The following is a 144,179-nucleotide window of genomic DNA, read 5'->3' on the forward strand; positions in this document are numbered from 1 at the left end:
AAATGTCCCTGATTCTCGATTTTGGTAGTCATGTATCGAGTTCCATTCTTGCTCTGGAGTCAGTATGGCAAGAGGAGGACGGACTGTGGAAGAGAGTTTCTACCTCTGATTAACAGACAAGTCACTCAGCCTCCACAGAATCCCCAACAGACAATTTCAACCTTCTAATACTGTTCTAAGATAACCAAGAAAAAGGCTGTGTTTACATACAGGGAAAAGCAGTTTGAGAAAATACACTCAAATCAGTGCTACAAAAAGTTATAAAACAGTGAAAAGAACTGGCACTCCAAGTGTATGTGTTGTTTACTAGCAGCAGCAAAAGTCTTACTCCTAAATTGAACAGACTGTGCAGTGATGGAGGCCTCGGGTAACCAGGCCCCTCAAAATTACCATTTTCATTATGAACTCTTTCCAGTAAAAGTAATCTACTATGGCAACTCTCTTCCATTATAGACTTCCCCACAGTTTGCTCTGGAGTCTTCATTTGTAAGTATACTCAGTCAGGGAACAGCCTTTCAGCTTTTCCACATACAGTCAGTACCCCACCCATTCACAGAAGTAACAGAATCAACCTTTAGTCTTTCCTGCAGCAGCTGCCTTGAGATGCTTCCAGCTGTCTCCTCACCAGATGTGCACTGTAATTGTTCCACCAGGGACAGTATTTGTCCTTAAACGTCAACATCTGGCAGATCTATTGTAGGGATTTAAAAGATAAAAGCAAGTCAACATATCCTCATAGAGGACAGAGCAGCTTAAAAAAAGTTAGATGGTGACTGATGGTGACTGAATTATTTCACCTGTGCTGGTGTTCTCTGACTCTACTGTCATAATGCACAACAGACACCTTGGGTGCTGTGATTGATTGGTGAACAGCTACACAAGGATTTTTGTTCCTGCCCACCTTTAGATTTTCACTTGGATGACAAACTTACTTGGAAGATACAGAAGTAGAACCAAAGTAGTTAACTCAGGTAAATACCAAAGCTGCCTGTATTTTACGTTCCTGTTTGCTTTGTTAAAATCTAGATCTCTACATACATGTTTAGTCTAATGTGTAACAAATAGATCATATGGCTGTTTAATCTGTTTCCAGTTTACTGCTCAGGGGTCTCGTGCCCCTCACTCAAGGCATGTGGTGGCTTTACCAGGGCACGCAGAGACTATTCTCCTCACTGCTGCATCAGCTAAAGTCTTGTAGAGAAAGAGAAGGGAGGTCAGGTATTCTTCTGCAGCAGCTGGCAGAAGAACTAGAGCACATGATGGAGCAGCAAGGGTCTGAAAAAAGGCAACTGCAACAGCAGAATATATAGAAGACTCCTGAAATTAGAAACAAAGCCAATCAGCCAAGTGTCAATCATTCACATAATCCCCCCCACCCTTCTCTAGGCCTAACAACTACAGAGTTTGTTACTGCAGGATGTCCAAGAGCAACACCACACCAAAATAAAGTCCAAAATGTCCTTCCAGGCTAAAGTTTGGAAAGGTAAGGATTTTGGATGAAGATCTGGATGCCAGTCTCAAGCAGCACACACATTTTCTTCATTTAATAAAGATCTTGTTTAGAGTTTCAGTTCTGACAGAACTTTAGCTGTAAAGCACTTCTGGCATGTTCTCCTCAAGGAGAAAGTGCAGGAGAAGCTACTTCAAATCTCTGAACATCTAATGGATTGTTTACTACACAGCATGATGAACTCCACATTCAGCCCTGGTTTGACAGATGACAGAATTTATGCCAGGGGACGTTTCACTACTCAAAAGAGCACACTCATATTTCATCTAGACAAAAGTAATTTACCACACATTGGTTTATAAAACAGTCACAGGATTTATTGAGATAAATACAAACAGAAAGTTACATAGATTCTCTATTCCAACAAATGAACAACACTTCCAGAGTGTCTTCCCTTAACTGGGCTCTAAACAACACTGTGTACAGACACAACTGCCACTGGGGCAGTCATCCTGACTGATGCCAAGTGCATATCATGCACAAGATACCAGTGAGGCTGAGTTCTAAGCAACATAACTAACATGCTTTGGATTACAAGTGCTTGATAATTTCCTATAGCATCCAAGCAATATTGCACCTACCAGCATTTTCATGTTCCTTAGCTAGAAATGTTTAAAACGGAGATTCTAACAGCTGATATGAAAGTGGTTCAACTACCTAACTTTGCTCCATCTGGCTTTTAAAATACTTATATTTGCATAATTTAAGCAACCCAGAGAACTGTATGCAAACACACCGCTTTATTCATCATTGCGTCCACAGGTCTAGTACAAGATGTAAAGTGCAGCCCTTAGACATGCTGAATCGTTTGGTTCAGTTCTAAACCAGAAAAGAGACAAACCTTGTAGAGGGTAAACCTGTTTAATAGGCCTGCATATTGTATACCAAAAACCCCTCACCCCCAAACTACAATGACCCCATTAGAACATGCAACTGTAGAGTTTTAACAGAGTTTTTAAATGCTCTACTGAAATCATATCATTTAAGCCAGACATGATTTCTGGAGCCAGAGAGGTACCAAAATACTGTTAAAACCAAAGAACTTTGTTTAGTCTTTTAGTGAACTCCTATAGCTGGTGGCTTACTGTTTACACATACTCTAATTAAAAACTCTTAGTGAACACTAACCAAACATGCTAAAACAGATGGAAGCTTGTGTTTTCCAGTGGATTACTGCAAGAAAAAGGTAACTATTTAAGAATATCTGACAAACAGAAATCTGGGTTGGGTTAATGTTCAAAGGATTTAAATTTATATACAGTGCATTTCAAACATACTTACATATACACACACTTAAAAAAACTGGTTCAGTGCTGAGAAATGTAATGAACTTATAATAAAAACCAGAAGTAAAACCTTGTCAGAAAGGCCTTAGAAAAGTTGAACTGTTAGAAAATACCAGTATAATGCCAGCATTAGAAAAAAGATATTAGAACTAGGAAAAAAAAATTTAACTCGAGGTCTTTTTGTTAAGAAATTGCAATCATAAAAAGTCTGCACTGAAGAAGCATTTGCTTTAAATTATAAAAAAAACCTGTAAAAAATAAAATGTAGAATCTTGCAGAGTTTACACTGTTGCTATACCAGCAGTGATAACTTCTGCCTGCCACTTCCAAAAAGCATTTTGTGGTCTCACAAGAAAACAATTTGTTACAAATACTGTACATATTATAATACAAGACTAGTTAAACCTATACAAAACTGAGCCCTCCAAAAACACAGAACCCAGCTGAGGAACCTGTTTGCTGTAACTGCAGGCAAGCCAGATTTAAATCAGAACAAAAAAAAACCAGTAATTTCTGTAAAAACCTTCACCTGTGTGAACTACTTACTAGTATAAGGAGTATATTTACTACTCATACTAAAAGGGAAATATTTACACAGGTATGTCTATAATAAAGTATCATGTTCAGAGAAAGTAACTTATTACATGAAACCATTCTTTAGTATTTAACCATTTCTGAACAGGACAAAACTCCAATCTAAGAAAATAAGACTTATTTTTTTTCAGGCCCTACATTATCTGCAAATCTGGAACACAACAGAAATCAGGATCCACCAAAAGTATCAGTTTATAATTTTCCAACTGGCAGAAGCTATTCAATTTCAGTAACAGAACTTGGTTCTACCTGTATATTCTTTCTTCTGAAACACCTATTTAAATACACTGGAAAAGTCCTACTTAAGATTACGTATCTCCAAAACCTTCATTTATCATTTGCCCCAAACCTTGCCATACAATCAACAAGTCATAGAACCAACTGCGTTACCACCTTTCCCCTGAACATTCGTTAGCTGGGGTTTTTCACAATTTAGAGTTCCTTCTTTTTCTTAGGAATACAGTAGTGACCAGTTTGGCATTTGAACACTGGATCAGTTAAAAGGTGGGTTTTGTTTTTGTTTTTTTTCAAAGGAGGTGTATGTAAAACAAACAACAAAATCCTGTAAGATTCTGTCATACCCTTCTACAGATACAGCACATGCACTGAACCCCTTAGATGAGCTGGACTTTGCCAGGGCAGAATGAGTGACTTTCAGTTTGGCAAATGTACAGTCTACCTACCACTAGGAGAGCCAGCAGTGAGGAAAACAGACATGTTAACACCTGTAAGGGTACAGCTCAGAAATCACAAATTAATAGAAATGAATAGAAAAGTCACAATATACAAAGAATCTTGATCTCTGTGCTTTGAAAAATATCACATTAAGTAAAAATGAACCATGCCTTAATTCTAGCAGAAAAAAGTGAAATTACTTTGGAGCTCTTCATTGCTTTTTGATAAAATTCAAAACTATTCACATATATACACTTTTTTCAGTTAAAATGCAATACTTGAAACAATACAAAAACTACAATGAAAGTGAGGAGAGTATCTTCACATAGGTTTGCTATAAAACAGGTTTGAAGGTTTAGAAACCATTCTGATCTTATAGTAGACTTCTCTACTACTGTAAATGTTTTGTTAAAAAGGAAATACAAATTTCAATTACACCGAAACACTGAATATGGTGTAGGACTTACATGAAATACTTAACTGCAGGCGAGATCAGTTATCACCCACATTTACAAAGAAACAAAAGACCAAAGGAAGTATTCATGCATATGAGACAAAAACACAGCCTTAAATGAAACACAGGCATGAAATGAAGACCCTAACAGTTTTAATACAACCTTTCCAGGTCAAGTAGGTAACAACTTTCTTACTCGTACACATTATTCATACCAACTGTGAACATAAGGTGAATAACCATTGTGCTGTTCAGTGTTTACTGCAGAACACCACATTAGTTTTGTTTGTCAATGGTAGTATTGTCCATGTTACCCTGTTTTAGTTTTATGGTGGCAAAGAAGGACACATCTTGATCTCTGTCAGACTGCAGGGCTAAAATGGTCTCTTCTGCAGCTTCTAGATGAGGATTACCAACGCTTTTAAAATAAGCTAGAAGGAGAGAAGAAAGAATTTTAATCAAAGCCAGAAGAATAAACTCTAGAGCATAAGAAATACAGAGGATGCCAAAAACATCTGGGGTAGCTCATCCAATATATAGGCTCTTTAGAAAAACTACAGGAAGCTAAGGAAGGCAACAGAGAAATATGCTGCTTCTTACCTTATTAGGTACTTAAGCATTTCTAGGAGAAATTATTTTTGCTAAGCCCTAAATCAAAAATGTATCAACAAGCTCAGGAAGCTGCTGCTGTACAATGGGCTACAAAACACTCCCCATACTTTATTCTGAAAGAAAGATAGGAGGAGATCTCTGTGCATGTTCCTTTGAATAATCTGAGATCAAATGATTTTGTCATTGTTGTTTTTAAAGAACTGTAGTACAGAAAACTGTAGCAGCAAATGATTACATTATTTCCTGGCTTAAGACAAAAATGACAAAGCAAACTATTTCAAAAAAAGGTGTAACAATTCACCTGAAGGACCCCAAATGCAACTATTGCATTGACATAAAGGTTTGAAATACATCAAAATAACCTAATGTTATGTTTAAGAAAAAGTATTTGCCAAACACATGCCAAGCCAAACCCAACCCTCAGCAGTAACTGCAGCACTTTTGGCTCTAAACAAGGCCGTAACTGCCCTCTAGAGGATGAAAACCCAGTTCTTAGATTATCAATGGCAATTTCTGGCCCTTTAAGGATGATAAATATTCTAACACAGAAACACCACAGTCCGCATTCCTAAAACTAAGTTTCAATGCAGTATCCCAGCTTACAATGTGTAATTCCATTTTCAGTAATAACCGAACCAAACAGCCTTTTAAACCAATTGATAACAAACTGCAGTGGCAGAAAAGCCAGCACTTGTTAGATGTTAGCTCTTTGAAAGGACATTGATGACCACACCTTTCTCCAGTAAGGTCTGCCTTAGAGCCTTGGCCAGCAGAACCCTTACATTTGGCACAGGATCTGAAGCAAGACTTAACAGACTGGGGAGTAAGTGTTCAACAAACTGGTCGACAGGCATACATTCTTCTTCTACTACGGCCTACAGGATAAACACAGAACAGAAGCAAGCAAGATTTATGTTAATAATACACAATTTGCCATTCCTTCCTATGCTATCCTTAATTTGGTCTGGCTATTAAACAAATACACTCTATGCTGGTGAAGCAAGTACAACCTTAGAAATACTGTTATGAAAATATGTCTTATTGTTCTGAAGTTCATCTGAAGATGACCCAACAAGAGCAGCTTTTTTTCTCTGAACTATATTTTAGGAAATACAGTTCTCTTGCCTGTATCACCCTTTCGCCTTTCAACACTCAATCCTTCCTCCTCATTGCTCCCAAAGTAAGCATTTTTGGTTTGAAGGCGGGTGAGTAAGTGGCAATAAGGAGGGAAATAGTTCTGGCACCCAGCACTCACAGGTAGTTTGAAGAGCACTTGTAAACCTTTATCCCAGCATATCAAATTATTACAAAATGCATCTTTGTTTAGGACTTTATTCTTGGACTTTGCCACTGGGATACCAGAAAATAGAAAGATCAGCTATTTCAGCTGGAGGCACAAACCAAAGCAAGGACCACAGCTTCCAACTGGACAGCCACATGCTAGTACTGAGACCAGACCAACTCTGCCACCATTTTCTGTGAACTCAGTCACAGAACCCAAAAGAATGACAGAAAAACTTGCAAGTCCAAATTTCAGTTTTGTCCACATTGCTGAAAAACCCTAAACTGGCTCCAAATTAGATACATACATAGAAACACAGAGAGAACATTCCAACCTGACAAATGAAGGCAAAAGCTTGTCTTCCAACCCACTTGGAGCAGTGGCGAAACCGCACCACGAGTTCATTAATGAAATTTAATCCCAGTGCATTTGCATTGTTTGCATAGAACTTCTGTAGTATTGCCACAACCTGGGAAGCGGGGGGATTAAAACAGAGATGAGACTTTACTTGTAGCCCTTAAAAGGTTAACAAAAAACCCCATTATTTCATCCTACAGAGGGATACCAAAACCTATAGTCAGTACAATCAGCTGCACCTGCAGGACTTTATGAATACTGTGCTTATTCTGGAGAAAACAAAGTACAAGCTATAAAAAAAAAGCTGTTTGTTCAAGTGAAACAAAAAAAAACACTAAAAAGAACTTAAAACCAACCATTAAAATAATGCCCCTTTCCATGGCACCATGAAGAAAGTAAGACTGAAGGAATCTTTCTCCTCATTCAGGATATCTATGGGATGATAGCATTATTATGAAGTTCATAACAAATTAAATTAACTTTGAGGGAAGATCAGCAATTTTTTTTTCCTCCAGAACTGGGGCAGAAATCTCCCAAATGTTCTATATCCTGGTTTTCATCCAGTTGCTAAAATCATTTGTAATTCAAATGCAACAAACAAAGATTTCAATATCTCTGCAAGTCTGACAATTCAAAATACTTTAGAAATTTTTCACTTTTTCCCATACTGTTTACCTTGTTTATTAAAACATCTCTGTATGCCCTAACTTGTCTAAAAGAAAATAGTGATCTCAAGTATCCCTCTCAAATATCCTCATCTCCTGTCAGGAAGTGAATTAAGTCCCTACCAGTCTGAAAGAGATCCACCGGACTTCTGAAACTTTATCGGAGCAGAGAGTTAGTGCAATATGTCTTAAGTAGTCATAGACATCATTGGGATTATAGAGCTCCAGTATCAGGATTAGCTGCCTGGAACACAAAGAAAGTGGTTAACTCTAGTAAGTGCAACACTAACATGCTTTCATTTACACCAACTACTAAACACAGGGAAGGATCATTTGCAGCCTTAAAAATGCCACAGTTACTACAAAGCACCTGAACAGTTTGTTCTTCTCTTTACTTCCTAAAAGGTGCACATACCTATTGAAGAGTTATGAATACAAGAGATACTTTTATCCAAAGTAACTGCACCAGTTAATCAAAATTATCCCAAATACTAACAAAAGCTACAAACAGAATACAATGCAACTTCAGACCACTATTCTTGCAAAGCAAAAATGAAAGGTCTACTTTGGTGTAGAAATCTACAGTTCAGGAAATAGTTTGTCTTTGAACTGCACAGAACTCACTCTAGCCACACCACTGTCATGTTACCAGCAGCCTGCACAAACCAACTACAAAGCAACAGCTCTCCACTAGATGTCAGGGAACTGCTGTACAACACTCCTGCAGCACCAGAGCGAGATTTTGTTGAGCCAAACTACAAAGTGACAGCAAAACCTCAACAGCCCAAACAAAGAAATGAGATAAACATGAAGGTCAGATTTTGCCTACAAGTTATGCCTACAAACATTCTTTGAGTGCTTCAGATATCAACAGGGCTCGTAGACAAGGAACTGTAGGATGTTACTTTATCTCCATTATACACAGTCATGTGAAAACACCAAATTAATAAACTATTTTTAAGAGCTTTCTTTCATACATGAAAGAAAGACTTTTTACATAACATTCCACTTACTGTTAGAAGGCAGTCTAAAACTAAATAAGATCTGAAACCTCACTGAAGAGTACCTATCAGATTGTTGTATTTCATGAGCTGCAAGTGAACCAGCTCTCCATTTTAGTATAATTGCAGACATTTAAGTCTGTCACACTTGATCGCCACATAACTTGCCAAAAAAAACCCCACCCCCAAACAGCAACAAAAAACCCCCAGATTAAATAGCTGTAAACCTTTAAACCTTAATTAGGATGCATTAGCATATGTATGTAATTACCTATTTCCAGATTAGTAATATAGATTAAAAATCAGAAGTTAACCAAATTACATACTCTGCCAGCTCGTAACGAAACCTCCAGTTCCTGCTGTTATCAGTCACCACAAATTCCTGAAGTTGATAAAGATACTCTCGCCTTTTGTCTGCATGAAGTAACTAAAAGAAAAACATTACTAGTATAAAACTGGTAAAATTTTCTATCTGCAGTTCTCTGCTGTATTACACCATTCATAACTGTGTGCATTTTCCTACTTGAAAGCAAGCAATTACTGACAAGATGCTTACTGAAAACCACGCACAATCAGCTGAGAGCCTGGACACACAGAACTACCATCCAAGAGTCCTGACTTCTGCAAGGATAGCAAGTACCATCTCTGGGCATAAAACCAAGGAACCAAGCTCTAAGGATTTGTGTGTATTATGCAGCAACTCCCAGCCCCAAACGCAAATTATTAACAATCCAACTTTCCAGCTCAGCTGCACAAAATACTAATTCCTTCACAGGAATTAGTAACAGCTAATCGTATTAGTAAACAGGAGCATTTACAAGCACATTTACAATGTCATTCCAATCTTCATATTTTGTTGGGATGAGACAGAAGAGACATGAGAAACCTTAAAAAAGCCACAGACACACACATACACACACAAAACAGCAGTAGCGTACAAAACTAAACTAGATATTGGTTCATAGAATCATAGGATAGTTAGGGTTGGAAAGGACCTTAAGATCATCTAGTTCCAGCCCCCCTGCCATGGGCAGGGACACCTTACGCTAAATATCACCCAAGGCCTCATCCAACCTGGCCTTGAACACTGCCAGGGATGGAGCATTCACAACCTCCCTGGGCAACCCCTTCCAGTGCCTCACCACCCTAACAGGAAAAAATTTCCTCCTTAGATCCAATCTAAACTTCCCCTGTTTAAGTTTCAACCCATTGCCCCTTGTCCTATCACTACAGTCCCTAACGAAGAGTCCCTCCACAGCATCCCTATAGTCCCCCTTCAGATACTGGAAGGCTGCTATGAGGTCTCCACTCAGCCTTCTCTTCTCCAGCCTGGACAGCCCCAACTTTCTCACCCTGTCTTCATACAGGAGGTGCTCCAGCCCCTGATCATCCTCATAGCCTCCTCTGGACTTGTTTCAACAGTTCCATGTCCTTTTTATGTTGAGGACACCAGAACTGCACACAATACTCCAGGTGAGGTCTCACAAGAGCAGAGCAGAGGGGCAGGATCACCTCCTTGGACCTGCTGGTCACACTCCTTTTGATGCAGCCCAGGATATGGTTGCTTTCTGGGCTGTGAGTGCACACTGCCTGCCCATGTTCATTTTCTCATCAACCAACACCCCCAAGTCCTTCCCCGCAGGGCTGCTCTGAATCTCTTCTCTGCCCAACCTGTAGCTGTGCCTGGGATTGCTCCGACCCAGGTGTAGGACCTTGCACTTGGCATGGTTAAACTTCATGAGGTTGGCATCAGCCCACCTCACAAGCGTGTCAAGGTCCCTCTGGATGGCATTCCTTCCCTCCAGGGTATCAACCGAGCCACACAGCTTGGTGTCATCGGCAAACTTGCTGAGGGCGCACTCAATCCCACTGTCCATGTCAGCGATGAAGATGTTAAACAAGACCAGTCCCAACACCGATCCCTGAGGGACACCACTCGTTACTGGTCTCCAGCCGGACACTGAGCCATTGACCACAACTCTTTGTGTGCGGCCATCCAGCCAGTTCTTTATCCACCGAGTGGTCCATCCACCAAATTGATGTCTCTCCAATTTAGAGACAAGGATGTCATGTGGGACAGTGTCAAACGCTCTACACAAGTCCAGGTAGATGACATCAACTGCTCTACCCCTGTCCATCAGTTCTGTAGCCCCATCATAGAAGGCCACCAAGTTGGTCAGGCAGGATTTCCCCTTAGTGAAGCCCTGCTGGCTGTCACCAAGCACCTTGTTGTTTTTCATGTGCCTTAGCATGCCTTCCAGAGAATCTGCTCCAAGATTTTGCCAGGCACAGAGGTGAGACTGACTGGTCTGTAATTCTCCCGGTCACCCATTTTCCCCTTCTTGAAAATGGGGGTTATATTTCCCCTTTTCCAGTCATCGGGAACTTCATCTGACTGCCATGATTTCTCAAATATGATGGCCAGCGGCTTCACAACTTCATTCGCCAGCTCCTTCAGGACCCACGGATGGATCTCATCAGGACCCACGGACTTGTGCACATTCAGATTTTTAAGATGGTCTCGAACCAGTTCCTCTCCTACGGTAGGCGCAAGGTCTTCATTCTCACAGTCCCTGCATCTGCCTTCCAAGACTTGGGTGGTGTGGTCAGAGCCTTTGCCAGTGAAGACCGAGGCAAAGAAGTCATTCAGAACCTCAGCCTTCTCCAAATCCTGTGTAGCCAGTTCTCCTGAGAGCTTCCTGAGGGGGCCTACATTCTCCCTAGTCTGTTTTTTATTTGCTACGTACTTGTAGAATCCCTTCCTGTTTAACACCTCTAGCTAAGTTTAATTCTAACTGGGCCTTAGCTTTCCTAACCTGGTCCCTAGCTTCCCAGACAACATCCCTGTACTCTTCCCATGCCACCTGTCCTTGCTTCCACTTATTGTGAGCCTCTTTTTTCATTTGAATTTTCCTCAGCAGCTCCTTATCCATCCAAGGAGGTCTCCTGGCCCTCCTGTTGCACTTCCTTCTGGTTGGGATGCAACACTCCTGAGCTTGTAGCAGGTGATCCTTGAACATCAACCAACAGTCTTGGGCCCCTCTGCCCTCTACGGCTGTATCCCATGAAACGTTACTAAGCAGGTTCCTGAAGAGGCCAAAGTCTGCTCTTCTGAAGTCCAGAGCAGTGAGCTTGCTGCACGCTCTTCTCACTGTCCTGAGGATCTCAAATTCAAGCATCTCATGATCGCTGCATTCAAGGCTGCCCTGGAGAGTCACATTTCCAACGAGCCCTTCACTGCTGGTGAGCACGAGGTCAAGCATGGCACCTCTCCTTGTCAGCTCCTCTATTACTTGCAGAAGGAAGTTGTCTTCTACACAATCGAGGAACCTCCTGGATTACTTGTGCCGGGCCGTACCGTCCTTCCAACAGATGTCAGGGTGGTTGATGTCACCCATGAGAACAAGGGCCTGCAAGCGTGAGGCTTTTCCTATCTGTCTATGGAGTGCTTCATCCGCAGGTTCTCCTTGATCAGGTGGTCTGTAACAGACCCCCACAGTAATGTCTCCCATAGCTATATTCCCTTTAACCCTGACCCACAAACTCTGTGGACTGCTCACCTGTCCCCAGACAGGGTTCCATACTCTCCAGCCTATCCCTAACATAAAGGGCAACTCCCCCTCCCCGCCTGCCAGGCCTGTCTTTTCTAAAGAGCCTGTAACCTTCCATTCCAACACTCCAGTCATAGGAGCTATCCCACTATGTTACTGTGATGCCTATTATATCATACCCCTGTAGACATGCACACATCTCTAATTCCTCTTGTTTGTTCCCCATGCTACGGGCATTTGTATAGAGGTTCCTGCAAATCTCATTAAAAACACTCTCAATATAACAGGAAAAAAAAAATTTGAGAAATTAAATTACACTTTCCTACCTTCAGGAAGTCATATAGATGTTTAAGGACACCAATACGCACTTCATCCAGATCTTTCAAGAATCCATTGAAAATTGGCACCAGGTCAGCAGCTGTTAGCTGATCCCCCAGGATAACTGCTAGTTCATGTATGGAGAAAGCTAGTGTCCGACGTACCTTCCACTGCAAACAGCATAAGAAGTGAAATAGATTAGGCACCAAAACTAAAGTAAACAAGCTTTTGAACTACACCTGTGTGAACACAGACAGCAGAAGGAACAGGACTAGTTACACAGCAGTAGAAAATCATGAAGTCTGACTTAAATCTTGAATGTCACATTTTTAATGCATATTTAAACCCTCAACTATACAACTAACTGAACAAACAAGATACAAAGGGTTCTGATTTATCATTATTTTTTACCTGTACATCTGAAGCCAGCGTCTCATATGTATCTTTCAGGCAGTGCCAGTTCTGCCTGCCCAGTGTCAAGGCCACTCCAGGAAGACTATACGCACAGTGTTTGGCTATTTCAGTATCAACAGTCTGGGCTCGAGCTGGGTCAGTCATTGACAAGTATTGGTCTAATAAAGGCTGAGGTATGATATCCTATAGAGAAAGACAAACACATTTTAAGAACAGAAAGAAAATACACTTGTTGCTACAGTATTCTCTTGCTACCAACCAGCTGGCAGCAAAACACAGTGTGGCAAGACCCACACTTTTTTGGGCCAGCTTTACAAAGTGACTCCTCATGATCCTCTCACTAGGATATAGCGGTCAACAGTGAACAGTAATTATTACTTTATTAACATGTTGCATCAAACCAAACAGAAAATATCCTTTTTGCAGAAAGCAGTAAGTCCAGTGACAAAATAGTACAGTTACTGCCCACCTTGGCTGCACAGATTGCATCTGTGCACCAAAAAGGCAACAGAATTTTTCTTGCTTTCCAATTTAAAACAGGATTTTGCTCAAGTGCCCAGAGCATTCCTTCATGTTCTGCAACTGATTAATTGCAAAAAGATATCACTGTATTAAGCATTAAATGAACTGTACCCAGTACTCCAACAAAGCAGTTTCTATTTTAACCACCTGTAATTTTGACTTGTCATCATCCAGTGGCAAATTACTTTCTTGCTCTTTCTTTAAAAATACACTGGTTCCTCTATGTTGTTCCTCCGAGTTCTGTAAAAAGACACACTAGCTAGTGAAATTACAATTACTGCTGGTTAGGATATTTCAAAGCATCACACTACAGAACAATGCAATTCAGATACAGAACAGCCTTTTATAGACAAAGCCTTATTCAGTGTGCTTATACAAGTGCAGAAAGAGTTGTACACTAAGGAAAACACTACTAAGACCATAGCAGCAGCAAGGGGAACAGTAGTCAGATTTACTTTAAAAAAAAAAAAAAACCCATCTAATTCAATACAATAAACCCAACAGTCAGATTTAGGTTACTCTCACTATACTCTTAACTATATTTTATTCTTGGCATGCATTTAAGTTATATTAAGACATTTTAGCAGTTGCTCCAAGTCAATCTTTCTTCAGTAAAGAAACTTTACTTGGTTTTGATACTTCTGGAAACCCCCAAGCGTATGAAGCTAAGAAGCATATACCTCTCTCCAAATATTAACATGCAACTTCAAAGTAATTAAAGGTTTAAAGCTTCTAAAACATACAAAAGTTCTAAAAGTTCACACACCATTTTACATTTTTGTTTCTAAACAAGAAGAGCTTTTCCTTATTTTTCATTATTAGCTCCAGCAACATTATATACTGTGCAAACAATTCTTTTGACTCCTATCTCTACGTTATAATCAAGAAGTAGCAATTAGGAACTGTGTATGTGTCACCACCTGATTCAGCCTCCTGTCTGGTGATAAAAGACTAATTTTAGATTCATTACAGGAAGAGGTGAGACTATTTACTACATTTGATCAAAAAAAAAACCAACAAAAAAAACAAAACCACCTACAAAACTACTGTAAAACTTTCACTCTTAAGTAATGTGTGTGCAAACAGAAATAACCCTCAATAGCTTTTCCTTCTCTTTTTTAATTAAGGTAGCATATGATACTTCTGGACTAATAATACTCAAAGGCTTTAGATCAGAAGCAGATCAATTATGCCAGGGACTACATGAATACACACATTACTAAAGCAGGTAAGAATTAATTTCAGACATGGAACACAACGCATACTTACTGTGCTTTTCAGTACACAGGTGATAGACTGGTCACTGATGTTATCCTGGGAGGCACGGGATGAAAGAGTGTCCTCCTCCACCTGGCTACAGGTAGCATCTGAAACAGTTGTTTCATCTGAAACTGTTTTTTTCTGGAATTTGCCACTGCTTTCCTTCATGTTTTTGGTCTCATAGTCACCAACAGAATCAAACTCAGCAGCTCTGAGAGCAGCAGACAGCACTTGGACCTGAACTGCATAAAGCAAAAGAAGCCTCTATACTCTCTTCTGCACTTAAAAGCATTCAACTTGTAGTTAGTTAATCTAGAAACGATATATTAGCAACTGCTCTTAGAAAGAAGAGGCCCGTTATTCTTCCACAAAACCAGCACAAATAAAGAGCAATGATTTGGAGGCATTAACAATTTCAGTAGAACTATTCTACCAGTTTCTACTGCTGAAAGGTATGTCCAGTAATCCCCTGTAATGAGGCATCACAGCATACCGGCTCTCCTCCCATTCTTCATACTGTCAAACTTTAATACAAGTTCTTCTGTTCTACTCTTTAACTGATTCAACTGCTTGGAAAAGGCATCAATATGCATTTAAACATTTACGAGAAAAACTTTATGCAGAGGAGGGAATTAGTGAAACCATCTCCGAATCATTTATTTTGCAGAAGTAGATATAAAACAAAAGGTTAGGTTTACCACTATCACCAATATTAGGACAAACTGTATTTGCACATAGCTGCACAAGCCTATGACAAGTACAGTTTTAAGAGGAAACACCAGAGCATGCTTTAAAGATGAAGAGTACCAGATGAATTCAGCTGATAACAGGCAGCTCTGTCCCTAAAACCACAGTACTTGGTTACAGTACTTAAAGATGGTTTCAACAAATTTCAACAAGCTCTTTTCCCTTTTGCAGTTAGATCGAATTTATTTCTCATATGAACAGGAGATAGGAACACTTCCCCACCTGTTCTAAAAAGAACTCAGGTCTTGTGAAAGAAGGCTGATGCTTAACTTTCTACTGTAATTACTGCCAATTAAAATGCAGTCTAAGGGTTTGTAAAGGGTAGGAGAAAACATGCTCAGAGGAAATAGATTTTGCTGTTAAAGAGTCTCACCTTGAACATCTGGATCATCTATATGCTCTTGTAAGCTTTCTAGAACTTTTTTTATTTCAGTACTAGCAACACAGTTATTACATGGCACTGAACAACTATCTTTATGCGTTTCAGTCTTGAACTGAAGCAACTCCAGATCCTGACTTATATCAGGCAGAGGAGGGCGCCAATATAGAAAAGTATTAAATATGTCCTCAGCAGACTGTAGCCTTGAGTTCATTCCAGGAAAACTGCTGTCCTTAGTGACTTCTATGACACCAGCAGCAACTCTGTCACCCTCAGACAATCGAGACACATCTTCTCCAGGATTGGTACAACAATATGAACTTTCCTCCTGTGTGTCTTTATTTAGGTTCTCAACAGAGAGCTTTGTATGAACTTCAGCTGAAGTCTCTTCAGTCGATGATTCCAGTTTGATTTCCATTGGTTGTTCTGAACTGATAACAGACACAAATAAATACCCAAATAAAACTGAAAATTCTCTGATGAGTTTTCAGTGAAATACTTCATAAAACCCAGCATAACTACCTAAGTTTATTTTCCCTGCAAAAAGACAAAATTGGTTACAGCTGTGCTTTCTTTCACCAGTTTTCCCTTTACCCTCCTGTGAAGCCAAAGTGAGTATTTCAGTAAAACAGCTACACTCCAATAGACACGTGTCCTCACCCTTCATACCTTTTCTAGAACTATACTCTCGAGATTTTTTTAGCCATGAAATGCAACAAAAATAATTATCTTTTTCTCTTCCACTACACCACACCATCTTTCCTTCCCATGATTTTACCTGGACAGTGTAGCATTTGTACTGGAGGACATTAAAGTTTTATTGTTGCTTGGCTGACACAAATTGGAATTCACATCTTGCGTTGACTGTTGGATACTTAGTGTCCCATCTTCTTGAATGTAAAGACCAGCACTCGAAGGGTTTGCAAAGGTAGAAATAAATGGGCCAAGAGACTGAAAAGCAGCCTGACGAACCTGTGATAGTATAAAGACAACAGTCAGGATTCATGCAATTCCCACAGACTTACTGATGGAAAATAAAAATTTGGTTCCATTTTTTTACTAAGAACCAATTGGTTCATACTAAATAAAATAACCAGTTACCAAGTAAGTGACACCTAAGCAAAGAGTGTTAGAATACTAAGCATTATCTACAGTCACAGAAACATTTTAGGGGTTAATAAATTTGACGGACATCTCCATCTACTTCAAGGCATTTAACACACGCAACGTTCTCAGAAAAGTGCTTACACTTACAGAAAAAACTGTTGATAGAAATTTTATGCAGTCAGAGGAAAAATAAGATACTGTCTTAGAGAAGAGATTACATTTCAGTAGATTAGACTCTAATCTCAGCAAATTTAAAGAACTTTTACAGTACACTCCTGACTTGCCCATTAATGGGCAAGATCTATCTAGGAAGACACATTAGCTATAGAGCAAGCGACTTACCCATCTGCAAGTGTCACTAATAAGACTGATAAACAGTGGGGATAGTTTGCTTCTGCGAACTTCTGGGGATGTGGTATAAGACACTGCCATAAAGCATTCAGCACAAGCTTTTCTCATTCCCCAAACACTATCAGAACAGAGCTCAAAGAATTTGGGAATCTGTCAAAAAATAAGCAAAACCAATAATTAAAAGCTAAACAGACTGCAGCAACTTACTCTCAAGTCATTTTTTGGAAACTCTAGAGAATGACAACTCAAGGGAAAACAAAGTAAGTGAAAGAAGAAATAAGGACACGTTAAAAGCATAGATTAACTAAGAAAACAGAAAAACTATCTGTCTCCCATTTACTTCATCAGGATTTTAGGTATAACTATATGCACTAGGAAAGAAGAGAAAGAATTATTAATGGCCTATTTTTCCTGGAACTAGAACTTGACTGATAATCTAGTTCAGGGGAAAAAAAAAAGGGTAATTCTAAAGTGTGTGTGTATATATGCTGTTAATTACATTTTAAAAAATACTTTTCAAAACAAGAACTTTGCATATGTAGCCATTCCCAGTTTTGCCACACTTGCAACCAAAGCTTTCGATAAATTAATTAAAAAAATGCAGGTACACTGATTAATTTACAGAGAAAATAATACAAGAACTCATCACCAAACCTTTTGAACTGAGAAATTGAAGTCTTGTCAATTGATTTTGATTTTTACGTACCAGCAATCTTTCTGTGGCTTCTTGCCCAACTGCATTACAAATGTCACCAAAATTAGCTGCACAAATCTAAGAAATTAAAAAAGTCATTAATAACATTCTGGCTCTTTCAAGTGCATTAGTTTTATTATCAGCTTCACCATGCATTATTTATCCCATGTGACAACTGTATACATTTGACTATTCAAATTTCAGCCATGTAACTACATCCTGTAATATTAACTCATCCTGAACAAAGACTCATTAGAGCAGGCTTCCATAAGCCACATGCCTTTGAAATCAATAGGAATAAAGGTTTCTGCATGAAGAATATCACCTAATTCAGTAATCACTAAAAGGGACAATAAGCCTACTGGAAAGTTTAAATTACTTTGAATAGCAGCTGTCAAAACCAAAGCAGGCTGAACATGATACGAAGGTCAGGACTTACATGTACTGACAGAAATATCTTTGCTATAGCTGCGATTGGCTTAAGTACTTTGCTGAAGCAAAGTTTAATCAAGGTCTCAAGTTAGTGCCATTTACAGTACATTACAAGTGATATAATTAAGGGAAAATGGACATCCCCTCATTCTGGAAAAATATGCTTCCAAAATCTGAAATCAATTAAGATAGGGCTGTGTTAACATAGGATTTATTCTTTCTTTTTTAGAAAACCATAATGCAGCTCAAATTCCAGCAAGCACAGCTTGTTAAGGACCAAGCTGCAGCTCTGCATGACCCTTAAGTCTACTAAATACTTTAAGACCCTTTATGCTACAAATTTCCTTTTGTACTTGCCCATGAATTAAAGTAAACCTTACACCTCGGGGATTTATCCTTTCAATAATACCCGATTATTTATTTATTTTAAGGAAGGATGTCTCAAATATCTATTACTTCTGAACTTCTGGTTTTGCAATAAGAAGGTGGAAATCAAGTAATTTGTTTCCATCCCATAAACAAGCATGGTGGCTTAAAAAAAAAAATAAAAGAAGTTATGCAAAACTATTAAATGTACAAGATCAGTTTAACTGCTACACCAAAGCTATTCACCAAGGACTGTTACCTACTGTTACCTGTTTCTTTACTAAAAGAGAACAACTGTAACCATGTCAATAAAACTGCTCTTCCAGACGCTGTCAAAGTTCATCAGCTGAAGTTATGACTAAATTATTCAGGAAGCTATCTGAACAGCAACATACAAATTCATTTTTAAGTGGTTTAGGGTTGAAAACACACCAACCTTTCGGACTTGAAACAATTTCCCATCACTGCACAGTTCACAGAAACGAGGAAGCAGCAGGTGCTCAACTGTTGTTCTGCTCAACATAGAAGCCATTTTACAGATTATCTAGAAATCAAGAGGGGGATATGTGTAAGGAAAAGTATAAAGCTTGTAAGCACAGCCAAATATCTCTCCTAAAAATTACCTCCAAGACAGCAACTACCATCAAATACGTTTAACTGCTACTCATTATTCATACTGTTATACACCTGTTTGATGTGAAGCACAACTATAGCTTTAATTTAAAATTATTCTGTGCCTGATGAGCGTAACATTTCTGCATGTAATTCATTGTCCTTTTTATTCAGTTAAATACGTTCATTAAAAACAGTTTCAAGGTGTTTTACGACGTAGCAGACACTGGTATTTTGTACAGAGAAGACAAAAGTTCCATTGCACTAGCCAGTACACAAAATCATAATCTTTAAGCATATTAGAAATATCTCAAGCTTAAGCATGCAAATAAGCTCCTTGGCTTTATCAGGACCACTCAGATACTTAAAAAAAGAGCACAGCCCCAGCTCTTTATATGCTTGTACAACACAATAAAATACAAGTTTGCCAAGCAACACGAGAGAAAGTGGAGTGTACGACAAATCAGTTATATATGGGAGCTAATGGACTCCTTACAGGAATGATCCTCAGAAATTTTAGGAGTTCCCATCACAGCAGAACTAAAGTTAGTAACATGCCCATTAATTTAGCTTCCTTCTCTGAGGAACTGTCAATTTCAACTCCCATTACAAACCTTGTTTCTGCTGTGAAAATCAGCTGCTTTGGATTGCATGTTCCCTTTCAGCTCCAACTTTCAGGGATAACTTGCTGCAATTCTTATACTTGCAAAAGTAAAAAGGAAGGAGCTCCTATGCTCCTTTCTACTCAACTGCTCTGCCTGTAGCACGAGGAATTTAACACTTACAGAAGTGTTGTCAGATTAGCAGTACTCATATTTAGTCTTTCTACCCTCACAAAACCAAGCTTTATTCCTAGAAACGTTTGCCTTTGAAATAGAATGCCAAAGAAGAACTAAGGAAGACACCATTTAAGGACTTTCCAACAAATCTTCAAGCTCTTAAAATGCATCTGGTGCTCAGATGTCAGCCTGGAAAATTGCCTAAGCAATACCCAACTCCCAAATAAGGAAGGGGAAAATGTAGCTGGTATAACTGATTTACAGGTCAAGTGTCAGATACCCATGATGAAATGTAATTACACACCAGCACTTTTCTGTGGAGTCAAGTGATTTCTTGAAAGTGAAAAGGGCTTGTTTTTTATAAATGCCTATGAATTAAGATCAGGCCATCACTTCAACTTTTGCTCTATCAAGTTTCACAGTAATGTTTTAAACGTAAAGAAACTGTTTGAGAACATAATCTTAAGAAGTTTAACAAGGCTGCCAAGAACCAACTGCATTTTAAAGATATCTGGTGTTCAACACTACAAATGACTAAGAAACCTACATATCCAAGGCTTAGCAGCTTAGTGTACCTCAGGTTAAACTGTATCACAACAGCAGGCTCTCAATTCCCAACACAACAACTAACAAACAGGGAAAGCACAAAACAAACAAAAATAGGAATAGTATAAAAAGTTTAAGCTCAGTGATTCAAGTAAAGCTCTCAGGACACTAAGACTGCAAGTACAATTTTTGTTTTCTGGGATTTATGCTCTTGAGTATCTCACACAGTTGTTATATTCTAGGAGTTTTATAACAGCATTGCTAAAAGCCAGAACAAATGTCACCAAAAAAGAAGGCACAGCTACAGGTTGGGCAGAGAAGAGATTCAGAGCAGCCCTGCAGAGAAGGACTTAGGGGTGTTGGTAGATGAGAAAATGAACATAAACCAGCAGTGCGCACTCGCAGCCCAGGAAGCCAACTGTATCCTGGGATGCATCAAAAGGAGCATGACCAGCAGGTCAAAGGAGGTGATCCTGCTCCTCTGCTCTGCTCTCATCAGACCTCACTTGGAGTATTGCGTGCAGTTCTGGTGTCCTCAACATAGAAAGGACATGGAACTGTTGGAACAAGTCCAGAGGAGGCCACGAGGATGATCAGGGGACTGGAGCACCTCCCATATGAAGACAGGTTGAGAAAGTTGGGGCTGTTCAGCCTGGAGAAGAGAAGGCTGCGTGGAGACCTCATAGCAGCCTTCCAGTATCTGAAGGGGGACTATAAGGATGCTGCGGTGGGACCCTTCATTAGGGACTGTAGTGACAGGACAAGGGGTGATGGGTTCAACCTCAAACAGGGGAAGCTTAGACTGGATATAAGGAGGAAGTTCTTTAAGGGTGGTGAGGCACTGGAATGGGTTGCCCAGGGAAGCTGTGAATGCTCCATCCCTGGCAGTGTTCAAGGCCAGGCTGGACAGAGCCCTAGGTGAGATGGTTTAGTGTGAGGTGTCCTTGCCCATGGCAGGGGGGGCTGGAACTAGATGACCTTAAGGTCCTTTCCAACCCTAACTATTCTATGATTCTATGAGACCAAAGAAAGAAAAAAAAAGTAAAAGATGTAAGATTTCTTCCAAATTTACTTACATTCACAGCTTCCACCTTGTATTCATCATCACTGTCAGGAGCAGAGAGGTCCAACAGAATTGGACACACCTTATTTTCAATGTCACTCTGAGCAACAAGATCTTGTTCTAGCAGTATAAGCAGTGCTTCCTGACCTGCCTTTCTAACCTATTAACATGAGCAAACAAACATGTATCACTATGAATACATTGATGCAAACCACAAAAAGCATATTTTCAATGAACACGCAGATACAAGTTAAAAGAAATAAACCACAAACAGAAAAAGCTCTGTTTTTACTTCATAAGGAATTAGTAATAAATGCTACAGTTTAATATAATCATTAGGTGACATTTCATCAAATTCTGAGGAGAATCCAAAAAGACAAAGACAGGACTTTAAGTCATGCCTCCTGTAACAGGCTGCATCAATACGCTGCTAGGCAAATCCTGTAAGTTTTCCCATTATCTGCTATAGAACAACCCCTCAGACCTCCCCAGCAGAGTGTGCTGAAACCAAAACACAAAGCTTTACATAAAAGCTGGTCATCGATCAACATGGAATTTCCTATTATCTCTTCCTCATGCTTTAAAATCACTGAACCGCACAGATTTTTTCCAACAATTGAACTCATGCGGTCTGGTTTTCCTACCTGATTGTTAACATCTGTGAGGTATCTCACTACTATGGGCATAAGGTATTCAAAAAACGCTGTTGGGAATTTTGGTCGATTTTCTTGCAGAAAAATGGCAATAGGAGGTATTTGTTCCATCAGCTCTGTACGTACAGTCGGCTCTAGTAATAAAAAGTCCAAACAACATCCATAAGTGTGAAATTAAGATCAAGTATCTTAAGAAAAAAATGTAGCCTTTTTCTGTCTAATGCTTTCACAGCAGAGGAAAATTAAAATATTAAAAGAAATATCACCGAGATTGCCTCTTATTAAAGGAAGACTGAGTAAAATAGAACAGGCTTACATACATTGCAGTCCAGAGACTTGGGATCCCAAATAAATCAAAAAAATTGAGAGCACTAGCTAGAAAACCCAACCACCATGAATGTATGCACATGAAGTATCAAAACACACAACTGTACTGGACTACATACACCACACATTCAGGTGTAATTAATTCCTTGAAAAATATTACTTTGGGCCCTATACTAAGTAAGAGCCTTCATTTACACAGCCACCATGCAGAATGCTTCAAAACAGAAGAAAAAAATTAATTATGAACAGATATTGCTGTGAGATGATTTAGTTTCTTCTTTCAAAAGATTTATTGCCATCTGTATTTCAGCTAATGTAAAATAAGATGATGATAAAAATAACAGCTTTCAAACCTGCATCTTCAGAGAGCCTGACCACTATTTCCATTACAGTCAGGAAGTCTTCTTCATTACTACTGAAATCTCGAAAGACATCCAAAAGACCTCTGGCAATAATCTGCCTATGAAGGTAACAACATATTAATTGTTTTAATATCCTGCCAATGACACATAGATGTGATGTGAGGGGAACTTATGAAATGCAAATGGGCACCATAAAGACAACCAGGCTTTTCTCTGAGCTTTCAGACATACCAATTATAAAGTTCCCCCATGTCCCAACATAAAGATAGAATTGAGAGATCTTATTCAGATAATCAAGAATGAAAACCTCTTTTTATGGAAATGCTACATAAAAGTTACTGAAACAAATATTAGGCTTGTGCTTAGGATAACAGCAGAAGTAGTGACACTACCATCCATGATACTATCAGTCAGTTATCAAGTTTACCTGTTAAATATGTTATCGCTGAAGGCATATTTTTCTAGACGAGCCAGTGGAGTTAAGTTGTCCTGGCCAGGAATATCCAAGAATGCAGTTATTCTCATGCTGTCACAGTCTGGTCCATAATCTTCGAACCCAACTTGAAAGACAAGAAGAGTAACCAAAATACAATAGAAATAAATCCAAGAGTCATCAAGAGATGTAAAATACATTACACTGATAATTATTTCTTTTTAGAACTATTCTTCAAAGGCAAAGTATCTGCACAGCACTGGAAACAGCCTACAAAATATATAATCTTAGGTGACTGTACTTAACCAAGTCAAGAACAACACTTCCACATAGACCTGTAAGTTCAAGCTTTGAAATTTAGTTCATTTCAACTGTCAAAATCTTTAGCTTTTAACACTTTACTTCATAATCTGAATGGACTAACCACATGCACTGAGTTAATAAGGCTCAGCTGACAAAACCACATGCCACAAACTGACCAACACATTCAAAAGGAAAGTCCTATTAAAAGAAACTGAAATGTTAAACAATGACAAAAAAAACCCAAAGTGTATTGCTTTAAAATAGCAAATCCTTGGGCCTGTTTCAAAGTTCCTGGGATACATTTTTCTCACTGTAGTTACTGGGTCCCATGTATCTAAATTAGATTGGTTGCTTTGGGAAAAACATCAGCTTTGCCTTACTTGTGAATATTCTGGGAGCTGTCTACTGCAGACCTACCAACTACAAACTTACCATGTAAGCCTACTCTGTAGGAAGAGGGAAAAAAAAATATCTTCTTTATATTTGCAGCTTCAGATCCGAGAATGAACTTTGGCTTTAAACTACATTACTATTCATTGTAAAACACTTTTTATATAAAAAGACATCTCTATTGCTGAGAGGTACCTGGCCTCAGCTTTTTCCTACAGAAGAATTTCCTATTTCACATATAAAACTCTGCTTTCCAATTACTTAGCATGAGCCAAAATAGTCTCGGAAACACAGCTTATTTAAAGAAGAAATCACCTGAACACATTTACAGCAAAATGTTATACCTGGATAAAGCAGACTGGTTTAAGCAAGCACAGTCTCCAAGGACTAGAAGATTGAATTAAAAGACTATAACAATTCTCAATTCTGCTGTTCTTGCAGACATGCTCTGAACAACAAGTTCAAAAGAATGCAAACAGAAGAACTGTGGGATTAGAATAAACATTCACATTTCAATTTTTCCACATAGATGCTACAAGTGAACCCACAGCTACAGGATCAGAAACATGCCAATTATTCATGGCTTTTTATAATTGCTACACATTGTACTGCCCCCCTTATTTACATTCAAATGGTCATTATTATTTCTAGTGACTACTCTTTAGATAGTTTTAAGTTTTGTCAAGTTCAAAACATTTATCTCCACAAGCGTATATAATTTTATCACACAGATCTGTCTGGAACTGATTTGTCCACATGCTCTAGGGCAAGCGTTCCCATCAAGCACAATATCTAAAGATACATCCAGCATTTGCTGCTTCAAAGAAAGCCTAATATATCACTGAAAGCAGTTATACAGTGTACACAGGAGTGTGAATTTCCTCTAAGGTTGCCACAAACTCTCCATCACAGTATCACAGTATCACAGTATGTTAGAGATTGGAAGGGACCTCGAAAGATCATCTAGTCCAATCCCCCTGCCGGAGCAGGAACACCTAGATAATGTTACACAGGAATGCGTCCAGGCGGCTTTTGAATGTCTCCAGGGAAGGAGACTCCACAACCTCCCTGGGCAGCCTGTTCCAGTGTTCCGTCACCCTCACTGAGAAGAAGTTTCTTCTCAAGTTTAAGTGGAACCTCTTGTGTTCCAGTTTGTACCCATTACCCCTTGTCCTATCATTGTTTGCCACTGAGTAGAGCCTGGCTCCGTCCTCGTGACACTCCCCCTTTATATATTTATAGACACTGATAAGGTCACCCCTCAGTCTCCTCTTCTCCAAACTATAGAGACCCAGCTCCCTCAGTCTTTCCTCATAAGGGAGATGCTCCACTCCCTTAATCATCTTAGTTGCCCTGCGCTGGACTCTCTCCAGCAGCTCCCTGTCCTTCTTGAACTGAGGGGCCCAGAACTGGACACAATACTCCAGATGCGGTCTCACCAGGGCAGAGTAGAGGGGAAGGAGGACCTCTCTCGACCTACTAACCACCGCCCTTCTAATACACCCCAGGATGCCATTGGCCTTCTTAGCCACAAGGGCACAGTGTTGGCTCATGGTCATCCTGTCGTCCACTAGGACCCCCAGGTCCCTCTCCCCTACACTGCTCTCTAACAGGTCATTCCCCAACCTATACTGGAACCTGGGGTTGTTCCTGCCCAGATGCAGGACTCTACACTTTCCCTTGTTATATTTCATCAAGTTACTCCCTGCCCAACTCTCCAGCCTATCCAGGTCTCGCTGGATGGCAGCACAGCCTTCTGGCGTATCAGCCACTCCTCCCAGCTTAGTGTCATCAGCAAACTTGCTGATAGTACACTCAATTCCCTCATCTAAATCATTGATGAATATATTAAATAATACCGGTCCCAGTACTGACCCTTGAGGCACTCCACTAGTTACAGGCCTCCAACTAGACTCAGCCCCATAGACTACAACTCTCTGGCTTCTCTCCTTCAGCCAGTTCGCAGTCCACCTCACTACCTGATCATCCAGTCCACACTTCCTCATTTTAGCCGTGAGGATGCTGTGGGAGACCGTGTCAAATGCTTTGCTGAAGTCAAGGTAGACCACATCCACCGCTCTGCCATCATCCATCCACCGTGTTATTTCCTCATAAAAGGCTAAGAGATTGGTCAAACATGATTTCCCCCTGGTGAAGCCATGTTGACTGCCCCTCATAACCTTCTTATCCTTGATATGCCTTAAGATGGTACCAAGGATAAGGTGTTCCATCACTTTCCCAGGGATGGAGGTGAGGCTGACCGGTCTGTAGTTACCCGGGTCCTCCTTCTTGCCCTTTTTGAAGACTGGAGTGACATTTGCTTTCCTCCAGTCCTCAGGCACCTCTCCCGTTTCCCAAGACTTGGTAAAGATGATGGAGAGTGGTCTAGCAATGACTTCCGCCAGTTCCCTCAGCACCCGCGGGTGCATCCCATCTGGACCCATGGATTTATGGATGTCCAGATTGCTCAACTGGTCTCTAACCCATTCCTCATCGACTAAGGCAAACCGCTCCGTCGACCTGACTTCATCTAAGGTCTCAGGGGTACAGGGCTCTTCAGGACTGCCCGCAGCAGAGTAGACAGAGACAAAGAAGGCATTCAGTAACTCTGCCATCTCTTTATCTTCTGTCACCAGGGCACCCATCCCGTTCATCAGTGGGCCTACATTGCCTCTGGTGTTAGCTTTGTCTGCCATGTATTTAAAAAAGCTCTTTTTGCTGTCCTTGACCCTTCTTGCCAGGTTTAATTCTAAGGATGCCTTAGTCCTCCTAGCTGCCTTCCTACATCCTCTAGCAGCAGCCTTATATTCCTCCCAAGTGGCCAGCCCCTCCTTCCATGACCTGTAAACTCTCCTCTTCCACTTGAGCATACCCAGCAATTCCCTATTTAGCCACGCAGGTCTCTTGGCCCTCTTCCTTGACTTCCTACGTGTCGGGATGCTCCGATCTTGAGCACGGAAAAAGCAGTCCTTGAATGTCAACCAACTATCTTGGGCCCCTTTACCTTCAAGCAGCCCTGCCCATGGGATATCCAAACCTAACTCTGACCATCCTTCTATCTATGCAACTGTAACATGTATATGTATTTTTGAAAATGCACACAAGTTGGACACACTTTCAGTAGCTGATTTTTGATGCCAGCCATGTGTTATACACAACCATTTATTAGGGTTAATAAAAATAAATATACTTGCCATTAACTTTCTTTAGTGCCCACCTGTTCTTGAATTAAGAAGCAGGTTTAAAACTGCAGACTCTTACAAGTCCACTTCAAATATTTCAGACTTCCTACCAATTCAAACAACAGTGAAGTAAATTCTCACTACAATACTACACCTGGGACTAATTTCATAAACACAATGAACATGCTTTCATTTACTGGAGTGGCTCTATTACTCATTTAAATTAGCTGAGCACACACCAGTGCTTCTTGGACCAGAGGGAAAACAGAACAACTATTTATGCTCAGAATCAGGAGGGTTAAATACCTGACTTTTTTTTTCCACATACTCTCAGTACATATAAGTAACAGTCATGGCAGAATCCATTTTGTACTCTCTCAAGAATTTTAATTTTATCTTTCCATGCACAAAATAAGCAGCCATAGGTACTTACAAATGGCAGAAAGTAAATTACATAAATAATGAACCAGTATTTCTTATCTAACATTCTTTCACAGGTAAATCAAACATCCAGTATCTTTGCTTCTAACATCAAATGACTAAGCTTGAAACCTGTTCACCTATAAATGAGAATAAAAGTGACAGTATTCACAGCTGAGCTGGAGTTCACCTTGCTTTAGTTTGACCTACACTCAAAAGCTGCTTAAATCTTGTGACCATGTAGGTGTTTCTTACAGGCTCTAACCATGCAATTCAACACCATTAGCTACTATCACTATCCACTTTTCACTATACAAAACAGTAAATACAAGTGCAGAGTGCAATGAATGATTTTATGAACTCAAGGAGGCTATTTTCTCTCTCATTGTTTCTAGAAGGAACAGCAATTTTTAAAAAAAATTTCTTTCTTGTACAGAGGGTGTAGTAACCCAATGTCTCACCTTACAAAAGGTGAGTTTCAAACTGTATTCAATTCATTTAGGCAGATTTTACTATTGCTTGTGCCTAGATTCAGATGAATCTACCAGACTCTCCATTTGTTCCAATGGAATTGATTTTCAATGTGCATTACACTATTTCACCAGTTTAGATAAGAACGTAAAAATCCAGTTCCGGTGATTTATTTCACTGAGACTTTCCTAAAAGGCATCATGAACTCTTTACTTAACTGGTCACCAGATCAGCACAACAGTATCCCAGCCTAGATGGGACATCCAAGTTTGCTGTAACTCAGTAGAAGACAGCTTTCAATACTGTAACTCTTAACTACATTGTCAAAATAATGACCTTAATCAAAGAATATCTTTAAGTCATAAAATAAGATTTCAATAGTGTTCTAAAATGTACATTTAGAGTGCTAATCCTAAAAATGGTAGTTTCTTTTACACAAACTTTAAGTGACCCATGTAAAAAGTTTATTAATTACTGCTTATGGCAAAGTGTTCTTCATCTGAATGTTATTAGCTTAATGACTTGAACTAGTTTTGCCTACTAGCACTAAATTTCTCAATCAACTTACCACACAAATGATTACTAATACAGAACACTTAAATCAGGATGATGGTCACCCCTAGTTCAAGGCCAACACATAACAGAACACTACAGGAAGGTTGCATTTATTTCCACTGCTTGCACTTTACTCACTCAGCAAACAGAACTGAAGTGACACACTGGTTGTAGCTGGGGATTCTTACTACAGAGAGAGGAAAATTGGAGGTCACTTGGAGCCATATAGAAAGACTCAATCAATTAAAATTGCTGATCATTAGCGCTATCAAGAGCTTTGCTTGGGATGTTTTGCATTTGTTTTTGTGGGTTTGGTTTTTTTTTGTTTTGGGGTTTTGTGGTTTTTTTTTTACTTAGGGCAGAAGGGAAGATAGTTTCAACTCTTAAGGGACTACAGCAACAACAGTTGCAGCTCTACTACTAGAGAACTAGAGAAAATAGGATTTAAATCAGGATAAGCACATTGAAATGTGTAAGTTATTGACCTCACTTCAATTCTGTTCAACACACATTTTTTGTCATCTAAGGTGATGACTTCTTACAAACTGCTTACTGCAGTAAGCAAATATAAGAAATAACCTATAGCACCTCTTCTTAAGCTTTTTTTTTAGTGTTAAATCCCTGTGTGTCAAATTAGTGTACTTCAACTACTACTGTACACTCAGTTTTTAATTTCTAGCTTTTCAAACATATAACTGCATTAAAGGAGGATGCATTTTACATAGTTTTAAATTCATTAAGACCCACACAGTTTATCTGTATAAAGAAAATGCTTACTGTATTTTCAAATACACAAAAAAACAAAGTGAATCAAGAACTCTTATGTACACAATCTCGTCATTTATACAGCACTTACATCCCAAAAGATCCCAAACTTCTCTTTCTGAAACTTAATCAGAATACAAACACTTTTTTCCTGCTACCAACTAATGAAATGCAGAAACCTTAAAGATTGAAAGCAACAACACATAAGAGCAGCAACTAACAAAATCCTACAGAACAACCTGGCTGCCAAGCCAATGTCCCTATGCATCCTTCCAGTGGAATACTCTGGATCTCACTTGTATTTTAACACTTCCCCTGATGTTCTTGAATACCCCCGCTTTTCCTAAAACAGCCTATTCATGCTACATTGGGGCAATCCATCTGTTGCACGTTTTCAAGTACAATTAAACAATAATTGTCTTGCGGTAAACAGTCTCCCACAAGAAACAAATTCGAGTATCAGCTTAAATTTTATTTAATAGAAGAGCCAATCCAGCATCCACAGCACCAACGAAACAACCCCAGCCAGCCAGCTGCTTCCTGAAGCAGTTCAGATCCACAGAATTATTAAAGATTCGTTTCCTTAAATCACAGCTCTTGCCAAGCTGTCTGACAGGTGGTCAGCTCTACTCCCGTAACACAACTCTGAGCCACAGCGGCTTAATGTAGTATCTACGACTTTAACTAAAGCCAGCGACGTGTTAGCCAACCGAGTACACACAAGGGAAGGTTTTCTTTTATTCCCGCTTCCGAGGTGCGCGCGGAGCCCCCCAACAGGGTCCTGACGAGCGCCTGTGCCGCGAAGATGCGGGAACTGCAAAACTCACGGCGTCCTCAGCAGCCTCTACAGCACTTAGAAGTCTCACCCGTTCGAGCCACCACAGCTCAGAAAGCCCTCGACTGCTCTAGGCTCATTTCCACCGACAACAACGGCCAGCCGGAGCGTTTTCCTTCCCCTTTCCTTCCTCTGCACCGAATCCAGCACTTCAGCAGCCATGTGAGGCAAAGAGACTGGTCTCTTGGAAGGCCGCAGGACCACAACTGCCCCCCAAAACCCCGCTTCAAGAGGCCGCCCACACATCCTCCAGCGCTCGAAGCGCCAGCCAGCGCCTGGGGGCTCGTGAAACGCGCCAGGTGGGGCGAGAGCCTACAGCCGAGGGAAGGAGCGAGCCCGCTTCTCCTGCCAAGCCGCGCTGCTACGGGCACACTCACACACTCCGAACTCTTAAACCTGAGCACCCTGCAAACCCTCACCAGCATAAACAGCCTCAAAATTCCTCCCCTCACCTTAACCTGAATAAAAACGCGGACAGGGGAAGAGAGCGACGGAAGGACCCCGGGATGGGAGAGAGGCAGAGGGCCTAAAGAGCAGAAAAATAAAAAACAGTTACTCACAATCATCTAAGTCATCCTGCAAATCCACAAAATACAAAGGGACCCCTACAAACAAAAACAGAAGAGAGATACCGGGGTGTTGATTTCAGAGGACTGCGGCGAGGACGGCGGCAGCCTGGGGCGAAGCGCCTCAGCACCCCCCGCCGGCCAGCCCCACTTACCAGCCATCTTGGTATGGACATGGGCGAGGAAGAGGAGGGGAGCGGGAGGGCAAAGGGAGGAGCCGTCGGTACTTCCTGTCTCCGGGTCAGCCCCCGCGCAGCCGGAACGCGACCGCTTTAACCCACAGCCCCAGCGAGGGAGCGAATCACCCCTCAGCACCCGGCCTCGCCTCCTCACCGCGAGGGAAAGCGCGGCGGCGACGGGCGGGGGCGCGGTCAGGTGACGCCGGCGGGCCATCCAAGATGGCGTCGCGTTCGCGCAGCTCTGCGGAGGAAGGTTGGCTGGTAATCACGGTGTGAGGGAGGCGGGGGGCTGCCCCCGCGGGCCTCGGCGGAACGCGCGCCCCGGCAAGGGCTATGGTCGCTCTGGGCTGTGTCTTCGGCGCTTGTTAAAGGCACGGTTTGCGCGGCCATGGCTCTGAGGGAGCTGAAAGTTTGCCTTCTGGGGGTAAGTGCTGCGCGGCCGGCTCCGGGGGTGGTGGCAGGGAGCGGGTCTGTGGAGGGGCTGGCTTGGAAAGCTTTCTGCAGTGGTGGAAAGCCTCTGCGTAAGGCTGGAGAGGCTCTGAGAGGGAGTTCCTTCCCTGGGTGAAGGGTGGGCCTCGCTCCCGCTGCGGCTGCCGGCGCGCCCCGGCTGTGGGGCCGCGTCCCGCTGAGGAGAGCGGGCGGCCGGAAGGGCCTTCCCCGTGCACAGGGTAGGCGTTCTCCGGGGGTAAATATCGCTCCTTTTTTTCGATCTTTTGCTGTATAAAAGAGGAGAGAGGGAGCAGGGGCACCCAGTGTGTGCTTCCCTCTTCCCTGTAAGCTGTTTCAGGCTTGGAATTTACTAAATAAATAAATAAAGGTACCTGAAATCACACTCGAGGGGGAGGGGCCTGAACTTTTTTTTCTTAAACAGCATATGTAGGCTTTAAAAGTGTCTGAAGCGTTGCAGGTGGTTGGAGAAGGAGACATTAAACAAACTGAGGTAGATGTTTGGAAGAAGTTAAGGTTATAAAGCTGTGTTGTTGGTTTGGTTGGGTCTGAGGGCTTCACTGGAGAGCCTCACGTTGAATAGGTGGAGTTGCCCCCATCTGTATCTAAATCTTGAATTGTACATGCCAGCAGACTCGTTTTCTTCCTCTAAATGGCCACACTGCTCTTCAGGGGAAAAAAATGAGTGTTTCTGTACTCCTTTTGTTATGAAGGCATTTGAGGTAAGGACCAGCCACTGTTTGCATTCACCTGACCTGAGAAACCTTTCCTCATGTAAGAAGAGGAGAATAAGCACCCCGGAAAACTGGTCATTGAACTCCTGTAGTCAGGAACTGCGTCAGTGTTCTGAGATTATAAGCTTTTCTGTGAGAGGAAAGTAGCTTGAAAAAATACGCACAGCCATGCATACTGTACCTAAATTTACTACAGCATTCAGAAGATTCAAGAAAATGCATGAATAATGTAAAATTTTATTTTCAATTAAGCAGGTTCTCAGAGTTTTTTCTCTTTAAATTTTAATGACTCATGAAATGTAAAGCAAAATGTTTGTCTTCACTTGTCTTAATTAAATGACCTTTTAAAATATCCAGCTTCTATTGAGAACAGTCTTGCTGCTAGTAGTTGAGTTCTTTTACTCCTAAAGGTGACTTTCAACCATGAAGTCAGTGGTGCAAATACATACATGACCCAGAATTTTCTTGTTGCGTTTCCTCTTTGGCCATTTATAGCTCTGTGGAATTCCATTAGATACATGTTTCAGGTGTGTCACAGAAGAAATTTCAAGTCTTTCATTAAGCAGGGTGGGACAGCATTAGTCAGGGGTTGAAATGTGTGTGTCACTCTTGTATAACTTAATGTGCTCCATTGGCTTGAAAAAATAAAATGCCATACTCAGTTGCTGTCTATTTTACTAAAAAAGTCATAGATGGTCTTTCCCTGTTTCTTGTTCAAATGCAATCTATGCATAGCTTTGGAAAAAACAGAAGTTTGAATAAATGATAATAAGCATGAATGCAGATTTTACAGTCCTTCATAAAAATATCTTAATTGTTTAGAAAGCTAACTTATCAGAGACCTGTCATTTCTACTAAATTATTGTATCTGAAGTATATTCAGAATATAACTTCTTGGAAATTCTCTGCAGGAACATATGATTCATGTACAGTGTACTGCAAGATCTGAGGACAAAAAGAAACATCTGGCTATAGTAACTAATGTCTCTTTCAACTGTTTCTGTCCTTTTTTTAGGATACTGGTGTGGGCAAGTCAAGTATTGTGTGGAGATTTGTAGAAGATAGCTTTGATCCCAACATCAACCCAACAATAGGGTAAGAAACTAAGTAAAAGAAATTTATTTAAGACTAAAACCAAATTGTATAAATATATGTCTGTACCTCCTGAATAGATCACTTGATTCTCCACTGTGGCAGCTAAATGTGGTAATAAGCATGACTGCAGCCTTCATTAGCTCATGAACTGCCTTAGGAAACGTAGAAGTGTATGCAGCACTCCTATAACTCCATTTTCATGTGTGAGATCTGGACCCATTTTGTATTCTTAAACTAAGGTAGCAAAATTGTGCTAGAGATCCTGGGTTCTGAATAAATGATGCTTCTGTTAAAGGAATAATGTGCTTTTTCTCATTTACTACTCTTTAAGTTGTGAAGGCTATTATGTGACTGCATGATTTTATTTTTTAAGTTTTTTTTTATTATATTAAAGGGCAAGTCTGTTTTGAAGGTAGTTAGCATACTAATTCTGGCTGTAGTTCTCTTAATGAATTAGTTGTAATTTTACATATCTATATGCAATACACAAGTGTAAGTAACTGATGAAATTGTTCATGTAATTGGTCTCACAGGTAAGGATGTTTAAAAGTTGAGCCTCAGAATAGCAACATTACTGAGCTCAAATCTTCAAATGCATAGAAGGAGGGCCAAACACCAGGAGTTCTTGGAGTGGTTGGATGTTTTTATTTCCTTTGCTGTCTCTTTTGCTTTGAAAGTGTCTTATGAGCTGCTTTTCTTGGTAGCAGTTCCTTACTTTACAGGAGGACATGACTTCACTTGATGTCGAGAAGTGCGGGGGGGGGGGGATGTCAGTGCAACTTCCCGTCTCAGGTGATGCACAGGCTGTACTACTTCTTTGACCAAGAAAGATGCTGCTGATAAAAGTCAGCTGTATCTCATCCTGTCCTTCTGGAAAAAAAAAAACAAAAACAACCCAAATAGGGTTCTGCTGGTCTTCCTCCCTCTCTCCCTCCCCATTTCCCCTTGTGCTCCCAACCTTCTTTTTTTTTTTTTAATTCTTTTGCATATAAATACTGGTAGTGAACTGCAAGGTACTCTGTAGGAAGTATGCTTTTTAAAATAAATTTCTCTGTTAACAAAGGTAGCTTTGGAATGAATTTCATCAAATCTTGCTGTCTACCCTCCAAAGTTGCTTTCTTTCAATCTGGTAGTTTTCTGGCTGTGTGGTGTGTTGGTTGATTTCCTTTTCTTTTTTTTTTTTTTTTCCCTCCTCCCTCCAGTGTAGCACCTATCTGGAGGCAGGAAAAAAAGGGATCACAGGCACATGTCTTCCCAAAGGGCATGTCTGTAACAGATTCTATGTAGTAACTTAAGGTGCTGGTAGAAGATGCTGGCTATTGTGCTAATGAGGCTAATGCGCAGAAGAGAATTTGTCTTCATGGATTTAATGATAGCACTGGGATTAGTATACTTTCTTGAAGTGACAGACTTAAAATATATCTTTTAGCCATCTTAACACAATCATTCGTTGGCCTGAGGATTTGATATCTTGGTAGTTTGCTGTAGTAGTATAAATGAACCAAAACTTGTCTAAATGGCAGGGATGCAGTCCCAGAATTTTAAGCAAATTAATTTTGAAACTTTCTAGACCTTGTTTTAGGAGGTGGGAAGAACAAACTAAGGATTAGAGGAGTTTTGATCATTCTAAAACTAAAGCTGAGGATGTTTAAGTTTACTCCTGTGGTTTTGAGTTCATGAGATACAATCTTGTTTCCTGTCCCTTTTTCATTCCTCTTAGCGTTATCACTTCATTGTGAATGTTCATCATTCAGGTTCAAATACAGGCATCTGTAGAAATCCTGTCAGAATTCTGCAACTTTTGTCTTCTCAGGATGCTGAGAACATATTCTGCTTTGCCTGACCAGCATGTATCTGATATATGCCTGATCAGCATATATCAGGCACTGCAGAATATCTAGTCTTTCATTATAGCATCAAAAGGAATTATGAATGAGTATAAAACTACTTCAGGTGGATCTTGTTCAAGTAGTTATAGTGCTTACTTAAGTGGTAGAAGCAGCTGGGAAACTTAGTGGGGATAATGCCCATTTTCTTACTAGAAGCGGTTGAGTATAGCTATAATTTGGAGGGTTTTGTTGACCCAAAAGCGGTTTGTCTTTAAACTGGTTTTCTTGGTTTTTTTTTTGCTGTTGTTGTTTTGTGCTTTGTTCTTTTTTTTGACATCTGTCACAATGGAAGCTTCCATTTGTCAAAGAATTTCAAGAAGCGTTCAACCTCTGTTGTCGGCTACCATTTGGGATGTTTAGTTGTGATGTGAATTAGAGCAACACAGCTGTTCAGTTCAGATTGACTGTATAGGAATGTTTTGGTTTATAGAACCAAGTAAGGTAATTTCAGAGAGAATCTATGATTTAGGGAGTTGTTTCCATGTTGACTAGAGAATTCAGAATTGATGCTTAATTTGTAGCAGTCTTAAGGAAGTGGAAGTCTTTTTGTGGTTTGCAACAGATACTCCTATCACTTTATTTCTTGTTACTCTCTGTTAAAATACATAATCTAATTAACTGTATTAACACTGAAATGTATTGCAGTTAGACTCTTCTTGGTGATGCTGCAACCTTTTATTTGGCCTCTTAAAAGAATAATAAGCTTTGGAGATTGAGATGCTATTTGGCAAACTATCTGAGCTTGGGGAATGGAGAGGAGGTTACCTCTTAGTAGCTGAAAGCATTGTGTAATTGCTCCCTTTGCTTTTTAAAAATGTAGATAGCTGTTCTGTCCTCCTGCAGCACAGAAACGTATCCAAAGACTCCAGTTATAGTAACTACAGAAGTGTCACAAACATCATTAAAATCTGTGCCCTGGTGGTACTTAAGATCCAAGAATGAAGTTCAGAGTCAGGTATTTCGTGTTGTTGATCATGCTGAGAGACTCCTGCTCTCTGAATCTACAGCAAGCTTGGTGTACTGTAGGAAGCTCCAGCACGGGCAACCACCTGCATTCTGTCCAGAATTGACAGTAGAACAAGTTTGGGAACCTTCAGTATTGTCAAGTGACAGGAATTAAGCATGCAAATGGTATTGAGGTTCATAATGTAGGATCTCGCATGCTTAAAATTATCATGGCATCTATAGTTCTTATTCAACAAGGATTTGAATTCAGTGTGTGGCTTCTGTAATAAAAAATGTGCCTACAGGTAACAGAGCAAAGAACTCCCCCTTGTAAAAGATTAGGTCTTAGAATTCCTGTTCATGTGGAAAACACAGTGATTCATGTAAAGCAGATCAAGTAAAACACAAGTACTCTGCAATGTTTTTCAATATGTTACTGTAAAACAGCTGGAAGTTGGGTGGGGGCAGCTGGAGCATAGGAATAAGTGAGTGTGGGGGATTGTCTTCTGAAGTGCATAAGCCTCTGCAGACAGAAGCGTATAAGAACAGGTTTTGGGAGCTGTTCAGAGTGCAGAAAACAAGCAACTTGCTCATTATTGACTTTTCTCTCCTTAACACCTACCTGTAGTGATATGAACCTTCTTTATCTTATTCTCAAGTATGGACTTGCCAACATTTATCTGAATGTTAGGACAGAGATAGAAAAAGCTGATACAAAGGGGAAGGATTGATCTCTTTCCCTCTGGAAGTTTCTGGTACATGCTTAAGTGATTTGCTGTGGCGATTCCTCCATTTAGGAAGAGTGCTGTTAAAAAGGCTGACCTTCCTGATTTTTTTTTTTTTGGCTGTACATCCTTCAATTTTATCAAAAGCTTATGAACAATAAAAGCTTAAAATTTGCATTTGTGTTACTTCTGTTTTGTTAGTTGAATTTCATCCTATGAGGCCCTTTGCCTCATTAATTTCAGCCTTTATGTATGAAAATTTGTATTGGTTTTGTGTGCATGTGTGCGAGGAGTGCTACTATTGGAATGCAGACCTTTTTGAAAGTTCATGGTGGTGATGTTCTAAGAACGTGATTATATTCCGAAAAGCATAAGCTGTAATTTTTTTTCCAGAGCCTCATTTATGACCAAGACTGTACAGTATCAAAATGAGCTGCATAAATTCCTAATTTGGGATACAGCTGGACAGGAGCGGGTAAGTAGAATCAATATCTGTGCTGATAGTTCTGGCTAGAGATTGGGTCACTTTTCAGCCCTGCCCTTGAAAGTCACAATGTGATCTGGTTTTATGAGCATGTCCTAGACTGGTTGTTTTTAGGCAGGTCTCTGCCTGTAAATATGGTTTTATTTTTCATTTTTGGTATGGTTAAAGGACAGTGGTAAGGGTGATTACCTAAAAGGAGCATATAAAAACAAAAGATTGGATTTAGATTCACTAAGAGTGCCATTTCAAAAGAAAACAGAGTGGAGAGGGAGCCAGCAGCTGTCTCTAGCACCTTTTCTAGTTGATTTTTAAACATTCAGCTGGAGTTACTTTGCAGCCAGTGCATCTGGCAGCATGAGAATCAAAGTGAAACGAATAATTGTGTTTCATAGTATGAGTAGGCCCCACTTCTGGGAAAATCTACAACTGCTAACACATTGTTAGCTTCAGTGTTTGGGTTCTTAATGTGAGTAAGGTACGGGCTTAGGCTTTAAAAAGCAACGTTTCAAGCAGTGTTATAGGTAATAACTGATCTTCTATTATAAAGTTTTCTCTCAAATCTGATAAGTTAGAAGCTATGTCAAGAAATCTATTTTGATGTTTTGATCTCTGCAGCATGTATAGTTCTGAGGGGAGGCAACCAGAGCTTTCAAGAAAATGACTACTCAAATCAATTCACTAGTTTGCGTGATTTTCACTTAGAATTTCAAAGGAAGACTTTGCTAGTGAACTTGCTTGTTTATGGATTCCTAGTAACAGTGGTAGAAATCATAGTAGCTGTATTAAGAATGCTGTCTTGCAGATTCTTGACTGGTAACTATTGGCAATTATCAGTCACTTATTTAGGATGAGAATGAATTGTAATAAAGATAGATACCAGAGCTGTCTCCCATACGCGCCAGTTTGATCAGGTTGGGTTATTATTTCAGGATAATAGCTGGAAAATGCAGTTGTACTATTTTTCAGGATTGGTTCTAGAAAGTAACTGAAGTATATTTGTATTGCATTTCAGTGTCTTGGATTTTGAATGACAGTTTATTTCCATCCAGCAGCACTATATAAAGCAAATTTATGCTGCCAGGGATGTGTCCCAGGGATATGTCCAATAGTATCCATGTTACTAGAAATACCCAAGTCCTTCCATTACCAGCACTCACTCAGCATTTCTGTGAATAGTTTGTCTTAAGTGAACATCTTAGCCCATTTGGAAATGTTAATGCTGGCATGTGAGTCTACTGAGAGGTAGAATATGACTTCTGAGAGGCTGGTACTCTTAAATTGAAAGCTTTATGAACATGCCTGCCACAACTTGGCAAGAAACTTCCAATGCATATTAGCATTCCATCCTGTTCACTTTAGCTGTGTTTGCAAGCCATGGGAGAACACTGGATTCAGCGTACTATAATCAGAGTAAGCATCTCTGCACGTGACCATCATGTTCCTTGTATTTGTTTTTAGACTTTGAATGATACCTCTTTAATTTCTTTCCATACAAGTTGTGTGGTATCTTTCTTGAAATAAAACCGGGAAAGGTCTCTGACCTGTGAGCTGTGATATCTGTGAAGCTTATGTTCCACACCTGAGAAAAGTCACTTGTGAGGCCACAATATAGCCAAGGAAACCAGTGAAATGGGAGCAAGAATACTTACTTAGAAATTATGTCAGTATCTTCATAAATGTTTCTTTCTTCAAAACAGAGCAGCACTGTCACATGCCGGTAGTCATAAATGGTCTGTATACATGCCTTTCCCTGAAATCCATAGCAGAGTTACATCTGACAATGAATTATGGAAGGGATTTCCTCCATGATATCTGGAATGCCGTAAATGTCCACACCATTCTTGGAACTAAAATGTCTCTGCTGAGCTATGATACTTAATGCACAGAATTTGTAGTCCTGGCTTCTTGAGGAGCATTTGCTGTTTTCCACTTCAAAAGCCCAGGAGTGAATAGTTCCATGCTGCACTGGGCAATCCCATGTTCTAAATGACTTCAGGGAGTGGTGGGCCTGCTTCACTCCAGAGGTGGAAATGTGCACTAACTCACTTCACACAGCTCACTGCGCAGCCTTATTTCTTCTCTCATTTCTTCTACACAGTGTATAGTTGATAGGTGATGACATGTAGCAGATCACTTACAGCAGTCAGGTTTTTTGCCTTCTTACCTTACAATTTTGAGTTTCTCTGGATAATTATGTCTTAATAATTCTGTCAAAACACAAATTGGAGGCTGGAGGGTAAGCTGAAGTATCTGGAAAAATAGCAAAAGGAAAATTCAGTGTTTCTGGTGACATCTGTTTTGTTAATGTGTTTTATCTGCCTGTTGCCCTTAGGTGGAAAAAAGTATCTAAGTGTTAGCAGTCAGGAAATGAGAGTAATGCAAAATCAGCAAGTGCAAGTTGGTTTATTCCCAATGTAAATAGTCAAATAATCAAAAAGCCAGGCTGCAACTAGTCCAAGAGGTGGTTTACCAAATATGTTTCCCTTTACATTTTAGTACTCGGGAGGAAGAGAGGGATTATGTCCCAACATGATCTGAATCCCTGCCCGTGTCTCCCTTTCCCACTATTAAATATTTTTATATTCTGAACTTTGTGTTCAAAATCCTGTTTTCAAAACAGAATTTGAGAGCCAAATGTAAATGCTCTGGAATTCTGCTTTATAGCAAAATTTTTATGATTTATAGTAGTGCTCTCAGTTGAACTGTACTAAGCAAAAGGAAATTGGTATTTTATTAGAACTGAATAAGCTTTTATGAAAAACTGTATTCTAGTCATGATTCTTACCCTGAGTAATAAGATGCACAAAAGCACTAAATTACATACGCTTACACAAAAGGGGTACGTGCAATTTACTCTGTGCTTTAACTGAGAGTTTTGTTTGCTAGATTAGTTGTCTGTCCCTTTTTAAATTGCAGAATATCACACTGTTTTTAAGAATGCTTGAGTTTTGATGCAATTTAATTGTATGCTTTATCACTTTTTTCAGTCCTGGATTCATAGTGCTGCCCATGCAAAGGCACAGGCTTGGTTTATATTCTGCAAATGTACTACCAGCCAAATATACCTGCCCTAGATCTAATTTTGGATATTACAATAGAAATTAGATTGGATATTAGGAGGAAATTCTTTCCTATTAGGGTGGTGAGACGCTGGAATAGGTTGCCCAGGGACGTTGTGAATGCTCTATCCCTGGCAGTGTTCAAGACCAGATTGGACGAGGCCTTGGGTGAGATGGTTTAGTGTGAGGTGTCCCTGCCCATGGCAGGGGGGTTGGAACTGGATGATCTTAAGGTCCTTTCCAACCCAAACTATTCTATGATTCTATGAATTACAGTAGCCTTTTGCTATCTAGCATGTTCCTTAAAGCTCTGTTTGCAACAGGTCACATGGCTGTTGGCTTTTGCAGTTTTCTGTTTTAAACATGCTTCTAACTTGGGGGGGGGGAGCCCTGAGGCTGTAAATTAAATTACAAAGAAGGAAACCAACATTTCTAGCGTTGAAGTGTGCCATGACTGATCCATGGGGCTAGAGGTTGACACCAACTTCTGAACATTTCAGAACAGCAGTAATACATGCTAGATTTCTTGAAATTACTTCTTGTCCAAAAGCTTGAATGTCTTGGAGGAAGAAGCTGGTTCAATTTTGACTGTTTTCACCTTGTCTGGTGTTTAAAGTTGAGCATATATCCTGTCTGTGCATATAATCTACAATCTTTTAAATGAGAGATTCTAATCTAGTCAAAGTAAGGTCAAGTTTGGCTTCCTGCTTTTTCTCAGTAAGTGTGCTGCTGATCCCTAAGCCATCTATTGGTTGGCCTTTGTAAAACAGTACTTGAATGGAAATTATGTATATTGTTGCACAGCATCTCTGTAATTGTAAAGAAAAGTTTTCCACTAATGTGGACTTTAAAGCTAGTTTTCACTTCTTTATAATATAATAATGATGAGATCATGGAGGTCAGTAGAAGATCAGATTCATAATGTCTGGTGTCTTTCTTCCAGTTTCGTGCTTTAGCCCCAATGTATTACAGAGGGTCAGCAGCAGCCATTATAGTGTATGACATCACAAAGGAGGTAAGAAATGTGATATTTTCCCAGCATTACTACTTTGTGTGGGGTATGAGGGTGTCATGGGCCAGTTCTGACTCTTTAATTTCTTCTTTTTCTTTATTTTCTTCTTTTTTTTTTTCAACACATCAGGAAACTTTCTCAACATTAAAGAACTGGGTTAAAGAGCTTCGACAACATGGACCTCCGAACATTGTTGTAGCTATTGCTGGAAATAAGTGTGATCTTAATGATGTAAGGTAAATAACTTGGTAACTTGGAGATTTTCACTTAAGCTCGTAGGACTAAATATTTTAACATTTCAGATCAGGTGAAAGGTATAGAGCAATCCAGGCTGTTTCGTACTAGCATTGTAGTTTCGCAAGTGGTCTGAGCTGTTTCTGCTGTCAGAAGACTTGGTTAGTCTGGCCTTGCACAGTCTTGCCCACTTCCTCCCAGTGTTGGTGTGAGTATGTGTGTGATGGTGTAGTAAATCAGGCTATAAAATAGATCCAGATTAAAACTAACAGTTTTAAAAAAGGAAAACTCATCCAAGTATATTTATGTTTCTCACACCATGAACACTTGCTGGCATAACAGAGGTGGGATAGCAGGGTTAGGAATGAGCAGTTTACAGTGAGACAGGATTACCTTTTCTAGAGGCAGTGCCAAGTTACACAAGTCTAAACTCCCTGTGAAACTACAGTGTAATACAAGCTGTTTATCTCACTTTATAAGAAGTACCCCGTCAGTCTGTAGCACCTCATTTTGTTAGGAAAACATCAAGCCTGTTGGAAAGCATTGTGTAGGCTTTTCTAACTTGCTTGTTCAGGTGCCTTCCTTCCCTGCTTAAATACTGGGGTGGAATTGGCTCACAGCTGAAATAGTTGCAGGGAGTGGGAAAAGTTCTTGAGAAACTTTATGAACAGCCAGAGTTTCAAGAAGGCATGTACTAAAAACAAAAGAAGCCCTTTTTTATTGATGTCCAGGTTGAATAAGCCAAAATTCAGAAAGAAGGTGTGTACAGACTTTCTGGGTTTAGATTTTATTGGAAAAGGTACCACAGCTCTTGCCTCAAAGGAGACAGATGGTTATGTGTTTAAAGAATCACTGCAAAGTTAGTTTTTAGTATAATTTTACAAATTGTTAATATATAGGAGTTATCTAGGGAGCTCTAATAACTTTTGTTAGAAGTAGCATGTCTCTTGAAAAAACTGATGACATAAAATTAATTAGAAGGCAGATATAAAGCATGTAGGTAGTATTTGTCCCAAATGTTTATTTCTTGGTGCTTAGTTGACATAAATTATGCTAATGTTGTTATTCAAGCTGATTGAGCAAGATTCCTTGTACTTCAGTCAGAGGCAGTATTTGAGTCAATGATCTAAAGTCTGTGCTTTTGATACCCTGTAGTCCCTTATTACTGAAAGCAGCCTGTGTTTTCTAGAAATTGTATGTAAGGTGATACAACATATAGTCCAATCTTCTCTCTACATATCGAGCTTTGTTTTTCATGTTATTAAGGGAACATTACCAGCTTGCCTACCTTAAGGTTGTAGAGTAACTTTTTCACTTCTTGACTCTTTGCTCAGTCTAAATATGTTTCTGGTTATAGTTACATTTTCATACTACATGTAAAGTAAATGCTATATGAATGATCTGTTCAGTGTTGCAAGATACTTATTTTTGTAAACAGCTGTAGGAAATCCACTGGGTTAGTGGAATTAATGCTTTAGTATCTTTTCAGTACATCTCAAACTGTGTGTGTCAAGATTAAAACACCCTGTAATGACTGATTGCAGACCTACACTTAAAGCACTCAAGAAACAAACTCCACTGTAATGCTGTCAGATTAATTGTTTAGTTTATGATTGTTTAGTTTATGATTGTGCTTCAGTGATGCTCATACCTCAAGGCAGGGAGACAGCATAAAGGATGAGCATTAACTTCAGGATGAAGGAGGGCTGTGATGCCAAACAGGTAAAATGCAAAATACTCATTAGTGAGACAGTTGAAAGCTTAATCTGTCCCTAAAGATTTTTGACTAATGGTGGGTTTTTGCATTCATAGTTTTTTCTTTGCTTTGTTTTTGCAGAGAAGTCATGGAAAAAGATGCTAAAGACTATGCAGATTCCATTCATGCAATATTTGTAGAGACAAGTGCGAAAAATGCAATTAACATTAATGAACTCTTTATAGAAATTAGTAAGTATTGAAACAGTTAATATGCTTTCTTCTGAAAGAAGTTCAAGTAGAAATTTGATTACTTCTTGTGGTATTCAGGTGAGAGTATACTGGATTGAATTTGTGACAGTTGGGCCTGAATGTGAACTGCAAAATGAGCTGTATCAATTTTTGGCCGTCTAATGACCTCTGAATAGTCCTTTTAGAGCTTTTAAGCTTACTGTGATGTTGCTGGATAAATAGCAGGGCACTCATGTCAAGTCAATGTCATCTTATTATATCTGTTATTGAATGCTTCAATTAGTGCTTCCAAGGTTATGGAAGAGAAAGGAATAGTGTGGAGATGATCCAGACTTTATACAGCTGAGAAAAGGAATGAAGTTCTCACTCTTAGTGTTTGTACTTAGTGCATTTGAAAAATAGAAGAATTCATGAAGGCTAGATTACTGCATGGGAAATAGCAACTAATGTGTGTAGATTTTCCACGTGTGTTTCTGTGTTACCTGAAGGTTTTTAAACTTAAATTGCAAACCTTTTCTGATTCCTTCATGGAGTGAATGACAGTAAGTTTTCTTGTGTGAATACAAAGCAGGCAATATTCCAAACTGAATTCTGTTCAAGATTATTTGCAGAATGTTTCAGGCAGTAGCATGAATGTATAAAAATAGTTCTTATAAGCAGTTGAGTATATTGAAGCTGATGTAAAAAGTACGTGCTGTAGAGTAGCTTTCTGATTTACTGACTTAATAGCTGCTCTCTAAAATTGATCTTGAATAAATTATGGAAAAAGTATCATAAATCCTCCTCAGAAAAGAATACTTAACCAGGAATAGTCGATTTTAATGACTGATTAGATGACTAAAGCAGCTGCCTTTACAAGCACTTCTGTGCTAAACCCAATGCAGGTGATGTGCTGTGGAAATACAGGTCAAGATGGTAGCTCTTAATGAAGATATTCCAGATGGTATTGCATCCTGCAGAGTATATTCTCTGAGTAGTTTTACAGCTTAGCTCTCAAAGGCTGGCTTATACTGAAGTGTAAACACTGTAAAATTAGCTTAAAACTGCCTTTGCTCTTCTGTGGGACCATACCTCTTGCAGACATAGTATAGACTATTAACGGCCATCCTCCTTTTATGCAGGAATGTTGTCACTAATGATGTATGACTAATCCAAAACATACACTGAATGCTTAGAATTAGTTTCAAGTGTAATGTTTGCTGTAATTTTTTTTTTTTCTGACTCCTTGTAGGTCGCAGAATTCCATCAACTGACACCAACCCCCCGTCTAGTGGTAAGGGCTTCAAACTTAGAAGACAGCCATCGGTGACAAAGCGCAGCTGCTGTTGACAGATCCCTTAGAAAATCAAACTTGTCTATACAGTAGGTGGTCTTGGAAGTTAATAGTTCACGTTGGGTTTATATTATCAGTCTTAGATCTTTATCTGCTGGTGTTAATACACACAAGGTCCCACAAAAATGGACCAGCTCATCTGACATCTGTACACTCGCAGAAGAGACTGCAATCGTAATGTCAGCCTGTTTACTTACGAAAAGTGTAGTATCTCTTGCATTCAAAGGGAATCCATCATCACTTTTTTGGCCTTGCTTGACGGGAAGGTGACTATATGGATGGTAGTACTGAAATGTTTAATAGTTTTGTAACAAACATTTTAGGGTGGTTTTGTGTTTTCGTAAAAAGGGAAATGAGCACTTTTGTGGGACTTAAGGGTGGGAAGAGTCTGGAAGAGGTAAATTGTAGCTAATCCAAAGTATGGTGGGACAGTTGATGAGAGGTGGCTACAGAATAAGCAACTGAAGACAAACAATAGGCAAATCAGTCCATCCAGTCCCCAAATCCCATTTGCACTTTTTATTTAAAGATGATATGTGTCAAGGGTGGGGACGCAAGCAACAGCTCTTAAACCACAGACAATCTTTCTTTTATGCTAACTTTAATCACTGTAAGGCAAACTGATGTATTTGTAGGCTTCTTTTTGTTCCTACAAGTTTTTTAATAGTAAGATGGTGGTTGAAGAAAACCTAGTTGTAGTTCTGACTAAATTAAGTGGTTACTAACTAAAGCCAGGTGCTGTAAACAGATGCTGTCAGTGGTTCAGGTAAGACCTAAAAGTTCTTGGGGAAAGCTTTTAATTGCTTGGCATGTGTAAAGTGTTCATATTATATTTATGAGACCAGTGTCTAAAGTATTATAAATTATGTAAGAAAACAAAAAAGAGGAAAAAAAATGCAATCTTATACACTCCTTCCATTCCATACCAATGGATAAACTCCCAGGGTATCTCCATCAGGTGGTTTTTCCTGCATTCTATGTATTGCCACTGTGACTTCATCTAGAGGCAGACTGAAATTCTTTCTCTTTCAATTGGATTTGAAAGGGCCAATAGGGAATGTTGTTGGTGTAGCATGAGGACTGTCTGTTGAAGAAGTTTTCATCTGCAGTGCACCCAGTCTTTCTTGTTTTGGGCACAAAAATACAAATAGGAAGTAACCTTAAGACCATGTGGTAATGTAGATCATTACCTCTTGGTTCCTGGGCTTTTTCATCTGTGAGAGTTTTTAGCAGATCAGTGTTTAGTTTATTCTCTATTGGTTTTAGTATTGGTGTTAGTTTCAGTTAAACTGTAGGTTTGCCATACCCCTTTGTACTATTTTATTTATTTTTACTTTTTGTTTCCTACCAGAACTAGTGAGAAACTTTATATTCTTGAAGAAAAAGAGCTTAATAGACTTGAGTATATACTAAAATACACTGTTTAGCTTTAGTATCAAAATAAGGTCATGTTGATGATGCTTATTCTTTGTTTGTAATCTGGTATTCTATCTCAAGTATTTTCTCTGAAGGAAATACAGAAAAGTTGGTAAAAAATGAAAGGACTTGTACTTCAGATTAGTTTGTATTAGTGAGAATTACTGTTTTGCTCTGGAATAGATCTACAGGTGAACTATTACAGTGAGATTTTGAATGGGTCAGTATGTTTTAATGAAACTTGGTGACTACATTTTATCATGCCTTCTACCTACATGGCGATGTCATTGTGCCTTCTTTGCCACAGTTGTACAGGCTATGTGCTTACAGAGAGCCCAAGAAGTAGATCTTCATCAAATGAAGGCTGTTTGAATCTTCTTTTAAACATTGGTCCTTAACAAAGCATCTCATAGTAGAGATAGGTTTGTATTTGGTGTTTAGCCTGATGTATATTTTTATTCTGTCACTCAAAGCAAGTAAATTATTAACAGAAAATTCAATACTCCTACAAAATGCTTGATGGAAATAAAGAACAGAATAGACTTGCTTCGGGGCATATTTTTAATTATAAAAAGGCAGGTTAGTAATTCAGTGTAGCATTTTCACAGTGGCAGTCACAGAAATCCCTGATTTCTTTGCAGCGTCTAAATTCTTAGTCAAAGATTAAATCTTGGTAAATTTCTTAAAAATAAATTGTGTGGTTATCTAATTCAGCAAGGTTTTAAAAACATTTTATGTTCACGGTGCTTCAGAAGTCTATTTTATATGAAGATACCAGGTGCTTCAGTATCTTAACTGCAATACAGAAATTTCTGCTTTTATTCAAGTTGGTTTGTAATCTTGAAATTCTTGACGTATGCTAGCAGTAGAAGCAAAGTCTCAGTTATTGGGAATATCTTTCTTGTAGATTGGTAGAAAAATGAATTTCGGATTTTATAATTTATTATTGCCTGTTACCATGTAGTAGAAATGGATTTTAATCTGTTTTTCAGTGAGATAACGAAAACGACGACTTAACAGTATCCATCCAAGATATATTAACTTGAAAGCAAAATATTGGACACTAGGCAAGACTGAGAGCTAGGCTAGTACTGAGGTTATTGTAGTTCTTCAGTCAAAGGAGAGATCCATAGATCTTAGCAAATCCTTATCAACTGCTTTCTGATCTATACTATTTGCTATACACCAAAATTAGACTTTAAAAACAAAGAAATCAAAAACCTCAAAACAACAATCTGTCTCTTCTCAAAAGTAGCTAAGTCTTACTGCCTCCCTACTTTTGTTACCAGTCTGAGTGGAATGCCAGCGTATTTCATACGCTTTTTTGCAGTTCTGATCTTGAATTACTGCAGTTAATGAAAACGCAGAAATAGCCAGTGTTTCAGATTGTCCAAACTACAAACACAGAAGTGAGGCTGCTTTTTAATGCATGCCTATTTCAAATGACAGACTGTTGATGTAAGTTCTCTTGAGCCAAGATAACTGTTTATTGATCAGTTGGCCCTAGCTGAAAGCTGGAATGCAATCTTCCCTGGATGAGATGCATGTGTTCATTGTTTCATTTCTGTTGGAGCAAAATGGTTACTTCTGTATTAATAATTTGTTAGGCCATCTGCTTTCATCTGGCACTAGGCATGCTGAAATTGACGGTATTTTGTCCTAACATAACTTCTCTATTTGGAGATACATTAGCCTTTGAGTGTTTGGAGTGCTGATCATTAACCATTCCAGCTAAATTTTTAATAACTTCTTTTTTTTCTGTTAAGAAGTTATTGAAAAAGCTCAGGACTGATGTTTTCTTCCATGTTTGCCTTTCTGTTTAATGAATGGAGCTTATCATAAAGACTAGACTTCCAGATACTCTTAAAGGGAATTAATTGCTGCAAAACAAGTTTGGAAGGGTTGAGGTATCAAGAATGTAAAAATGTAGTGCAGTGCATGTCGTGTCATTGATACAGAGCATTTTTTTAACTGACAAGGTATGACTGTTTCCGCTTCTAAACACACAAATTCCTTCCCATGAAAGTTACAGATTTGTACAAAAATACCATTTGATAAATATTTAGTTCTTAAGCTTTGGAACAACTTAAATATGCTCCCCAAGTTTTGGAGGGTGTCTTCATCCAGTCCTCTAAATTGCAAGTGTCTGAGCTGACTTGCCAGGCTCCTAATCTGTGCTGTTGGTAGTTTTGTAGTGTATTTTATATACATGCTGAAAACTGGTATTATAAAAAGCTTAAGTAGCTGAAATCTGGAAGCTTATGTTTAATAACAGAAGCATCTAGTGCTCAAACTACTGAAAATTGTTATAGGTGCTTTGAGGAATTCTAAAACAATTCTAACTTTAGCTGTTGCCCAGAAGGTAGAGACTTTGTTACTAGATCCATGTTGAAACAAAACAAATCATTGCACTTCAAATCCCTTACTGACATCAGTGAGGCCTTTCCTTTAAGTCCTACAGGATCAGACAGCTAATAGTTTAGAGGGATGTTTTATGCAGACCTGGGTCTTTGATATGTTTGTGTGCGTAGTACCAGTTTAATGCTACCAGTTTGCTCAAGAAAGGTTATGTACATACTTGAGAATAAAAGGAGAGGAGGTAATGCCTACTTGCTGATTTGAAAGTCATATCCTCTAACCTGATTGAGAGGTGTCTATATTTGTGGTTAAAGCATCATTTTAATTATCAAAAAATAATTCAGGCTGAATATCTTGAATGGTTGAAAAGTTGGTTGGCCTCAGTAAGATTTTTCTTACAATGTTAATCCTAAATTATTCATTAACATTAGTGTTAAGTTCCACCATGATATATTGAGTGTTGGAAAAGGAAGCCTTAGCAGTGATGTCTGAATGACTTGTGAAACAGTCTTTAGTGTTTATTGAGGATGATGTAGTTATGGTATGCCATGTCAGCAATCTGCAAAGACTGTCTTGGGAATTGGTGCATTACAGGACAGAAGCTGTCTGACCTGTGTAGCTATTCACCCTGTAGTTCACTTATAAGCAGCAATAGCTACCTAGAAGTAGAAAAAAAATCATCTTGACTATGAGGAGAACCTGAATAATTCACTGACTTAAACTTCTACACTGCCTATTCATTTTCTAAAAAGCTTCATGTATCTCTAACACTTTAAACCTCTAAAAAAGAGGCTCTTCATGTTTGAGAGAAGGACAAACTTTCTTCACGTTTTTAGCAGGAAGTCATTTTAAAGCAACATGAGACTTTGTTGCCACAAGTCAGTTACTTGAAGCCGGCGAATTGTGTGCTTGGAATTAAGCATTTTAAAAATCCTCACAAAATTCTCTAAAGAAAACTAGTGCCAAAACACATTTCCCTAAAATTACTAGGCCTTCTGACAACAATGTTTCTAAAAAAATCCCTTCTGTTATTTTGGGGGTGTCAGAAGCCTGAATGCAAACCCTTTCCTGGTCAGCTAGAATCCAGAATGCATGACTTGAAAAAATCAAGCAAGCATTACCAAACTTTATCCATGAAGTGTCACAGATAACAAATCTGTCAAGGGATATAAGACTAATCTGAAATGCAAGAGTACTGATGGCTTAGTCTCTGTCATGCCAAAATGATCCTAGGGTCAGCTTTTTCCTCCTTCCCATTTCCTCCCCATCCTTCTCAAGTCTGGATTTTGAACATGGTGTTGTCAGAGTGTACATGCTACAAACAGCTACTTACAAATACTTAGAGAAGTTCTAGTGGCTTAGAGTTATTTGGTGCTTCCTATTTTATGTGGAAAAATCAAGGCTGTAGGATGATTTGTTCCCCCAGAAACTGGGACAGTGTTTGCTGAAACTGTCCTCATTCTAGAATTAAGATTTCTTAGAAGAAAAAATCTGCTGTTCCCATTACCTCCTCCTGCAAGTTGGGGTTCTGCAATTTTTACTGAAACACTAACAGTGAGTTTTATTCAAGGAGCTAGTTACCTTTGTAAAGGTATTCTTCCTTTAAGAAGGTTGGGTTTTTCTTTGCTTAATTTCTTTTAATGTTTTCACATATGTGTTATTGAACAAACCAACTGCTACTTCTTTTTCAAATGTTGAAGGTTACAGACCATTTTCTGTCATGCTCTTCATCTGTGCGAGTGTGATACGCCATCCAGTTGTTGCACTTGGATATGCTGTAACTCTGACACCTAGATGGATTTCACTGCTACTATCTTGCCTCACTTTTACTCATGTTACAGTATGTATTGCCTATTAAATCCATTATGTTTTCTTGACAGTTTGTTCTTTGTTTCCTTATGGGATTTAGCCAAGAATACGTGGAGAATGACCTTTTCCCCTCAAAGGTTCTAGAAGTATCTGTCACAGTGGCACATGTTTGTGAACAAAATGGTAATTCATTAGTACAGCCTTATGAAACTGTTATGAAGACATAACAGCTGAGACATGTACCATACTGTATTATACCACATAACAAAGGCTTTAAAAGCACATTCACTTGGGGGAGCAAGTTATTATAAGGCTCTAGTGGCAAGACAAACTCTTCTGTATTTTAACTTCCTTTTTTATATACTTTCTATTTCTGAATATTGTACATCCAACATTGAAATTGTGACAGTGAATTGATTTAAGACACAAATGTATCGCGTTTTTTGCAGCAGAAGTTGGAACTGGATGATCTTAAGGTCCTTTCCAACCCTAACCATTATACGATTCTGTGATTTTTGGCAGTCTTTCCCCTTGTGCTCCCCATACCCAGTACAATGAAGAAATAAAGAAGTTCTGTAGGTTTCTTCTAAATGAGAAACTTTTGCATTTGCATTTGTGCATTCAGGGCACAAAAATAACCTGGTGTGCGTATAGCTTTTGCTGTGTAGTAAATGTTTGCCTGTAAAATTAAGCTTGAAGGTTAACCTTTAGTATCAGCAATTCTTGTCCCTCATAAGAATGTTCTGCCTTTTCATTAAAGGATTGGCTTAACCTGTTACAAAGGTTGAAAGGTCTGTGCCTTCTTATTATAGTATCTCTCGTAAAACAAACTTAAGCCGCTCGAAGTTACAGAGCATTTGCAGCACTGTAAACTGCACAAATTTACAACCATCGCTTCACTGCATGAAATGTAGTCAGATTACTAGTGATGAAATATTGTAGTGATGAATTCCCAAGCTTATGAATGTTTTGAGACATTTTTTTAGTCTTCTCTTGGGCTGGTCCTGAGAGTGTGTACAGGTTTGTCTGTATTGTTGGTTTGTAGATGCTAATGAGGAAAACCAGGCTTTTGTTTTCTCCTTTTTGTTTTGAATTGTTACATTCCCACGTAGTGGATAGAATGCAAATAAGGAGGTGTTGATTTGGCATAATGTAAACAGCCTTTTCAGCCTAAGCCTTCGTAATAAACTTTTATAGTGTAATAACATGCTCAGTCACTACCAGTCTGATGTATTGTGCAAAAAAAAAGGTGTAAACATTTTATTAATAAAAGGCTTTGTTTATAAATATGCTGGCTTTGCTTATAAATGCTTTCAAAATCCTCAACATCTCAATAGCAATAGAACTATGGAGAGGAATGTAAGCAATACTATAGCAGAAGTGAATTTAAGTAACAGTTTGAATAGTTTTTTTTCCAAAAGTGGTGACGTGACTGCTGGTCATTCAGAAACTGAGGCTTTTCCCTGCTTTATGTATACACAGACAAAGGCAGAAGACAAACTTGTACAAAGAAGGGATGGGGGAAAACAGCAGAGAGAATGCAGCTTTTGTGTAATGCTTCCTTTCTTTGCAGTGTGATGTCTGAGAAACTGCAGGCCACACACCAGAGCAAGGTCTGACAAATTCTGCCAGGGTCAAGTTATTAAATATGTTGTTTTTACCTTAGACTGCATGAAACATAAAATTTGTGACTGCTTAGGCCAGGTTTCTGTCAATCAAAACTGCAGAGTGCTTTTAATATCTGCATAGTGGTTTTGGAGCCTGTCATGCTGGGAAGGGAGCCTTTATTTGGTAATACAGCCAGCTGGTTGGTAATTTGCTTTTTGTTTTTTTTAAAGCACTGCTTTGGTGGTTATGTAGGGCACAAAACTATGGAGCTGGGTGCAGTTATCTCACTTGTCTTCTGTGAGGCTGAAAAGATGTAGTTTTCTTGTTTTGGGGTGTGATGCAAGTTTAACATGTTCAGTTAATAGCAGCCTTCAAAAGCATAAATAAAGTCCTGTTTCTGGTACTGCTGTTTCCCCTGAAAACATTGGCTACAAGTGTCTGCTGAGCCACTGGCTGGAGCTCATATGCAGGAAACATCCTGTCATTCTTTTAAGAGACCTGGAATAACTTAAAATTATTGCTCAGTACCTGCTGTTTTTAAGTTATCCTAAATGTGTGTAAATGGCTTTTGAAGAGTATTAATTTGTATAAGGGGGTAAGAATATTAATCAGAGTATAAGAAAGGTAAATACAAGGAATGTGCTAGAATAGAGAGATAAACATTTATGTGTGTTTGCATAGGGAATCTAGATAACCAAATGTAAACCACCTAATTTGCACACAAACAATGAGAATGTTTTCTTTGGATAAAGTCTTTCATAGCTTTTCAGGTAAAAGTTATGCAACAGATTAAACTCTTCTTAATACTGGAACAATTTTAAAGCTTTCAGGTGTTCTTTGTAGTTGCCCCGTAGTGTTCATCTCTCTTTTCTTCTGTTAAACAAACCCTGACCTGGGCAACAAGTTGTCCTCTGGTCTTGTTCATAAGGTGAGGATGGGTTTTTGTATGTAATGAGAATGTAGTATTGCAGGTGGCCTTCATGCTTGCCTGTTTCAGTGAATCTGATCTGCACAATGTTAAATGTACACGCATTATTTACATATAACAAACCTGACAACCTGCATTCATTGCTTCATAAATTTCCAACTTAAACAATGCTGTGCTTTATAAAAACTTCAGTCTGGATCAAAGCATGGGCAAGTCCTTCGCATACAAGCAGGTAGGTTCAGAGCTGCCAGCTGTGGTAAGATGATACAACTTGGCAAAGCCTTTAAGATGTGGATCATCAAACGCTTTGTACTTTCAGAAGTAGAACCTGGAAGGGTCTGAATAGCACACTGAGCAGTTGTTTACTTCAGGGTTTTTTATTATGTATGACTGTATGTTGTCTAAAGTTTCCTCTGCTGTATTCCTCACCGTTAGTTTCCAATTAACTTGCAGATTCATATAACACTTGTCTTTTCTACTAATTGCTGGACTGAGAATGCATAGCTCAGTAAGAGAATCTGTTTAGAAAATAACCCAAAGAAATTAGGTGAAAGAAGATAACCTTTCCAGAGTATCAGCCACAGACAGCTCTACTCCAGAGTGAAATTAGTTCTCTTCTGATTCTGAGATCTACTAAAATGTCACATCATCTGTGGCTTACGCTATAATTTAAACTCCCAAAAGTAGCAAAAATCAGAAACCAAGGACTTCTGAGTAACTAGAAAAGTAGACTAGGAGAGACCTGAAAAAGAAAATGCTCTCTTTCACAACCTTGTGTGACCATCTTTTCTTGAGCAGAGAAGGAATTTGAGGAAGAACAACACAGTATTTGCGAGTGTTGCCAAACATTGCTGAGGCTTCTAAATATTAGTCCTAATGTCTCATCTAGGAGTTGGCAGGTTTCATTTGCGTTGTGCAAAACCAAGAGCTATACTAAATGTGTATGGGTGTTTGTTTTGGTTTGGCATTGAATGAAAGAACAAAACCAAAAGATGAAATGGGGTTGGAGGTGGTTAAGCAGAAGAGCTGGAAAATGGGGGATATCATGGACAAGAGCAGCTGAAATGTTGAGATGTGGTGTGAACAATGGAGATGGGCTTGGAACACTGAATGTCTTCATCCACTTTAGTGCTGTTTTAACATCTACATCAGCCATTTGCTGTTGGTTTTATCACCAGTAACCCTCTTTTTAAGAATTCAGATCTTTTTAGCTACCTTGTACTTTTTTTTTTTTTTTTTTGCAATTCTGAAGTAAAACAACATGATACAAAAAACCTCACATGAGGGTGAGGCACACTGCACCACGCTGGTTGTATTGGTGTGTTGAATGAGTTTTCCCAATGTTCTACCATATTTCTATTCACCTCGCCTGTTTGCTAATCAGCCTTGATTAGGACTTGCTCGACCTAAACTGTGTGCTTTGGGTTCCTATGCTTTGAAAGCCAACTGATGTTGATACACTTGCTTTTTATCTCTGCAATTCTTCTATGTCTGAAGTTGCCTAACACATACTTTTTGGTGTATATCAGTTACCAGTTTTTAAGACTGGTGTGTCTCTGCTGATAAGGGCATCCCATACTCCTGTTCCATTGTTACTCCCTGCTGACTTTGACTGTTACAGCAATACTTTATACATTCTGAGGAACTTCTAGAATGTTTAAACAACTGAAGTGATAGAGGAAGGAAGTGTACTGCTACTGGAGTATTGTGTGCAGTTCTGGTGTCCTCAACATAAAAAGGACATGGAACTGTTGGAACAAATCCAGAGGAGAGGGCCATGAGGATGATCAGGGGCTGGAGCACCTCCTGTATGAAGACAGGCTGAGAAAGTTGGGGCTGTTCAGCCTGGAGAAGAGAAGGCTGCGTGGAGACCTCTCATAGCAGCCTTCCAGTATCTGAAGGGGGCCTATAGGGATGCTGGAGAGAGACTTGACTAGTCATTAGGGACTGTAGTGATAGGAGAAGGGGTAATGGGTTTAAACTTAAACAAGGGAAGTTTAGATTGGATATAAGGAGGAAGTTCTTTACTGTGAGAGTGGTGAGGCAGTGGAATGGGTGGCCCAGGAAGCTGTGAATGCTCCATCCCTGGTGGTGTTCTGTGATTCTATTGTAACTACACTGGCCTAAGGCTATCACTAAAGCAGTGCTTCATGTTAGATCAACCTGTATATTTAAAAAATAGTTAGAGTAAAATAAAGAAAACCAAAACCCCCAAAAAGCACACTCCCAAACCTTTGGTTACAGTTTACTTAAGGGGCGCGGTGTCTTAAAATCCCTTAGGTGACCTCACATTGCTTTTATTTAATATAATCTTCCGTGAGCCTTGACGGCGGTTACCGAGATTTCCGCGTGCCTGTAGTGCCCCGTTCTCCACCCGGGCAGCCGCGCCGCGGTGGCCGCAGTATGCCATTCCCCGGGAGCTCCCTGCGCTGGCTGCGTGTCCCCCTAGTCCCCTCCACAGGGACGCGGCTCCGCGGTGAACCACGAGGCGAAACAGTCCTCGGTGTAGGGACTGGAGGCCTGACATAACGGGCTGCTACTGGGCAATACGGCGTTCGTTACCGGTCGTGATTTTCAGCGTTAATATGAATTAGACCGGTTTCAGGTAGCTGGAGCCTGACGACCAGCCCGAAGCCACCTCCGCCGCCCGCTCGGCCCCGTGCTGCCGGCAGCAGGGCGGGCGGAGGCGCGGCGGGGGGCGGGCGGGCGCAGACGTCAGCCGCAGCCTCTCTCTGGGTCCCTCCGTGCTGCATCATCCCGCCTCCCGCCCTCTGCCTGCGTCCGCGCCGGCAGCCGCCGCCCGCCTTCCCTGGCCTGTCCGCGCGCCGCCGCCCGCAGCACCTCTGCTTTCGCCGCTCCCGGGGCGCTCGGCGGGGCTGAATAAACCAGCCGGGCGCGGCCCCCCCCCCCCCTCCCGCCTGCTTTCCCTCCTCTTCTCCCTCCCCCTTTCCTTCCCCTCCCTCCCCGTCCCTTCCTCTCTCCGCCTGGTGCCGCCACCGCCGAGGAGGAGGAACATGGCGAAAGCGGAGCAGGTCCTCAGCCTCGAACCACAGCACGAGCTCAAATTCAAAGGTACGAGGTGGCTACAGCCGCCATCGCCCTCTGCCTCCCCTCGCCGGGCCGGCGGTGCGGCCGCTCTGAGGCCCCGCTCCAGCGGCAGCCATTTTCCGGGGGCCGGGGCTAGGTACCAGCCGCTAAAATGTCCTTCAGTGCCGTGGCCGCCGCGCCCCCCCCACCCTACCCGGGCCTCTCCCTCCTGCCGTGGGGCGGGGAGATGCCCCCCAGCCCGGTGGGGCTGCAGCGGGAGCGCCGGGCCTTTCTCCGGGCCTGGCCCCGCAGCGGCTGCGCCGCCCGCCCCCACCCGTGCTGCAGGGCCGAGGCGGCCTGAGGGAGCGCGGGGGGGTGGGGCGGCTGCTCCGGCCGGCAGCGAGCCCCTGAAGAGCCCGTTTCTTACCCGGGCTGGCTTCACCGCACCGCGGCGGAGGCTTTGCTGTGCCCGGCAGGCGTGGGCCAGGGGCTGCGGTGGGCAGCGCCCGAGCCCCGCGGGGCCGCCCGGGTGCGGGGAATGTCCGAGGTGGCGGGAGCAGCCCCCGGGCTCCGCAGAGCTGCGGTGGCAGGGGAAGGGGTTGATGCCTCAGCTGGTGCCAAGGCAGCGCTCGGCGGCTCCGAGACACCCACCCCCCCGCCCCGGCCCTGGAGCTGTCAGGCAGCCGGGGCGTGGGGCACCCGAGCGGTGTGTGCGGCTCCGCGGGCTTTGCAGAAAATACGGGGCCGCTGGGCATCCTTTCGTGGCTGTTTCACGTTATTACTGATAGAATTCGAGAAGCCAGTTAGATAATTTAATCGTAGATACTCATGCAAAAATCCATCCTTTTTTTAAATAAAAATCTTGAATGGGTTTGGATTTTTGCTCGCATTGAAATTCCTGCCTTGTAGCCTGATGGCACTACTGTAATACAATATTCTTGGATTACAAATAAGCATTCAGCAGGTTTATTTATGCTACAAGAGTCAGAGGTGACTTACAGCTTCATTTGACTATCTGGCAAATAGGTTTAAAAAAAGAAGTGATTTATTTACTAGCTTCTTTTAAAAATACTCCTTTAAACAGCTTTCATGTGCGTTTTCAAATGTAGGGGAAGTTTTTATCTGTTTTTATTAGTAAATATATTGCAGGTAATATAAGGTGGGCTTATCAAGAAGCGCGGTAATAAACACTGGGTGGAATGAATGTATCCTTGCTGTAAGCTGAAGTATTTGCATGTTGTTATGACAGCATCATCAAACATACTTAAGAAGGAAACTATGGCTGTTTTAAAATTCTTTTATGTTAAGTATGATTAGGTGAAAATCGGCTCTTCTTCTGAATAATATTGTGGTCAACAAGCAAGTGAATCCACACGCAGGTGGGCAAAAGGTGGGGACTTAATAGCACTGGCTTGCTAAGGAGATACAGTTGTGAATCAGGGTTTGGTTGGTGGGTTTCACTTCATCACAAGCAGATATAAACCAAGCTAAAGTTTGGTAGACTGGTAGCCTTCCAATTGAGGTTCTGGGCTGAATAATCAGTAGCTATTTAAGTTAAATCAGCCAACCGTATAGATTTTGGTTACCAAATATTTAGCCAGTAACATATATTCTGTATAATATAAAATGTTACTTGACTAGCTGCAGCTATTAAATGCTTTGATTTAAAAGTATGCTTAAATATTAATGTTCAAACAGACAATGCTACAGGTAGCGTTCATGTGCCTTGGCAATATGTTCTAACAGTCCTTTCTAACAAGTAGTGCTGACCACTCTCCTTCATTCAGGAAAGGCCAATTTGAAATATTCATGAAGTAAATTTTGCTCGAAGTATTTCTTGTCCTGCTGGTTTTTGGTAGTGTGGCAGTAATGATTTTCTCACCTTTGTAAATAGTAGCATTTTTTTCAAAGCGTTGCTTTGCGCAGTACAAGTAGATACAAACTGGCAGAGGTCAGTAGTGCTGCTCACTGGTAGGCCTGTGCTTTCTCATTGGTGTGTCCTGGAAGATCTGATGCTTAGCATAGGGCAGTGATGTCAGTTAGTAGGACTGTAAACCAGCTCTCACAAACACTGGAAATGAATAAAGGTCATAGTCAAAATGCAGGTAGAAAAAGCAGAAAACTATTCCGATGCTGTTAAAATGCTCTGTATAGCTCTTAAGTATAAAATCTAGTGGGAGGTTATGATATTTGCAAAATGACAAGAGGAAATAAGATACCCCAGTGAGGATTCATTCTGTCCTAGTCACTATGCACTTGCAACCATCTCTCTCTTAGCCAGCACTTTTCACTTGTAAAGGATGAAGTTCAGAAAGGTCAAATGCAAAGTCTTGCACCGGGGTCTTGGCAATCCCAAGCACAAATCCAGGCTGAGCGGAGAGTGGATTGAAAGCAGCCCTGGGGAGAAGGAGTTGGGGTGTTGGATAGGAAGCCCAGTATGACCTGTCAGTGTGCGCTTGAGCCCAGAACGCCCTGTCTGCTGGGCTGCATCCCCAGAGCATGAGCAGCCGGTCATGGAGGGGATTCTCCCTGTCTTCTGTGCTCTGGGGAGACCCCCCCCCCCCTCTACAGTTCTGATCCATCTCTGGGGCAACAGCACAAGAGGGATGTGGAGCTGTTGGAGCGAGGCCAGAGGAGGCCACGGAGATGCTGCGAGGGCTGGAACAGCTCTGCTCTGGAGCCAGGCTGAGAGAGCTGGGCTGGTTCAGCCTGGAGAAGTGAAGGCTCCTTAAGGGGAGACCTTAGAGCAGTTCCAGTGCCTAAAGGGGCTACAGGAAACCTGGAGAGGGGCTTTGGACAAGGGCCTGTAGGGACAGGACAAGGGAGAATGGCTTTAAACTGACAGAGGGGAGACTTAGATTAGACATAAGGAAGAAATTCTTCCTTGTGAAGGTGCTGAGGCGCTGGCAAAGGGTGTCCAGAGAAACTGTTGCTGCCCCATCCCTGGCAGTGTTAAAGGCCAGGTTGGATGGGGCTTGGAACAACCCGCTCTAGGGGAAGGTGCCCCTGCCCGTGCAGGGGGTTAGAACTTCATAAGCTTTAGTCCCTTCCAAGCCAAATTGTTCTATGATTAAAGACCTTTTTTTAAGAAGCATTTGCAGTGAATTTTCTAAATTCCTTTGCCACTCTGCTTTAAAATACTGTGTGTGTGATTTGTTTGTCAAAATATCAAAGGAGTTTTTCATGCTAGAATTTTTTTTCATGGCATGTGAACATGAGCAGGGGCTGTCTTTCCTCCCCACCTCGCAGCTCCTACACCGTAACGCACATGATCCAAAATAGCATCAGCATGTGCTGTACTGAGATGCAGCTGTGAATAGTGGGAGGAAGGACACCATGATGTGGCCGGAGGTGCCTATTTCCTTGCTCTTGTCTTTGATGCCATAAGAAATAGGAGCTTTGCTTTCTTGCCAGTGATTTTCTCCTCTTTGTGGTTGTTGTAGACTTGCAGCCTAGGTGAGAAAGCGTCACACTAAAGGTTTGCTGCTTGCTGATAATGAATAGTGAAAAAAAAAAAATTGTTACACATGACATTTCCGTTTGTTTTCTTTAAAAAAAAAAATAATCTAGGAAATAACATGCCAAAATCTGCCAAGAATTAATTAGATTATACTATTTGAAGCTGTGACTTTATGAATTGCTAGCTTTAAACTTAGACAAGGATGTAATTCTGTTCCCTTTTGCCAGTTGCTTTTTGACATAGCTGGTAATTACAGTGCCACACTTCTGCTTTTGGGTGCTACCTCAAGTATCTCACAGGGTGGCTTCACAGTGAGGCCTGTCTGGAATAGATACTGTTTGTTTCGTGTCAGCAAGCCAAAATTTGTTAGAATGTAACTTATTTTAGGTGTTTGAAATGCTGCTGCATTCTTTGCAGATGCAAAGTGTCAGGGGAATTGTGTTTAGATGGCGACACACGCAAAAACTGAGGTAGCACCCTTTTTAGACGTTTGCTACAGGTCAGGATGGACTTATGACTCAGCACTCTGTTGCAGTGCTCCCCAAGTGGCAAAGAGCAGTACTGTCAAACGCGGGATGAATTCCTCGCAAAACTCTGTGAGCTGCTGCCAGTTGGAAATGTTATTTCCTGTTCCCAGTATGAGATTTTGCGCCTGCACGTATGCAACGTGTCACTGTGTAACTCTGCCTTATCCAAAGGGCACAATAATAAGTCAGAACAACCAACGCTCTCCAGTCCTTATAGTACTGATTCAGACCTGGCCTGAGGCCTAGTGGTGGTGTTTCCAAGCCATCACCTGTCACTGGCTCAAGTGAATCCCCTGGGTACATCAGAGGTGCCGTCGACACCTATAGGTGTGCTCAGTCTACGACTGTATCTGCAGTGCTGTGAGGGAAGTATTTAGTGTTTAGCCACAGCCCTGTGCAGCTTGTGTAACCTGCATCACTGTGGTGAGGTGGCTGCCGCTCCCTAATAAGATTGTTTGTGCTCCTTCAGGGAAGTCTGTGTAGACTACAGAGATCTGTTGCTGCAGTGTAGGTGTGCAAAACCCACTCTATCTGACATGAATGGCCAGTGCTTACCAGGTACCAGGCTAAGGCTCTTCAATGCAGAAGTTTGGTAATGTTTGGGATGCAAGATTAGTCTTTACTGTGCCTGCAGCTGTCAGGTCTCAGAAGAGAGGTTAAGGACTTAACTGGACATTGTGACTATGTAGTTACACCTCTGTGTCTGTCATCATCTGTCTCTAATGAGCAAAGCACTCCTGCAGTGAAGGTATTTGGAGGGATTTCACTCTGTGCTCATGCTGTCCTGATCAATAAGGTTTTCTAGTCACTGACACTGGAAGAGGCTGTGTTTAAGAATGTAAAATGCTGATGGTGTTGTGAGAAGTTGCCTGTTTAGTATAATTTATATGTATCTTTTAAGCTGAACATTTACATGCCATTTTCTTTAAACTATCTGCAGCATAATGGCAGTTAGTGCTAGGATTTCTTTACTTTTTGAAGGCTGCTGTGTCAATAGCTATCTACTTTTCTGCTGGAAAATGTACCAGTGCATGCTTCCCTTTGACTAGCCTGATTACTAGTATAATCATTGTTACTGCATTAAATATGAATAAACCTTCACGTGTCTCTACATATTTGAATTTGTTTATTAAATTATACCCTCAAAAAGAGGACATAGGATTTAAATAATAGGCAGGCTTCTTAAATCTAAACAAATCTGAAGTATGTAGCCCAGCTCTCAACCAAAATTAGTCATTTTCTGGTTACACTTAAATATTTGCAGTTTATGTTGTGCTTACTATTCCTGCAGTTTAGCTAAATCAATAGCTTACCTAATTTGCTGCATCTCACTGAATTACTCTTATCTCATGTGCACCATTAGTTTTATAATTCTGTCATTACTTTGCATAGACTTTAAACTTCAGTTTAAAAGAGCAGTGTTCAGAGGAAAAGACATGGAGATAAATGGCATATCTCATCTTTTAAAAGGTGGAATAAATTGAAGGTGGTGCTTCTGTTGAGCTTCTGTAACCTGCTGGTGTCCTGTACACTAGACATGTGACACCACCAGCCCCACCAGGAAGGGGGGGAATTGTATGTGTGGGGCTAATGGAAATTTGAGATTTTGAGCAGGCTGGTTAGAGAGCCAAATAACCATTATTTGAGCAGCAGTCAAGGAGGTTTAGCTGCATTTTCTGTTAAATTAATGTATTTAGGTCTCCCAGGACTATTTCAAAACAATCTCCCAATTTGCTTGAAGGCTTTGGCCGATTTGATTTATGGGTTAAGGGCTTTTGAACAATTTTGTACTGCATAGACTTCAAGAATTGCAGTTAGAAGTAACAAGCATTAATATGATCAAAGTATTACTATTTCAAGGAAAGTCCCAATGCAGTGATAAAATCAGCATGGCCAACTGTTATTTAGTAGTTACTTCTTAGTTTTGTTGGGTTCTGGTTTTAATATGATTAACTGTATGCCTTTATTGTAAAGGATGGGACACATACATGTTTAACTCCCCATTCCTTAGGAATCTCAGATTTGTGCACCAATTTTCAGCTTACTTTGAGTTGTGGAACCACCCATGGGTACATGAAGAGGTTTGTCAAGTTGGTTATTTAAAGCCCATCAGGGTGGTGGATTGCCAGTCCGGTTTGGTTGGTGGGATGTGTCTGCTATTCATTGCTTCAGAAAATATATCAGAATGGGATTGAAACAAATGATATTGAAAATACATGTGTAAGCATAAGGTAATGGGTGGCTGCCTTAACTCCTAGGAGCATGGCTATCATGTCAAAGACATGGGTAATGTATCAGAGTGGGTGCAGGTTCACATGGATGCTTAGCAGTAAATTGTATTTACCAGCTGCTCCCCTGCATGCCATGTACAATGTCTTATGACTTGTGAAAGAGGAATATGGAACAGAAATTTGCATAGGAGTTTTCTGATTGTTTCTTTTCACTGGAAATGAAATTGCCTTTTTTCCTGTCACTTCACAGGTCTTCTAAATTGAAAATTTATCAGTAGTCATGCAGTGCTTTGTTTCTCTTAAAATAGGTTAGCTACCTTTGAATACAAGGCTGAATTTTGCTTAATTGCACTCTAATTCAGAATTACGATTGTAAAAATGGGAGTACAGTCCTTTAAATAGATTGTCAGATCTGTTTTGAAACTCAACTGGAAAAAAGGCATCATCACCATAGTGAGTGATCCAACTTTATGAGCTCAGGTCAGCTTACATCTATGAACAAATACCCAGTTTTAAAAGAAGTTTAATTTCTTGTGTGTACCCAGCTCTGGAAGCTATTGATTGCATCAAATTAATTTTGAATGCAGAGAGCATCTACATACATTACAGTGCAATTTTTGTAGACAACTTGGTGACTGAGGGTTTGTCTTATTTCTTGCTTTAGAATGCCTCTAACCAGTTTTCTACCGACCCAGAGACAATGCAGGAATCAAATGACCCTTACTAATTCTGCCTGCATCTTGCAGTGACACTGATTTGCTATTATCTTGTTACCATATTGGTCTTATATTTGTTCCCTGCTGGGAACAGCTAATAACTACTGAATGCAAATGCATTTCATAGTTGGTACAATAACAGCCTTTTTACTTTTTCTGTCAGTGTAGTTGGTTGGCTTAGAAAGCTTTATTGATGGTGTTTGCAACAGTTTTGTTTGTGGTAACAGCTGTTATTTCAGACTTAAATTTCATCATTTCATCTTTGTAGAGAATGTGATCTTCAACATTACCATCCTGCTGCTGCAAGCTGGTTTGTTCTTTTTTTTTACTCCCAAGTAAATCCTCACTGATTTAAGTGAGAATCTGGTCCTCTCTGAGTAAGGGACTTGACAGTTCCTACCACAAGTAACACTGAAGCCTTCTTCAATTGTCTTCCTATGTGATGACCAGAGGCAGAAAGGAGTAACGTTGTTTTACGTAGATATATTTAAATACCATTTTATCTAAACTAGGAGACAGACTTATGCCAAGTCTCTTCCTTTGTCATTTGACCCAATATTTATTCAATATATAAATCATTTCATACCTGCTTTGTAGACTGAGATGTCCTTATGGGCATATAGGATATGTTCTGAGATGTCTGGGATGTTGTTGAATTTAAAACTTGGCCTGCTAGGCAACCTTTCATAAAAAGGGATTTGTGCCATCAGTATGGAACAGCTGTCACAATCTTGCTGTCATTGAATATGTATGCAAAGTGAATCACCCTTTCCATGTTTAATTCAGTGCAGGATTAAAATGCACACGGATTGAAGTGATTGAGTGTTTACACTCACTAGCAAGACAATCCAAACTGAGAGTTGACCAAGTCTGTCCTTTCTGTCTTATAGCTGTTCTGGAAATTGCTTACTTCAACTGTAATTCTTCTGGCCTCAAGAACATTAGAACAAATTGGGCACTGCTGCTGTCTGCAGTACTCTATCCCACATTGTTATAAATACTATATGAAAATGATCTCTAAACTACTTCAGTGTTTAGTTCTCTAAGCTGTCAGCAAAGTCCCTCATACCATGGTGCTATGGATTAAAGATTTCATGGTTCTAAATTTAATCCTGTTTTCTTGGTTGCTTTCCATGAGGGGTGGAAAAAATAAAGAAGGGGGAGGTGTGCCTGGTGATCCATTTACTTATGTGCAAATTATGAAGTTGCGTAGGTGTGGGGTTCACTGTGGAGCCAAACTTGTGTTTTTGCAAACAATTTTCAAGATGTAATTGAAGTTAGCTGTGCTTGTAGAAGGCATGACAAATGACTGTGTAATTCTTTACATTTAAATCAATTGCACTGTTTTTCTTGTGACTGTTCCTTTTCATCTGACCAGTTGCTTCATCCTTAATGGTGCTTCTAATGTTTCTCACAAGCAGGAGCTGAGCTTCCTGTGTGCAGTTTCATGTTTGGACTGCCACTGTTGCCTGTTTATATTTGCAACTGCTGCTTCTTGTGATATGTGAATTAACAATATATTTTTGCATCTTCTCCAGATATTTGCATGCATAATTTCCTCCGCTTTGCAATGTCTCCTCTTCTGGCCTTCCTACATTTTTACCAGACTAGGAGCAAAGGTGTAATTGCAGTAAGGTTTTATTTGGGTTTATTTTGTGTAGTTGTTTTTACAGTGTGCTGATTGGTGTCAGATAGTAGTGCAGATAATGCTTATGGAAGTTTGTTTGGAAGAATGCAACTTCACATATTTCTGATTTGGTTTTGGTTTGGTGATTTTGTTTTTTAACTTTGATCCTGAAAGCACAGTTAATAGACTAAGTTTTAAGTGGCTCCCTAAAAATGTATCTTGCTAAATTCAGGATTCTTTCCTTATTTGTAGCTGTAATTATCATCTCGCTGCCTGTATAACATGGTTTTTTTTTAACTTACTCAAAAAGCAGCTACTCACTGTGCATCCCAAAAATCTGTAATTTAGCTTGTTTCTCCTGATATTTCCAATTTATGCATAGTTTTGCAACTTCCTCAGTTGCCATTTGAGTTGCACATCATATTTGTCTATTTGAAGAGTATATATGAGCATAAAACTAGAGTAATTGCTCCTTCCCTACCATTTTAATGTGCATTTGAAATGGAGATTAGTGATGAAATCAGTTCAGGAAAAATCACTTCACAAGAAGTACAAAAAGTGTAGTTTGGGATTATGATTAAAATCACAATGCTTCTTCCGGGGAGATACTTTACTTTGACTTCAGTCTGTAGCACTCTTTTTTCCAGAGAAGCTTGCACATCAGGCCACTATCATTTTCCACTGCTGCATCCTCACTTCTCTCTGGGGACCTATGCTTTGTCTCAGTTTTCTTTCAATACCCACCCAGCAAACCCCATGAATCACAGACTGGTTTGTGTTGGAACGGACCTCATGCAGTTCCAAGCCCCATCCAGCCTGACCTTGAACACTGCCAGGGATGGGGCAGCCACAGCTTCTCTGGGCAATCTGTGCCAGGGCCTCACCACCCTCACTGGGAAGAGCTTCTTCCTAATGTCTGATCTGAATCTCCTGTCTGTCAGTTTAAACCCCATGTTCTGTCCTTATATGCTTCTATAAAAAGTCCCTTTCTGGATTTCTTGTCAGCCTCTTTAGGCACTAGAGCTGCTCTAAGGTCTCTCCAGGCTGAACAAGGCCAGCTCTCTCAGCCTGTCTCCAGAGCAGAGCTGTTCCAGCCCTTGGAGCATCTCCATGGCCTTCTCTGGACTTACTCCAACAGGTCCACATCCTTCTTATGAATGAGGTTTCTAGCTATGTAGAATAAGTAGGTTTCTTATGATAAGTAGGTCTTGCTATGTCATGCTTATTGAAAGAGATGTAGCTACTATTCCACTATCAAAAAAGTATATGCTATTTTCTGATTTGTTTTCATACATGGAGAGAGTTGATACATGTGATATTTGTGAGTGGAATGAGTGAAGTAATAGGATATGTTTGTCATTCAGTTCTAAAATGATATGAAAGCAGAGTTGAAACAGATATACACCTCTAAAAGCTAGCCAAGTATTCTATCAGTCTCTTGTTTATGCAGTTGTGTACAGAAATCTTTTTTAAGTTTGGGATGTACAGAAAATACTTCCTGTGCAATTTTGTTGCTGAAGATGCCTGTAAGCAATGTTTGGGTGCAGTAAAACTGGCGAGATCAGTTGGAAAAAGCAAATGACACTGATACCAAAATTATTTGAAGGGCATACTCCTCAATTTATCTTCGCAAGATTATGTGTGGCCTCTCAGTTCTTACAACTGTGAAGTCAAACTGTTAATGATTTTCTGAGGAATAAAAGGTGGCAAGAATTACATACTAACAGATACCCTGAAAATAGCCTTCAGTCTTGTATTTGGTTTGGGCTTTTTATTTGTCGTTTGTTTTTTCCCCATCAAACATGAGGCATGCTCTGGGAAAAATGGTTTGTGCCAAAATGGGCCAGAGAAGGACACTGATTGATCCACCCAAATGGAATTATTCACTGCCAACTTTGCTCCAACTTTGGCATCTGGATCATGTAATTTTGCTGGGTTTCTACATTTTTTTTTTTCTCTTGGATCATTTTATTGATTACATACTTACTTAAAAAAATCACTCCATTGCACCAGCTATTGCATGGGGAGAGGTTTGAATGGCACTTCTGTTTTTGTTTGATGCAGTAGAAGTGGAAATGACCACTTAACTCCCATCAGTTTACTTCAAGGGCTCTTTTGGGTGAGTATAGTGGTGGTAAGAGTAAAGAAATTGATGCCACAGGGGTGGGGTTTTCTAGCTACATTCATGTAGAATCTGAGCTGAGACTGAAAAGTTTGTGAGTGGTTTACACAAGACTAAGAGCAGCCTAAATTTTTTCTTAAAAATAATTAACCAAATTTTGGGGTCTTTGGTCCTCTCAGTGAGTTACTTGTGAAGTAAGATGTTTATGCAACACAGGCACTTCTTGTTTCTCATCCTTTGACTTCTTTGATTTCAAAAGTTGTGGATGCTCACTTAATTATGAATATTTCCAGAGCCAAATGATGATGATTAAAACCTGGCATACAGTACTTTTTAAAACACTAATCTTCACAAGATGCTCTATAATTAGATAAGTATTCTTCTGACTTCACATAGAAGAAAACTGTAAGGGTCCAAATCTGCTTCTGTTTTGGAGTTGCTGTCAACTCTTAAGGCTCTTAATAGAAGAAGGTGGAGCCCTTAAGTGATTTGTCTGAAGACAAGTAAGATGGTGGGAGAGTTTGATTGGGTGTTGGGTGTTCTTGACTCACAGGCACCTGGCTGAGAACTCAAGGTGTCTTGCTTGACATTTCAGCTTTTTTTATTTTAGTGTTTCTCTTCAAAGGTCATCAGCTTACAACTTTAAAAAGCGTACAGTAAGACAAATCCTACACCTCGTATTGAGCCTTCTTGCTCATTGCTAGTGTTTTTATTTTTACTACCTCTATTAATGATAGACAGCCTCAAAAATGGGAGAGATTGTGGAAATAAAATGAAGTCAGTTGTTACTCTCAGAGCACTTCCTGCTGTGGGAGCAGGAGTCATTGTGTGATGGGGAAGGGAGCCTGAAATAACACACCTGGCCACTGCCCTCAACATTTACACATGCAGGGTCAGTGTGGCTCTTCCACTGCATGAATTATTGTTCTGTGTGGACATCTGCTAGATAGGACATCTCAATGTGAAGGATTTGGGCTCTAGAGAACAGCCACAGTTTAAGTTTTCCCTCTACTTCTTTCCACCATCTCTCTTACTAAAGATTCCTTGGTTACCTTTCTTTGGCTGACTACTATACCAGGTGATTAATGGCTTTCATCTGATGCCTCGATGGGGTTAAATCATGGTGAAATACATCTTTCTTCTATTGTTGCATTTCACTGCTTTCCACAAAAGTACTGGAGGGGTTGTCTCACTAGAAGCTCTGCCTCTGTTTCTACCTGTTTCCACTTACCTTGCTTTTGACTATGTGTCTGTGGTGCTGAGTTAGAGTGGCAAAAGTTGTGTAGGGAACAACTGATGAAAGTGCATCTAGAACATTCTGGGAATACATTGATGAGAGCTTATTCTTTGTCTTGTTGATCAACAGTTGCCAGTTTAACATGACTGCAGTGGTAGAAGTGTTCCCGCAGTTCGATTGCTCTGAAAAGCAGCAGTTCACTGATTTTTTTGAGGGATGCTTGACTTTAAACAGATGAGAATTTGCATTAGATTTAAGCCGGAAAAAAATGGGCATGTGCCTTCATTATTTTTTAACAACTGTGCCACCACTACTCGTGTGATTGCAGTGCTAGCTTTAACCTACTAAGTATGAGACCTTGTTGCCTTACGTTGGCAGAATGCTGTGCAGAAAGATGCAGTTTTCCTGATGCCAGTGTCTTGAGTGCTGCTTAGTCTGGCTGAAAACTGATTCTCCTTTTTCTCTTCCCCACTGCCCGCTCCCCGTCTTGTAAGTGGATTTATTTTCAGCCCAAACAGCTCCCTGGCTCAGCTCAGTGCACGTAGATGAACACTGCAGCTAGCTCAAGCAGTTGGTGGAAATGAGAAGTCAGATCACCTCCCCTTTCAGCAGCAAGAAGGACTAGCGCAGAATAAAGCAACCCTGGGACTGTGTCCCACCTAATGTGTGCAGTTAATTATAAACTTGTAGTCATATTTGCATGTACAAATCTGCAGAGGACTGTGCGTCTTTGGTTTGAATGCCCCTGCCCAAGCCTTTTCTATCGAAGCTTTACCTCCGCTGATACTTGCACTAACTTCTTTGTCATGCTGAAGAGAGCTACAGCAGCGTTCTTGCTGCACATGTGTATTGGGATTGTTTATTTGCCAAGCTAAAATGCGGAATTTTGGTTCAGGTGAGAAATCATATTAAGATTCAGTTGTGATATAGGTGTGTCATATTATTTCTGTGAGTAGTGAGTGGCAGGAAACTTATAGCAAGTACTGTGCTGATCAAAGTTATCTGCCTGGATTTGCTGGTACAATTACAGGCAACTTTTATTGCAATGAGAGTTATATAAAATTTAAATAGAGTTGCCATCATGTTCGTGTGACCTAATTCCCAGGCTTTTGTATTACTAAAATGATCCAGGATATTATAATGCAGTACACTGCAGAATGACACTCTTAGGAGATTGATACAGCACTGGTGTTTGAATAGGAAATGGAGCGTGGCAAATTTTGCGATAATGCTGGGATCTTCAAATGTGAAGGGCTGTGTGCCTGGGTGGAAAGCCACAGTTGTGGTTTGAAACTAGGCCGGCTGATGTTTCCTTACCTTCAAGTAGTGCTGCTAGTTTGTGTATCACTGGATGTCCAGTTTGCATTTACACAAGCTAACTTTATTCTAACTGGCAAGAAAAAGTCATCAAGCCCTTGTGGAACATTCCAGACTTTCACCACCAAATTCAATTTACTACATTCTTCCTTCTGGACAGCTTGCTCCCATGACAACCCCATGTCAGATGATGCATGTACACAATCTGAGGTTCCCATAACTTTGTCCTTGGGATGACACCAGTGGCATTTTTCTCATGATCTTTTAAACACAAAGGAGAAAAATAGTTCCTTTTTTGTGTGTGTGTGTGTGTGAATTGTCACTTGAAAGCATCCTGTTTTAATATGTTTCACTTATCTAGAAATATTAAGAGCAATCAAAATTACAGTGTTTTGAGTATTATGAAATAAATGTGTTTGAGTGCAGTTTCTGTTCAGGTACACAGTAAGAGTCAGTCTCCACTGCAGAGTCAACTTAGAATCACAGAATCACAGAATAGTTAGGGTTGGAAAGGACCTTAAGATCATCCAGTTCCAGTTCCCCTGCCATGGGCAGGGACGCCTCACACTAAACCATGTCACCCAAGGCTCTGTCCAGCCTGGCCTTGAACACCGCCAGGGATGGAGCATTCACAGCTTCCCTGGGCAACCCATTCCAGTGCCTCACCACCCTTACAGTAAAGAACTTCTTCCTTATATCCAATCTAAACTTCCCCTGTTTAAGTTTGAACCTGTTACCCCTTGTCCTGTTACTACAGTCCCTAATGAAGAGTCCCTCCCCAGCATCCCTATAGGCCCCCTTCAGATACTGGAAGGCTGCTATGAGGTCTCCATGCAGCCTTCTCTTCTCCAGCCTGAACAGCCCCAACTTCCTCAGCCTGTCTTCAGGTGCTCTAGTCACCTGATCATCCTCGTGGCCCTCCTCTGGACTTGTTCCAGAAGTTCCATGTCCTTTTTATGTTGAGGACACCAGAACTGCACACAATACTCCAAGTGAGGTCTCACAAGAGCAGAGTAGAGGGGCAGGATCACCTCCTTCAACCTGCTGGTCATGCTCCTTTTGTTGCAGCCCAGGATACTGTTGGCTTTCTTGCTGCTTTTGTCTAAGTACCACCCAGATGCACCAGTCTGAGTGACTGTATGTGTGCTTACAGCCCACCTTGGGGGTACAGGCATTGTCCAGGTGGTGTGTATACTTGTATACATAGTCCTTCCACTTGCAGTGAGGACAAAGGCGATGGAAAGAAGTGTAGAGCATTTTACCTTACTGAACCTGTGGGTATGATTCCACAGGTCATAATGCCTTGCATTGAAAAATGAGGCTTCAGGGTAGATATGTGTCTCATACAACTGTAAATACCCAACCCAACCTTACCTGCAGTGCTCAAATCCAGATGTAGAGAGCAAGCGTGTAACTCCAGTGCAGTATTAGCTTGTATTTATACTGGGATCAGTTTGCCCACATACTCCAGCCTCCCCAGAAAATGTCAGATCTAGGTTATAGTAGTCTAACAGCAGGCTATCAGGGTTTCATTTCAACCTGAGTTGGCAGTCTGCAGGCCTCACTCTTGAAAAGACAGGCCAGCCAACCTGATAATATTTCACTGCCATGCCCTAATTACCCTGAGTAATGCTCTGTTGTCTATTTCTTTTTTTACACACTTCAGAACACCTAAAACGGCACTTTAATCCTGTATTTGGCTGCTCTGTTTTGCTTTGCTACAGTATTTGAACAGCAGTGCCCTAAGGCACATGCCTGCACACAAGTTTGCTGAAAGTGGACATCAGCCTTCTAGTAGAGTTGTGCTGGCTCATCTGTAAATTCTGTAATTTGGGGAAAATGGAACTTAAACTGTTTAAAGTTTAGTGGACAGAAAACGTCAATCCGACAAGAAGAAATGAATTTGATCTGCTGAAAGGTTTTGCTGCCAAGTGTTTTGATATGATCTGTGTTAGCACTAAGTAACTCCATTTGGAAATCGTTTTACACACAGAATTGTTGTTTTACCATTACAAACAGCAGCTCTATGCTGGGGCACACAAATCCGGCATGCGTTCATGGATCAGCCAAGTACAAACATGGTATTTCCCACAGGAAATCTATCCCAGCATGCAGTCTAGTAAAGTACTACTGAGGATGCAGCTGTGTATGTTGGGCTTTGTAGAGACCACTCTCCCTCTGTGCTGGAATAGCTCAAGCTGTGATTTTTTTTAGTAAAGGCACCTCCTTCGTGTTTAGGCATTGAGTAATTTCTTCTGAAATGTTCTTCCATTAGAGCTATCTTGAAGATCTGCCACTGTCTTTAACACACCTGAATGTTTGCTGGGTTTTTCTGCTGGTTTGGCTTGTTCAAGTTCTCTAACGGCTCATGGCTGTTCTGCCAAGTGTTTTCCATTAGACTCAGAAGTCTCTGCATGCAGAACACAGAGAAAGCTCAACACCTGTTTCATTCTCTTTTGCTCCCAGTGTTTCACCAGGCACAGGTTTAGTGAAATCTTTGTCATAGGATATGAAAAATTTATTGCTTCAGGTTTTTTTTGCTACCAGATTGCAGTGTAAATGCAAAGCTGGCCTGGTTGGAGCTCAGGCAGAAATGATGTTCCATTGTTGTCTGGTTGGGTTTTTGTGTGTGTGTGTGATTGTTTTGGGTTTTTTGCCCTTCCAATTATTTAAATTAGATGAAGGATAAAGGTTGCAGGACTGCAGTACTTCTACAGCTGTATTAAATATTATCTTAGGAGATAAGTTTGTGTGATAAGTTTGTAGAAAAGGAAGTGAACTTAAATTATTTTAAGCCAACCATGCTGCAGAAGGATGGTGGAATGCTGCCTGCTAGTGTTCTATCATCATCATCATTCACCCTTTTTGAATTTTAGGGCTATCATTTCTGCAAGGAAAGTTTCAATACTTTTTTTGATCAATTTGCTTTTTTACTTCTGAGGATAGATGAAGATATTTTATTCAAGCATCAAATTAGTTACTTTTATGCAGAAGACAGTTGATCAAAATGTGCTTAGGTCTTTTAATTTTATTTCTCTACCATCTGAGCGCACACTGTTGTTGTGTGTTACCTGTCTGATCTATCAGGGTCTTACAGTGAATCAGTAAACTCACCTTGCCTCTAACCTGAGGGATTTTGGCAGTTTCGACTAGGTAGTGAGGCTGTGAGAAACTGATTTGCCTGCGCTTGGTATCCCAGAACTTGATAATGGTTTGGTTCTGGCTTTTCTAACATGGAAATCTTTGCCAGTGCTCTCAGCATCCAAGAATTTTCCAATTTCCACATGGTCATTTTCTGCCTTGGGTCAGGTGGGATATTTTATGAAGGTTTTATTTAAAAATTAAAACCAAAGCTTTGGTAGGCAAAGGGGGTGCCCCCTGAATGCTGATGTGGCTGGTTTTGGTGTGGCATTTCTGAATACCTGGTGAAATCCTGCTTGTGTGGAGGCGCAGCTTGCATATGCAGATGAATCTGTAGTAGCCATTTTGTCACCATTCCCTTTTTAGCTCATGTACTCTGGTGTACTCCCCTATTTATCACCTGTAACATATATGGTATCTCTGTAAGCCTGGTTTTACTGATATTCAGTAGTTAGAACAGGGTAACTGTGATGCAGCAGAGAATTTGGCATTGTTGGAATGCTGTGCTGGAACAATGTATAAATGATTTTCCCTTTTTGTTTTGCTGTTAATGATCAGCCTGAGCGGTTGTGTTGGACATGCTGTGTGTGAGAATGCTCAGAGGCCTTGCTGCACCCGCAGCTTTGCGTGCATGATTACCTGTATGTGCCATAGATGGAAATTGGACATCTAATTACTTTATAAGATTTGTGAACTGAGACTTAGAGCCTGTTTAGTCTCTGCTTGAGAAGTCCCTTCTGTGTGATTTCACGTCTGCTTTTGTTCTCCTCAGGTCCTTTCACAGATGTTGTCACTACAAACCTAAAACTCGGCAATCCTACAGACAGAAATGTGTGCTTCAAAGTTAAGACCACAGCACCACGTAGATACTGTGTAAGGCCTAACAGTGGAATTATTGATGCAGGAACATCAATTAATGTTTCTGGTAAGTCATTCAAGGAGATTTTTGGTGATCAAAAATAGCTTCTTCTAATCAGTTATTTCTTGGAATGCTTTGCCATTTGAAAGTATTATTGAATGCTTGTAAAAGCAACAGGTTGTGATTCCATGTAGAAGCAGCCATTTCGTATATCCTTGCTTCCTTTATTCCTAGTCTAGCAGTAATAGCCTTGGTTTTATATCTTGTTTTGGAGGGAAAAAAAAGGGAGAAATACATAAATTACTTCTGTAGTTCGTTAACGGCCTTAGCCAGCCTCTCCAGACCAGTACTGCTGCAGCCCTGCCCTCCCTGTGGGATTATTTTTGCACAGTTAGTTTGTTGCCAGCTTAACTTTCTGAACCAGCTCCCTGCAGGGTCAAAACAAGTGCTTGGATGGGTATGTCAAAGGAACGATCAAACCGAGTGGGCTGCAGACACACCAGTCAAGACTGATGTTGGCTGTTGTTGAGCTGCCTAATGTAACCAATAATGAAAACATTTCCTTTCAAACCACGCTTGTGTTGTGTTCCTTGAAGATGCAGTGTGCTTTGGTGTTAAAAATGTCAAGTGACTAAATCTTTGTGGTTCCATAGGAAAACCTAATGTTTTTGTCTGAGTCAGTAGCTCTTGACTTACCTAAGTTTTGGTAATGAAAAAGCTAGGAGTGGCTTACTTTCAAAGCATAAAGAACTGAGTATTTCTCATAGACAGAATGTCTGTATATTATTAACTTGCTGATGATAAATGCCCCAAAAGAATATTTTCTCAATGACTTTTCCAGTCCATGTTATCGATTAAAAAAAAATTCTATCAAAGCATGCAGTAGTGGCATGCTGTATGAATGAAGTTGGACTCTTCTTAGTTAAGAAAATGATTTCTGTAAAATACATTCAGATTTGTTTTACTGTTTACTAAATGTTAATATTCTCACAGTAAGAAAAATTACTTACAGATAGGTTTTACAGTTTACTGCTAGTCTCTTACCAACCTTTTCTAGCCTGGAATAAAAAAATTGGGGAGCTAAAACTACTGCTTGAAAAATAATGAAAATGTAAAAATCAAGACTGTAGTTTTTTACTTAAAATGTAAAATATTTGAACACTTCACCCTTGGAAAGCTTGCTTCAACAAAATAAAAAATGATCCCAAATATACTTTGCACTGTAACAGTAAGAGTCTCTAATCCTAATGTAAGTCTTCTTGTGCATACCTGCATTGGCTCACTTATTGATCCGTTGTCTTTGGGATTTCTGCTGTGTCAGTTGAATGTGCATATGATTGCAGAATTGTGCTCTGCTTGCAGATAATCTCTGGGGAATGTCACGGTGAGGAGATAACCAGTGCAGTGTGGTAGCTACAGGTGGGGCAGGCAAAGCGTTTCTGCTTCAGGAGAAGGCTAGCATGTACCCAGTAAGCTCTGAAATGCCTAGTATGTAAATGAGAAAGCTCTCCAGAGAGAAATTTTGATCTTTAAAACTCAGGACAACTCCCCACTAAAGCTGTCTGTCATCTCTGCTAGCTGCAGGCAAGCATATTAAATGTGCAGAAATCAATGAAGTGATAATGAAAATTAGCATGGTTCCTAGCTACAAATTATCTTCATGCTATAAAGATGTGGATTCTTTTAATCTTTCAAATGAATTTTCAAAATTAAAAGCTCACTTCCTTTGCAGGCACATACCATGCTTTTTTGATCTCAACATCGAGTGTTTTCTTAAACTCCTGCTTGCAATGACCCTTCGCTCTACCTTGAGCAGAATATAGTATAGTAGAGTGTGGTATGAACCATCTTTTGTTATGCTACCAGCATGCCTGAATCTTACTTGCTTTTCCAGCTCAGCTCTTCCCAGCTGCATACCAGATAGAATATGGATCTAGTCCAAGACCTGACTTAACGTATCCTGTTATGAGAGATAACTGTGCTAACCCTAAGCTATGCTTTGCTCTTGCTGACATAGCTTTGAAAAATTTCCCTTTTCTGATAACTTTGTTTAGAGTGATTTATGATTCAGTTAGTTTTGCAATGGCTATGGTATATTTAATCACAAGTTCAGATTTGGGTTCAACATATTTTCATACTGAAAAGAAGTAATATAATAACACTCCTAAATTGCCAATCCTTATATTAACATTATATTTTAAAATGCAGGTAGTACACATTCATTATTTTTTAGGTACTATATTAAGGTAAATTTATAGGTAGATGTGTTACAGATTTCTGTTATTATAAATGTTAATTCTTAATTTACTAAAACATTCTAAACTGAAGCTGTTTTTATCTTGTGCTGTGGTTGAATTTGTCTTTCAAAGAGCTGTATACCTTGCACTCCTGGTAGCTCCTTTAAGCCACGCTCTGGACCTAATTTTGGACTTGAAGGTGGCAGTGTCTTTGGTTCTGATTAGCAGAAGAGATCTTTTGGATAGGTGGGATCAAAGATGGGACTTTCATCAACTTAAAGAACAGAATTTTTTCCAGATTCACAGAAAGGGGTGAGATGTGTTGAACCTTTGCTTTGGAGTAATCTTGCTTAAGAATGGAGGGCTGATTTTGGAGTTAAGTGGAAAATAAGTGGAAGTTGTTTCTTTGCCTCTAAGTCGATTATTTTTCAATCATGTAATTCAGTCTTGCACAGGGTGTAAATACAGGACTTGTAAACCTAGTAAATACTACTGTGAGAAATTATTATAGTTAATTCAGTTGTAACTTCAGACACTTTAACTGGGCTGTATATACTGTATGCAATCTGTCCTCTTGAGAATTGCTACTAGCTTCTAGCAGAGCTGCTTGGTAGCACTGTGTTGATACCGCACCTTGTATAATAAGTATAATAGCATGAAGCTCTGGAACAATTTGTTAGGTTAGCAGAATGTTACTGGCTGAAGCTGAGTTTGGGGCAGCCGTATCTTCCTTGCATTGTAGTAACCAGTTACGTTTGTTGCACTCCTGTAAAACTGTATCTGTGCTATTTTGATGAAAGTATATGAGAGAATATTCTGCCTTAACACAGAGGCAGGAGTTGGAATGTTATTCCACTTTGTTTTGTACTAGTATGGTGGTTCATTAAAAACATACAGAATGCTAGAAAAGCTTGATTTATTCTAGTAGAGTTTCAAATACTGGCTTCTTACGCAGCTTTTCCAAACCGTCAGGATTTAAGGCCCTGTCAGCATGCACTGCTTGCTGCAATGTCAGGTTTGTAGCCCGTGTTTTCACCTATTATGTAAAGGCATTTAATTTTAACAGCTGAGTTTATGTAACTATTGGGAAGTGTATGTGTGTGCTGTCATCTGATTTCATTGCATTTACTGTGAAATACTTTGAAGAGTATTTGCACACATTACATTTTTGTTAAACATGTCTTATTTCCACAGAGATATCTGATTTTGTGGCTTCCAGGAGGTTGAATTCTGAATAAAAGGCATGAATGGATTACAGAGGAAAAGTGGAAAAATTATAAGCCTATACTGATGAGTCTGCAGATATAGGTGCTTAACGGGAGGAGAGAGGAAGTACAGATGGTACCATCTGTGCACACTGTCCCACTGAAGACAACAGTGTGAACATGCTTCCAAAAAAAATGGGGAGAAGCTGACATTAGCCTTAGGTTGCTGTCAGATATCCTTGGAGGGGAGTTTTTAGTGTTTTGTAAACTTGCCTGGTTTTGGAAAGGCAGTTTGTTGCCTTCAGGAGGGCGCTTCTGCAGCGGCTCTTCTCTTTGGTCACAACGGGTCTGCTCCTTTCTCTAAGACACCAATCGTGTCCCATCCACTGCTGCAGCCCCTAACTCTCCCAGGGTAATGTTGCTGCTGCACCCTGTTCCCCTGGGCCTCCCAGGACTAGGTAGTGCCTGCCAAGGTTTGGTTTTGTCTGCTTGCTTTAGAAGAATTTATCTTGATATTCACAGATTTGATATATTTTTGTATGACTGAAATATTTAGAGAAGGAACTATGTAAACATGGAACAAACGTGCAATGGTGCGCTGGATTCTGCCTGTTTCTGTAGAGATGAGTGTCCTTCACTCACCTCTAGCAGAGCTGATCAAATTGCACCGTTGATCTTGAGGCTTGCTCCTGTAGCTTGTTGGGGTATTTTATGTAAAGGTGACCTGAATGTGGTAGATTTGGTCTTTCCAGACCATAAAGAATTTCAGGCAGTGCTATTTGGGAAAATTACCAGTAAAGCTAGAAAAGAAATCAGATTCATAGGCCATTGAATGGACTACTTAAGAGTAAGTAAACAGTGATGTGGTGAATGGAAATAGCAGGAAGTTACTAGTGACATTTCTTGAGAATGATTCCTAGTACTAATCTTGCTTAATGCTTTTATAAGCAATTCTGGCACAAAGAGTGCACTAAAAACCCTGATCATGATGTGAAGTTGGGAGGCTGAGGAGACGCTGGAGAACTGGGTGTCCTTGAAGGCTACAGTAAGAGAAACAGAGGATGAGTTTCATCAGAGAAACTGCAGAATCATGCACTTGGAGAATAAAATCCTCCTGCTATAATTGCAAGCTTGTTAAATGAAGGGGCTGGCCAGGGTGACCAGAATGCTGACATAATGAGGCTGGGAATAAGGCAAACGTAGTATGTGCAAACAGGCTGGATAATGGAAGAGAGAAGAGTATGAATGCTCTTGTCCAAGGCACTAGTAAGATTTTCTGAATGTCTCATGGGAGCAGCTCATACAGAGGAGTTGAAGCCAGGACAGGTGCAGGGAATGAATGGGGAGCCTGGCCTGGCCACTGAGTCTGGCTTGCTTCGTTTACCAGAAGGCCAAGAGTTACTGTGATTGATGTTTTGGAGTGTGCCAGAAGTGCATGACTCTTCCCCTTCCTTGATATTTAAGCAGAAGGGCAGTATTGGTCTAGGACCAAGTAAACAGGCCATTAATAATTTTAGATGGAAACTAGAGGAAGGTTGCTGATGATCTGAGCAGGGAGACCTTTCTGTTCCTTCTACTTGTGGAAGGGAGTGCCAGATCCTAGCAGGCGTTATGGATAGGGTTTAGCCTCCTTCCATGTTCCTTGCTTCAGATTCCTACTGTTCCTTGAGAAAGCAGGTTTGCTCTAGGAAGCCAGAAGAGTTTAATACTTTTGACATTGTTATTAACATTGCCAGTAACTGCCCTAGAAAAAGGAAAGAGTATATTCGGTGGTCACTGCCTTGCCTTTGCTATCTACAAAGCCCTGTGTAAAATACCAGGGGTGTAGCAGCAATGTGTAAGAAAACTGCACTCCATTTCTTTGGAAACACTTCAGCACAGGATGTATATATCGTCAGTCCTCTGTGTTTGAATTTTGACAATGTCAAATGGGGTAACAAATATAACCTGTGTTATTCCTCATTCCATTGGAGTCTCAATGACTTTACAGTCTTTGCTTGTGGTAGAATACTTCTGGTGCTTTAGCTGGAGGGTGATGAGTTTAAGAAAGTGGTTGAAATACACACCCCTGCCTGAGGGATGCTGTTGCTAGCAAATTTGAAGTTCATGGTAATCGTTTTATTACTTAGAACTCTGGGTTCTGATGGAAGCTGGTCAGAAATTTTTGAGATGAGTTGACTGATTTGAGTAAGGCATTTTAAAGGAAACATACACTTCCCACACAGTTCTTGTGCAAGTTATGCAATTTCCAGTCAAAACAACAGTAGCCAATTCTTCAGCAATTAGGACAGTTACATGGAGCTGATCTTTCACCGAAACCCCCAACAGTGTGTGAATAAATGTTGAAATGGTTTGGCTTCCTCTTGAACAAAGTACTTATTTCTGAGCTTCCCATCTGGCTTATAAGACATTCGCTGAATAATTTGTGTCAATGTGACTTTCATGTATTGATCTAAAAATACAAGTACTAACAACATTTGTACCGTCAAGCCCTCTCTAGCCGCTTGCTCTTATGATTCAGTGAATGGAATTTAGAGCAGTCACTGGTTTTTGAGAATGGCTTCAGCACTACCACTTGGGAAATAAGGATTTTCAAATGAGCTTCTAGTTGCACTCAGCAAAGCAAACTGATCTAACTGCAGACCTAGAGAAGTTCCATAACAGTGGATAGTTTTAACTACTCAGTTGGATTTTACACATTATGTGAGCTTGGAATAAGTTAGGTGTCTACTACAGGGGTGGAAAACTTACACTGCTGCTTTTCAGTGAGGTATCATGCAGTTTTGAAATGTTTGTGCTTTCACAGTGCACTCATTTCTGTTTTGAAAAACAGTTTTAAAAGCAGCCTGTTAATAAGCAAACATTTTTTTTGTACTAGTGTTTGATTACTGAAAGGTGAGTTAAAAATATATAATAATTCTTAAAAGACCTCGTCTGAGAGAATTTGCTGCCTTCCATCTTGTGGGGCTTTAAAAGTCATGAGGTTGTTGATAGCCACAGATTGTGTGCATAATAAAGGTGGCATGTCCATAACATATTCTACTCATTGAAGGAAGTGAACTGGTTTGACTTGCCTTCATCAGCAGTAAATGGGATCTTTTGGATATTGCTTTTATATGACAAACCCTGCAGTTAGTGCATGTGAATTTGGACACATAATGTCAATGAAAGTAATCCTAATTCTTGAGCCGCTTCTCTTCTTAGCAATTGAATTGAGGGACTGAAGTAGCTCATGGGTTGTGAAAAGTGAATTTTAAACCCGGCCACCATTTTTTATGTTAGCAGTAATTGCAGTATATGCAAGTTCATTTTAAACTTGAGGGCGTGGTAGCTTTTTGCAGTATCTAATAATGAAATGTATGTGTATGAAATACATAATTGTGCCTCATCAGGTTACTTTAACATGTTAGTTCTTTACTCAAAAAAGATGAGACATAGAAATTCCAAACATTATATAAATAATATATGATATACTTTACTATATACTATGTTATGTGCTATATAAATAAATAACATTTTAAAAAAGCACGCACGCCCCTTAAACCTCTCTGCCCCTGAACACAGTCATTTTCTCCATAAGCAAATGCTGGAATGTTTGTGATTTTTCAAATGGAGAGAAACAGATTTCTTGCATGCCTTTCAGAGGCTAAGTTAATATAGCATTTAACCCTAAACTTCCATCTTTAAATTGGTAACAAACTTTCAGCAACTTATTTTTGGAAGAGAAATATTTGCACTTGATAAAACAAATACCATGAGACTCTTAAACCCTGTAGAGGAAATTTCCATCCTGAGACTTGAGCCTCAAGGTTTAAAATGTTTGAGGTTGTCCCTGTAGTCTTTCTCAGGAACCATCAGCAATACAATGTGTACAACTATTTAAAATGCCAGCTTATTACTTCTGCCCCAAGGAGGAAGGAAAAAAGATGTTTTCTTGGAGGATATTTCCCTCTGTCCCAGAAGATATGTAAATTACCCTATTTACTATGAATTACTATTATTATCTTGCTGTAGTTTGTATATGAAATACTGTAGCATGATCAGCACTTCCAAAATTCTCAGACAAAAATCTAGATGGTCTGCAGTCTGTTTCCCTTATCTCTTGAAATTTGATTTCAAAGTGAGGTTCCCAATCTCAGTGGCTGTTTTGATCATAATGTACATACAATTTGAAACCATTTGAATGTTTGTATTTCTCAAATCTAGTAACTGTATCACCAGTGCATGTCTGCATCAGAGCAATGTTAAGATAATGTATTTTGGGGTTTTTCTTGCAGTGATGCTACAGCCTTTTGACTATGACCCTAATGAGAAAAGTAAACACAAGTTTATGGTTCAGTCTATGTTTGCTCCAGCTGATACTTCAGATATGGAAGCAGTAGTAAGTATTGAAATGAATTAAAATGGATTTCTTTACAATTGTATAATTTTATAAGACCTTTCATTGTGTTGCCTAGGGGCTGTTGTCTGTCCACACTGGAAGGATCCTTGAAAGCTTTTCCAGATTTCTATCTCTGCCTTGCAAGGTGTTTTCTGTTTATTTTGAGCTCCAGGAATCTTGCACTGAAAGAGCTAGTATCAGTAGTTGCTTCTTTAAGACAGTGCTGTCAGTAATAAGATACCCAGCCATGAAAAGAAAAATATTAAGTAGTTGTATTTTTTCCAAGGTATTATTTTTTAGCAAGGACAACTTGAACTATATATTCTAAGAATATGTAGAATATATTCTAAGTCTGTGGCATGTTTTTATGTTTATACCTCTACTCTCAGACTTGAGTCTTCCCTTGAGCAGGCCCTTTTTCCAGGAGGATGATTTTAAAGTATTGCTTTTTTCTTTATCCCTACATATGTTTATTATGGCTTAGGTAAATGGAAGGCCCTCACAGATTTTGTCCTGTGGATTACAAATGAGAGTAACAGAGGCATGTAGGTGCTGAAGCAAGGAAGGGCAAAAGATGTAGAAATAAGGTGTCAGGCTACATTAAGACAACTTGGAAAGGAACAAATCGGTATGTCAATTGATGGCTTTTCCTATAACAGCAAAATTTGCTACTGCAAGAAGGCACAAGAAGGCTTTCTCTAGTCTGGCTTTTGTTGGCTTGAGAGAAAGTAGCTAGCGAGGACACAATAAAAAAGAAAAGGCCATTACTCTAAGGTGTGGGTCTTGTGTGTGTTTGTATGTATGTGTATTACTTTAAAAAGCCAACCTCAAAAACCTCAGAGTACCTATGGCTTTTTTACAGTAGTCTTTACAGTATGTATCATCTTTTGAATAGCTTTCTAAAGCTGCAGCCCTCTGCAGGGTTAAGCATTTCCTTTCTGAAAGAGATTTATGGAGCTATACTTGTTTAATGGCCTCAAAATAAGATCCAGTGGGAAAAACAGCAATGGTAATAAAATGTCTGCACCACTGGAAAGATAAGCCAGATTGCCTTTCTTTCTAAACCTTTTAATTTTTATGAGTTACTTTATACCAAGAAAATGTTCCTCTGCTAGCAAAGAACATTTTTTAGGACCTAGGTGGCCCTTCCAGTTTTCCAGAGCTCTACAGACCAGTATGATTTCTTTGCCTGTACCACTTTATCAGCTGTTAGCTTTGTTACCGCTCTCCATGGCTCTTCCTATTCTGGATAAACAGGTGAGACAAATTACTGGAGTACTATAAAGCTTTCAACACTTCACAGGCAGCCAAGGAGCTCGAAATACAGCTCTGACTTCAGCCACAGAAGATCTGAAGTACGATTCTGCTATTTAGGATGAGTCAAATACTTGCTCAGGTTCCACAGGGGTTAGCCATAATTTGACACCTACTTGAGATATGCTGAGCAATACCATGCTACCAGAAGTATGGTCAAAGTGAAGAGAAGCATGTGAGATATCCAAGATGTAAATGTGGATGCTTCTTGCTGTGTATCACTACTATGAATCAGTCTTTTCAGTTCAGGGTTACAGCAGATATTGAGCAAAGATTTATAACTGTTAATCCCTATTAAAAATATTGAAAGGGAACTTGTTTATGGTAGACTCCCTAATTGGGGGAGAGAAGGATGAGAGGGGAAACTCTCTTTTTATATGTAGCACATCTGTTATTATTTAGACATTGATCCTGAAAAATGAGGTGGAAAACAAGGAGGGAGAATAACAGCCCTTTAGTTCATACCAGTCAGGAAGAAAACCTCATGTGGAATTTGGAAAGCAGAAATTGCTTAACAAAGACTTCAGAACTAACACTTAGTGATTAAGGGTTTTGTTACCTTTCCCTTCCTTTAATGTACCCCTCCTTTTTTCTTTTTTTTTCCCCCTAAATCAGGACCATAGCACCCCCTGTCTATGCTCATTACTCTTACACAATTCCCAGTTCTCTCATAAATTACATGTGGGGTTTTTTCTGACTACTTAGAATCTGTTTCCTTCATAGTATCTGGTCTTTCTTTGATACCACTCAGTTACATGTTTGGTTTAATTTTTCATTTTTAATGGTAACATGATAGACACCTGTGGGCTTTTTGTAAGATGATGATATTTATGTCACACTGCATTTTTCATCTGCCTTTATACTAATGTTTAATATTAAATTAATAATAAATTATTCTAGTGGAAAGAAGCAAAACCGGAAGAACTCATGGATTCGAAACTTAGGTGTGTGTTTGAGCTACCAGCGGAAAATGATAAGCCTGTGAGTATTTCAAACTGCATATTGAGTGTTTTAACATAATACCACAATAAATCATGTAAAATGGCATGTTTATACAGACAGCTATATAAGCAAAAGACAGAACCCTCTGTTGCACTGCCTGGATGGCATCACCTTTTGAAAACACAATATAAACTATTTAAAAATCTTAGTGAAGCTTAATGTGAGGAGCAGCTAATTTGAACAATGCACGTACAACACTAGCACAGAGAAGTCTCTGAGGTGATCTGTTTTCATTTAGTGAAATATTGCAGGATAAAGACTATTCTTTTAAAAATTGAAAGATTGTGATTGATGGTCATAAAGCTGAGAGTTTATCCTGAAGCAGGTGTAACTGTCAGCAATATTAATTTTCCTGTCCAACACCCCCTTTTGCTTCCTTGGTACAGCACTGATTTTAGCAAGTAGATTGGTAGAAAGCTAGTAAGGAAGACATAACTGCAGTTAGGGGTTACGTTGCAATTAGCAGCTATAATATTGCAGGATCCTTTTTTGTTAGGTTAATGAACACATTAATTTTTAATGGCAGTATGTAGTGTCAAATGTAGAACTGGTAACGGATTGAATACACTGAGAAATGTTTCCTAGTAGGTAGGTGCTGAAGGCACAATTGTTCCGCCTTGCACTGGGCAGCTTTTAATTCCCATTGTTACAATGTCATTAAGATGGAGAGGTGACAGCCAGCTCTAGGGAGAGAACAGAGAGGCAACCACAGCACAGCAGGAGGGTAGCTCCTGGCAATCCCTGGTTCCTGAAGGAGCTGCTTTTGTTTGTGCCTGGGGAGGGGAAAGGTGAGGAGAGCACTAATACTCCACAAGCAGACCATGAGCAAGTAAGTTCCCACTCGCATTGTATGACGTGGACTAAGGATACTTCCTTTTCTATGTATGCAGGGACTGAAAAGTCAAGTTCATTCTGTCTGCACTTACTGCTGCTGATCTGGTGTTTTTTTTGAAACAGAAATGGGAAGTAAAGGTTACATAAAGAAAAATGTTGTTCATTTCTTTTGATACAGGCACGTGTCAGGTGTACAAAGACAATTTTACATGATTCTCCTCCTAAATATCAGGTGTGTGGTGTGATGTTAACAACTAACCAAAAATCACTCTATCCTTTTTTAACAGCATGACATAGAAATAAATAAAATTGTATCCACAACTGCAACAAAGACAGATTCCTCTGTAATGTCTAAATCAATAAGTTCTTTGGATGACACTGAAGTTAAGAAAATAATGGAAGACTATAAGAGGCTTCAAGTAGAAGTTCAGAGGTTACGGGAGGAGAATAAACAGTTTAAGGTAAAGATACTTCTTTATTTTTTTCCAGATTTACCCTTTTCCTGAAAAAGAAGCTTCCAACATAAAGGTTTGGTTCCCTGACCTTGGCATGATACTCTAATATTCTAATGTAAATTAAAAGATAGTGTAGGTTTTTCCTCTATAAACTGAAAGTGTTGAAATAAATGCTTCTTTGAAAGGGGCATCCAAGTCATGCAGTCAGAGAAACTGATTGGATAGCAAACTACTTAATTCCTTCTCTGTTTTCTTTTTCCACCTGTTTTCCTCAGTCTGAAGCAGGCATTCAGTGTTGGATTTCGCCCTGTTCTCTCAAACTTATGGGAGCTTGAGGGCACTGTTGTGCAAATACTGTTTTAGTAATTGCACCTACAATACATCTATAATACATTACAGTTAAAATGACCAAAGTGAGACAGATTAATAGGAAATATGCTTCCTATCAAATCCAACACATTGCCCTGAAATCAAGTGAATGGGAAGCCTTTAACACCATGCTGAGAATCTCTTTTTACAGCAGTTTCATTTGTTGTAAATGCCTAGATCACAGATAACAGCACCAGTGAAAATTTGGAATTTGTGCCTGTTGGAGCTCAGTGAAGGGAACTCTGTTCTGGCAGCATTGATGCTGCTTGGCTTGGCTGATGCATAAAGAAATTCTTTAGACTTTTGTAAACCAGTTTTGCTCTGCACATAGAATTAAAAATGTATATGGCTGAGACACGACCTTCTTCTTGTATTCTTGCCCCTTTAAATTCAAAAGTGAGAAGCACTGATGTACTCCGAGTCTTTAGAATTTCGCTTATCTGACAATTTTTAAGGCTGCAATAACTTTTATTATAGATTTATTAGTTATTTTTTATGTATAGACTTGAGGCTTTCGCTTCAGTATCTTATGGTTTTGCACTATAATACTGTACCACGTAAAGTCTAACACTAGTGCTTTGGCTGTATACAAGTTTGGTAACAAAAGTCTCATTTTGCTGTCTCCTAAAATGCTCTGTGTGTGTGTGTAATGGAGTGTGCTAACACACAGCTGTGCTGCGCAACATCTTGTGTTATGATGTTGTTTTATCTGTTGTCTCATATATCTTTAAATTGAGAGAGCTGTCAAACTCATACCAAGAATATATCCTAATTACTACCATTAGTTTCATGTCAAAATGTCAGGATTAATGTGATGGGGGAAATAGATTGCCCTTCAAATGCTGATAAAATTCGCTTGTGACATCTAACTAGGCAAATGATGAACATAATTGGCTTAAAGTTGCGTATTTTTCACAATCAATTTTAGTTACACTGAAAAGCCTTTTCCCCAACAGTGCTGTATTTGATTACAGAGCAAGAAAAGCACCTTCATGTCATTCCCTCCATCACTGCTTTTGAAGATCTGGAGCTCTGCAGATTTTGGACAAGGCTTCCTCATTGCTTCCCCTGTTACCTTAGTCAACAGGAGAAAAATTCTAAGAGCATGTGGATTTTGCTCTGCTAGTCAAGTAGATACAGAATTCTTTTCACTACACTTTCCTTCTCAGGATTATTGAGGGAAATAGAGTTCTAAATTAGCTTTCACCTGTTTTATTATGGTCACCTGTAATAAATATGATAAGGGAGAATATTTGAAGCTGTCTTTCAGTAGAAATAATCAATATCTCTTCCTTCAGGAAGAAGATGGACTGCGGATGAGGAAGGCACCTCAGACAAACAACCCAATATCTGCTTCTGCAGCTGCTGTCAAGGACGAAGGGTTCAGCTCCAGACTACTTGCTTTGGTGGTTTTGTTCTTTGTCTTTGGTGTAATTATAGGAAAAATAGCCTTGTAGAGGCAGCATGCTGGAAATTGTAAATTGGTTTGATGGTTCTGCCATATCATTGGATTAAATTTATTCATAACAATGTTTAAAAAAAACTTAATGTATGACATCTCACAGGTCTTGCCTTTAAATTACCCCTGCACAAATACTATGTAACGTAATCTAGAAAGTTTCAAATGTACAGTGAGTGGATGAATGAAAGAGATTATGCTTCAGTGATGAAGGGGGGAGAAAATCACGATTTAACACTACAATGGAATATTGTATATGTCATTTTAAACATTCTTAGACCCTGGTATATGTTGCTGGATGACCTCTTTTTAAAAAAAAAAATTACAAAAAAAAAATAAAAAAAAAAAGGAAAAATAGAAAAAACTCTTCCTCCACTGCCGGAGCTGGCCCTATTGGATGTTTGGAGGTGGGTTAGGCAGGAGGTGTTGATAAACTTCTGTAAAATATGTTAATCCACCATTCTGCTCATAAATTTAACAGTTTCTGTCAGTGTCTTCAACTCTGTGCAAGTTACCAATTTCTTGGCACTTGAATCTTGAGAAACTGAAAAGAATTGTATGTGGCAATGCTGAGTGTGCTAGGCATCATTAAGAGGCATATATTGACTGGTATGACTCTCATTTGGAATAAAGGTCAATGCCTTGTTCTCATAAAGGGACCAAGCTACATTGCTGTTGGTTCATTTAGTTGAATGAAAATGTTACTCAGAGATGTTTAATGCATATTTAACTTATTTAATGTATTTCATCTCATGTTTTCTTATTGTCACAAAATTGACTAATACTATATGGTATGAAAAGGCACCTGTTTAAAGCCAGTGACTAGAACTAAAAATTCGCTGCTGTAGTGATGCGAGATTCTTCTGCCTCCTGGTGTTTTGGGCACTACACCATTGTTGGGAGTTCTGATTATCTGAGCATTGGAGAAACAGTGGTCAGGGAACTGGTTTTGTATGTAAGTAAGTCTAGGGGGACAAAAACTATTAGTAGTAAACTAGTCCTATGCCGTAAAAGACCAATCCTGTTTGACTATGTAGCATCTTAAAAAAAAAAAAAAGGAAAAAAAAAAGAAAAGAAAAATTAAATAAAGCCCCCAAATTAATGTTTCCTTTGTTACTTTTGTCATGTTCTCACAGCTTTAGGGGGTGGGGGGAGGAAACAGTATTCTCTGTCAACTTAGTTCACGGCATAAGGAAAGCCTTGTTTGAGGATGATTTATTTTTCTTTCCAGCCTAATCTTAAAATCCATCCAAACCACCCCATCCTGAGCCTGATACACATAAATGCTGGTCAGAGTAACCGTCCTGACTGCTGAGGTACAAGGTAAAAGGTAACGTCCCATTTTTCAGTTTAGCTGGGTTCAGTAGTTAAGATGCTTAGTAACATGTTGAAAGTAAGGTTGAGGTAATCTTGTGCTAAGCATACTTTTACTGCAAAATACATACACTCGATGTGTTGTAACACGTTGAACTTAAGTGGATGACAGCTCTTGAGCAGGTAGAATCCTGTATATTCTTAGATTAGGTCCAAAAACCATCGGTGACAAGTTTTAGTAGCATCTTTCATGGTTTGAGGTAGGTCTTTTAAAAGCAACTTCTTTCATTCCTTCGTTATTCCTGTGTTTTCTTGGGAAAGCTATTTGGGCTGCAGCCTGTCTGCCATGCTCGTTGACCTTTATATTTGTTCCACTTGTGTCTCAAGGGTTTCCTGCTTTGCAAGTGCAAAGAAGTGACATTTTATGTGATGTTTAATGAGAAGATAGGAGGAAAATAATCTTACTGGTGTGTTCAGCTTAGGAACACAACTCTGGCAGTACCTCCAGAAGGTTCAGCTGAAATGAGAGGGGTATCTTCAGAATTTTAAAATGTGAGTGCCTTGTCTGCTCAGGATGGAAGTGACAAAGCTATTCAAGTATGCCTGTAAAGGGCAGAGGAGATGGGAGATGAGCTGGAAAGAATGAGGCAGAGAGTTCAGTTTGACAGATTGGGCACAACTGATCAAGAAAAAAGATGCTTTCTGGGCAGTAGAAGCTAAAGAGAACTTTTACATGAAACACTTTAAGAGAACCTTTTCAGAAAGACAAGGTTATAAATGATGTTGTAAAATTAGTTTTCATGGCTTTGATGAATGTATTTGAGAGAACCCGAACCGAAGGGAGTTGGAGCTATGCAGTATTTTTGAAGAGGCTGTTGTAAATATCTTGATATGACTGAAATGTGTTATCAGAAAAGCTGAATTCCTAACTTGCTTTAAACAAAAGATATTGACTCTTTCAAGAGCCCTTTGTTCTGCTGCAAAACAGCCTCAGAAAAGTTTGGGCCTTTGAAAAAAAGGCTGTATGCAGAGTAAAGGGGGAGGATTGAAGCCTGGAACTGCTTTCTTGTGAGTATATCTGTAATAATGTTGCAGGGCAATTTTACACACACCGTTAGCTACCATAGTGGACTTGGCTGGCCCGGGCAGCTCCCAGCTGAAGGGGAACGCCAGCAGAATGTCCGTTTTCCTTACAGTGTTCAGTATGCACTTGGTGATCTGTGGCAACTTGGAACTTTAAATCATTTGTGAGCAAAGTCATCCCTGTTGTTTGCAGGGTTATAAAGAGGTCTCAGAAAATGCTCTCATGCTTTGCTAGATGCCTTACAAATGTGTGATCAAGGAGACCAACAAACAGAGGACTGTAGTTAAGGATCTGTTGGCAACAGCTGTAGCCTGCAGTTGGGCCGACCCCTGCTATCAGTCCTAAACAAAACTCCTAAATTAACTGCTCATCTTTTGGAACTTAACAGAATTCTGAGGTCTTTCCTCACCATTTCTGACACAGCTGACCAGCCAGTAACACTGAATTGTCAGGGTTATGCTTTTGCCGAGCTTAAAATGACTGATGAGTGGAATCCTTAGTATGTATCTGGTCAACCAGATACTTCTTTCATACACAGCAGAAAGAAATCTGAAGATGTATTTTCTTGTGAGGTTCCTAAAAAAGCGGTCTGTAGACAGATTACAGACCAGATTGGATGGATGTTCTAAACCTACCTGGATCTTTTGTAAGTTGTTCCTTACACAGTGACCCCAGAGCAAATGTTTTCATGAAGTATTCACAGAAAGTGAATTATTCTGGAGGCATTGTGTATCTTCAGAAGTTATGCATGAAACATAGAGTTTCTAAGTAAGATTGTCTGGTGTCCTTGCACAACACCAGCTATAAGAAAACTGTAACTGATACATAATGGTACAAATCAATATATTCCTTAATCTAATTATTGTCCTTACTCTTATTTTAAGATGCCCAGTTGCATATACATTTATCATTAATTTTCATAGGATCTGGTAGAGGCTGCTTAGGTAGCCTTCATTTTGTGGAGCTGTGTACTCCTGTCTGCACTCTCTGGCCAAATCTGGAATAAATAGGTATCTAAAATGTCCTGAAGCCTCATACTGGGAAATGAATGCAAAATTATTTCTACTATTTTTATGTAGTTATCCACATCTTAAAGCAAATATTCCATGCATGACTGATGGTAACTATTGCTCTGCATTGGCACTTGTCAGCTGTGACTGCACAACTGCAACAATTGCATATGTAAGCCAAGCACCCAGCTTCAAGTTAGCATTGAATAGCTTTAGGGATTGAAGAGCAAGATGATGCCAGGTGTGTCACATTGAGAGGGACTAATGTACCAGAACGCAATTTTCTAACACTACAGGATTGTAACTGCTTGGTGGTGGTATTCCATGTGCTGAAATGTCCTTTTTTTTGTCCTGAAATGCTGTGAATGGGATAAAGTTGGAACCTCATTTTGCAGATGGCTGTAGTTTCTTCTCACCAGTAAACTATACAGTTTTTATTCACTGCACATGTAAAATTGCACTTCTAATTGTAATCTTGATTTAGCAGTCGGCATATTTACATGGTGTGTATTTACATACATACAAAAATGGATTGTTAATGTCTGAGATACTTGATGTTGCAGTTGCCTAATGAAAGAAAACTGTCATCCCTTTTCTTTAGCAATTGTGTATGACATTTTCATCTCTTCATCATAACACTTCCTTAATTCTCGGGCACAGCAGTGACTTAACTGTAGTATTCTACATTTTTGCAACTATACTTCTCTTGCTCTACATGATGTCCTGAAATGCCATATCCTGAGTTCTGTTTTCTATATAAAGTAACTGAGAAACAACCACAACCAAAAATCCCTCTGTTTGAAATTAAAGAACATGTGAAACAAGCGTGCTGAACTTCATGTTTGTTGTGGCTGTGTTACAGCTGCAATAGTGCTTCACAGCAGCGCTGGAGCAGCCTGGGGTGGGAGAGCTGCTTTTTCATTGTTTGAAAATGGGTTAGATCCATTACCCAAATCCTCAAGTGAGCAAGCTGAGAAGGGACAGGTGGTGAGTGAATTTCAGTTACATACTTGAGATTTTTTTTTTGGAGCCAGAAACAGTAATATGAAAAAGAAGAAAGTAGTCTCTAGAGGAGTGAGATTAGTGCAGTGCTGTATGTGAAAGCTGCTATTCTTTGTAATTAGTTATATACCTACAAATTACTTTAGTAATTAGAAAATACTCGTGTAAGCCAATGTTTAGGCATTTTACAAAGAAAAGCAAGTACTGAGCAAAGCTGGTTGGTTGCAGAGTGAAACCTAGCAGTTCTTTGGATACATGTCCTAAAAGGATGACAGTGGGATGCAGTGCTGGTGTAAATCATCTGTTACTGTTAGATAAATAGTGGGATTTATTGTTCAAGCAGGGCAGTGCTGATCCTTTGACCATGTCCAATTAAGATTTCTTTATGTTATGCTGACAGCCTCGTGTATACTGAATCACTTTGTCTAATGGGTCAGTGCAAAAGTGACATTACTCATTGTGCTGTTATTAACTTCTGTTTTGATAAGCTTCAGAAGACAAGTAATTGTGTGTTTCCACTACTCATATTTGCTTAACTATAAAATGTGTTTGTTTTATTAATGGGTTGATTTTTTTTTTTTACTGGATAAATGTAGATTATTTTTTAAAATAACACAAGTACCAGCCAGAAATCTCTTTACCCTGTAACTCTCTACTGAGCGTGCACTTGCGCCCTTCCACATGCCTGTGTACCTGTCGTTTACTCCACTGGTTCTGTGGCATATTTGCTTTCACAGAGCTGCTTTCACATTTGTATCTTGAAGAGTAAATCTTTTGAAAACGTCACTAAACTTCCACGTAGATCTTTTTGCCTCCCAGTCCAGGCCTAAGTTTGTCCTGAAGCTTTTGCATGAGTGAGAACTGAAACAAGGACCACTGAGTCTGTGAGCACAAAAACAAGTCAGCTTTTCCTTGAAGCAAGCTTGAACTTTGGATCTTTCCTCCTATGATCTGTCACAAGAAAATGGCCTTTTCCAGATGGCAGAACAAAAGAAGTTAAGAAAACAAATGAATTAAGAAGAATTAATTGTAGCCGCATATTACAAGTTGACGTTATACATCTGGCATTTCTGTTTATGTTTCTGCATCGGTACATTTCATTCTTTTTTAATAAGTTCCTAATTCTGTGATTTCTCTTTCCAACATCTTGAAGTGCCTATGAAGAACTGAGGCACAACCTGTAATATTGTTCCCAGTTTAGCTGTACTTCATTTTTTTTTAATCAAATCTTTTTCTTCAGTGGATAAACTCACAAGATTAGAAAAGCCTCTTGAATTCCCTCATGTTTGAGTTGGCAAAGTTCCCACACGCAATTATCCACATGTAGCTACTTTTAAAAGACCTTTATGAAGCCTGCACAAAGTCAAGCACTCAGAATTTAGGAAATGGCAAAACCAAGTTTGTGCACTGTTAATTTGGCCACTTTTTGTGAGTACAAGGCAGTATCTGATCAAGCCTTCAATGCCGGGTCAAGAAGTGAGCTAAGGCTGCCCAGAAGTTGTCTAGAACTGCCCTGCTTTGTGTGCCTGAGTTCTCTCAAGATACGTATAATTAGGTTTTTAAAAGCTGAACTGTTGAACTTAAAAAATGGCATCATGGTATTAGGTGTAACCCATGTGTGTGTCAGGATGGAATCCTTTATGTCCTGCTTGTGGACATCCATTCTTGACCCGAGCATCTGAGCTGAAGCAGCAGTATTAGCTTTCACATTTCACTGGGAGGCCACACACAAGCGTGACTGGAGCCAAGAATTTTTGGTTCAGTTCTGAGCCCAAAACAGTGTTTCTGTGAAGGCTGCAGACTGTCCTGCCTAATTCCTTTCCTGATCTATCCTGCCTGAGCTGTCAAATCTCACTCCATTCCCTCCCTCAACCATTTGGTTTACTCCAAGTCATCCTTTTTCTTTCCCTGCTCCTTGGCAAAGAAACCAATGTTCAGATGAGTGTCACTGAATAGCTTCTCTTCTCTGCTGCCTGTTTACTTTCCATCTCAGTTTCTTTGTGCCCATTGCCCTTCCAGCCCTGCCTGTCCTGGACTCCTGGCCAGTGGGAGCACTGGGTGGCTGCACACAGGCTGGTTCCCAGCCCAGGTAACCACTCACCTTCCTGCTTCCTCTTTGACCAATCTGTTCCTTCTTCCTCTTCCCTCTGTGTAGAGTTTGAAGCAATGAAGTCTTGTCAGCCATCTCCTTTCTGCTGTTTCAATGCAGGATATTTATAGTAAATAACAGGCTCGTATTCAGTGTGGATTGCTTATCAAATGAAGCACTGGCTCAATGCTGTTAACATATCCAGAAGTGATTTAATTTGTGTGTGTGTGTGTTTTGTTTCAGTTTAAGAATTATTTAGGAAATCCAGAATCCAAACTACATTCTAAGGTGATTTAAATGGTGGGAATGAAGGTGGCTGTCCTGTAGTCAGGACTAATGTTCATTGTCTGTGTCCCAGACCTGTTTTTCTAATGCAGTGTTAGACATGAAACATGAAGCTATTTGGATTTGTCTTGTTTATGTAGATACAGGTAAATGAATCGAAGAGTTGGAATCCTGATGGTTGAGTGAAGTATACAGCCAGGCAGGCTGCTAACAGTGTAACTGGTACTTCAAAAGCCCATAGATGAGCAAATTTTGTATCAAATCTGGTAGTGAAGAAATTAGATGGAAAACTGAACTAGATTTGGCAGTTTTTGAAGAGAAAGGTATTAAAGGGCCAAAAATCCACTAATTTTGCCATCAAGAAGGAGGAGAGCTTTGGCTAACTGCCCACCCTGTTTCAGTGGTGAAGGAAAAATTTAGATGTAAAATCATATAAAACAAGTAAGGAAAAGGGAAGCAGACAGCAATCAACTCAAAATGAGTTATGTTAAAAATTAACGAGGGAAGCAATAGCCAAAGGAAAAGAAAACTGTGGATTGGAGTGCTTGAGAGGCGGATAAAGAGCCAGAGTTCAGAGGAAATCTTTGTGGTAGGATAAGGACCATTGCTAGAGGCAGGTGATGCTAGTGCTAGTGATGCTTTAAGAGAACTGGAAAAGTGATGTCATTCATTAGCAATGTTCAGTATTAAAAATGAACACATTTAAGTTCAGTGGGTGTAGAAACCTTGTATCAGTATCTCCTAAGGGCAGTCTGTGATCTGCTGATGGGGAGGAATGCATAGGGGACAGCATGGCCCAGGCAGAGTTTTCGGCTAGCTTGGCACCCAGGGAAGAGATGAAAAAGGAGATGGGGTGAATGAAGGAGCACAGTGTAAGTCATTTGATTCTTTGTTTTTCAGCTTTCTTTTGGATTAGAGTTAACTGAGTGTATCCCCCCCAAAGCTTGGTGTTCTCTGACAATCACATTTCAAAAGTGGGCACTCAAGGAGAGCCATAATGCAGTGGGGATGCTCATGGAAGGGTTCTGCTGGGACCCGACATGATTCAGTGGTTCCAGGCCACTGCTGAAAACATACAGAATCCCTACTGATAAAATGTTAATGTGACAAAAATACCCAGGCCCAGGCCCAGAGTAAGAGCTTCTACACGTGTTCCAACGCAGTCCCAGGGTAAAAGACTAATGAGTAAGAATGTGTTCCTGTCTTTAATTACTGTTAGTAGTAAGTGATTATACTTGTGTATGTCTCAGCTGTGAGGGTTGGGAATTTTGGATGCAATTTGGGTATTTACATTTTGAAAGAGAAGCTGAGTAATTGGAATGGATGCAAAACAACAAAAAGATTCAGAAATGACTGGTGGAGTGTGAAAATGCCTTAGAGAGGCTGAGAGAGAACTCAGATGGCTGAGTTTAGCTACCAGAATTGAGAATGTCTTGATTACAGTGCACAAGTACCTTCACGGGGAGAAACTACTGAACACTGCAGCTCTCTGATCTTAAAAAGAGCAACACAATACCAAGCAAGCACTGACTGGCAGTGGGAGCCAGGTGAATTCCAATTGGAAAAAGGCACAAATTCTTAAAGAGAGAATAACTGTGTTATTTAGGAATGTTTCTTCAAAAAACTGTGAACGGAACAATAAAAGTTATGATATTTATGCAAATAGCTTTTTCATGGCTTTTTTTACTTTCAGAAGTATACTTAAGCATGGGAGGGAACAGGACAAAGAGGCTCCTGATGAGGCTTTCATAGGAGATTCATCAGCAGAGCCCACCCGTGGTGCAGAACTGTATGTGAGCATCTGGAGCCAGCTGCAGGAGGAGGTGGGACCGTTCTCAAGTGCTTGCTGCATAAGTATGTGAGGTTGTCTTGTCATTTCTTACATCATGTTAATCCCATCACCACCCTGAAAGGATCTGTGGTCTTGGAGGAGTTTTTTACACCATGTGGTATCTGAACACTTGCTTTGTAAATGAAAAACAAGAAAGTATCTGCACACAAATCTCATTCTTGAGGGTAAACAGAGGGCAGGAATTACCTTCCCGTTCTTCCACCCACCCTCCAAAGGCAGCAGAAGCCATGTTCTTGCCCTGGACATCTTTCAGTTCTGCAGGAACACGTATCCTTGCTGACTGCAGTCACAGGAACCTTTGCTCCAGGCTGCAGCACGTGCCTGCTCTGGCATGGTGATGGGAAGCTGCTTTGCTGAAGAGAAAGCCCTGCTACACATATGGTTTATGGAGATATATGCCTGTGCTGCCCCCGACATGCCACAGCTTACAGCATCTCAACAGGTACATCCCAAAGGAGACGCCACGTTCTCCAAGATGCACTTCCACTTCAAACATTTACCCATGGATCTCCACATGGTAGCAGGCAACAAAACCCAACAACTCTTAGAAGCAGGGAGGTGTTTTGGCTGCTGAACTAACCCCTGGAGAAGTCTCATCCTCCACTAATAGCGGAAGGAACCAAGGCGAGGTAGCCAAGCTTGGCCTTTGTGTTTCACCTTAAAAGTAATGTGCATGATTAATATTTGATCATGCCAGGAACATGCTGACAACATTTATGTCACAATTGTATGCATTTAATAAGCATCTCATTTGAATTATTAATGTACAAATCCCTCAAAAGTATTTTTTGTGTTATAAACCCCATAATTTATCTAAGTATACAAGCTTCAAATTCATACATACAGCATTAAGAAGGTAGCTATTGCATAGTTGGTTTAACAAAATACCCTTTGTGAGTAAGATATAGGCTTATTTGGAAAGGATTTAGCTACTGGGAGGAGGGCTTCTCCACATAAGTTATATGCTTCTTAGCTGCAGCAGACAGGGATTTTAATTTCTTAGTTTGTCCTTGTCAGTAGAAATCAGTTGGACCCGACTATGCTGTCTTGACTCGCGTATCTGCTCAGCCCATCGCTCACTAGAGGCAGATTTATAAAGCATCTCTACAGGAATGAGGCTGGAAGTGACATTTTGATTGAAAGGAGAGCTGGATTAACAACTGCTATGCCAGTAGACTTGCTAAAAGGGAGACAGTAAAATACATGACCTCACAAGGCTTGTAAGTGAGCTTCTGCTCTGCTTGGAACATGGCAAGTGGAGTCACAGTGGACGGGCAGTGATCCGGGGCAGTGCCCGGGTACCAAAGCACAGGCCAGTCCTGCACTGGAAAGCCAGAATAATGCAGCAAGGATGCAGTGTCTGCAGCTGGGTAATGCTGAAGGTTGGAGTGTTCTCCATTTACTGTGTCTTCTTAAGTGACCAGGGTCAGGCGTAACACTCTGCTGACGTAATGCTCTGCCAGGGCTGCTTTCTGTGAGTGGAAGATTGTGTATCGCATCTTTGTGTGTGTGTACATGCACATGAGAACTGCAGAAGATGTCTGCAAACTGAGAAAGGCATGATTAACTCCACCCTTATCAACAACCCTCGCTGACTGCTTTATCTATTGCTGCCTGACTCTGCAGATTAAATTTGCAAGAGCAGCAATAAGGAGTATGATGGGAGGGAACTTAAAGTCAGAGAAACTCAGCAGCCGATGCTTTGGATGTTTGAATTACATCTGAATCAAGCTCTTGATTAAATCTTAGCGATGTCGAAAGCTCAAAGCAGTAATTGTAATTGATGTCGCTTTTACCCCCCTCATATTGCTAAATTATTTATTGCAATGTGCAGCGCATCCATGTCACTACATTAAAATTGTAGGCAAAGAGGGGAGATGAGGCAGTAAAGCCACAGGACAAACAGCATGTAGTCAGGCGTATCTGCTTGGCTTCACTCACTGCTGCTGGTTGTTTTTAAAGAGTTTCCAAATCTGAAAAGAACTGCTTCCAGATGTGCTCGTTTGAAGGATATAAAAATCACACTAGCACCAAGACTATCTGACTTCTGTGTTGTACCTCAATAGGTAACTAGTCCCATCTTAAAAACAGAAGTGCTATAAACAATAAAAAGGCCACAGGCAAAGGTTTTAGTGCTTCATTCCCATTAGGATCCTTTTTTCCCAAGTATTTTAGACTAACATAGTTAGAGAATTCCTCTGGCGCTCCAGCGCACTGAATCAGAGGTGCCTGATAGGAGGTGGGCCGCTTGTCCGGGCGGTCGGGACTGGAGCCGTCCGTGGGCCTCTCGCCGATGTACAGCAGGCTGCGCTCCTTCGTGTCTTGCTCCGTTTTGAATAGTTCATACTCTGTGTGGGGCAGCCTGATGCCCAAAGCCAGGCACCCATTTGTGGGTGTTATATCCTGCTCCACCCCAGTGCTCCACGAGCCGGCCAGCCCACAGCTTCCAGGTTCGGAGGAGTTCAGCATCGTCACCGTCACCTGGTCCATTGGCGTCACCCGAGCCTGGGTGACTTTAAAAGCCAGCTCTGTGCCACCTCGCACTTTGGAGGAGGGGATGCCTTGCGTGTAATGCCCAGATGCGTAGATGGTAAAAGTCGGCTGTTTGCAGAGCGGGTCGGAGTAGTGGTAGTAGTAACCTTCCCAAGTGTGGTTGTTACCGTGGAAGATGAAGTACCTGGTCAGGAACAGCACCGCGGGTCTCACCTCGCAGTGGGTGCTCACCCAGCTGCCGCTGAGCTGCATCGGCAGCTGCGCTGTGACAGGCAGTATGGGTGGGTGATGCTCATCTGCTCTGTAGATAATCCCACAGGCAGGGCAAGGATGCACATGGTGCTGTACAGACAAAAAAGACAAATCGGTGAGCAAAAAACCCTTTCAGGGTATTTACAAAGCTCAAAGTCCCCTCTTACACTCCAGGGTGTTCAACAGCAGTGAACCTGGCCCAAGACATCCAAGCAGATTAAATGTGATAAAGCGCTGCCCTGGCTCTTTGCTATTCTGGTCCACTGGGAAGGACAGCAAGGTCTGTGCCTGAGGCTGTGCTCTGCCCTGCGAAGGGCTGCTGAGGACAGGCTGCAGGGAGGAGAGCAGGGCCAGGGCAGAGCTGCTGTGAGGGTAGGGAAAGCTCCCTCTGGCCAGCCAGGCTGGTCTCCAAGTTCACTGCAGGCTGCTGCCCTTTCCATGGCAAGGATGTGGGTGCTGGGACAGGTTGGCTACACCCACCGTGTTCCTGCACTGCTTCAGCAAACAATGCAGCCTTTTTGGTGATCCAGAAGGTGAAACCCTACCACTGGGAGGCTGCTGTGGCCATGCTGCACTGCGCTGATGGCAGCCTCTCTGGGACAGCCAACAGCACAGAGCGCTCCCGTTAGCAGGTGAGAGACAAGGGCTTTGCCAAGCAGCCACCGCAGCGGGCACTGCACCTGAGAGAGAAGGAAAGGACCTACTATAAAAGAAGGACCTGACCTTTGCTGCTTCGTGCAGAGGTCTGAGTCAAACCAGCCCTGCAGCTGATCCAGTGCCAGGAGGGGGGTTTGTGTAGCTTGGAATTTTTTCTTATACTTCATCTATCACAACTGATTTATTTTTAAATAGCCAGGGTTTGACCATTATATCGTTTTCCAGAACACGAGCTGATCTTTACTGAACTGTTGTACGCAGCAAGGTTAAATAACTCAGTAGTTAACTGTAGGGTGGGTAATTTACATTGCAAGTTGATTGGAGTCTACTGTAATTTAGTCATTTTCAGCTTGCTTTACTGCTACTGTCACGTTAATGAGTGCTGACAGTACACAGTACATTATGGCTAAATAATCCCAGAAGTTGGCAAATATATATGCTCTGCTTGGGCAGGAAATTCTTTGATAATGAAAGGTAATTTGGGGAGAATGGGTTTCTTTAAAGCAGATATAAATTTAAGGGGGAAAGAGCGATATTTTCATAAAGGGGGTTAAAAAATAATTCCTGCCATAGCTGTGCAACTCCCCCACACAGGCAAATGGATGCTGGTTCAGAGAAAAGGGAAAAGAAGAAGAAAAATCCTGTGCCCAACAGAATTATCACCATAGACATGGAGCCAAAACTCTTGCTCAGGCCAGTTGTGTGAAGTTTTTTCTAATATATGGCAGCTTCTAATTATCGCCAAGTGGTGACATCATGTGCTGGTCCATTGGAGAGCTGTTAGCTGATTCATTACAGCGCTCTGTTCAGAGAGTGCGTTGCAGTATCTTTAGGGTTGCTTTTAAATTAACTTTTAAAAGTGTTTATGTTTACCATCTGGTTTTGCTCAGATATATGGTTTTGGCCCAAGATAACACAAGTTTAACCAGTTTGAGAATGTTACTTTCAAGGGGAGAGGGCTGCTGCTCTGTGGCTTTCAGAGTTCACTTGGTGGAGTTTGAGGTGTGGGGAAAAGTTGCCCCACTATTTTTAGTGGTTTTCAGCTAATTCAATCCTATCTGGTGAAGTTCAGAGAGGTTTTTTCAGCCCATCTCACTGCTCAGTCATTTCTGAATTGAGTAGCTATGATTCAGATTGAAACGTGCTTGTCTGGAAATCAACTAACTTGGTGCCAAATAAAATACAAAAGAAACTAAGATATAAAATTGAAACAAAATATAAGGCAACCAGGTCTCCTGCTCAGTCTTACATCAAAATGAGTAGGAGCACCCAGGCAGCACCTTGGGGACCTGTATATCCAGCCCCACACCTCCTCACCCAGTGCCTTGGACAGAAGCGAGCTGACTGCAGGCAGGTGGCATTTTAACTGCAAAGGACATAACAAATGCTTCCCCATGAACCGATGAGGGGACCACATAAAGGCATCACCCTTACCATGGCGCTCTGCAGAGGTCGCTGGTAGCCGGTGGGTCGGTAGTGGAGCCTCTCCAGCCACTCCGTGTGAATGTCCCCCAGGTACAGCTCCTCCACCAGCCGGCTCCCGCTCTGCTGCGGCTGCAGCAAGGGCTGGTAATGCTGCTCCACACGCACCAGGCTGAGCTCGTGCATGGCAAAGCCCAAGGCAGCCGTGCAGTCACGCTCGCTCTTGGCGCTCAACAGTTCATAGAGGGCTCCGGGAGCCCAAGCGCGCCCTGGGGGCAGGAACCCGCTGCAGCCCTCGCCGGAGGTCTGGTTGATCCAGGAGGCCACCTCCCGCATGGCTTTCTGGCTGTGGAAAACGATGCCGACTTTGTGGAGGTGGTAATCGGCCTCGGTGGCCCCACGGGTGATCCAGGAGGCCTGGCGCAGCCGGAGCTTGCCCTTGATGACCAGTGAGTAGGAGGGGTCGCGGCAGGAGGGGTCCCAGTAGTAGAACTGGTAAGCCTTGAAGAGGCGGTTGGTGTAGAAGAGGTAGGATCGGGTGAGGAACTCGGGCCCTGGCCGCACCTCGCACCTGGGCAGGAAGGCAGAGCTGAGCCACTGCAGCACATGGCGGGTGCATGCAGAGCGAAATCCCTCCCCAGGGCACCCGCATGCGGGAGGAGGGGGGGGAACAGGGGTCTCCCACACCCGGTGGCCACCCCTTGGCTGATTTTAAGGCATCTGCTACCAAAACGCAACAGTGCCAGGTGGAGAATCTTGCTTTGTGCCGCACCCCGGGGGGCACCGGAGGGTCGGAGGGGAAGTCGGAGCTGCTCTGCCCGATCGAGCCGGGTGTGCTTACCAAGCTGCACCTAAGGAAGGAGGGAGGCAGGAGGCTGCATGGGCAGCGGGGGGACCTCGGGCCCCCCTCCGGGGTGGGGCGGGCGCTGGCGAGGGGCAGAAGGGAACAGCCTTGCGTGTTATCGCTCAGCCCCTTGTTTGCACCGGGTGGGGCCGGGCTGGCGCGGAGGGGCCGGCCCGGGGGTGCCTTACCCGGTGGAGACCCAGCGTCCCTCCAGGCGGGGCGGCAGCCGCGCCGCGATCCTGGCGCCGTCCTGCAGGTGGCGGAGCTGCTGCCGGCACCGCGGCTCCCAGCGCAGCGGCGGCTCCGCGCCCGCGCAGGCTGCGGAGGGAGGAGAGAGCGTCAGCATGAGCACGGCGGGGCTGCAGGTCCCACAGGCACAAGGGCAGCGGGTACGGGACACAGGCACAGGCACGACGGGCACAGGTACAACAAGCACAGGTACAGGTACCCAGGTGAAAACCCCAGACGCTGAGCTAAGCAGCGGGCTCTTGGTTAAGGCTACAGCGTCTTTAATTCTACTGTTTTCCAACTGAAATTTCATCTGAATCCAACTATTTTTTAGATTTAGTCTTCCAATGAAACTGAGTGCTCTTTGCGCATGTTCTCTCTCTCACTATTGTTGAAGCAGTAACCGAAACAGGGAATTACAGCATGGGAACATCAGGCTCGCCTGTCGCCCGCCATAAGGACAGTAATTCTGTCACTTACCTCATTTCCCATAACAACGGATGTTATTGGCTTAGGGAATGTGTGAACACTCGGCTAAATCCTGAAGACCTTTGCATGCACACATATATAGTACATATATTCCTATATATTATTCACTCTTAAGCAAACTTCTGCTGCACTCATCACGAGTTTGCTTCGACAAGAAACTTGGGATTTGCCCCTTTTTAACACCACAAAATGAGCTCTCAGTGAAGATCCTCCTCAAACCCCACCAATTTTCTGCTGTGGAACAACTGCAGAGCCCAGTCCCTGCCCCAGGGGTGCTCAGCCCAGCCCAGGGCTGAGGGGGTTCACTTGCTCTTAGCTGTGCTTTGCAATTTACCTAGTAGTGTACTGGAAACTTTCCATCCAGACTGATCCCCTGCATGCCGATGGTCAGGGCACAGGCTGCTTCCCAGCCTGCCATGCAGTTGGAAAGTAAAGTCTTATGTGTATGTACTTACTGCCTTCTATAGAATGAGGATGCAAAGCATTTCCGCACCCTGTGCCTCAGTCAAGGAGAAAAGACACAGTCACAGCTGCTCATCTCAGCCCCTGCGCCACATACTCTATAACCCATGTTGGCGGCAGGATGAATTGTGAATAATTCCTTCCTCCTGCCCAAGAACACCCTAATGCAGTTAATTCGTGTCTCTCTTCAGATGCAGAGCGGAGCTGCTCTGGTGTGCTTGACCACAGGCTGAGTAACAGAGTGACATGTGAGTGACAGCCACTTTATGCTGCTCTTGCCATAGAGATGTGCCCTAACTGCAGATTTTAGGTCTGAACTGAACCTTCCAGCTTGAAAGGATGTTTGGATCTGGTGCGGCTGGGCTGGAGTATTTGAGAGAGGAAAGCAGCCACATTCCATACAACCTGAACCATCCCGTGGTCTTTACAGGGAGCTTTGCCCAAACCAGACCCTTCGCTGGGAATAGAAACCCCAGCTATCCAGCTGCACGTGAGAGAAGCGATAGGTGAGACTGCGAAGGGCACAAGCCCAGCCTGGCGAGCACGATCCCTTCCTCCCAAGCAGTGTCTGCAGATCAAGCTGGTGCATGTGGATGTGCTGCAAACCATGGGCAAGGCTACGAGTGGCTGAGCAACGCCAGCAAAATCCCCTGGCTCACAAGCTCGGGATGTAACACACATAAACAGGGTGAGATTCACAGCTGCCGTCTACCAGGAGGCTCCCCTGATTCCCACTGCAAGGTATTCTGAGCCAGGAGCCTCTCATCCCTGCCATCGCCACATCCTACACACACACAGGGTTAACCCCGTTACAAATCCGCATCCAAGTTTGCCACAAATATAAGCCCTACACCAAGTCAGAGGGGAGCTCAGCAATTCATCTGCTGTGCAAGTCAGAGGCTCCTGAACATGTGGCAAAGCAGAGATATTCCCACTCAAACAGTATTTAATTACTAATCTAGTAATATGTAACTCGAGACTTGGATCTGATGGACAAATTCAGTCACTTCTCTATGGTGCTGCCATTTGCAAAGGTTTTACACGTCACAGTAACGGGGTCCTTGAAATGTGCTTGTGTAGACCTCAGCACACAAGCCCTGAAACTACTGCTAAGGGATTAAACACATGGAAAGCAAAGCCCCCAGTGAAGCAGGAGAGCCGTAACAGAAGCAGCCTACCTACCCAAAGGCCAGTGAAACCAGCACTGGAGTTTCTGTTACCTCACTGTGCACTGGAGTGCATAAACTAGCTGGAAAGATACATTATTAGTGCTGAGGGCTCTTTTTGGAGCAGACTCACAATTGCACTGGTTTTATCATCTTCAAGGGCTGGACGTGGCGAGCATGCACAGCCAGCCCCTTCACAACTGACTGCACTAGGGCTTCCCAAAAGGCAGTTCCTCTGAGTCTTCATACAAAAATGGGAAAATATGGATGACAAACCCATTCCTGCTAGCTAAACCTTCAACTTGGCAGCTGCAGCATGCATGCCAACTGCCCCACGTAGAGCCCATTAGGAGCTGGGGCTGTGTCCTCATTCCAGTTCTGCCATGACTTGGCTTTGTGGCCTCAGGCAAGTCTACTCCTGCTTGCTCCTTACTCTTGGTGTTTCTTTACTCACCTTCAGAATATGCCAAGTTTTATGTGACTGCCCCTACCAAGAGGCCTAATTACTGGCAGAGCTTTTGGAGAGCCATCAGTACAGGGACAGACCAAACTGAACTACACTTAAAACAAACATGACATCATTATCCTAGAGAATATGGTAAGCTAAAACACAACTGTATTTGTGTTAGAGGTAACAGACTGTAAGGGTCAGATTTGCTCTTGCTCATAAACCACAGAAAGACTGCAGAGGTCTGGAGACTCTAGAGGTATATAAACTCTATAGAGATCTAGTCTATAGCTGCACCAAAATAACAGCACGATACAGCTCCATTCTTAACTCTCTCACTGTGCTCCATGTGTGTTTACTGCAGCAGAAGCTTCAATATTTGACTGAACCCTTTAGTGCTGCTTTTGGCAGAAACACTAAAAGTCTCCATTGTTTGAGAGCACAGAGTCTTTGGGAGCGCAATCACGACATTTTCACACTCAATAGAAAAGGAAATTTTTATAACCAGGATCGAATTCCATGGGGAAAAAAATCCCAGAAAAAACAAAAAAACAACCCTCTGGAATGTAAATATTTGACATGATGGGAATTCCTCCGGATTTTGTCTTACTTAACTGTAAACAAGACTCCAAGCTGGGTGCATCCTCAAACCACAAGCTATTGGCTTGTGTCCAAATGTTGTGGCTGCCTTCCTCTCTCAAATACTCCAGCCCAGATCCAAACATCCTTTCAAGCTGGAAGATTCAGTTCCAGACCTAAAATCTGCAGTTAGGGCACATCTCTATGGCAAGAGCAGCATAAAGTGGCTGTCACTCACATGTCACTCTGTTACTCAGCCTCTGGTGAAGCGTATCAGAGCAGCTCCGCTCTGCATCTGAAGAGAGACACAAATTAACTGCATTAGAGAGTTCTTGGGCGGGAGGAAGGAATTATTCACAACTCATCTTGGGGACAAAAATACTCATTCATAGGAAAATCTAAGAATCCTCCCCAACTGTGATCCCTTCCCCTCCCTCGTTATCCCGTCTGTCTGTATAGATTAACCACAAGTGTTTCCAGAGAGCTCCTCACTACAGCAGCTAGACAAAACAGTGACTTTTTCCAGCTTTCCGGTGCGTGCTGCATCCAAAGTATTGGCCCAAAGTCTCCGAGCAATGGGGCTGCACAAGCACTCTGGCAATTAGGAATGCCAGCAACCAGGAACGGCTGCTGATCACTGCAATCAGCAGAAACTGGATCAAGCCTTGAGACAACAGCAGTAGCAGATACTGACCGACTATTCCATACATTCATTTGTACAAGCAGCTTTCAGAAAAATCAGGCCCATGGCTTCAAATGATAGAAAGGCAGAACTGGAAATTCTGCACAAAGTAAACTGGGTAAAATTAAGATGAAAGATTCCTAGGAATTGGCCAAGTGAGAGCCTGCCAGTGGGACTGTGCTAGGTAACTGCTGTGTGCTCCAGATTCAGATCCACTTCCTAGTTTTAAAGGGAAAAAAGTACCAATCAGGAGAGAAACTGTATTTTGCCTTGTTGGAAACAAATCTTGTTTGTGTTCCTCCACGCAGATTGACTGGAAAAAAGCAAAGTTGAGTCACACATCTGTTTCTTTATAAACGGGGGAGAAAATGCATACACTACAGTTTGCATCAAATTAGTTACTGGAGATCGACTCTTCTCCAGAGCTGCATTGCTTAATCTGTTACATGTTGTTGCCTCCTATGGCCAGAATTTATTATTCCCATTTATAATTCTAATGTTTCGGTTAGTCACCCATTCACGGGGATAAGATCAGTGCCTGAAGTCATGGAGCATTACACATTTCTTCATTTAGAGATGACATAAAACCTCTGATATTTTCTGAGGAATGCTCAGACTGGAATGAAATGGACGATAAGAAACATCAATATAGTCTGCATAAGCGAATTACACTTATTCACACGGGCTTCATTAAGAGAAAAGCAGCCTTTCTTTAGCAATTTTCTCTCCTGGGAGCATGCAGAATGTATTTTGGGTTAGCCACTAAAGGAATAAGCCTTCTTTTCAAAGCAGAGAAAGCTGTTTGTATTTAGCAAATCCATTTTTCTTGCATTTGTGTAGAGATTAAGTTAACGGTGCTTTTAATTCACTGAGAATAAGGCCTTCCCAAGAGAACAATTCTCTAGGAAGAAATACATTTTATATTATAATAGTATAAAGTTATAAAACTTAAATATAACCCATTGGGGGTGGAAAACTGTATCACAGCAGAACTTCACATTTTGCCTATCTATCTGCAAATAGAACACAGTTCAGGACAGGACTTAAGCACATGCTTAAGTCTAATTGGTTTCAGTGAAACTTAAGCATGTGCTTGAAATTAAGCCACTGCATGAACATTTTCCCTGATTAGTAATACCTCCCTGAACTGAAGCCAGAATATGGTCAAGTGGTTGAAGAATGATGCCAGTGCTTTCACTACAGTACTGTCTGGCTTCTGGAAATGTATTTCTATTATTCATCCCTTATTTGTCTGTAAAATGGGTATAATTACATACAGTTGTTTCAGAGTCTGATGCCCAGTTCATGGTATTTGTAAAAATGCTTTGAATTCAATCTGTGTTTTTCAGTTCTTCTTCTAAGGCTGGCATAATAAATGTATTACATTAGCTATCGCTGGAGAGCATCACCTTGAGTTTCCTGGGCATAACAGAGCATAATCATAGGTGAAATTCTGCAGCTCCTAAGAGGGAATTCAGCTGACTCAAAATTCCCAAGCAGCTCAGGATTTTGATTTTCAAAACATGCTTCCACTACATACTTGCAACACACTGCAAACAGGTTCAGACACTGTATTCTATGGCTTCAGCCTGGCTGTGGGCATTGCCAGATTTGTCTGATGCCCACAATTAAGTAGTGAAGCACTTGTGGTGAGTTGACTGGAGGATTTTGAGGCACCACAGAAGTAACTATTTTCCTCTTAGAATCATGGAATTACTTATTTCTCCTGCAAGTGTCATGTCCAGCAATAGATAACAAGACAGATGGGACTGTGGTAGCGAAGGGTAGAAGAGATAAGGTATTACCTCCTGCACCTCAGCATCTTCAGTAGAAATCACATTTCAATAAAATGGCTTCTTAAAACTGCCTCCTCTGTTTGTTTATCCCAAAGAAGAAAACCAGGCCTAACACTGTAAATGGGATTGCAGGGCTTAATTCCAGTTTCACTGGAGTCTGTAAACAGGAAAGAGCTCATGACTACATCAGCACCTTATCCAGATGATGCCCATCCCCATAAACTGGCAGTAAACTCTGCACTTGGAGAACAAAGGGATACAAGGGAGAAATGGGATACGGGATATTCTCAAATGGGGTGAACTAAGCAGCACACATAAGAGTTGGTGTAGAGGACCTGTGATGACAAACAAAAGCACTAGAGGCGATGTGAGTACATCTTCCCAAGAGGTCTCCTACAGTTAATGTTAATCGAAACGCCACACTTCTCAGTTACACAACAGAGCTTTACTCAGCACGTACTCGCTGTCCTGACAGTTACAGGAGCCACTTCATTTCATGTTTCTCCCACCCCTGAGAAGGTTGTGCTCACACGCAGAAAGAGGAGTCACACACTCCTTCCACAGTTACACTGGTCAATGCCAAGAGATTCACCAGAGAACATTCCATATGGCCCAATGACCCCAGCTGGCCCAGCCACTGTGTCCAGCTCAGCAGTGACCAGCCCTCAGCTCAGGGCTCCCCAGCAACAATTCACCACCTCCACACAAACCTACAGGACAGCATCTGGAGAGAGGGATGGTCAGTCAGGAGCCCTAAGAGCTAATGGGGTAATTGTTCTGTGCCGCCTTCTTTTTGTCATCGGTAAGGACTGAAGAAACCAGATGGGTTCAGGCCATGCTAACACATCATGGCTTGTGTTAAAACGCCAACTGGTATTGACATATAAGTCTGGCACAGAAAATATATAACCAAAACCCAACAGAAACCAAACAAAAGGAGGGCGATGCCAGAGCTTTCTTCCTTGAACACCGGTGAAGGCTTCAATTTTCATTTGGTGAGATAGGTGAGACCTTAGTAATATGATCTCTAATCCCCTGGGTACCTATATGGTACCCTGTGTACCTATATGGTGAGAGTCTGGTGAGAACACATGAGGGAAAGCATTCATTTTCAAAGCCAAAACAACCAAGTCCAAGGCTGAATATCCCAGAGGTACTACTCTGATACAGTTAAATTCTAGTTGGAATTCGTGTTCTTTCCCAATGGGAAATATTAGACATATCTTCCTTAATTTAGACAAGCTGGAAACTCATTAGGAAATACAACACATGGTTTTGAAATTAACGCCACCGTGTCAATCTGAATGTATAGAGCACCCATGCAGTTTCTGGCACTTCCCTCAAACCCCTGCACAGACACTCTATTAGTGGCTATTGTGGCCATTTTTAATACTGATGGCTAAGCATATTTTTTCCTGGAGTGCTTTGAAGAGCGGAACCAGTAATCAGGCCATGGCTTGGCTATAAAATGCCAACCTCATTTTAAACGTCTAAATCACTCACACAGACCATGAGCACCGGGAGGACCACCCACCATACAATATTAACATAAGTATAACATTTACCCAAAGCAAAATGAGCAACTGGAACGGGTGGGAGCTGAGAGAACAACAAAAAGTGATTAGAGGGTGGGAGGGATTGCGTTACGAAGGAAGATTAAAAGAGCAGAGTCCATGTAGCCTGGCTGAGTGACGGCTGGGGCAAGATGGACATGACAACAGCCTATAAATATTCACAAAGCATAAACACCAAGGAAGGAAAGGAATTCCTTGCAGTGAATAAAGAGGTTCTGTTGGGAGAGAATGCAGAGAGGCAAAAATGTGGCTTGTGTATCAGGGTGAACTTCTTGAGGCACAATCTAGTAGGCAGCACAAGTCCACTTGCTTGGCAGGATTTGGAAGGATTGAACAAAGCATTAGTACTGCAGGGAATAACCCACTCTTGGCAACGAGTTGGCGGGATACTCTGAGTGGCCTTTCAGTCTCCCACAGCCATGGAGCTGTCCCAGTACCCTGCTCCCACAGGAGACAGCTGCTCTCCTGTGCAAGCACATTGTTCACCATCCTGCTCACCAATATCACTGCCTGGCAGCCACAGGACTACACATACGTAATCAACTGTAATAGGTATTAAACCACTGGACACAGTTAGGAATCCCAGTAGGTCCCTCCAATGTCAAGTACTCACTGCTGAAAATCTAAGTCCAGGAAATTAGATTATAAACCCACTAAAGCAAGAACGATCCTTTTGTTCTCTCCTTATTTAGCACCTAACACAACAGGATTCTTGGCACTGGTGCAAGGACACTGTTTATAGTAATAAAAATAGGATCTAGGAGGCTACTGGACTCCTGCAAAGCCAAGGATGAGAAGGGCATTCAAAAGCAGTCATAGCTGAAGGTATCCTCAGAAAAAAATATCTGCAGAAAGGTGGTAAACTGATACACAGCCCACAGCAGAAATACCCACACATGTTTAACTTAGAATTAAAGTGACCACAGAAAAAGGTTACTTGTTCAGCTGAAACACAGAATTAAAAGCTACTTCTAGCATGTGTTTTGGGGTCTGGGTGTGGTTTCTAGATAGACTGAAATTTCAGTCTACTGTTTCGCCTGTCATCATTAGCCAAGTTTTGATGTGTGCCAGTTCTCTTAAACACTGCCAACAGATGCTAAAATCAAAGTTGACATTCAACCTACGTGCTGCATAACCTAATAACGGGACCTGTGCTACTCAAATCTAACAAGAGCTTTTCTGCAGCACAACTCTGCTGTTGTTTACATTTTCATCCATCTTTTCCAGGAGTCCAACAGGAAAAAATGATTTTTTTTTTCTCTGAAAAGCTTTAAAAATAACATGTCATTGTGTTTTTGTATCAACAGGGAAAAAGAGACACTTCAAAGCCAGAACCTGCCAGTGTCCACCACTTGTGGATTTAGTAAGAGTGTGAGCAAGGTAAATCAAATTGCCTCAGTGGGGAGCTTGATGTACACATTGATCTCAGAGTACAGGATAAAAGCTCACTTCCGAAGATCTCTGTCTCTGACTCAGACAAGGCTGAAATGTCACCTGCTTGTCAGTGTTTCTCATTAATTCAGTAGAAAAAGTCCACATGGGGAACTTTTTCAGTGTTCAACCAAGCAGACAGTGTCAAGTTTAAAGCATTATTAAAAAAATAGACTCAAGCAAATCTCTTCAAACATCAGACATCTGCTCTCATGAGACCTCACATGGAGTATTGTGTGCAGTTCTGGTGTCCTCAACATAGAAAGGACATGAAACTGTTGGAACAAGTCCAGAGGAGGCCACGAGGATGACGGAGCACCATCCCGTATGAAGATAGGTTGAGAAAGTTGGGGCTGTTCAGCCTGGAGAAGAGAAGGCTGCGTGGAGACCTCATAGCAGCCTGCCAGTATCTGAAGGGGGCCTATAGGGATGCTGGGGAGGGACTCTTCATTAGGGACTGTAGTGATAGGACAGGTTCAAACTTAAACAGGGGAAGTTTAGATTGGATATAAGGAAGAAGTTCTTTACTGTAAGGGTGGTGAGGCACTGGAATGGGTTGCCCAGGGAAGCTGTGAATGCTCCATCCCTGGCAGTGTTCAAGACCAGGTTGGACGAAGCCTTGGGTGCCGTGGTTTAGTGTGAGGTGTCCCTGCCCATGGCAGGGGGGTTGGAACTGGATGGTCTTAAGGTCCTTTCCAACCCTAACTGTTCTATGATTCTATGATTTATGTACTACCACAGGAGTTGTAAGTTGAGAGCTGTTGTTGCACTGATCCAAAAGTCTAATAGTGCCACAGCAGCTGAGCTTCACTAAAGCATTCTCAGTTTCAGATGGATTCAAACCATGATGATTTAATAAGCTATTCACTGAAAATGAGAAAGCATCATTATGAAAGACATGATTATCACACTAGCACCCTGCTAAAACTCAAAAATAATGATGGATTTCAACCCTCTTATCACTGGATGCTCTGAGCACTGGCATTTCAAAGAGACACCAGAGTTTCTTTCCTGATACACAGAAACAGAACTTTCCTAATTTTACATTTGAGAGTGTGAGGCCTTTTAACTTCTTAAAGAAAAAAAAAAAAAACACAGATTGTAGATCCCTAACCCCTCAGATCTCACACAGTCTGAACTGGGTAGTGAAGGAGCTGTTCTACGAATCACATTTTCAGTTTCTGGCAGCACTCTTAGCCTACAGAAGAAGGGTAACGCATTCAAATCCTCACATTCTCACTGTGAGTTTCTTGGTATTGCAATGTCTCAGATACATCATCTTAAAATCATGAAGCTAGGAATTGTCTTTTTTCATACCTTTCTCTTCCTTGGCAAGTAAGTAAGAAAACCAAAGGAATTGTGTAACAGCATTGTGTAGGTGCTTCCTAATTTTGAGGTTGATTTGGGCAGTGATTGTATCACATCCATGAAAGCACTGTCTTTATAGATGACATATGCTATGTTGTGGGGAAACACAGGATCCCACTGAAAGCAAAATCTCTTTCCAAACTTTGTTCTGCCAGATGCAGCCTCCCCTAGCATTGGATTCCAGCTTTGGTTTTCTTCACAGCAATTTCTGGCTTTTGAAAATCTCCTTACTCAACAATTTGTGCTTGTGGGGAAAATATAGAAACCACACGATATTTTTTTCACTTGTGCTTTTTTTACATCTCAGCCCTCGTTTTATCTATATCCATATACTTTGAAACATGGCTAACCTGCAATTATTGAAAGAACAAATAGAGTCATATCACACAACCCAGCATAATATATTAGCTGTTGAGTTTTTGGCCAGCTTGAGAAATGAAGATGAAACCTGCCAACCTGGTAAATATAAATGAGCTAAGTAAACTTTGCCTAACAAACATCTGAACCAAAGACAATTATGTTAATTTAACAGTATGTACATAACAGTATGTACATACATATGCATGTGCAAACACATGCACACATTGCAATATTGAATGTATTACTATCATTTATGGGATTGTCTTCCTAATCTCATAATTGAATGCGAGTGCCGATCTTATCTGACCTCAACACTGTAATTTTCAAACTTAAAAATAAACACTGAAAGCAAGAATAGATCTTTTATGTTAAAGCCATGTAGGAGAAGCTACACATGAAAAACATCAGCGTGGTGTTCCTGGAAGACTTTAATGAAAGCTTAGGTAAAACTCAGCAGATCTCTGGGGACATTTTCAGGAATGAGTGATTCCTTTCTGAAGGAGACTCCAACATCAGATCCAGTTACCTACCTAAAGTGCTTTTTCAACTAATTATGCACCAGTGTCATGCTCTTGATGATGTTCAGTTTTATGCAAAATACAGAATGCCAGCCCTGTTCACAGTGAAGTCACTGGCAAACCCTGTTTGGACTTTAATGAGCCATGGATCTGACTTTGCTATTTAAGTATATGTTTTAAGGTCCAGCTTCTGTTCTTACTGAAATAAATGGAAATTCCCCCACTGACATCACATGGAAGAAGCACAGGGTTTAAATTAGATTGGACTAAAATAAATTGTATGAGGATTTAAGAAAGTATTCTAATTAGACTTAAGTGAATAGTCTTACATAATGCAGTACAACAGATCTCTGAGAGAGCAACTTGAACTAGTAAAATACACAGAGAGGGAGAATATGTATTTCTCAACCGTTAAGCCTTATTTTTGGGGAACAACATATGACAAAGACCTCGCATAAGAACAGAAAAGTAACCCTATAGAAGTACCATGCTTAGAGGTTTCTTTCTGCAGTCTGGTCCTTTACACCTAATGCAAACAACATCCAATCGCTTTCACTACACAACTCTTCTGCAATGATCACTAAACTAAGCCCTGAGCTGCAGAGGCAAGTCAGTGTGGTATACTGCTGCCCAAAACCTCAGATGAGTAAACTAAGTGGTGGAAAGGAAGCTAGCAGCAGGAAACCCAAGTGTCTGTGTTTCCAGTGTCCAGACTGCACTGGGGCCTCAGGGGCACCATCTCACCCTTTCTTTCACCTGCCCTTTCTGTTCGGGCGTGCAGAGTCTGAACCAAGGGTCTCCCTTGCATTTCCTAGGGAAATACTCCAAGGATGGAGGAGCTTTGCTCCTCGTTGTAAACAGAAATCATTTTGCCTTTTTTTTCACAGCACAGTTGTCTTTGTTCTCCCATATGGTCCCTTAAGCCAGAACCTTTTCTTCTGAAACTGCTCCAAGAACTGTGGGGTTGAAAGATGCCTTTCTGAAAGGGAGCCGCAGTGTTGCAGCCTGTGCTGCTTGAGGCTCTGTGCGCAGCTGGGGCTCCCTGGCATGTCCCTGGAGCAGGAGACTACTTGTGAAGTTGTCCTTTGCTGAGGCAGGTGTTGGATCCTCCCAGGAGTAACTCCCAATTCCCAGTGAAACACCACTGACAGTCACCTCTGAGACCTTCCTCCATCTAAACTCGGCTCCAGCACTCGCGGTGCCCCGTGCTCCGTACCGGAGCAAGCTGCAGTGGCACAGGGGAAGCCCCACAGCGTTTAGGGGGCAGTGACCCCGCAACTATGGGAGCCGAAGGTGGGACGCGGGTGCTGCTCGGCACCCTTCTGGCATCTCCACACGCCGCTCCGAGGGCACGGCTTAAGGGAAACCCCTCGTCAGGGGGACTGTGCCCCCCCGCACCCCTCGGGCCCCACAGCTCTGCAGCATCCCCGGGGCTCGGGCTCCCTCCGGGGCTCTCCCCGCCCGTCCCCTCCGCGGGCACACGGCGGTAGATGGGGCAGGGCAGCGCGGAGCACAACCGGGGACGCTCCGGCCGGACACCGCGGGTGCGCAGGGCGGAGAAACCCCCGTCCCGGGCCGGGCGGGGCGCGGCGAGCGGAGCTCCGGCACCAGGTGCCTCCTGTCCCGCCAGCACGGCCCGGGGACACCCCGCGGAGCCCGTCCCGGAGCCGCCTCGCAACTTCCCTGCGCTCTCCTTGCAACCTTCTCGCACCCCTCGCGCCTTTTCTTTGCACCCTCTTTGCCATCTGCGTGCTCTCTCCTTGCAGCCTTCCTGCACCCTCCTTGCCATGCCGTTGCGCTCTCCCTGCACCCTTCTTGCACACTCCTCGCTATCTCTTTGCGCTCTCCCTCGCACCCTAACTCCTCACACCTTCGCAGCTCACAGGTGAAGGGAGATGTCGGGGAGGCCCCCGAGGGGAAGGACCCCGACTCCGACACCCGCTCCCCCTCCCCTCCACCTATCCCGGAGCGGCAGCGGCCGCCGGTGGCACCTACCTAAGAGCAGCCCGGCGAGCCACCAGCACCGGACCATGGTGGCCGCTCTGCTTCCGACCCGAGCCGGCGGCAGGAGAGGCGCGATCGCCGCCAGTGCCCGCGGAGCTCAGCGGGGCGCGGCGCCCGGCGGGGCAGCCATGGGCCGCCTCCGGTGCCCGCGGCGGCGGGACCCCGGCTTCGGCCGGCGGGAGGCTGAGCGCGGCGGGGCAGGCTCCGGAGCGGTCTTGCTCAGCCCAGAGGCTTTGCAAAGGGAGGAAAGAAAACAACGAAAAAGAAGTGTTTTCAAATCAAACACCACAGCCACCCGCCCTCGCCGCGCAGCGCGTCCCCCGGCCGCTGATAGCTCGAATGGAGCTTGGCAGCCACAGGTCCCAGTTGCCAGAAGAGGTGGAGACTCCGCCGCCTGCGCCCCACATGCGGCCGCGCACCGCACGCGCGGGGGGGAGGAGGCTTGACCCTCCTCGCCTCCGGTCATTGGGGCCCGCGGCTCGGGCGGCACCGGCTCCTCCGCGGCCGAACCGGCATCCGCCCCTCGCGACCGGCACCCCCGCCTCGGGGACCGGGGTTTGTCCCTCAGGAACCGGCCCCGGCGGCCGCCCTATGCATGGGGCGCAATGGCTGCAGCGTCCCGCTCTGCGCCTCAGGGTCCCCGCGGTGGCCCAGGGAGGGTGTCACCCCTGCCTCACCTCACCCGTGGCGGTGGGGCTGCCCCGGCTACACCGAGGCCTTGGGGCCGCTGTGGGTCCTGGGCTCTCCTTTGTGGGGCACTGTGAGGGGATCCCCGCAGTCTCATCCTCCTGCTCACTGCAGGCCCAGTGTGGCTCCCTGAGGCCCGGCAGCCCTCCATTGTCTTCCGCCTAGGCTGCCAGGGTCATGGATAGAATGGGGCCTAGAGAGCCTAGAAACCTCAGTATCCTTTGCTGACAAAATACGGGACCTTTTGAAAGCAACTGCCAAGTACCCACCTCAGACAGAACTCACCGAGGGCCCTGGCGATCATGCCAGCCAATTCCCTCTCCATTACACAACTGAGGCCCACAGATAAAGGGCTTATAATCAGATCTTGGCATGAAACTGAGCACAGATCTGAACTTGGACAAGTCTAGGACAAAACAACATTTCTCCTTATGTGTATTGGGGATTAGCAGTGAAGCAGTCTGTTTGCTGTCCTTCAAACACAGTAAAACAACATGGTTCCAATAACATGAGAGCTCAGCTGTATGTGGAAGCCGTGAGGAGAAGAGGCCATGGTGGCCCTGGCAGTCTTAACACTCATGATGGTGCCAGCACTAAAGGTTGGACGTTATGTGCATTCTTCCAGACTGAAAAACTAGGTTCACTTTTTGCAAATGAAGCAAAGAAATGAAAATACACCTATCTCCCCAGCAGAGCCCAGGGCCCTGCACACCCACTTTTCCGGCTGTAACTGCATGTTTCACTGGCTAAAGGGGAACTGCAGGGAAGAAAAGAAAGCTGGTCTCCAAGTTCACAGCAGTAATCCTGTTAATTGCAGTGAGGAGAAGCAAGGCCGGATTCTGCAGTCCCATACTTGCCGAGCAGAGGCTTCAGCATGCTGGGGTGAGTGGGTTTATTACTTGCTCAAAAGTAAAGCATGACATCTTTAATGTGAAGTGCGACAAACCTTTCTGTCATGGGTGCCTCAAGAATTAAAGTTGAATGACACTTGCCAAAATAAGAATCACAAAAATCCATTTGTAATGCAGGCACTCTTTTTGCTAGCTGATGGTTTTATCTCATTTTATTTCTCAGATTCCCCAAACCAGTCATTCTCAGTAGATGTCCAGACCACTGTGGTTTCATTATATTTACAAATACATAAATTATTGAGTGCATAGGCAAAAAAACTAATGATCATAATGATGCTAGAGAGGAAGGAGTAATTTTGCAAGAAGTTACCTTTACAAAGCAGGACATGTTCTTTTCCAATGTAGTCAACTGAAACCCACAAAAATGATGTACAGGTGATCTACCAGTAACGAACTTCAGTCATAGGACACCTAACCTCTAATGCTAATCTCCTTTGTTTCTTTTGGAGTATTTTGAGAACATTTGTTTGAGGGAGGGAGTAAAACCAAAGCAGAGTAGCTTTTACACAGGTGGTTGAAAATTATAATAATCACATGTAAACTATCATGGGCTTTTATCATATATCACACTAACAGGGCATAGTGGTAGTTTCTTTCGTATGGCCTCATTCATCCCTGCAGCTCTGAAGTGACCTTATCAAAGTGACCAAACCATAGGCACTTTGTCTTGGTAGAATTCCTCCTGCCACCATTGTGTTGCGGAGCTGCCTGAGCACAGAAATGCAGCTGTTTCGCAGCGTGCTGCCTCAGGAGTATGACAGGAGTGCCACAGCCTGTTAGAAATACCATGAGGATTTAGACAGGCAATCAAGTCTTCCAACCTGGAAGTCTGCCAGGACATCAGGCTTAAATTCTCAACTTGTGTAAAAATTGCTGGGTAATCTTCAGCTCCTGCAGAGGACCAGCAATGTAAAAACGCCTGTAATTTTTATTATCAAATAATTACAGACTACCTGCTGGGCAGAGCACGTGGAGGGAGACAATTGATTGCAAATAGCCTATAATTCCAGCAGAACTGTGTGGCCCGATTTACGCGTTCAGAGTGAATATAAGTTGTTCCTGTTGTGATTGAGGAGCACTTTACTCGTAGTGCTGTAAATACACAGCTGCAGGGTAACTGGGAACCAAACCAAGGTGTTTTTATATTAGCTATGCTTCACTTGCCTGGCACCTTGTGTAATATTCATTCCCCTGCAAAACAGGTACAGAATACTTGAACTCAGAATCATGCACTCTTTTTAGCAATACAGGTCAGTGAGTTGCCTGGCCCCCGAAGGCCAAATATTTTCTCTTCCCCTTGCCAGACTAACAAGAATAGGCAACCACACATGAAAGCAGCAGCCCAGGGAACCAAAGATTAGTAAGCCAATAAGAAAATACTGTTTGTCTGAAGAAAGTGGTCCTCTAAATAGACACTCAGGTCCCCAGAAAGCCATATCCATAAGCCATAGCAACTTTGCTTCTGAAGTTCAGTCTCTTAAGAGGTAATACCAAGGGATATAATGTTTGCAGAGCTGAAAATACTGGGTGTGCTGAAAGTGCTGAGTATGTGCATTTACAACCAATGTTTACACTGTAGAACTACTTGCACTCCAGTTTCAGGGGTGTATTTGATGGGGCTCTGGGAATTGGTATGCCCTGACAGCTTTCTAGGATAGCCTGTATGTTTAGGCACAAGACTACTGCAAAAATGTTAGTGAAAGTAGAACTTAGTGTTCTTTTATGTAAAAGATCTTTCTTAACATTCAGACTCTGGTTTCATCCAGGTAATTTCAGCTGCTAGGGATAGTCACCTGTAAAATGTGGTTCTGCATCAGGGCAGAGTTTAAAGGCACAGTCAACATCTTTCTCAGTGTCTGTGAATGAGTTTCAATCTATGGTTTCTTTTGTCAAGTCTCAGCCCAAAATAGATGGAATTGAATAATAAATCTGTTTTGAAGGGGCTGGGGGAGAAGAGCTAGGCATCCCTCATGGCAAGAAGATTGAATCTCACGGGGAAACTCTGGAGGGAGCTATATACATTTAACACTCTGACTCACCAACAGGTGGACTGTGATGCAGAGTTGGCAGGTGGGGGCCGAAAAAAAAATATAAAAAAGCTATTAGAAACCCAAACAAAACTGGAAAGGATTCTAGAATTTATCAGGAAAAAAAAAAAGTTGCAGAGTCTATTTTTTTCACTCTTAAATAAAACCAATTAATACATGCAGAGGATTCTTTATCAGTAATGCAGTATACAGAGCCTTTTTCTCATTAACTCTCATAACATGGCCAAAGGAAGATAGAATTATTTTCCCCACAGGAACACCGGAACCAGGGATGATACATTTTGCTTGAACAAATAAATGGTGTCATCAGTGCCCGTCTTAGGACATCTCCCAGCTATAATATGCAGTACTGAGTACCCTGTTTCTCTTCATTTCATCACAGAACAATAGTTCCCTGCTGTGCAATGTACTGTATTATTGCCACACTGTTTGCCATTAGTAAAGAAAACGTGACACTGCTCTCCTTTATCACCCCCCATTTCTTATGCCAACCTAATCTCAAGCACATGATTTCCTCTTGCCTTTCTGTGATTGGACTCTGCCATTTGAGGCTGCTGGTGATACAGACAGAGATTGCTCATGCTTTGGTTGTCTTTATCAGCCACCTGAGATGAACACGTTCTGACAGTGGAGCAGTGAAGGAAATATCACCTTCCTTTAGTCTGTTATGTTGTGCTATTCACTGAGAAGCAGCATTAAAAGAAATACTGCAGAGTCATACGGTGCATACCTGGTGCACTTCACGGAGTAACAACAGGAAAATGTGAATAAACCTTCAACGGGCACCTGGCTCAGTGTATGTATTTATATGCTAAAAAGCACTGGAGTATTATTTACATGCTTAGCTGGGGTTTGTCCTTTCTAGAGAAGTCTGGACTGCTACCTGTTATACTTGGCTCGCAATGATTTAAATAAGAATTTATAGACCCTAAACCATCTGCAAAATGTCCCAGTTCTTCAAGGCCAATGTAAATGCAGTGAGGGGGGAAAACCACAGAAAGAAAAGGCTAACAAGGCTTCTCCTTGCCACCTCCTTGGCACATTTTATAATTAACTTTATAATGTCTGAGAGCAAAGGTTTGAAGCAGATAAACCTCCTGCATCCTTGGAGGTAATTGCAGCAGTTTGCATAGCACATTACACCAGAAGCAACTTTCTTTGGTTTCATTGCACTGCAAGTTGTTGTGAATATGTGCACTGTAGGGCACTGTGGAGCACTGGCTTCGCATCCCAACATGAAAGCAGCTTGCTGTGATTTGTATCATCATGCTAATCAGGAATGTGCATTCATTCAAGGTCCCTTTTTGAGGGCAGGGAAAAAAGGAAGAATCAAAAATGAGCCAGTTTTCTATCTTGTGCAAGGTGCCACTGGTTTCCAAAGTGTGAAGGGATTAAGCCTGTCATTAGTTTTTACAGACACTATAAAAGGCAGCCAGAGGAGAGATCTTGCTGCTTGCTGTACTGAGAGCTACAGGTGATAGAATCTTCGTCTGCCCTCGAACTCTATCAGCATTAAGGAAATTTAAAATTTAAATAGATCTTGAAACTCTAGCCCACATTTTCTTATGAATGACAGATCCTTCCTGCCCTCAGTCCACCACATTTCTCCAAGCCTGAAAACTGACTCTTCCTTCTTAACAGCAAAAAGTGGGAAAGACGTTTGTGGTCTGGTGGTTACACCATGGGGTTGGGAAGCAGAAGAAGTGTTGTTTCACATCTGGGCCAAGTTTCTTGTTCACCATGGACTTGATCCTGCCAAATACTGAGCACCCATTGATTTTTCAAGGCCAAGCCTTCACACAATTCATGTGAGTCCAAGTTCTTGTTCCAAAGCAAAAACTGGGCCTGTATTCAAAAATATTGGTGCTGATTCTGTGGTTATGCTGCTTCCTTCACAATCCCAGCAGCCCAGCATTAATTTCCATTCTCCCTTCTAGTGACATGAGAGCTGGGACAGTCATACTCCAACACTTGACACCTCCTAAGCCCTGATTCCTCATTAAAATTTCATTTTACTCCCCTCTGGGGTTTAGCTTTTACAGATTAGTGGGAGGTCCGGCTCTCTTCTGTTTCTGCCCATACTCAGGAAGGGAGAATAATAACAATCTGGAAAGAAATTGCTTTTATTCCTACAAATTGCAAAATCACCACTGGCTCTGACATTTGGTAGAGGAGAAGCTACTATACATACAGATATAGTCTGTACTGAGGCTGGTTTCTGCAGCATGTGTCTTAGAAACAACAAGCAAGCATAATCATAGAGCTAGTCTGATTTCTGGTTTATTAGAAAATTAGGATTGTAGGAATTTAGGTGCTGGTTGCTTTTAAATACCTTAGATGTGTAATTTTATGTATGTTTTCCATCGATCTTGTGGTGACTGTGAACTAATTCTAAGGTTCTACAAAAAATAACCAAGAAAAGCAGGTTGTGTTGAAAGTGACTCCATGGGAGTCCCTGAAACCTAAAAGACTGGAAACCACCACTGAGAGCAGTGGATGGCTTATTTAGATTGGATATGACCCCTTTTTTTGCGTCTTTATGTGTAATCCAGTTCTCAGTGTAAGATTTCAATGTAAGAAGTGCCAGTTGCACTGCTGCATGCAGAAAACTGCACAGATCTCGCTGACTCCAAAGGTCTGTGTCTGCAAGCATGGCCTCTGCCATTCTGCAAAGACAGAGAAAATAAGAGGGAATTTGGGCCATCAGTAAAGAAAGGTAAAATAACCCTATCTTTGTTCACTGACTATAGTAACCATAAGCAGCTGTTAAAACATATTGGAGTGTGTTAAAAAACCTAAGCCTTTCTGTTGTACCTAGTCCAGGGCTGTTACAATAAGGCTTGTTTTCTCCTCATTAAAATAATCATTTGCTCATTATGTTTAGGAAGATAAATGTTCTCAAGGCACATAATGATATCAGCAAAGATAAATTACAAAGGCCACCAGCCAAATTCATGCTACTGTGAGGAATGCATTGTAAATCATTGCAGCAGACACATCTAATCTATAAAAGCAGTGCTAGTATGCACCTGCTCATGGCTTGAGACCAGCCCCTTCATCTTATATTCCCGCAAAGCATGAGAATAATCTTTACAGGAGTCTGCAAAGAGCAGCCAAGGCTGGTGCCCTGTTCAGAAAGCACTTAATCACTTATTTAATTCTTGCTTTACCAAAAAAGTATTTCAGGATATGAACTTTAGTTCAAGCCTTAAGTATGTAGTATTCTTATATACCCAAAACATTATTCCACTGTGTGCATTTTTTTCTGTTTTATATATGTACACTTTCCTGCCACCATTCAAACCTATCACAAAATGTTTTCAAAGCCTTTTTTTTTAAAGGTAGAAGGAAATGATGGAATAAGGGATGTCTTTTGGGTGCTTTGGATTATACAGCTCACTTTCATCTGTGAGTGCCCTGTGGGTACCTGATGTTCAGCATACTTGCCAGTACATCTCCTTTCACAAACCCTCCTTGCTGCTCTGTAACAACCACCAACTGTCCCAAACTGCTGACCTATTAACCAAACAAACTCTGCTAAATATTGCCATGTGTAAGTGTACTACTATTTTTCTAATTGCTAAAAACATGTCCTTCCTGCATTCAATAGCTTCTAGCAGAGATTGTTAACATCTGGGTATTTAGCACAATAGAGGCTTTAAACTTAAAGGAACATTGTCCAGGTCAGTCAGTGAATTTGGCCATATGTATTTTTTTATAGATGATTCTTTTCATATTATCTGTGTTACATTTGAAACCATGAATGAATAACTCTCATGAGAATTAAGTCAGGAGAGAGCATAATTCATTATAAAAATATGTGAGAGAAGATGGATGTAAGCTTGGATGGGTGATGATGGATTGGGACTGCTTTTGAACTGGATATACAGCATTTACTAGGGGAATAAGGTGTGGAGGGAACACAGTCTCCCTTGGCATTTTCTGATGTAATTGTGTGGGGTAGCTGTGGGCATTACGACCTAAAAAGTCCCAATCACTCCCATCTGTGTTGGCATCAGCGTATGAATGTTGCAGACCATGCTTTGCTTTACCTGTGGCTTCAGTGGTGAGGGAGCCCATCTTACATATGGGTGTAATAATTTTGAAAACTTAATTTTATTTTCCACCACTAATTGCAAGGGGCTTTTTCTTCCAGCTTTTTGCTTGTCATTGAGGAGAAGTCGTTTTTATTCTTGTTTCTAGACAGCTTTAGTTCCTGCAGTTGTGAGCTGGTTTGCTGTTACAGCATTTGTATTTAAGCATGAAAACCAGATGTCTAGACCCAGTAGTGTTGGGGAGGGAAATTTCTTTGGTGTTTGAACTAAAAATACAGAAATTTCCCCTCATCTTCTATTTTGTAAAGCTTTGTTTTTACAGAAGTATCTAATCTTAAATCAGACTGTTTCTCTGCTTTAGTTATACCAGTCCTTTTGAGCCAATACAGTCTATCACATCAGCGACAGTTTAGGTATTACAAAACTAAGATGATTATAAATCTGAGCCCTGCACCCTTATGTCCCAAAACGTTAAGGATAAAGCAGAGATACTCTGCATTTACAGAAGCAAGATTTAAACCTCATTATCTCAAGTGAGTTGTATGTGTGCTGTAAACAGTGATGCTGTCGGGCTCAAGAGTCAAGCTGTCACAGAAAGAGGTAACTTCTGTGACTTTCAGTGCCAATCTTTTCCTTTTTCTCCATCACCACTGCAGCATCAAAGGTAGATAACAGCAACTCAGTTGCATGGATGCTAAGGAGCCTGCAGACACAGATGTGCTGCAGGACAGAGGCGAGAGAGACCTGCACTAAGATTCCAGCTCTGCAAGTAACTGCGCAACCTGAAATGCAGAGCTGACAGGGGGACCTTTGATCCTCTGAAAACAGAAAGTGCAATTGATTCTTTTCACTTAGAAGCATGACTGGTGTTACATTTCCTGAGCTGGACAAGGGTGGTCCAGATGTCCATGACAGATTTTTGCATAAGCACTTTAAATTTTTGTTTTTCTAGCTGTTTGCTCTTCTTTCCTAGTTTAAAAAATGCTGTTCATATGCTGTCACTGTTGTTGAAATCACTGCCCTAAAAAAGGAGTTACATCAGCCTTTAGCCTTTAATAGTTTATTGGATCTCTTGTTGCTAGTGGGAAAATACACGAAACTAGGCAGACAGGAAAAACTGTGGGCAGTTATTTATGAGAATTTTGGGTCATTTTTTCTTTCAAACAAGTTAGTAAAACAATATGCTGGAAAAAATATGCCAATTTTTACGCAATCAACTTACAAGTCAAATAATTGGACATATGAACTGATTATTCAACTGCATGTGCATTTTGAACAATCTGGAATATTTTGTATGGACCAGATTCCAAATTATTCATACAATCTGCAAAAAGTCAATATGTGATAACAATGACATAATTCTGTCTCCGTTTTTATTCTTCTGCATGTTTATGTGTCCACTGTAGTCGCTGTGTACACAGAGGTCCCAGTCCTACACGCAGAGAGAGCTGTACAGGATCTCTACAGAGGAGAAATAGAGCCTAGTTCATAGAATTACAGAATCACAGAATAGTTTGGGTTGGAAGGGACCTTAAAGCTCATCCAGTTCCAAGCCCCGTTCAACCTAGCTTTGAACACTGCCACAGATGGGGCAGCCACAGTTTCTCTGGGCAACCTGTGCCAAGGCCTCAGCACCTTCACAGGGAAGACTTTCTTCCTTATACCTTATCTAAATCTCCTCTCTGTCAGTTTAAAGCCATTCCCCCTTGTTCTATCAATCACTACATGCTCGTATAAAGAGTCCTTCTCCAGCTTTCTTTTCAGTCCCTGTAGGCACTGGAAAGCCACTTTAAGGTCTCCCTTGAGCCTTCTCTTCTCTGGTTGCATACATCTAGGCTTCTGTAGAGATGGACAGGTCTAAAACATAGGTCCATTCACCATTCAGTAATCAGAATGTCTTGAATGTGTTTACTTCATACCAGTGTGCTGCCAGTTCAAGCACAGTGCTTTCTGCCCGTATGTATAAGATAGAATATGCTCAACAAAAGCATCTTTGTTCATGAAAGGACATGGCCTGTGGAAGAAGCTCTTTTTCTGCTTCAGTTAGTAAAAATCTGAGTGACTTACAATGCATGTTATAAAAGCATGACATGAAAGTTGTCCTTGGTCTAAACTGATGTCACATTCAGTTGAAAATGCATCAAAATGGGGACATTACCACAACTTGGCTGTCTCTGTGCCAAGCCAGCTCTTTTAGGTCAGAGGAATCTTCTCTTCATTGTCTCTGAGCCTGAGCTCTGATTTTTGTCTTTGTAGCTATACACTGGGAGGACCAGCCCCAATAAAAAGCCTGTTGCCATCGGTGAGTGTTCATGTGTGGATTTGACACAGATTAACTCAAGGCTGGTGATAAGCGTATGCAGAGATTAGCATTTACTGCTATGCGCAATCCAACTGTAGCCATCCTTTAAGAACTCTTTAAGCCTGGAGAGTGTAAATGCTGCTTAATCCTTTTAGCTAGGTCACTAGGAAGGTGTAAAATTCATATTTCTCATTAAACAAATAAACGTTGCCATAAATGTAGCCATACATTCCTGTGAAAAATACCATTCTTTATCCTGGCAGTGACACTTTCCTTAGTGCATCATTATGTTCAGTAGTGATATAATTCTTCCTGGAATTTTTATGGTATAGTTTCATATTATTTCTCTTTGTAAGGCTTCTAAATAAAGGACAGCAGAATAGAACGGGCTTCATAAATTTCCCCACTGAGGCTTTGACACAGAAAGTTTCTAGAACGCACAGAAATCTTTACTTTTTCTAGGCACCTCCAAGACAAAGACTTGCAGGATAACAAGAAATTTAGTGTCAGATAATCTTAGTAATAAATATTAATACAGATCATCATAACTAATACTAGAATCTGAATCTCACAGGTTATCACATGGGTATTCCTTCTTTCCTTTAACATCTAAGGAAACACAGAATGCTAGCGTACAGATACATCCCAGATAGTCCATCCAAGGCCTACTCAGTTCAGGGGCAAGCCTACTGTTGGTTCTGTGGGCGGTGGTCACCCTGCCCGCCTCCAAGACACTTATTTCTCTGATAATAAAAATTAACTAGAACATTTTCTGAGCCTCTTCCAAGTTTGCTTCTGGAATATCAAACATTAAGTTTTCATTCTCTTATTTCTTGATTAATGCATTTAATATCAACTTTTTTTAGTGATTTCTAAACTTTAATCAAGGAGAAATGACCCCCTGATGGGCATTTTAATCTTGTTTCTATGTTTTTAAAGGAAATTAAATGTTAATTGCTGCTTGGTAAATTCATCTACAACAGTGATTTTCAATTCATCCCACAAACAGTAAGAAAATAAAGATAATTGTGTGGCATTTCCTGATGAATAAAGGGAGCAAGGACTTTTTCTCCCAAATAATATTTTTTAAATAAAGTATTTTTAAAGATTACTGTTACTGTATATTTTTAAATGTCTGTTACTTTCAAATGCCCAGCTAAGCCGACTGCAGTAATTGTTAGGAAAATATTTCTCTCCCTGTCTCAGAGGTGACTGTATGAGAACTATGACTTTGTTTAAGGAGAGATTAAAAAGGAACAAGAAATTGCCACTGCGTATTCAATAGCAGCCTGAAAATACAGAGCCCAGGTGCACTGGTGGACTCGTATGTGACATCCAGCATGTATAGTTTGAGTCCATTGGAAGAAATAATCATACACTGGTTATAGCACAGCCTACTATCAACTTGCAAGTCAAGACTGTTGATTTGGGGATCTTGCTGCTTGTACTTGCTCTTTCATTATGTATTGGGACTGGTCATCAAATGTTCTGACTACACCATCCCAGGAAGCTGGGAGTTTCAAAAGATGTTACAGGCTGGCTACCCTGAAATCAAGGCATGCCAGAACACACACAAATTGAGACCTACACAGATGGCTTTCCAACAGCACTACCCACAACCATCCAAATTTTAGGATTGAGCTCTTGTATTGCCAAAGATTTAAACCTAAAAAAATGGCTTTGGAGTAAAATTTCAGTAAGATTTACCACTAAAAACATCTCTGTAAGCAGCAAGCAAAGACCTCATGGTTTCAAATATTACTTTTTGATCTTTTTAACAAAAGCATTGGCATTATTCTGTGAAGCAAAGCAGAAGCTGTGAAGATCACATCTTCCACATCATGCAATCAGAAGAATTAAAAAAAATATATTGAAAAATGTCTCTATTATAAAATCTACACATTAACAGGTGGAAAAACAGCAACATAATTTAGCTTTCGACTCTTCCTTGGATCCAAGCAAATTCACTCTGGTGTTTAATCTGAACTTTTGCCAATTTTCTGTCCGTAATGGGAATCCAGTGGAAACTCCAGGGGAGAAAGAATTAAAGATAAATGCCACTTTTAGTGCAGAAGCTTTGTCTAAGCAAATTTCATAGGGGCAAGCAGAGCACAGTCTTAGGGACTGGTCTCAGAGCAGCACTAGTATAGCTTAAGGAGTGTGCTGGTTTGCTTTTGGGAGTGTCTGCCAGAGTACATGGGTGACTTACCTCTTGTGTGAAATTATCATTATCAGTTCAGACTTTAGCACAAATGTAAGTTCAAGTGCTCCAGACTCACCTGCTCTCACACTTGCATGTGCACACACGCTTGGTTCTACCATCTTGGCCATCTTCTGAACCAGACATTTCAGTGATGCTCTGCAGCTACTCCATCACGTGGTCCATGACCAAAGCTGATGCTCAGTTCTCTCTTGTCTCTGGAAATTATTAGAGAATCCACCCACTATGGTCCTAAAAGTTTCCTACTTTGAAGAAACATTGGATTGCATTAAATAAACCCTAGAACTAAAGAAAACTGCTCACAGGAAAGTGGAATGTGCAAGAAGAGCAGGAGTGGAGGATGGGTTTGCCTTGGGTCAATATGCCCATTTAAAATCCAGAGGGGGTCAAAATTAATATTTTCTTCTAAATTTCACAGATGTTGTTTTATTAATAGGAAACCCTGAGATGTTCAAAGGAGGCAGGGAGCTAAGCTGCCAGTATCATTGAATTTTAATGATAGATGTATTCCTTAGGCTCTTTTAAAATCCCAGCTTTAATGTGTTGCTTCCTGCAAGGCTAGAAAGCTTGATTCCAAGCAATAATTAGAAGTCTTCTAATCCAAAGAAAAATTAGATTAAGCCATAGTTCCCCTTTATAGTGATTAGACTAAAGCTGCTAAAATTGAAGCTTCCTCATAGAAATTACTTTCCATTTTTTATTGCTAGTGACTCACTTTGAATTGAAAGCTGGTAAGTGAGGTAAATATAATGTTAAACATGCTAACAATAAAGTTTTCAGTCTAATCAATCTCTCTGTTACTACAGCAAATGAAATTATCTTAATGGAGTGCCAAGATAAGTAAGAAACTCAAAGTAATCTGAAAATTTCTCTAACTGCCTGTTAATGGTGGACTTTCCTTCATTTTCTCCTTTGAAAACATTCCAAGAGTGTTCAGAACTTGAGTGAAATATTCCCTTAAATATTACATAAGAATGACTTTTGTGTTGGCTGGTTTAAATGGGGGGGGAAAAAAAGCCAAACCCAACAAAACCCCCTTCTAAAAATCACTCCAGTCTCTCTGCAAAGATGGTGAAAAAAAAATCTGGAAATCTCTTTTGTTTGCATTGACAGGTATTTTATGAGGGCGCTGGAGATGGAACAGACAATTGATTTTCTTACCTTCAGTATAAAACCAGAAAAAAATAGGAAAATAAATAAAAATACAGGAGGGAAAACTTACAAGACAAATTAGTTGCACAGTGAGATAGTAGTAAACCAAAATGTTTCTTATGGCCATAATAAGGACTCTGCAGTAACATCACTTTGTTGGAAGGCTCAACACAAATTATCAGTACTTTTAGAGCTTTCTTGCCTATAGGATGAGAGATGAAGCATGTCTAAATATGCATGTATATGAGAGCTATGTCCCAGTCAGTAGCTGGTATCCCACTCATCTTTTGAACTGGCGATAACTGAGGCAGGCTCTTCCTTTGCTCTGCTGCTCAGAAATCACAGGGTCTGTCCCCTGGAGACAGGGTGCCACGCAGGGCATGGAGCTCAGGGACCTGGCCTGCATGACGGTCATGGTTTGATGGGCACATTATATTTTAGCACTTCCACAGTAACCTGCCTCAGCAGGGCATCAGGACCACACAGTCTGAGCTCAGAAATTCTCATCAGCTTCAACCCTCCTCTCCCAGCATCTCCAAAAGCTGACATGCTGCCATGCAGCCATGCAGTAGGCTTTCTGGATTGATCTTGCAGGAGCTGCCCTGTCCTGGGCGAGCGCCCGGCACCGGAGTGCAGACAGCTCCATCAGAGCCTCCCTGCACCACAGCCTGCAAGACATTTCTTTGTTTTCTGCTCGCAACCAGTGTTCCCTCTGGTTGTGGTTTGCTGCTTGCATAGCCTCAGGTATGCAGGAGGGAAGTCGGGGTAGAGAGGTTTTCCATTAAAACCTTGGAAAGGCTCCATCTTGTTTGGAAAAGGACCTTGGTTTGTCTGCCATGTTGTGTTAACAAACATTGAGGAACCCCCTTGCACCATTTGTGCTTCTAAATACACTGCCCACCAAGAGATCCTGGTGTCAGCCTCTGCTGGAAGATGTCCCAGCAATATCAGGGGGATCACTGAAATCTGTCAGTGACCGAGAATTACTGAGCAATGGGCATCACTACCAGAGCTGCTATGGCAAGAGCTAGAGCCCCATGCCATGGCATGGCTCCAGGCAGGAAGCGTGCAGCCATCCTCCCTTCGTTCAACCCCAGCACCCCAGCGCACAGTGTGTCATTGGGAGACATTGCTATTGCAGCCTGTGGTATGTGTTGAATGTCACTACTGCCATTAGCCTCTCAGAAGCAGACTCCCTCTTGAGCCCCTGGCTGTCATGTCTTAAATCATCAGCCTGCCATCATTCCACTGCTTTGTCCCAGCTTCTAAGACATACTGGCAGTGACAATAATAGTTCTCAGTGCAAAGCTTATAAAACATGCTCATTTATTTAGGTTTCTAATGCCCATTTCTGTGGTTTCCTCCCAGTGAGTAACTGAGTTTCAGCAAACAGAAAAAAATGGGCCAGGGTAATTCTCCTCTATCCTCGTTACTCTTACCTGTCATATTATTCAAAGAGATTTTCAACATGTGAGCCCTAGGACAGTTACAGCCATGCAAAACTCAGCTGTATGAATAGTTCCTAGAGCTTCATTTCACAAAGCTTCTTCCTTTTAGTTTGTTTTTTAAAGAGGAAGAATTTCCCTGTGGACAGTAGTTTCATTTAATTTCTTTGTGAAGAATGTCATCTAAGCTTTTCAGTAAATTGAGAGGCCAGGAAAAAAAAAACGATATATCTGGTGTTGAGAAATATATATACCTGGTGTATTCCCACTCAGTGCAGCCTGAGTGGAAAAACAACTGAGGCGCTTGTGAGGGCAGTTCTTCTGTGTGCTCTTTTACATGGAAAACCTAAACTAAGTTGTGCAACATCGCCTGAAAAGAAGAAAGTATAAAGGTGGGAGGTGTAAGTGCTCAAGCACCTAACTGTGGTGCAAGAGTAATCCAGGCTTCGGTGTTTAGAAAAGCCAGGCTCAAAACTCCTTTTGCTCAAGTGTACATAGCTACAACTTAGACACTAGCAGCTACTCTCACATGGCAGCAGATACTCTGTAAATGTCCTAATTCACTTGCCATATCTGTTTCTTGATGCTTTTCTTTCACAAAGCTATGTGAAGTCTAGTCTCAGCTCAGGCTGAGTGGTGGGTTGGTACATGTGGGGAGCTGGATAGATCAGATAGATCATCTCTCAGTTGCTTTAAGTCCTGGGTCAGGAGTTTTTCCACAGCTGAAATGATGGAAGGGGTAAGATTGTCTGAACTCTCAGAGCTGAGGAGTTGCTTCATCCACTGTTGGTAGTGCTGCCTCACTCCAGGTCATTGATGCCAATGAGTGGGCATATGATGATTGTGCAGTCCATGTAGGTTTACGCCACATGGGTCGTGTACATTTGACTTCATCTGAATCTATGGATGTGTTCCTGGCATCTGGCCTATGACAGATCATCTCTAGAATGGCTGATTCCCTCAGGGACTGGATGCCTCTCTCTATCGTGGTCCACTTGCCTGAACACATAACATCATCCTTTAGGGAAACCTTTCCTCCACTGCTACCAAGAGCCGCCTCCAAAGGCTGAGAGCTTGTTTCTCTTTGCAATCACTTTGTCAATTCCTCCTTCCCTAGCAAATGATCCCAGCTGCTTGGCTTCCCTACCTTCTAGCTTGTGGCTGTCGGCCCCATTGTCCCAGCATCAGAGCTACCAGGTGACGATGTGCTCTCCTGGAAGACGGGTGAAATCTTTTTTGCATATTCACAGCTGGCTTAAGGTCCAGGATTGAAAAGTTGCCTCTTCCTCTGATTCCTGTAGTAATAACTATAGTTCAGATGGTATCCCTTCTAGTGTGTGCATTGGGTCTTCATCTTTCTTCACTGCATAAGTTGCTCTTTGTGGCTCTCCTTTGCTTTTCCCCTGGCTTATAGGGGCAACCAATATTGGCATGGATTGGTCTTTTGGTTTATCTGCAGTGCCTATCACAGGTGTTGGAGTGGCTGCAGTGTCCGTCACAGGGGTTGGAGGGGCTGCAGTGTCTGTTGCCGGGGTTGGTGTAGCTGCTGTGCTTGGGACTTGAGTAGCTGTGTTGTCTGTTGCTTTGCCATCACATCGAGAGACATCTTTTTCCAGAGATGCTCTGTAGGCAGGCCAAGCCCCAGGATGTTGCCATGATTTGTCTCTCTCTGGTATTGCCAGGACAATAGCACACCTTGTTTAACTGTTTTACTAGTTTTTCCAGATTTTGCACTTGTTCAAGTTTTAAGTTCCAAAGTACTGGAGGTGCCACTGGCCCAGGTGCTTGCCCATACTATGCCATACACCCTGCCGCTCATGACTATCCAGCCTGGGGGAAAATCCCTTGGTGGTCCTCTTAGATCATCGTTTAACCTTAGACAAGACCCGAGCCCAACCCTACGTAATTTTCAAGATCAGACGAAATAGGGCGTTCTCAAGGTGGGATGGCTGTGAGTAAAAACACAGGCTGTATATGTGGCAACATGCTGATCCCCAGCAAAAGCAGCAGGCAGGTTTCAAGGGCATCCAAAGGCCATCCAAAACCTTCAGAATTCTCTAATGCTGCTCTAAATAGCCTGGTGGGGAGAAGGAGCTGTGAGGGAATGTCTCCTCCATAGGTTGACCCCACGAGGAGGAAAAAGAAAGATGTGCAATTGCTAAAAATTCCATTATATGCCTCCCAAAGTATACAGTTGATGACCACACTGGGAACACAAGCCAGACCAGTTTTATGATCAATGAGCCTATTGTATTACAAGTCATTACCTGAAGTACAGCAAAACAAGAACCATAGCACAGGCCCCTCAGCCAATAAACACTAAAACAGCAAATACTGGCTGCAAGTACGGTATGACATGCTGAAACTCTGAGACCAAGTGCAACAACTTTGAGAGACAATAAATCTTGTAACAAGTGACTATTAATCCAAAACAATGCGTGCTTATCACAAATATGATTAGACACACTCTGGTCAGCTCTGTCTTTATCTCAAGCCCCACGTTGGGCTCCAAAAAGAACTGTCGTGGCTGAAGCCCAGCCGCTAACTCAAAACCATGCAGCTGCTTGCTCAGTCACCCCCTTCTTCCTCCGTGCCCTCTCCCGGTGGGATGGAGGTGAGAATCAAAAGAACGTAACTCCCATGGCTTGAGATAAGAACAGCCCAGTAACTAAGGTATAACACAAAACTACTACTGCTACCACCAGTGGTAATAACAATCAGGCAAATAATGAGGGGGAGAGAATATAAAACTAAATGGGGAAAAGGAAGAGAAAACAATAAACATAAGTGATGCACAACACAATTGCTCACCACCTGCACAGCCTGATCGAGCAGTGATCTGGGTCTTCAGGGTGGCTCCCCCCAGTTTATATACTGGGCAGAGTCATAGAATCATACAATAGTTAGGGTTGGAAAGGACCTTAAGATCATCCAGTTCCAAACCCCCTGCCATGGGCAGGGACACCTCACACTAAACTATGCCACCCAAGACTCCATCCAGCCTGTCCTTGAACACCACCAGGGATGGAGCATTCACAACTTCCCTGGGCAACCCATTCCAGTGCCTCACCACCCTTACAGTAAAGAACTTCCTCCTTAAATCCAATCTAAACTTCCCCTGTTTAAGTTTGAACCCATTACCCCTTGTCCTGTTACTACAGTCCCTAATGAAGAGTCTCTCCCCAGCATCCTTATAGGCCAGATACTGGAAGGCTGCTATGAGGTCTCCACGCAGCCTTCTCTTCTCTAGGCTGAACAGCCCCAACTTTCTCACCCTGTCTCCATACAGGAGGTGCTCCAGCTGCCTGATCATCTTCTGGACAAGCCCTCTGGACTTGTTCTAGCAGTTCCATGTCCTTTTTATGTTGAGTATATCAGAACTGTACACAATACTCCAAGGCTCTCACCTTGGTGATGAGGGCTTCGATGCCAGTGAACTGGTTTACCATTTGGTGGTCCTGCAGCAGCCCATAGTTGACAGCATTGCACTGGCTGGTCCAGATGAAGGTCGGCGTCTTGTCTCGCACCATGGAGGACTGCAGGATGGACAGGGGACCAGAGTGAGCTGTGGAGTCTCCATCCCACCCTTAACACCTGGTCCAGGCTGTGCCCTGCAGAGTCCAGGCCTGACCCTCTCCACTAACCATGATGTCATGGATGCCATCGAGGTTCTCATCATCCCATTGGTCTTCCTCCTCCTCTTGCTCCTCTTCTTCAGGAGGCTCCGGGATCTCCACTGTGGGCTGAGCCCAGCCGGATGCTGACCCTGTCTCTGGACTCAGTGCTGCCTCCCACTGCTCATCACCACTTTCTTCCTCATCCTCCTCATCCTCCTCCAGCAGCTTCTGAGTGTCCTGCTGCTGCCCCAAGCAGGCACCCACCCTGACGAGGTTGGAGAACTTCTTCTCCACCCAGCCCCGTGCCCACAGCAGATTATGGATGACAGGGCAGGAGCCCTGCACTGAGAAGATCTTCATGTCCCAGGGAGGGATGCAAGTGCTCAGCCATAAATGAAATAAACACATGTTCATGGCATGTTGCGGGGGTGCATGTGCAATCAGGCCCCACCTTGATGGCCTCCTCCACGTGCTGCCTGGCTGTCTTCAGCAGCTCCATGGTGACGGAGGGCTGCTGCTTGGTGCTGGCAGGAGCTGCCAAGGACAAGCCAAGCTGAGCCGCTGGCCCCATGTCCACAGCCCCATGCAGGACAGGACAGCAGGGCAAGGGGAGAAGGCAACCACCTTTGCGCTTCTGCCTTCCCAAGCTGAGTCTACCCAGCACAGTGTGCACCGGGTCACAGAGCTTCGTGCTGGAGTCCCGGCTGCTGTACATCCCCCAGGGGTTCCTCACAGGGCCCGAAGGCCCCACTGGTCCCCCAGCAACACCAACAACGTAGACTACTCTTGCAGTCGCCAAAGAGAGAGTGACTCCTTCCAGCAATAGCCTGAGGGTGAGGGGAGCTGCGTGTGACTTTGGATCTCCCAGGCACCAATCGCATCCCCTTTGCCCTTGGGGACTGAGGTGGGGTCCAGCACATGCACCCCCCTAACCTCTACACCAGCCCCCGCCACAGCGCTGGCCCCACTGCCCCAAAGGGGGACAAAGCGCCAGCCTCCCAGTGTTATGTGTGTCACCCCCCAACCTCACAGACCCCTTTCTTGAAACCTTTCACAACAACACACGCCCCAACCCTCAAACCACATCCCAAGGCTCCCCCCAACTCTTTTAGTGCCCCCCAGCAGCGTTCAACCCCATTTATCCCCCCTTTTTAGGCCACCCCCCGGGCTCCTCCCACCCCAGGTCCTGCCCCGCCATCGGTACCGCCCTATCTGTTTGCGGTTTCTAGGGCGCTCCTCGAGGAGCAGGGCAGGCGTTCAACGGCCCGGAGCGTCCCGTGCCCCCGTCCAGGCGTCCATGGCCCCCGGGCGAGCCATGGGCCTTCGGGGAACTGCGAGGCAAGGGGAAGAAGAGATGCGGCTTTGAGCTCCTGTGTGTCCCACCTCCCTGCGGCTGCTTCCCCAGTGGCTGCTGCCCCCACTCTGCATGCTCTGGGCATCCCAAGCCCAGAACTTCCCCATCAAAGAGGGCACAAGAACCCCGGCGTGTCCTCCCAGCCTGTCCCCAAGAGGGTCTTGGGCACAATGGCACTGCTGTCCCCATATGTGGAACTGGGGGGCTCTGGGCATTAGAACCACACTGGCTTGGAGCCCCACACCTTGCTCCCAATATCCCAACATGAGGGATCTGCCTCCTCCCGTTCCAGAGACTCATGCTCTCAAGGAATTCCTCCACCACAGTATGGGCCCTGGTGTTCGCAGACAGCTTCATCTCACTGATCTCCTCGTCTATCTCCTTCATGAAGTGGATGACAAAGTCCACCAGCTTGTGCTTGTTACAGCTGAGCCCAGGACAGTATCCACCCCTTATTCTATGCCATTCACATCATGCTCAGATCCCACAGTTTTCAATATGCCATTGCTTTTGTCTCATATATATACACACACACAAAGAGATACCATTCCTTAGTTCATGGACCACCCCTATAAATTTTGCTGAATTCATTCAGTCCATGATGCCAGGCTCCACCTCTGTAACAGTCTCTCAAGCAGGAGGAACGGTGTGTAGTGCTGGGTTGTTGCCTGCTGACAACACTGCTGAACTCGTCACTGCTGAGATTGTCTGATTTCATCAAAGGTCATTCTTTGTTGGGATGATGATCGGAAGGAAGCCAGGGTCAGTTGATGGAGACCTGAGGACAGTTCTGCTGCTGCTGCTGGCTTTTCCATGACTTTATTCTCTGCTGATGATCACAACGGCACATACCTTCTTTTCAAAGCCCAGAGTGGTGGAGATGGGCATCTAGCTGATGGGCTATAAAGTGTTATATAGCAGGCAACAGCATATAGTTGAGTTCATTGGCTGTTTCCCCCAAAATTAAATCCTCTTGATGTACACACTGGACTTCCCCATCTGCCCTCATTACCCACCAAGTATATCCGAGTCCCTGAACAAAAGCAATCCCACAAGTGGGTTTGCCTTTACCTGCAGCAGGAAAAACCCAGACTGTCTTCCCCAACAAATTCTTTATGTGCACCACAGGAACTTTGTCCCCGTCTACAATATGTAAAAGTTCTGACTGGGCTGGACCAGTCCTGTTGGCAGATCCTCTGGTGTTGACCAACCAGGTGGCCTTTGGTAAGTGTGTATCTCAATGCTTGAAAGTTCCACCACCCATTGTTCTCAGTGTATTTTTTAACAGCCCATTGTACCATTTGATTTTCCCGAAGGCTGGTGCATGGTAGGGGATGTGATATACCCACTCAATGCCATGCTTTTTGGCCCAAGTGTCTATAAGGTTGTTCCATAAATGAGTCCCACTGTCTGACTCAATTCTCTCTGGGGTGCTGTGTCACCTCAAGACTTGTTTCTCAAGGCCCAGGATAGTGTTCCAGGCAGTGGCATGGGGCACAGTGTATGTTTCCAGCCATCCAGTGTTGCTTCCATCATGGTAAGCACATGGCGCTTGCCTTGGCGGGTTGGTGGGAGTGTGATACAGTCAATCTGCCAGGCCTCCCCATATTTGTACTTCAGCCATCATCCTCCATACCAGAGAGGCTTTAATTGCTTGGCTTGCTTAATGGCAGCACATCTCTTATTTGTGAATGACCTCGGCAATAGTGTCCATTGTTAAGTCCACCCCTCAATTACAAGCCCATCTATATGTTGCCACACATACAGCATTCTGAGGATTTAATAACCTGGTCTGCCTACGTTTTCTAGTTCTCTTATTTGTTGAGAAAAGTGATCTCTTTACTTCATGGATGCAAGACCAGTGTTAAGGATTTAGGAATTAGAAATAAAAGGAAAGGACAAGCAAGTGGAATGACAGGGTGCCACTGTCCTAAATAAACCACAACCAAGAAAAATGCAACTGCGCTTCACTTGCTCTGTTTTCAAGAACACACTTTGTTCCTAGAAACTTTTGATTCATCTATCAGTTAATCTACCCAGCAAAACACTTATCAATACAGAATGTAGTTTTGTGGTGAGAATGTTCTGGAAAATACCATCAGAATCAATATTCTTTTCACACACAAGCATGAAAGACTCTGACTTGAAATCTGCTCCCTGGTATTTCCAAAGCTTTGGAAAACTCAGCTCAAAATCTGAGCTTTCCACTTGTACCCTCTTGCTTGGGTTGACAAGGTGACTTCTTACCTTGCAGTAACAAGGGACTCATTTGCACATGCTAGTTCAGAGCTTTCACGAGCTAACAGAGCCTGAACACAGGATGTGCCAAAGCCAGTGCAATCCATAAGCTCCCAGTGCTGCAGAGAATCAAATCCTCTTTTTATAATGCAGCCCTGCCTGGTCTGTATGACAGAGACAGGAGGAGACAGTGCAGTGCAGTATTTGTGTCAGCTATCACAGAAGAGCTGTCACAGAAAGTGCTCAGAGTCCTTCAGCTCTATCTGTTTGCTGTCTGGTGATTGCATGATTCAGGATCAGTTTATGAGTTTCTTCTGGAACCAGATGGTTGCAAGGCAAGAGAACAAATGCCAGCTACAACTAAATGTCAAATGTTCAAACCATCACATGTCAACATATACAGGGTTTACAGCCAGCAGTGCTACAAAGCACAAAGCCAGAGACAGGCAGTGGGTCTCGTTTAGCTGAAGAAATAGAGAATTCAGGAAAACTAGTAGGGATACTTACTGAAGATCAATCAGCTCCTCATAACAAAACTATGACCAGGTCTGCATGTGATGCGATAGCCTGCAGTATGTGTCACGAAAGTGAGTCCTGTCAGACTTCATTAATTTTTTCTTGTGGACCTTATTAAAAACTAAATACAAAAGATGAGGTTGCTAACCAGGAGGAATTTACCAACGGAGAAAACATCTAATCCCATGCAACAGCCTGTGCTATCACGCAGTATCTGTGATATCTGCAGCATTCCAGAGAATTATATCTTGGCATTAATTAGTCTTCTTAATTAGTGTAGTCAGAACATAACTGCAAGGCCTCTGCAGTGTTGGAAGGCACACTTCAGTGGGTTCCATTAGTAGATATGATGTACAACTTTATTCCAGATTCAAGTACTCTGCCCAGTAGTTCTGACATTTTATGCCAAATCCCACGGACTTGAATGGGGACAGATTTTGGACTTTGGCTGGTTTTCATATGTTCTGGCAGAGATTAATGCAGTTTTATAATGAACTATTCAAAATCTTCAAAACAGACTCAGTAATAAAAGGATTTCCCCCTGTCAGAAATGAGGTATTTAGATGATTTGTGATGAGTACAACCTTTTCTAATAAGGGCTGGATATATTTTCCTTTGAGCTGCACTTCACTCATTTGCTAAAATCCAGGAAACATTTGAATTGAGTTAGGACCAAACAGTGCAAAGGCTGAAATGTGGTTATCATTATGTCATGCACAAGGCAAAGACTCAGGCAGAATCCACTCCCTCCAGAATGTTCCCATCAATATTATGGGTGTGAGAAGGAGCCTGCAGCCATCTGGCCTTTATTAGCTGTGTTTTCAAGCTTGATATACATGAGGAAGAAGTCTAAAAGACAATCTGTTACAGTCAAAGATTTGCAGCAAATGCCCAGTCCCAGGATGAGTGATCCCAGGAAGCTATCTGCTAATGAACATAATATGACATTTTGCAACAAGGAAGCTGTTGAACTAGTAAGTTTTAAAGTGTAGTTTATGGTCATCTCCCTTTTTAAAATTAAATAGTGTGTACTATCTATTTCAGAGCCTTTTAATAAACATTCTTTTATCTCTGCAAGACTTAGCAAGAACAAGTCTTTTGGTAAAATCTGTGTCATTCTAAAATTTGTTTCTCATAGCCTGTTGCAAAATAGTTTGTCTTCACAGTACATAGGGTTTTATTGCCATCAGTTATGACTGCACAACAATGTAATATGGTTATATCCCATAAAAGAGTCAGCAGCATATCACTGTGGGTACCTCTATGAACATTTCAAGGCAAAGTCCTGCCTCATACACATGTGTTCAACAGTCCAGGCAGTGAGCTAGTGCCTTTAGGTGGATGGTGGACTCCTCCATTCTGAAAACTGGGACCAGGATGGATCAAAATCCATATTAACCTTGACCTTACAAGACCTCTGCACGCTAAATTCCTTCTGATTTCAGTGAGTGGTTGAGTGTGGGAGTATGGGAAGACAGCGGCTGGGGTTTCACTGCAGGAGCCATTAAGGGACATTGCATTGTATACCCCCAAAAGTCTTCCAAGGCCTTAATTAGAGCTGGGTGCTGTCTGGGTCAGTGGTTACAAAGGCTGCAGAGATTTACATGGAGTCCTCAGAGAACAGGCAGCCACTCCATCACGCTTGTTCCCAGGCTTGCACCGCATTTGGGGATATGCCTCCCAAATCCATCAGCACATTCAGCAAATCCCTTCTCCAGCCCCAAGTGTCCCATGTCTGTAATTATCAGTGTAAATGTGGTCCTGGCTCCTCCCTGGACAATGCATGAGCTTGAAAAGTCCTGGGTCAAGAAGCGAGATTTCTCTCAGCGAAAACTGCAGCTGGAAAAACCCTAGAAAAAAATCCCTAAACCACCTATTCTAAGACTGATGTGTAACATAGATCAGAATTAATCCAGCTGAGACTGTTAAAAGTCTGTCCTTTTTCCTACCAGAATGAAACATTTTGATGTTGCTGAAATGAAATGGTAAAGGCAGAGCTACTGCTATTGACTATTTTAAATGAGATTTCACTTTAATCAATGAGATTCTGACTTGTTTTCCTGGCTATTTTCAGAGCCTTTATCCATTAATATTTATTATCCATATTTTCACACCCAGAAGACTAGGTTGCTCCTTACTATTAGTGAGCTACTATAACGCTGAATTTCCTATCAGTCAGGGCTGTGCTATTGGGATGGCTATTGCCAGCTCCAGGGTTAGCACACAGATGGGAAGAACCAGGCTTTAGTCTTCCATGTGGTTTGGGTTTGTCATCTTCAGCTTCAGATTCTTGGCTGCGAAGTGGGACACAACATGTGCAATTTTACTGATCCAGATGTGAAATTTTCTTTGAGATGCTCAGCTGAAAATTCAAGAAATTAGGTTGACTTGTGTATCAGTTGCCCTGGTGCATGGGAGGTTTATCTACAGAAGACACAGAGACCATTTGGCTGTGCATCCCGACTCCCATGTGCTCTGATTTGCCTTTGCTGTGGTGCTTCAGCTTCTCCTGAGGAGCAGGGTCTGAACCAGCATGCAACATAGCATCTTCTACAGTCAGAAGTGCAAAGCCTGTTTGGGACATGGAAAGAAAATGAAGATCCTGTGGTCACCAGAAGGGAAGCTGTCTTTCTAGAATTTGTCCTTCTGTTTCTTCTTCTTCCAAGGACAAGCAGGCAAAAGCACCCAGAATCACAGAAACACCAGTGATTCCACAGAAGGTAACAAAAAAAAAATCAAGAAACAAGACTAAAAAGCTTTATTTTTCAAAAAGGTTGGAGACTGTTTAGAACTTTCCTCCTTAAAAAAAAAAATACTCCTAACTGAAAATTTCTTCACTGAAAACCGATGTCAGCAGGATCCCTTCCAAGTCTCCCACATCCCCAGGTCAGTGCCTCCTTTTTGGTGCCTTGAGGAACCCCCTGAGCAAAGGTGCCAAGCGCATAGCTCTGGCAGCATGACGGCAAAGCCATGCTGTGCCAAGGAAATGGAGCTTGTCCTCAGACCCTCTGCTTGTCCGAGAAGGTCAGAGCTGGGGCATGTGTGAGGACGATGCACTGGGGCACATGGAGGTGTTTATCACTCTGCTGTGTTCCATAACTGCTGCCTTCTTGCTGATAAATCCTTGCACTCAGGGAAAGGCTTTTCAGATTGCCTCTGCAGTTAATCTTATCTCTGTCGAAGGTCTCCTCATTTCTTTTCCCACACAGAAAGAGCAGCTTGATAGCAGAAGGCTCATCAGGAGCAGAGCCAGGAGTGGTGCGTGCCAGCTGCCTGGAGCATGCAAACAGCCACTGCCTGAACTGGGTCAAAGCAGCTCTGTTCACTGCAGGGAGGATTATGTGATGCCCTAGACAGATACCTGAGACAAGACAGCACTTACGTACTTAGATTATCTGTCAGAGAGAGATGGAAAATGGGTGATAAGGAAAAGAGGTGGTGTGAGAAGCGCTCTGTTGAAATTGGTAGTGAAGAAGTGAGTGTGGAAGCTCCTGGGTGGCCCTAGGGAAGCCACTGTTGCAGGTCCTGTCCCTCCAAAAGGGACAAGGCTTGTGTCTCCTCAACCTAGCAAGTGTGTATGGAAGGGACTTAGAGAACTGCTAAGTGCAAGCCATTGTACAGCTGGGGCAAAAGATTTACTTTGTTTACCAAAGTGAATGAAGTCAGTTAATATAGAGGCCCAGCCCAGTTCTGTCTGCCAGGAAAGACTGAAAAGAGTGGGGACTGGGACAGGGACTGTTTCCCTGGCCTGCAGGCTATGGACATGGTGTCTGCTCGTTGCTGTAGTACTGCAAAAAGCTTATCTCTTAATTGTTGCCTCCTCCTCACTGAAGAAGGGATCAAACCACCTTTTCATCATGATACAAGGTCAGCCTATGGACAAGCCTGGGAAGCTCAGCTTTATCCCATTCTCCCTAAGTCTGGTAGATCCACACCAGTGGCCCATGGTGTGCTGAAGTCATTATTGCAAGACAGACACTGCCATGAGTCACGGACTTATAGACATGATGCCAATCCAGCACTGTTCCTCGGTGTCTCCAGCATGGGTTCCCATGAGAGAAACCCGTGGATATGAACCCTGGGCAGAGCCTTGCTTAGCAGACACTTGCTGACAGTAATTGTATTCCCCAGAGGGAACTGGGCTGACTCATACTCAAAATTCTAATACAGCATTTGGGATGGGCAGTGTTTTCGCTCTGAGTCACGCTGAGCCATTCCTTTTTACTACTGGAAAGATACTACCAGAAGGTTTCAACTGAATGCTGCGGTGCAGAAGATTTCATGTGGTGGTCACAGGGCCTTTATGGAGGTCACTTTGTTCTCATGAGGAGCAAAGTCCCTTCACTGCCACAGCCATTCCTATGACATGCTCCAGGAATTCAGTTTTGCACAGGAAATGCTCTAAACAGTCACTTAGCAATTGCAAATAAATATGTAATTGGAGCTCAACACTCAAAAGTGTTGAAGGCCACCACCCTCCCAAATCATGCTTGCATTTAAAGATCCCAAGGAGGCCCTTGCTGTCCTTATCATAGTCCCAGATGAAGACTGAGCCTCTATTTCTCTCTCAGAAGGCAGCAGCTGCTCTGCCATTGCTAGTGGAGAAACTGCTGTGGAGCTCGGCCACTCAGGAGGACCCCAGCAGGCTGCCTGAAACTCCAGCCAAGAATAATATTACAGTACAATGTAGTGAGTTTGTTTTTCACAAGGTTCTCTGTGCTTCCATGGGCTGGGCACATGACTCAAAATTAATGGAATGCAATCATTAATTTCACTTGTCAAGCCAGCATTACCCTATCTTCTGTGCGGAAAGTGGTGTTGCATCACACTGGGTCTCAGTTTAGAGTGGAATCCTGGAGGAAATTGTAATGCAGAAATCATGAGCAGGCCTATACAACATATCTAAAAGGGTTATTTTTATGTCCGATAGTTTCCTTTTAATTAAATATAAGTGTGCCTAAGAAAATAGAGCTTGAGAAGAGGGTTTTTGGATGGAAAATCAAATGACCGGGCCACATGTCATGTTTCACAGAGGGAAGAAGCAGCGTGAGGGATTTTTTATTCAGGCTGTAGAGATCAGTAGGTTTTCCATGGTTTTTTTTTTGTTTTGGTTTTTTTTCAGATAAATCCTTCAAGTGTAAATACAGTAACATCTAATAGAACCTCCTTTAATAGAACCTTAACTGAACCACTGCTAGTACTGCAGGGATTCCTCAGATCTGTGAGTGGCACGTCTTGGTCCTGCGTGAGCAAAGGGGTAATGTAAACCCTGGGGCTTCTCCCCTGCACTTACATTTCCTTGCTCTCCCTCTTGCAAACCCCAGTCAGCTCCCTATGTAGGGGGCCTGGGCTTAACTGTGAGGTGGCCACCTGAGCTCACAAAACCCCAGAGAGTGAATTTGATACCAGGGTCTCAAAGACCATACTCAGATTTCCCAGCCATGGTGAAGAGAAGCACCTGTAACACTGTGGGGAGCCACTGCCTCCAAGGAGCCATCGCTTTCGTCTGCATAGCGGCAGGTAGAGGCTGGAAGGATTCGAGTTGTATGAGCCACTATCACAGTTACTGGTGTTGCTGGATGAATGTTTTCCTTCGTGCTGTGCAAAGTTTTATTCTTTGGGAAAAAAAACCAACCAACCAACCCAAACCTCCTCAGAAACCACTTAAGACATAAGATGCAGAGAAAGATTAATGATAGGAATGAGGATTGTGCAGTTTCTCAGACTGAGGACATGGCTTGGTTCAGCTGCACTAAAACACAGGCTCAGATGGGTCCTCAAGGGCTCTGGGAACCCACCTTCTGCACAGCGGGTCCACAGCACGTCTGCGATTTCTCTCTCTGCAGCATGTGCCTGCCACTGCTGGAGAGAAGGTGAGGCACTGGCTTGTGTCACTTGCACACTTTTTTCCCACCTTCAGGACAGATTTAGTCGTTTTTCTTTTGGCCAAGTCCATCCTTCACTTCTAGGGATGAAAATTATATTCCAGACCAACTTGGTTTCCCTTTCCTTCATTGCTGAAAATTGTTTGCTTCAGGAGTTTGCTTCAAGAATCATGAAAACCAGACTTGGAAAAGTAATTTTCTTTGAAGGAAACAATCCAACACAAGTGAGTTTTTTGCATGACTAGCTGTTTGCATCCCTCATTTGTTGCACTCTGAATCAAGCCTTTGGGCTCAGGCAAACTGGAGTCACGAGGGAGAAGGAGAGCAGGGTGATCTCTGGTGTCCTGAAAATCACAAGCAACGTTGCCTCACTGCAAGAGTTCTAGCTTGTATTTGATCATTCTTTAACGATTTCTTTTTTAATAAAAGATTTATACTTAGAAAGATCTGTTCCAAATCAACTTCAGCAAAGAGCAATTGCGTTATGAGAAACTGATCCCTTTATTCTTAGTCACTTTGGGAAAAGCACGTTCATTGGTATATGTGGTCAAAGGCACGCATAAGTTACTAAACTGATCATATAAAGTTGCATGATCACTCGCTTTCTGCTCAGTTTAATGAATTTCCTGTTGTTTAACCACCTAAGCTTTAGTGTGGCATGTAATTCCTTCCAGGGAAATGCTGTGATCTGCTTTATTAAAATCTCTGTTTACCCAGGGAATTCAACTTCTTTCAGATAATTTATGAAGCAAATGTGGATTTTTTCATCATCTTCTTTCTAAATTCTATGCTAATTTTGACCCCAATTTAAGATTCTTGACATTGAGATTCACCCTCTATGGGCCTTAAAATTCCAAGCTCATGAAAACTGTTTGATCTCTAGGAACTGATTTCAGTCCTTGAAAGGCTAGCACATGCCATGGGGTCATATTTATTTTATGACATGATTTTTTCCTAGTGAGATCAGTTAATGGAGCAGCCAGTGTTGCAAAATGTGGAATAAATTTCCAATAATATACTGCAATACCCAGAAAAGATCTCACCTGCCATTTAGTAGTCAGTAATAGGTGCATTTTCATAGCTTGCATTTTACATATCTCTGGTTTCATAACTCCCCTGCCCTACTGTATCTCGTATATATATGTACATATGTATGTATAAAATGGTTTCCTGCTTTCTTATTCAACACTGGGGAACTGAAAGTCAGCTGTACTTCCTTCAGTTGCTGAAAGATTGCTTTCAGGTGCTATAGGAGTTCTTCCCAGGGTTTACTATAAATCAAGAGAGCATCCACACAGGCCACTGCATTGCCCAAATGTTTGCATAGCAGCAGACTTGTTACTTGAAAGACACTAAGGAGCAACCCACACAAACCACAGCTTTATGCTGAAAAAAATCCAGTAAGCACTGAAAATTTTATTGTGGTCTTGGAAGATTCTGCTCTAGGTGTTGCCAGTATCTGTTACAGGCATGCAGAATGCTTTTTTTTCCTTGGCCGTAGCATCAGCTTGTGCCCAGCACATTTACACAACTTGCTGGAATCATTATTTAACCCTGGTGCTGCAGCACTAAATGATTTAGTGCCAACCTCCCCATGGCCATCAAATCAAGATCTCCTGAAATGCACCTTCTGTTGCCAGCACCCTGTTTCCAGCCTAGTTATCCAGTCTGAACACACCAGAGTTTCAGTAAAAGGACCATGACAATTTAAGGGCAAGTGTTAGAATCTGGCTGCAGGACAACTGTTAAAAATTGTGCACTGGATCCATATCACATTT

The 144,179-nt window shown here is 41.8% G+C and overlaps 4 protein-coding genes across 7 annotated transcripts; 2 read left to right on the forward strand and 2 right to left on the reverse strand.

Annotated features, from left to right (window-relative positions):
• Nucleotides 1-4,276: 4,276 nt before the first annotated feature.
• Nucleotides 4,277-31,297, reverse strand: LOC133262509 (serine/threonine-protein phosphatase 4 regulatory subunit 1-like). 3 transcript variants are annotated; one of them, XM_061441755.1, is made up of 20 exons: nt 30,995-31,297; nt 30,834-30,878; nt 23,347-23,479; nt 22,911-23,017; nt 22,222-22,364; nt 21,591-21,737; nt 19,014-19,121; nt 17,792-17,857; nt 17,077-17,235; nt 16,406-16,599; nt 15,622-16,058; nt 14,511-14,743; nt 13,389-13,481; nt 12,717-12,902; nt 12,314-12,475; nt 8,763-8,863; nt 7,559-7,679; nt 6,748-6,882; nt 5,914-6,006; nt 4,277-4,950 (listed from the first exon to the last, which is right to left on the reverse strand). In XM_061441755.1, the coding sequence occupies exons 1-20, from the start codon at nt 31,230-31,232 to the stop codon at nt 4,918-4,920; spliced, it is 2,934 nt and encodes a 977-aa protein (XP_061297739.1). In that variant the 5' UTR covers nt 31,233-31,297; the 3' UTR covers nt 4,277-4,917. The 3 variants fall into 3 exon arrangements, with proteins under 3 accessions (XP_061297739.1, XP_061297737.1, XP_061297738.1); XM_061441753.1 differs by having other exon boundaries at nt 5,865-6,006; XM_061441754.1 differs by lacking the exon at nt 30,834-30,878 and having other exon boundaries at nt 5,865-6,006.
• On the forward strand, nt 31,180-73,354 carry RAB22A (RAB22A, member RAS oncogene family). Its single transcript, XM_061441765.1, has 8 exons — nt 31,180-31,442; nt 33,215-33,294; nt 37,247-37,328; nt 41,340-41,411; nt 41,538-41,644; nt 43,480-43,589; nt 44,821-44,951; nt 73,219-73,354. Exons 1-7 carry the CDS (start codon nt 31,407-31,409, stop codon nt 44,916-44,918), a joined length of 585 nt encoding a protein of 194 aa, XP_061297749.1. The 5' UTR covers nt 31,180-31,406; the 3' UTR covers nt 44,919-44,951; nt 73,219-73,354.
• VAPB (VAMP associated protein B and C) lies at nt 55,826-90,803 on the forward strand. 2 transcript variants are annotated; one of them, XM_061441764.1, is made up of 7 exons: nt 55,826-56,113; nt 73,219-73,371; nt 81,025-81,128; nt 83,343-83,423; nt 84,457-84,510; nt 84,768-84,806; nt 86,401-90,803. In XM_061441764.1, the coding sequence occupies exons 1-7, from the start codon at nt 56,056-56,058 to the stop codon at nt 86,557-86,559; spliced, it is 648 nt and encodes a 215-aa protein (XP_061297748.1). In that variant the 5' UTR covers nt 55,826-56,055; the 3' UTR covers nt 86,560-90,803. The 2 variants fall into 2 exon arrangements, with proteins under 2 accessions (XP_061297748.1, XP_061297747.1); XM_061441763.1 differs by lacking the exons at nt 84,457-84,510; nt 84,768-84,806 and adding an exon at nt 84,566-84,739 and having other exon boundaries at nt 55,830-56,113.
• Nucleotides 90,804-95,910: 5,107 nt separating this feature from the next.
• On the reverse strand, nt 95,911-114,399 carry APCDD1L (APC down-regulated 1 like). Its single transcript, XM_061441391.1, has 4 exons — nt 113,962-114,399; nt 101,054-101,183; nt 100,034-100,592; nt 95,911-98,032 (listed from the first exon to the last, which is right to left on the reverse strand). Exons 1-4 carry the CDS (start codon nt 113,996-113,998, stop codon nt 97,268-97,270), a joined length of 1,491 nt encoding a protein of 496 aa, XP_061297375.1. The 5' UTR covers nt 113,999-114,399; the 3' UTR covers nt 95,911-97,267.
• Between the last annotated feature and the right edge of the window lie 29,780 nt (nt 114,400-144,179).

This window comes from Pezoporus flaviventris, unplaced genomic scaffold (genome assembly GCF_033815535.1).
Source record: "Pezoporus flaviventris isolate CSIRO_AGI_PZ_B2104156 unplaced genomic scaffold, CSIRO_AGI_Pfla_v1 ptg000213l, whole genome shotgun sequence".
Lineage (NCBI taxonomy): Eukaryota > Metazoa > Chordata > Aves > Psittaciformes > Psittacidae > Pezoporus > Pezoporus flaviventris.

Coding starts and splice junctions, on each gene's coding strand:
- LOC133262509 (XM_061441753.1), bottom strand. CDS start 31,232: ATGGCCCGCCGGCGTCACCTGACCGCGCCCCCGCCCGTCGCCGCCGCG. Junction 19,122..21,590: donor ACAAGGTGGAAGCTGTGAAT/GTAAGTAAATTT, acceptor CTTGATTTCTAG/ATAATCTGTAAAATGGCTTC. Junction 16,059..16,405: donor ACAAATGCTACACTGTCCAG/GTAAAATCATGG, acceptor GTCTGTTATCAG/TTCAGAACAACCAATGGAAA.
- RAB22A (XM_061441765.1), top strand. CDS start 31,407: ATGGCTCTGAGGGAGCTGAAAGTTTGCCTTCTGGGG. Junction 33,295..37,246: donor AACATCAACCCAACAATAGG/GTAAGAAACTAA, acceptor TTTTTTTTCCAG/AGCCTCATTTATGACCAAGA. Junction 43,590..44,820: donor TGAACTCTTTATAGAAATTA/GTAAGTATTGAA, acceptor GACTCCTTGTAG/GTCGCAGAATTCCATCAACT.
- VAPB (XM_061441763.1), top strand. CDS start 56,056: ATGGCGAAAGCGGAGCAGGTCCTCAGCCTCGAACCACAGCACGAGCTC. Junction 73,372..81,024: donor AACATCAATTAATGTTTCTG/GTAAGTCATTCA, acceptor TTTTTCTTGCAG/TGATGCTACAGCCTTTTGAC. Junction 83,424..84,565: donor CAGCGGAAAATGATAAGCCT/GTGAGTATTTCA, acceptor CTTTTTTAACAG/CATGACATAGAAATAAATAA.
- APCDD1L (XM_061441391.1), bottom strand. CDS start 113,998: ATGGTCCGGTGCTGGTGGCTCGCCGGGCTGCTCTTAG. Junction 101,184..113,961: donor GCTCGCCGGGCTGCTCTTAG/GTAGGTGCCACC, acceptor CTCCCTCCGCAG/CCTGCGCGGGCGCGGAGCCG. Junction 98,033..100,033: donor GACCTCTGCAGAGCGCCATG/GTAAGGGTGATG, acceptor TTGTCTGTACAG/CACCATGTGCATCCTTGCCC.